The sequence below is a fragment of the Staurois parvus genome, unplaced genomic scaffold (assembly GCF_062004578.1).
Source record: "Staurois parvus isolate SC_StPar_1 unplaced genomic scaffold, SC_StPar_1.0 ptg001514l, whole genome shotgun sequence".
Classification (NCBI taxonomy): Eukaryota; Metazoa; Chordata; class Amphibia; order Anura; family Ranidae; genus Staurois; species Staurois parvus.
Window position 1 is genome coordinate 219,244 of NW_028319310.1, and position 144,179 is coordinate 363,422.

The 144,179-nt window shown below is 44.9% G+C and overlaps 1 protein-coding gene and 1 long non-coding RNA gene across 3 annotated transcripts in view; both read left to right on the forward strand.

Moving 5' to 3' along the window:
* Window positions 1-69,617: 69,617 nt before the first annotated feature.
* RHBG (Rh family B glycoprotein) lies at window positions 69,618-117,320 on the forward strand. Its single transcript, XM_089662660.1, has 10 exons — window positions 69,618-69,845; window positions 94,676-94,862; window positions 96,368-96,518; window positions 96,770-96,917; window positions 99,293-99,459; window positions 102,884-103,021; window positions 106,362-106,495; window positions 106,590-106,711; window positions 110,222-110,295; window positions 116,768-117,320. Exons 1-10 carry the CDS (start codon window positions 69,659-69,661, stop codon window positions 116,831-116,833), a joined length of 1,374 nt encoding a protein of 457 aa, XP_089518786.1. The 5' UTR covers window positions 69,618-69,658; the 3' UTR covers window positions 116,834-117,320.
* A 26,374-nt stretch (window positions 117,321-143,694) lies between these two features.
* LOC149435435 (uncharacterized) overlaps window positions 143,695-144,179 on the forward strand; it is a 27,072-nt gene continuing 26,587 nt past the window's right edge. For both annotated transcript variants that reach the window (XR_016308489.1, XR_016308488.1), the window contains exon 1: window positions 143,695-143,895. This is a non-coding gene — a long non-coding RNA (uncharacterized LOC149435435). The remainder of the gene's footprint in view (window positions 143,896-144,179) is intronic.

A 144,179-nucleotide genomic window follows, 5' to 3' on the forward strand; every position in this document is an offset into this window, starting at 1 on the left:
AGAGAGAGAGGGAAAGTAGCACAGGACACCCCGGTCCCAAGTTGGGGGCAAACAATCCCCCAGCCCAGGTAGAGATACCTGTGCTAGCATATCCTCAGAATGCCTGGGCACCCAGCTCTGCACCCTTCCCACACAGCTGGGGGCAAGCCCTTTGTCTTTTCAGCAGGGCACAGCGCACACTTCTTACTCACTTCGCTGTGCCCTGCTGAAAGACAAAGGGCTTGCCCCCAGCTGTGTGGGAAGGGTGCAGAGCTGGTTGCCCAGGCATTCTGAGGATACACTAGCAGAGGGAGAGGGAAAGGAGCACGGGACACCCCGGCCCCAAGTAGGGGGCTGGGGAGAGCAGAAGGCACAAACAGAGAGGCGGCAGGGCAAAGGGAGGCAGAGACAGCTCCTGGAGGACCAACCTCAGTCTTGAACCCTCACAAACATATGGAGCATCCAGGGGACTGGCAAACAACCTCCCAGCACAGGTAGAAATACCTGTGTCAGCGTATCCTCAGAATGCCTGGGCAACCAGATCTGCACCCTTCCCACGCGGCTGGGGGCAAGCCCTTTGTCTTTCATCAGGGCACAGCGAAGTGTGTAAGAAGTGTGCGCTGTGCCCGCTTGACCCTGGCGCTGCAGCGAAGCAAGTCTGCAACCAGTGTGAGGAGATCAATGTACCAGCCTCAGCATCCAGGAAACCAATGTACTAGCCTCAGAATCCAGGAGATCAATGTACCAGCCTCAGCATCCAGGAGGTCAATGTACCAGCCTCAGCATCCAGGAGGTCAATGTACCAGCCTCAGCATCCAGGAGGTCAATGTACCAGCCTCAGCATCCAAGAGATCAATATACCAGCCTCAGCATCCGGGAGGTCAATGTACCAGCCTCAGCATCCAGGAGGTCAATGTACCAGCCTCAGCATCCAGGAGGTCAATGTACCAGCCTCAGCATCCAGGAGATCAATGTACCAGCCTCAGCATCCAGGAGATCAATGTACCAGCCTCAGCATCCAGGAGATCAATGTACCAGCCTCAGCATCCAGGAGATCAATGTACCAGCCTCAGCATCCAGGAGATCAATGTACCAGCCTCAGCATCCAGGAGATCAATGTACCAGCCTCAGCATCCAGGAGATCAATTTACCAGCCTCAGCATCCAGGAGATCAATGTACCAGCCTCAGCATCCAGGAGGTCAATGTACCAGCCTCAGCATCCAGGAGATCAATGTACCAGCCTCAGCATCCAGGAGATCAATGTACCAGCCTCAGCATCCAGGAGATCAATGTACCAGCCTCAGCATCCAGGAGATCAATTTACCAGCCTCAGCATCCAGGAGATCAATGTACCAGCCTTAGCATCCAGGAGGTCAATGTACCAGCCTCAGCTTTCAGGAGATCAATGTACCAGCCTCAGCATCTCAGATCCCTATCTGACAGCCTGGTGATTCACACACAGGAAAAGAATAGTGGTGGGAATTGTGTGCGAAGGGCCAGGCTTTATGGCTTCCAATACATATGTGGTGGTGGACATGCGAGGAGCGGAGGGAGAAGCCGGAGTGCTTTGACTCTGTATATGTGCAATAACCCCAATAAATTTGATGCTGCAATCCCATGATATAGCCCAGGACAGAGCATGGGTGGCACAGAGGGCCAAGAATAAAGGACTTTCCTGGCATTTCCGGGACAGTTGGCATATATGATTTTTAGATAGAGTAGGGAAGGACTAGAACCCCTTTTTTTTCTGTGCCAAATTAGCAAGATTTTCCTTCACTTTTTGTCTCCTGGAATCTCAGAGGTGCTACCGAAGTGGATACAGTGGGGGACCTAGCAGTGGTACCATGGCCAGCATGAGAACCTCCAAGCTTGTCGACCTTCGTCAAAAAAGAGATTTCGGCCAGAGCTGATGAAAAAAAAAACTGGTCAACCTCTCTCTCTAAATCTATATGTTGAAGAAATGACCCTAAAATGGGCATTCCCAAATTCCAAGAACTCATTTGTATCAAAGGACCTTAAGGCTGGTCAAAATACCCATTGGATTAGATCCGGGTTGGGCCACCATGGTGACTATTCTACCGTTTAGCTGTAAATTAGTTTGTTCAGGAGTTGTTTGGAGGGCTCAGATTTTTGGGGGCCCATTTTAGTTTTGGTTAGTGGTCAAGCAATCAAAGAGTACTGCCTTCTGTTATTTCCATCTACCCAATCAGATTATGAAGATGGGGAAATAGAGAATTCATCGAGGCTCCTTGTCGTTCTCCAGTAGGCTATAAAAGTGGAGTGAGCTGAGTCGTTCCTTTCTAAAATTCAACCTAGTTTGCTCTATCTAGAGCAGTGGTCTTGCCATTGCTTGCTTTTATCAGGGCCTTGGGACACTATTTCATCCACTGATACCAACAATGAGGCATAATTCCCCTCACTGACACCAATAATGGTGCACAATTCCTCCCAATGATACCAACGATGGAGCACAGTTTCTCCTAATGACTCCAACAAGGGGGGGGCCCAATGACACCAGAGAAGGGGCACAATTCCTTCCACTGACACCAATGATGGTGCACAATTCCTCCTAATGATACCAACGATGGAGCACAGTTTCTCGTAATGACTCCAACAAGAGGGGGTGGGGCCCAATGACACCAGAGAAGGGGCACAATTCCTTCTACTGACACCAATGACGGGGCACAATTCCTCGCAATGATACCAACGATGGAGCACAGTTTCTCGTAATGACTCCAACAAGAGGGGGTGGGGCCCAATGACACCAGAAAAGGGGCACAATTCCTTCTACTGACACCAATGATGGTGCACAATTCCTCCCAATGATACCAACGATGGAGCACAGTTTCTCCTACAAGGGGGGGGTCCAACGACACCAGAGAAGGGGCACAATTCCTTCTACTGACACCAATGACGGGGCACAATTCCTCCCAATGATACCAACGATGAAGCACAGTTTCTCCTAATGATTCCAACATGGGAGGGTGGGGCCCAATGACACCAGAGAAGGGGCACAATTCCTTCCACTGACACCAATGATGGAGCACAATTCTTCCCAATGATACCAACTATGGAGCACAGTTTCTCCTAATGACTCCAACAACGGGGGGACCCAATGACACCAGAGAAGGGGCACAATTCCTTCCACTGACACCAATGATGGGGCACAATTCCTCCCAATGATACCAACGATGGAGCACAGTTTCTCCTACAAGGGGGGGGGGGTCCAACGACACCAGAGAAGGGGCACAATTCCTTCTACTGACACCAATGACGGGGCACAATTCCTCCCAATGATACCAACAATGGAGCACAGTTTCTCGTAATGACTCCAACAAGAGGGGGTGGGGCCCAATGACACCAGAAAAGGGGCACAATTCCTTCTACTGACACCAATGATGGTGCACAATTCCTCCCAATGATACCAACGATGGAGCACAGTTTCTCCTACAGGGGGGGGGGGGTCCAACGACACCAGAGAAGGGGCACAATTCCTTCTACTGACACCAATGATGGAGCACAATTCTTCCCAATGATACCAACGATGGAGCACAGTTTCTCCTAATGACTCCAACAAGGGGGGGGCCCAATGACACCAGAGAAGGGGCACAATTCCTTCCACTGACACCAATGATGGTGCACAATTCCTCGCAATGATACCAACGATGGAGCACAGTTTCTCGTAATGACTCCAACAAGAGGGGGTGGGGCCCAATGACACCAGAGAAGGGGCACAATTCCTTCTACTGACACCAATGACGGGGCACAATTCCTCCCAATGATACCAACAATGGAGCACAGTTTCTCCTAATGATTCCAACAAGGGGGGGTGGGGCCCGGGGGGGTGGGGCCCAATGACACCAGAGAAGGGGCACAATTCCTTCCACTGACACCAATGATGGAGCACAATTCTTCCCAATGATACCAACTATGGAGCACAGTTTCTCCTAATGACTGCAACAAGAGGGGGGCCCAATGACACCAGAGAAGGGGCACAATTCCTTCCACTGACACCAATGATGGTGCACAATTCCTCGCAATGATACCAACAATGGAGCACAATTTCTCCTAATGACTCCAACAAGAGGGGGTGGGGCCCAATGACACCAGAGAAAGGGCACAATTCCTTCTACTGACACCAATGATGGTGCACAATTCCATTCCTCCAACTGACACCAAAGAAGGTGCATTGTTTTTTTCCCCACTGACACCAGGACCTTTTCTACTCCCAATGGCCACAGTTCGCCTCCCCCTAAAGTCTTAAGGACTCTAAGGACCCCTGATCTAGAGACTGAAGGTCAATTCTCCTTCCAACCTGGTGGTGGAATTATCCCATCCATTCCTCGGTATGTTACATATGGGTCTTATCTAAATCTTGAAGATAACCATGTTTGTTATGTACAACCTGTTTGGGTTAGCGCAGAGCGCAGCCGCCCGCACGCAGTTGAAGAATTAAAAATAACATCGTCCTCTGTCTCAATAGACAATCTCCCTATCGCCATTGGTGCCCACAACCATGACTTCAAAGTATTTGCAGGAATATTCGGGACCGGCCATGCCTTGCAGAAATGCCAGGAATCCGGAAAAGTCATTAAAACTCAAATAATGATCTATAGGCGGTGGGCCTCATTGGTTAGCCAGCCGTGTATAGGCAATGGAAGAATAATATTTTGGATTGCAGTCGCTGCTCTTGATTAGGAATTTTTGCATAGTTGTGTTTTTTTTTTTTTTTTAGACCGCAGGTTCGCTGCAATGTTTGTTTTTTGAATTCCTTTTTACAGCTTAGAAAAATAACTATGTTCCTCTCCGAGATGAATGACAGGCGCTGAAAGACCTGCTGGGTACTGAAATTTACCATGGGGATGTATAGTAAAAGAGACCAGGGAGCGGAACTGACAACTCATGGGGCCCCCGGGCAATAGGGGATCATGGGGCCCCTGTGTCCTTGCCCACACTCAAACCACACACAAAAAAGCCTATGAAAGGTACCAGGGGAATCTCATGTGGCCCCCTACTTACCCTGGGCCCTCGGGCAGTGCCCAAATGGTCAGTCCGCCCCTGAAGGTGGCACACCTATGGCATGGAAGTTTTGACAGCTACAGTGTGTGTGTATATATATATATACACACAGACACAAACACACACACACATGTATATATATATATATATATATATATATATATATATATATATATATATATATATATACATACACACACATATAAAAACGCATTTCAACATGCAGGATATGTGTATATATATATATATATATATATATATATATATATATACACACACACACACACATATATACATATACATATACTGCATGTTGAAATGCGTTTTTATTACAAAATATATGAAAAATATTTTTAAAAATACATTTCAAATATACTGCATGTCTTTAAAAACACAAATTTACATTTTTGGAATGCATTTACAAATATATGTTAAAATTACTTTTTTTATATGTAAAAAAAAAATCTGAAGACTATATTTAAAAAAATATATATTTTTTAAATATTTTTCATATATTTTGTATAGTTTTCAGATTTTTTTTTAACATATAAAAAAGTCATTTTAACATATATTTTTTTACCTATATTTGTAAATGCATTCCAAAAATGCAGATTTGCATTTTTAAAGAGATACAGTATATTTGAAATGTATTTTCAAAAATATTTTTCATATATGTTGTAATAAAAACACATTTTAACATGCAGTATAGATAGATAGATAATAGATAGATAGATAGATAGATAGATAGATAGATAGATAGATAGATAGATAGATAGATAGATAGATAGATAATAGATAGATAGATAGATAGATAGATAGATAATAGATAGATAGATAGATAGATAGATAGATAGATAGATAGATAATAGATAGATAGATAGATAGATAGATAGATAGATAGATAGATAATAGATAGATAATAGATAGATAGATAGATAGATAGATAGATAGATAGATAGATAGATAGACAGATAGATAATAGATAGATAATAGATAGATAGATAGATAGATAGATAGATAGATAGATAGATAATAGATAGATAGATAGATAGATAGATAGATAGATAGATAGATAGATAGATAATAGATAGATAGATAGATAGATAGATAGATAATAGATAGATAGATAGATAGATAGATAGATAGATAGATAGATAGATAGATAATAGATAGATAGATAGATAGATAGATAGATAATAGATAGATAGATAGATAATAGATAGATAGATAGATAATAGATAGATAATAGATAGATAGATAGATAGATAGATAGATAGATAGATAGATAGATAATAGATAGATAGATAGATAGATAGATAGATAGATAGATAGATAGATAATAGATAGATAGATAGATAGATAGATAGATAGATAGATAGATAGATAGATAGATAATAGATAGATAGATAATAGATAGATAGATAGATAGATAGATAATAGATAGATAATAGATAGATAGATAATAGATAGATAGATAGATAGATAGATAGATAGATAGATAGATAATAGATAGATAGATAATAGATAGATAGATAGATAGATAGATAGATAGATAGATAGATAGATAGATAATAGATAGATAGATAGATAGATAGATAGATAGATAGATAGATAGATAGATAATAGATAATAGATAGATAGATAGATAATAGATAATAGATAGATAGATAGATAGATAGATAGATAGATAGATAATAGATAGATAATAGATAGATAGATAATAGATAGATAGATAGATAGATAGATAGATAGATAGATAGATAGATAGATAATAGATAGATAGATAATAGATAGATAGATAGATAGATAGATAGATAGATAGATAGATAGATAGATAGATAATAGATAGATAGATAGATAGATAGATAGATAGATAGATAGATAGATAGATAATAGATAGATAGATAGATAGATAGATAGATAGATAATAGATAATAGATAGATAGATAGATAGATAGATAGATAGATAGATAGATAGATAGATAGATAGATAGATCCAGGAGATCAATGTACCAGCCTCAGCATCCAGGAGATCAATGTACCAGCCTCAGCATCCAGGAGATCAATTTACCAGCCTCAGCATCCAGGAGATCAATGTACCAGCCTCAGCATCCAGGAGGTCAATGTACCAGCCTCAGCATCCAGGAGATCAATGTACCAGCCTCAGCATCCAGGAGATCAATGTACCAGCCTCAGCATCCAGGAGATCAATGTACCAGCCTCAGCATCCAGGAGATCAATTTACCAGCCTCAGCATCCAGGAGATCAATGTACCAGCCTTAGCATCCAGGAGGTCAATGTACCAGCCTCAGCTTTCAGGAGATCAATGTACCAGCCTCAGCATCTCAGATCCCTATCTGACAGCCTGGTGATTCACACACAGGAAAAGAATAGTGGTGGGAATTGTGTGCGAAGGGCCAGGCTTTATGGCTTCCAATACATATGTGGTGGTGGACATGCGAGGAGCGGAGGGAGAAGCCGGAGTGCTTTGACTCTGTATATGTGCAATAACCCCAATAAATTTGATGCTGCAATCCCATGATATAGCCCAGGACAGAGCATGGGTGGCACAGAGGGCCAAGAATAAAGGACTTTCCTGGCATTTCCGGGACAGTTGGCATATATGATTTTTAGATAGAGTAGGGAAGGACTAGAACCCCTTTTTTTTCTGTGCCAAATTAGCAAGATTTTCCTTCACTTTTTGTCTCCTGGAATCTCAGAGGTGCTACCGAAGTGGATACAGTGGGGGACCTAGCAGTGGTACCATGGCCAGCATGAGAACCTCCAAGCTTGTCGACCTTCGTCAAAAAAGAGATTTCGGCCAGAGCTGATGAAAAAAAAAACTGGTCAACTAGATAATAGATAGATAGATAATAGATAGATAGATAGATAGATAGATAGATAGATAGATAGATAGATAGATAGATAATAGATAGATAGATAATAGATAGATAGATAGATAGATAGATAGATAGATAGATAGATAATAGATAGATAGATAGATAGATAGATAGATAGATAGATAATAGATAGATAGATAGATAGATAGATAGATAGATAGATAGATAGATAGATAATAGATAGATAGATAATAGATAGATAATAGATAGATAGATAGATAGATAGATAGATAATAGATAGATAGATAGATAGATAGATAGATAGATAGATAGATAGATAGATTTATTGAAATATTTTGAAATATATTGAATATGGCCATATTTTAGCATTTCAAATATATTTTTCTTCCATGTGGGCTTATTACCCACATTGTCCAATCAAAATATTTTGTAATAAAAGTGCATTTCAACATGCAGTGTATATATATATATTTATTTTTTGAAATATATTGAATACGGCCAAAATTGTAGCATTTTAAATATACTGTATGTCAATATATTTGGGAAGAATATTTTCATTTCCATGTGGGAGGACTGTTTGTGTTCGGGAACTTTTGGCTACATTTTTTTTCCTTTTATATACTTTTTTTTTTATTTAAGGGACATCCCTCCTTATTGTCCCCCCCCCCCCCCCCCCGTGTCACAACATGCCCACTATGGTTTAGCGTGGTGTCACAAGATACTGAAAAGGCCTAAATAATGGAGCCGGAGGTATTTCCAGCTGAACCCTTGACTGCCTGTGATGTTCATCAATCATAGTGAATACCTGTTCGTGACTCACACTGAGGGCTTTCATTTGTAGCTGGCCCCGGGTCGTCTTCCGATTGGTCGGACGGGATGGGTTGATGCGGGGCGTTGGTGCTGGCTGAGTTGTGATGCTATAAATGTTGTCATTTTTTTCGTTTTTGTTGGTATTGCTGACATTCCTCTTGCTTGGGGGCTCACTGAGGTTTACTGAGCTATCGGCGTAGAGTAGACTGTTTACCAGTTGATTCTGAAAAGCCCTCTGGGACTCCGGGGTTGGCTGTATGTCTGCGCTCTGCACCGGCTTCCAAACCATGAGTAATGTGCATTAACATGGCTGCTTATAGTCTCCACCAGGGGTGCAAGACATGGGGTGACAACACAGAAGCACGTTTCTGAGTGTGTTGTCACCCTATAACAGGAAGTGCCTGAATCAGTCCCTAATGGCAGGATCACCTTGGATTATTGTAATTACCTTGTAAATGTAGCAGTGACACTACCCACATGGAAGAAAAATATATTTGAAAAATGTAAAAATATTCTTCCCAAATATATTGCCATATATTTGAAATACTACAATTTTGGCCGTATTCAATATATTTTAAAATATATATATATTTAAATATATTCTTCCGATTTTTTTTAACATATAAAAAAGTCATTTTAACATATATTTTCACATATATTTGTAAATGCATTCCAAAAATGTAGATTTTTATTTTTAAAGATATACAGTATATTTGAAATGTATTTTTAAAAATATTTTTCATATATTTAGTAATGAAAACCGAATTTCAATGTGCAATAGATATATAGATATATATATAGGTATCTATATATATATATATATATATATATATATATATATATATATATATATACATATATACACACACATATACATACACACTGCATGTTGAAATGTGTTTTCAATACAAAATATATGAAAAAAATTTACAAAAATACATTTAAAATATACTGTATATCTTTAAAAATACAAATCTACATTTTTGGAATGCATTTACAAATATATGTAAAAATATATGTTAAAATGACTTTTTTATATGATAAAAAAATCTGAAGAATATGTTTAAAAATATATAAATTTTAAAATATATTGAATATGGCCAAAATTGTAGTATTTTAAATATATGGCAATATATTTGGGAAGAATATTTTTTAAAATATATATATGCTGTATGTCTTTCAAAATATATTTCAACAAATATATATATAACATTATATATATATAAAATATATATATCTATATATATATATAGATATATATTTATTGAAATATATATATCTATATATATATATATATATATAGATATATATTTATTGAAATATATTTTGAAAGACATACTGTATATTTGAAAGAATATATATATATTTTATATAAATATATTAAAATATATTGAATATGGCCAAAATTGTAGTATTTTAAATATATGGCAATATATTTGGGAAGAATATTTTTTTAAAATACATTTCAAATACACTGTATGTCTTTCAAAATATATTTCACTAAGTTTATATATATGTATTGAAATATACAGTTGCAAGAAAAAGTATGTGAACCCCTTGGGATTACGTAGAGTTTTGCATGAATTGGGCATAAAATGTGCTCTGAACGTCATCTAAGTCACAACAATAGAAGAACACAGTCTGCTGAACATAATACTACACAAACATTAGATGTTGCCATGGTTTAATTGCACATAACATGTAAACATTCACAGTGCAGGGAGGAAAAAGTATGTGAACCTTTGGACTTAATAACTGGTTGACCCTCCTTTGGCAGCAATAACCTCAACCAAACGTTTCCTGTAGTTGCAGATCAGACCTGCACAACGATCTGGAGTCATTTTGGACCACTCCTCTTCACAAAACTGTTTCAGTGCAGCAATATTCTTGGGATGTCTGGTGTGAATTGCTCTCTTAAGGTCATGCCACAGAATTTCAATCGGGTTGAGGTCAGGACTCTGACTGGGCCACTCCAGAAGGTGTATTCTGTGTTGTTGCAGCTATTGTTTTGTTGAATTACTTGTATGCTTTGGGTCATTGTCCTGTTGCATCACCCATCCTCTGCGGAGCTTCAGTTGGCGGACAGATGGTCGTACGTTTTCCTGCAAAATGTCTTGATAAACTCTGGAATTCATTTTCCCATCAATGACAACAATCCGTCCAGGCCCTGAGGCAGCAAAGCAGCCCCAAACCATGATGCTCCCTCCGCCATGTTTTACAGTGGGGATGAGGTTTTGATGTTGGTGTGCTGTGCCTTTTTTTCTCCACACATAGTGTTCTGTGTTCTTCCCAAACAACTCAGTCTTGGTTTCATCTGTCCACAGTATATTTTGCCAGTAGTGCTGTGGAACATCCAGGTGCTCTTTTGCAAACTTCAAACGTGCTGCAATATTCTTTTTGGACAGCAATGGCTTCCTCCGTGGTGTCCTCCCATGTACTCCATTCTTGTTTAATGTTTTCCTTATTGTAGATGTGTCAACAAAAATGTTAGCATGTGCCAGAGATTTCTGTAGGTCTTTAGCTGACACTCTGGGATTCTTCTTTACCTCATGCAGCATTCTGCACTGTGCTCTTGCAGTCATTTTTACAGGACGACCACGCCTAGGGAGAGTAGCAACAGTGCTAAACTTTCTCCATTTGTAGACAGTCTGTCTTACCGTGGACACATGAACATCAAGACTTTTGGAGATACTTTTGTAACCCTTTCCAGCTTCATGCAAGTCAACAATTCTTGATCGTAGGTCTTCTGAGAGCTCTTTTCTGCTAGGCATGGTTCACATCAGACAGTGCTTCTTGAAACCAGTAAACCCAAAACAGGTGTGTGTTTTTTAAGGGCAGGACAGCTGTCAGCAACACATCCAATATCATCACACTGATTGGAGTCAAGGTTGGCTCACTCCTGGCTCCAATTAGCTCTGGGAGAAGTCATTAAGCTAGGGCCTCACATACTTTTTCCTCCCTGCACTGTGAATGTTTACATGTTATGTGCAATTAAACCATGGCAATATCTAATGTTTGTGTAGTATTATGTTCAGCAGACTGTGTTCTTCTATTGTTGTGACTTAGATGACGTTCAGAGCACATTTTATGCACAATTCATGTAAAACTCCACGTAATCCCAAGGGGTTCATATACTTTTTCTTGCAACTGTATATAAATTTCCATATGGGCGTCGCTGTGCTGTACGTAGCCTGTGTCGGGAGCAGAGCTGTGGGAGGGGCCCAGCAGGCTCCACCCACTAAAGAAAACTGCAGGAGGGGGCGGAGACCAGATCAGTCACCCTGCATAAGGAGATAGAGCAGCAGTGAGAGGTCTTTATGACGGGAAGAAAGTCTCACACTGGATTGCTGCACGGATCTGGAAGAAATACACAAAGCTCACCGAGAGTCAGGAAGAATCCGCATTCCGTCTCGTCTTTTACAAGTTGCCTCTCTCTCTGGATAGTAACAATAATAGTGATTTACTGAATCGTCAACTATGTCAAAAATGTCACACAAATGACTCTTTGTGCGGATTGGTCGGGTCAGCTGGAGGTAAGTATGTGACCGACATAACACATACCTGGAGAATAGAATGACATCCCAGACTTCACCAACACCAAGTTTATTTCACAATTGTCCATTTGCCCGAATAATTTTTTGGAACCAGTGTGGTTTAAAGGCTCTGACAACGGCTCCGATCTATTGAAGGGCCCTTACGATGACCATACACATTCCAATATGTTGGTACAATCCCATTACAATATCCTTAGAGGTGACAGGAGCTGGCCCTTTAAGTGGGCTGTGATGCCCAAAAGCCAGTAGGCACCATGATTGGCTGTACTGATGATGTCAACTGATGCCCATCCTACCGGTTCCCAATTGTTGGTATTTGAATGGAATCATGTCCTATTGGTTCCTGATCATTGATAATTGACTGTGAACATGTCCTACTGGCTTCTGATCCGTGGTAGTTGACTGGGAACATGTCCTACTGGCTTCTGATCAGTTGAAGTTGACTGGGAACATGTCCTACTGGCTTCTGATCCATGGAAGTTGACTGGGAACATGTCCTACTGGCTTCTGATCCATGGAAGTTGACTGGGAACATGTCCTACTGGCTTCTGATCCGTGGAAGTTGACTGGGAACATGTCCTACTGGCTTCTGGTCCGTGGTAGTTGACTGTGAACATGTCCTACTGGCTCCTGATCATTGATAGTTGACTGTGAATATGTCATACTGGCTTCTGGTCCATGGTAGTTGACTAGGAACATGTCCTACTGGCTCCTGGTCATTGATGGTTGACTGTGAACATGTCCTACTGGTTCCTGATCATTGATAGTTGACTGAGAACATGTCCGACTGGTTCCTGATCATTGATAGTTGACTGTGAACATGTCCTACTGACTTCTGGTCCATGGTAGTTGACTGGGAACATGTCCTACTGGCTCCTGGTCCATGGTAGTTGACTGGGAACATGTCCTACTGGCTCCTGATCATTGATAGTTGACTGTGAGCATGTCCTACTGGCTTCTGGTCCATGGTAGTTGACTAGGAACATGTCCTACTGGCTCCTGGTCATTGATGGTTGACTGTGAACATGTCCTACTGGTTCCTGATCATTGATAGTTGACTGAGAACATGTCCTACTGGTTCCTGATCATTGATAGTTGACTGAGAACATGTCCTACTGGTTCCTGATCATTGATAGTTGACTGTGAACATGTCCTACTGGCTTCTGGTCCATGGTAGTCGACTAGGAACATGTCCTACTGGCCCCAATTGTCAGTAGTTGGTTGGGATCACGTCATACTGTCTCCCCATCATTGGTAGTTGACTGGAATCATGCCGTACTGGCTCACAGTTGTTGGTAGTTAACCGGGAGCACGTTTCTACTGGCTCCCGATCATTGGTATGTTGACCAGGAGCACATCCTATTGGCTTCCAATCATCAGCAGTTGACTGGAATCACGTCCTAATGGCTGCCCATCAACAGTAGTTGACTGGGATCATACCCTATGGGCTTCCGTTCATTGGTAGTTGACCAGAAGCCTGTCCTTCTTGCTTCCAATCATCAGTAGTTGACTGGGAGAATGTACTACTGGATCTCAGATGTTAGTAGTTGCTGGGGATCATGTCCTACTGGCTCCCGAGCCTCGGTAGTTGAATACAATCATGTCCTCCTGGTTCCAAATCATTAGTAGATGAGTGGGATCACGCCCTACTGGCTTTGCATCATCAGCAGTTGACCAGGAGAATGTACTACTGGATCCCGAATGTTAGTAGTTCCTGGGGATCACATCCTACTGGCTCCCGAGCCTTGGTAGTTGAATAAAATCATATCCTCCTGGTTCCAGATCATTGGTAGATGAGTGGGATCACACCCTACTGGCTTTGCATCATCAGTAGTTCACCAGGAGCATGTACTACTGAATCTCGAATGTTAGTAGTTGCTGGGGATCACATCCTACCGACTCCTGAGCCTCAGTAGTTGAATACAATAATGTCCTCCTGGTTCCAGATCATTGGTAGATGAGTGGGATCACGCCCTACTGGCTACTGATCAACAGCAGATGACCAGGATCATGTCCTACTGGCTCCCAATCATCAGTAGTTAACCAGGAGCACATCCTACTGACTCCTGATGGTCGGAAGTTGATTGGCATCATGCCCTACTGCCTCCAGTTCTCGGTAGTTGGTAAGAAGCATGTCCTACTCACTCCCAGTCATCGGTATGTTGACTGAGGGCACATCCTACTAGCTCCCCTTCATCAGTAGTTGACTGGAACCATGTCCTGCTGGTTCCCCATCATAGGTAATTTACTGGTATCGTGCCCTAATGGCTCCTGATCATTGGTAGTTGACCAGAAGCATGTCCTACTGGCTCCCGATCATCAGTAGTTGACTGGGATCACGTCCTACTGGCACCCGATCATCAGTAGTTGACCAGGAGCATGTTCTACCTAATCCCAAATGGCAGCAGTTGCCTGGGTTAACGTCCTACTGACTCCTGGTCATCGGTACTATACTGGTATCATGTTCTGGCTCCAAATCATCAGTAGATGACTGGAATCACATCCTACTGGCTCTGATTGTCAGTAGATGACCAGGATCACATTCTGCTGGTTCTCAATCATCAGTAGTTGCTCAGGAGCATGTCCTACTAACCCCTGATCGTCGGAAATTGTCCAAGATCATGTCCTATTAGTTCCCGATCATCAGTAGTTGACAGGGATTTCATTCTCCTGGCTCTAGATCAGTGTTTCTCAAGTAATGGGTTGCGACCCAAAAGTGGGTTTGTGACCAGGGGTGGACTGGGCCATGGGGAAAGTTCCCCCCAGGCCTCTCTAATACCCCTATCATCACCTCAGACCCACACTTATCAAGAGCAAGAAGCATCCCATTTTCCCATTAGTTCTAATTAACTTCATATGTTCATATTTTTGGGTGACAACTTAATGACCTAGGACAAATGTGGGTCCTGAGTTTCCACAGATTGAGAACCACTGCACTAGATCATTGGTCGTTGACCCTAAGCACGTCAAGCTAGCTCCTGATCACCTGTAGTTAACCAAGATCACATCCTACAGGCTCCCAATCACCGGTAGTTGACAGGGATAACATTCTACTGGCTCTAGATCATTGATAGTTGACCAGGAGCATGTCCTGCTGACTTCAGATCATCAGTAGTTCACCAACATCATGTCCTACAGGCTCCCGATCATTGATAGTTGACATGGATCACATTCTACAGGCTCTAGATCATTGATAGTTGACCAGGAGCATGTTCTGCTGGCTTCCGATCATCTGTAGTTAACCAAGATCACATCCTACTGGCTCCTGATCATCAGTAGTTGACACGGATCACATTCTACTGGCTCTAGATCATTGATAGTTGACCAGGAGCATGCCCTGCTGGCTTCCGATCATCAGTAGTTCACCAAGATCATGTCCTATAGGCTCCTGGTCATCTATAGTTAACCAAGATCACCTCCTACTGGCTCCCGATCATTGGTAGTTGACACAGATCACATTCTACTGGCTCTAGATCATTGGTCATTGACCAGAAGCACGTCAAGCTAGCTCCTGATCATCTGTAGTTAACCAAGAGCACATCCTACTGGCTCTAGATCATTGATAGTTGACCAGGAGCATGTTCTGCTGGCTTCCGATCATCAGTAGTTCACCAAGATCACATTGTACAGGCTCACGATCATTGGTAGTTGACAGACATAACATTCTACTGGTTCTAGATAATTGAGAGCTGACCAGGAACATGTCCTGCTGGTTTCTGATCATCAGTAGTTCACCAAGATCACATCCTACTGGCTCCCGATCATTGGTAGTTGACACAGATCACATTCTACTGGCTCTAGATCATTGGTCATTGACCAGAAGCACGTCAAGCTAGCTCCTGATCATCTGTAGTTAACCAAGAGCACATCCTACTGGCTCTAGATCATTGATAGTTGACCAGGAGCATGTTCTGCTGGCTTCCGATCATCAGTAGTTCACCAAGATCACATTGTACAGGCTCACGATCATCGGTAGTTGACAGACATAACATTCTACTGGTTCTAGATAATTGAGAGCTGACCAGGAACATGTCCTGCTGGTTTCTGATCATCAGTAGTTCACCAAGATCACATCCTACTGGCTCCCGATCATTGGTAGTTGACACGGATCACATTCTACTGGCTCTAGATCATTGATAGTTGACCAGAAGCATGTCAAGCTAGCTCCTGATCATCTGTAGTTAACCAAGATCACATCCTACTGGCTCCCGATCATCGGTAGTTGACAGAGATAACATTCTACTGGCTCTAGATCATTGATAGTTGACCAGGACCATGTGCTGCTGGCTTCCGATCATCAGTAGTTCACCAAGATCATGTTCTACAGGCTCCTGATCATCAGTAGTTCACCAAGATCATGTTCTACAGGCTCCTGATCATCAGTAGTTCACCAAGATCACATCCTACAGGCTTCCAATCATCGGGATAACATTCTATTGGCTCTAGATCATTGGCAATTGACCAGGATCATGTCCTACTGTCTCCCGATTGTTGGCATTTGACAGGGATCACATTCTGTGGGCTCCAGATCATTGGTAGTTGACTGACAGCTGCTACCAGCATCCCTGTACTGAGTTCCTGGGTCTGCTCACCTGCTTTACCCATTATCATATTTTCCCACCATCCTTGTGCTGAGTTCCCAAGTCTACACACCTACTGTGCCCATTATGAGGGGTTTCCACCATCCCTGCACTGTGTTCCCAGGTCTGCACATCTGCTGTACCAGTTATGAAGGGTTCCCACCATACCTACCCTAAGTTCCCAGTAGGGTGACAACGCCACTCCTCCATATAGTACATTATGTGAGCGTTGTCACCCTAGCACAGGAAGTGTATTACTGGCAGAAACACCAGGTGAAAATAAAGGAAAAAATAAAATGAATGCTACAATATATTACATTTTTGTTTCACTTTTTGCAGCAGATTATGGCTTTAATGTTGTGTGAATTATTCTGGGGTCTTATCCACTGAGCCGTGCAATATTGTGCAAAGTTACATAACTGGAAATCCATTGGATAATTTAATGGCGATCCATTGCTGGGCAGAACACTGAGCAGACATGCTGCCTCCTAGTACCCGCGGCTGCTTTATAGTGTCGGATTATTTACAAAAAAGCAATGTTTAGTGTAAATCATGGTGTGTGGATGGGAGAAATGTACACAGTCCTTATCATGCTGACCAGGGGTGTAGGCATTCCACGATCTGTACCATAAATTACACAGGGGTACCTAAGGAGGTCAGATTATTATTAATATTATTATCATATAATTGAACATAGAATTCAATTATTATTATTATTATATAATTGAACATACAATTCAATTATTATTATTATTATTATATAATTGAACATACAATTCAATTATTATTATATAATTCCACATACAATTCAATTATTATTATTATATAATTGAACATACAATTCAATTATAATTATTATTATATAATTGAACATACAATTCAATTATAATTATTATTATATAATTGAACATACAATTCAATTATTATTATTATATAATTGAACATACATCTCAATTATTATTATTATTATATAATTTAACATACAATTAAATTATTGTTATTATTATTATATAATTGCACATGCAATTCAATTATTATTACTATTATTTCTAGTATTAATATTATTATTATTATATAATTGCACATAATAATAATTCTAAAAATAATTGAATTGTATGTGCAATTATATAATAATAATAATAATTAAAAAAATTGCCCTGCAGATGTCTCAGCATTTGCGAAGCTTCTCATAAAATAATCATAAAAAACCCTCTTGTATTGAACTGTATTGTTGCTGTATTTTCTCCCTTTATATTGTAAAGCGCTGAGCAAACTGTTGGCGCAATATAAATCCTGTATAATAATAATAATAATAATAATAATGATAATTATAATAATGACAATAATAATAATATTATTAATAATAATATTATAATAATGACAATAATAATAGTAACAATAATAATAATGACATTAATAATAATATTAACAATAATGCCAACAACAATAATAATAGTAATAATAATGATAATAATAATAATGACAATAATAATATTAATAATAATAATTATAATAATAACAACACTAATGATAATAATAATAATGACAATAATAATGTTAATAATAATAATAATAATTATAATAATGACAACAATAATAATAATAATGACAATAATAATAATGCCAACAACAATAATAATAGTAATAATAATAATAATATTTGTGTTTCCTATGATCATCCGCTCCATCTAGAGGCCATAACGTGGTATTTTCCTGAAATACCTCAATCCTAAAAAGGCCTCATTACGGCCATTAGATGGAGCTGGTGATCATAGGAAATTATAGGAAAGATATTAGACACAGTACAGGGACTATTCCCCTTCCTCGGTCCCTTGGCCCTCGTGTCATGCTGAACCTCTGTATCTGAACAAACTAAAATCCAAATAATGAAAGGGGCGGGGCCAGTGACAGTTAGGCTGGGGAGAAAGAGAGCTAGATGATGCTGGATAACCTCCAGCAGGAAATGAAGCGGAGCTCTAGTTGGCTTGCTGCAGCTTCTATCGCACATAGTGAGAAGCTCACAGTGTGCGGTGAAATCAGAGGAAGGTGTTTCAATTTCGGGAGATGAGCCGGCACAGCCGTGTAAGAATGAAGGGGAGTCCGGAGGTCAGATTTAATTGGCGGAGTTCAGACGTTTTATTCGTGTAAACATGAACATACCATACACATTGTATAGACAACAGACACGTCTTATGGGGTTTACAAGGAATTTGCAGTGAACCAGCCCCCCCACACTCCCCCCCTCCATTCACACGTCAGCACTAAAGATGCTTCGCAGACCGCACTGTCGGGTCAGATGGAGGTGAGGTGATCCTCACTGATATTTGATGTTCCCATATCTCCAGCCGTCCACCCCGAGCCCTTCCGTACCGTACACCTGATATGTTTTATATGAAGAACTGTTTGTATCTAGAAATTGGCCTTCTGCTTGAGAGATCGAGCAAACATAAAGGATCATTCCCACTTAAAAGATCATTCCCACTTAAAGGATCATTCCCACTTAAAGGATCATTCCCACTTAAAGGATCATTCCATCCTAATGTGATTTTTTTTTTCTTTATGCGTGGATTCTGGTAAACTGAGTCGGCCCTTGTCTTCTAAGTTGACAGACCCGGGAACTCTGCACAGGGATGGTGGGAACCCCTCATAATGGGCACAGCAGGTGTACAGACCTGGGAACTCAGCACAGGGATGGTGGGAATCCCTCATAATGGGCATAGCAGGTGTACAGACCCGGGAACTCAGCACAGGGATGGTGGGAACCCCTCATAATCGGCACAGCAGGTGTACAGACCCGGGAACTCAGCACAGGGATGGTGGGAATCCCCCATAATGGGCACAGCAGGTGTACAGATCCAGGAACGCAGCACAGGAATGGTGGGAACCCCTCATAATGGGCACAGCAGGTGTACAGACCCGGGAACTCAGCACAGGGATGGTGGGAACCCCTCATAATGGGCACAGCAGGTGTGCAGACATGGAAGCTCAGCACAAGGATGGTGGGAACCCCTCATAATGGGCATAGCGGGTGTACAGACCTGGGAACTCAGCACAGGGATGGTGGGAACCCCTCATAATGGGCACAGCGGGTGTACAGACCCGGGAACTCAGCACAGGGATGGAGAACTAAACTACCAGACAGTCTCACAGTCAATGACTCTACTGTGCTCGATGGGAGGGGTTCCCACCATACCTGTGCTGAGTTCCCAGGTCTGTACACCCGCTGTGCCCATTATGGGGGGTTCCCACCATCCCTGTGCTGAGTTCCCGGGTCTGTACACCCGCTGTGCCCATTATGAGCGGTTCCCACCATCCCTGTGCTGAGTTCCCATGTCTGTACACCTGCTGTGCCCATTATGAGGGGTTCCCACCATCTCTGTGCTGAGTTCCCAGGTCTGCACTCCCGCTGTGCCCATTATAAGGTGTTCCCACCATCCCTGTGCTGAGTTCCCGGGTCTGTAGACTTGCTGTGCCCATTATGACTGGTTCCCACCATCTCTGTGCAGAGTTCCCGGATCTGTACACCTGCTGTGCCCATTATGACTGGTTCCCACCATCTCTGTGCAGAGTTCCCGGATCTGTACACCTGCTGTGCCCATTATGAGGGGTTCCCACCATCCCTGTGCTGAGTTCCCGGATCACAGTAGAGTCATTGACTGTGAGACTGTCTGGTAGTTTAGCTCTCCAGTATCTTCCAAGTGCCTAAATATCTGTTCTGGGTGGAATGACCCTTTAACATGAGGCGGTACATGACACGGATTTTTGGCATCTAATCTAGAACCTTCTCTATCTCAATCATCTACTTATGAAGTTCATTAAAAGGAAAATAGTAAATGGTAATAGTTACCAGATGCTAATTCCTAGAGCTGATTAATTAGCTGCTGAAGCTATGTCTCCAGTGTAGGGTGGGGTATTGTAGTCAGACGGGTTCAGGGGGTCACAAGTTTTGCTGGAAAGTGGAAAGGAATTTACTGGGGCTGCAAACACTCTAAAATATATATATATATAAAAGCAAACATGTTTAAAAGATGATTGTTTATGGGTAGGAATGAACCAACTACCCTGGGGGGATCCCCCAAGAAATCTGTACCAGACCCTTCCTTGACCTGAGCATGCAGCCTGGTTGTCCATGTACGAGTGGAGATGAGCATGCATGGACCTTCCTGGCAGAGAACCTTGTGACCATGTTGATGAGAAGGGCCTCCTCCCCACAACCCTGGCCAGTGGTTGTGGGGGTCTACGGTAATGGGTTCTCCTTTAATAATAGGGGGAATCCAAATATCGTATGAATATGGAGGAAAAAGTAAAAGGAACAATGGTATGGTCCTACAAAGCCACTGACCACCAGTGTATAAATGGAAAATATTATGTCATGTCAATAGTCCATTGACCACCAGTCCCCCCGGTGAAATGTGAGAGTTCTGGACTATGGGGGACCAAAGAACCACCTTTTTTTCTGAAAAATTGTTTATCCAGAAGTCCCAGATATACATCACTATAGGGCAGTAGGGTAGTTCGACTTGTGAACCCTCACCTTGGGCCTGGTCTATAACATGAGGAGTACACCCAACAGCAGGTGTGGGGTCTATGATCAGGGGCAGACTGACCATTCGGGCACTCGGGCACTGCCCGAGGGCCGGGGGTCAATAGGGGGCCCCATGAGATGCCCCTGGTACCTTTTATAGGCTTTTTTGGGTGTGCTTTGAGTGTGGGCAAGGAAAAATGGGCCCCATGATCCCCTCTTGCCCGGGGGCCCCATGAGTTGTCAGTCCGACCTTGTCTATGACTGTAGGATATTAGCCAATGGATGCAGCTTGACAGTGGGTCTGTGGCCTTCTCACCACTTCCTTTCTCTGTAGTTTTCCCAATGGCGACTGATTAAATGACCAGATGAGGGGGCCCCCTTTTTTTCTATAGCTGACCAACGCTGGCAGCCGGAGAAATGGTGACCTTCTTGGTCGCAGATCTGGGCGATGGCAGCCTGGATCACCAGCAAGCGTCTCAGAGTGGGCACCAGAAAGGCCGATTATGCAGGAAACTCATCCCAGTCCATCTCCCGGTCTCTGGATGTGACCAGCGAAACTCAGCACGGGAACAATTCGGCAAATACAACACGGGACTTCTCCCTTCCTCTCTCCAATTGGCACGCTCGGCAAGAACAACACGGGACTTCTCCCTTCCTCTCTCCAATTGGCACGCTCGGCAAGCACAACACGGGACTTCTCCCTTCCTCTCTCCAATTGGCACGCTCGGTAAAAGCAACACGGAACTTCTCCCTTCCTCTCTCCAATTGGCACACTCGGCAAACACAACACAACACGGAACTTCTCTCTTCCTCTCTCCAATTGGCACACTCGGCAAACACAACACAACACGGGACTTCTCCCTTCCCCTCTCCAATTGGCACACTCGGCAAACACAACACAACACGGGACTTCTCCCTTCCCCTCTTCAATTGGCACACTCAGCAAGCACAGCACAACACGGACTTCTGTCTTCCTCTCTCCAATTGGCACACTCCTTCCTTGGATCTCCTTTTTATATGACTCAGGTATTCCTGGGCATTGTAGTTGCTTCCCAGTGATGGTTGCAGTCAGTGGTGTATTTAGGTTTTATGCTGCCCTAGGCAACACAAAAATCATTTCCCCCACGCAGAGAGAGCCTGACATTGACCAACAACACCCCTGCCTCCAACCCAAGAGAGCCTTCCACTACCACTGCCCCCCACGCACCAGCCACCATTCCCAATTTCGAGAGAGAGAAAGACACTCACCTTTACAGCTCCGGACATCCCCGGGAACGAGAGTGTGCATACACCATCATGAATCCCGCAACCTCTCTCGGGAACCCACCAGGTCCCCATGCGTCCCTTCTTCCATCCCTTCTTCAGAGGAGCAGTGCAGCCCTAGGCAAATGCCTTGATTGCAGTCCAGATCCTCCTCCAAACTACATCTCCCATGGTACCACAGCCTAAGGTCTGGTACTAGCCAAACAAGGACCACCTGTTACCACCATCTTGTGACAGAAAAAGAGTTTTGCAACCCATAATATTACCACCGGCATCCAACCCTCTGCGTATGAGGAGACAATACTTTGCAGTAGGCCCTCAACCACCAATGCCATGTGCAACCTTGGTCATTGGAGGAGGAGTAACAATAACACAACGTCCATCATTCATGATATGGACATAATACTCCGAAAAGTCATAAAACCTTTTGTTCTCCTTAAATTTACCACTTTTCCTCAACTCAACAAGCTTTACGTCTCGCCTACCTTGGTTTCGTCTTTGAGAAGTTAATTGACCGCAGGAGTCAGTTAACCCAACTGGTAGACGACACATTCAAGGTATGAAAGCTCACGAAATCCGAGGAATGAGTACATTTTACGTCAGACATGAAAGGGGATGTGGAGGATTGTAGCACAGAGAAATGCTATAGGAGGTCTGCTATTTTCCCAGACAAATATGCCCAGAAAATCCCCTACAGAGATTTCTCAAAAGCTGCGCGGGTGATCTGCATTTTATCAGTGTTACTGACACCCTGGAGCCGATCAGATGGAAGATTCCGTATCTCCAAAAAATATTACCTGTGAGTTTGGTGAGCAATACTCTCCCCCCGTACATCGTGTGTACATGGATTCTCCAAAAAGAAATCAGAAATGACAGCAGTTTGTGCACCAAAGGAGCTTACACTCTAAAGTTCCCCCACAGTCACACACTACTGTTAGTATACATTTATATAGCTCTGACATATACCGCAGTGCTGTACAGAAAACCAGCCACACCAGTCTCTGCACCAGAGGAGCTTACACTCTAATGTCCCCCCCACAGACTTCACTGCACCAGAGGAGCTTACACACTAATGTCCCCCCACAGTCATCACTGCACCAGAGGAGCTTACACTCTGCACCAGAGAGGTTGTGCTGCAGTTGCTCTCCCTCTCCAGGCACTAGGGGGCCAGGCCTGCTCGCCTGGCCCCAGAAACATGGCCTCTTCTGGGCTAGGCTCAGACCATGCTCCCCCTGAGGGACCCAGCTTGCCTTCCCATACTTTACCAGCACCTGAAGACCTTGGCTGTGGCCCTAAAAGTGGGGAATCCCTCCCTGTCTTTAGAGAGCGGGTTGCTGATTATCTGGTGAGAATCGCAAAGGAGGAGGAAAAGTTGGTGAGTCTGAAAACTGACTACAAGAAAAAGAAAGTTCTCCATGACAAGTCATGGAGCAGCAAGAGGCAGAGCATGAAGCCGGAGATGAAGGGTTTGGAGGTCGCCATCAAGAAGCAGCAGAATCTGGTAAAGACGCTGAAGGAGAAGAGCGGAGCTTTCAGAGAAAAGTTCCGGAATGAGGAAAGGTTCAGGAAGATGAAGGGAGACTCCGGTAAGGATCCAGCATCGGCGGTGGCAGTACGGGTGGAGAGTGTGGAGGGGGTCCTGGATGCTGCCCCTGCTATCCCATCCACCTCAGGATCTGCTTCCCTGGAGGAAATGTCAGCCTCTGCCCCCCTCCCTCCACAGCAGGCTGGAGGAACAGCACAGGAGGTAGAGGAATATGGTGGAGGGCTGCTAAAGTACATTGAGGAATTGGAGTCTTCCCTAATTGGAAGAACTTTCCGTTTTTCTGAGGACTCTGAGGATGAAGATGACGGTGAGGACTCTGTACCTGGTCCTGTAAAGGAGAAAAAAACAGAAAAGCCGCGCTTTATTAAAAGTGCCATTTTGGACTCCAGTGTGGACAGCCATGTGCACTGCAGTGTTTTGGAGGGAAATCCTCCTGTGTGTGCACAGAGCTCTGCAGGGAAGATGGCTGCTGTGCCTGCAGGACTGCACTCTGCTGGGACTGAGGACTCTGATACCAGGAACCCTGGGACTGTGGACTCTGCTGGGGGGAAGGTAAAGGGGGGATCTGAGACTATTGCTGAACAACCTCTGCTGATGGCTGCAAATGCAGCAGAAAATGGTGGGAGGGAAATTGTCAGCAGCACTCTGAAAGGGGTTGCTGAAACCCAGGGGAGAGTGACCAGGAGTGGAAGGCTTTTGCCTAAGAGGAGTATGTTGGGGGAGGGGGAGACAGGAGCATCTGCTGTGAGTGAGTCTGCTGGGAGCAGTAGTGCCACGAGTGAAAGGAAACATATGGATGATAAGAGTGCTTGCAATGCTGGAAAGGGGAATGCCTGTGTGTTGGTGGATGGAGGGACTGCTGCTGCCTCTGATGGTGGTTTGCAGAGCGGGGGCTCTGAGGTTCCTGCAACCAATGGGCGGGGTGCAGCTTTAAGGTCCACTACATCTAATGCTGCAAATAAGACCTATGCTGGGGCTCTGGCTGGGAGGAGGGGGTCACATCATGCTGTCAGCTCTGGGGGGAGGTCTGCTGCAGGTCTGCCATCTGCACCCCTGTCCTTCAGGAGGAGGAATTTGGTGCAGCTCAGATGGGAAGGTGGGGGTGCTCCCCCGGTCAGGATGTCGGTGGTGGACAGGATTTTGGAGATGGGGTTTAGGGCGGATGACATCTTCGCCTTGATCAGCCCTGTAGGATCCTATGAGTATGATCTGTCCTTTGTGCGCCCCGAGTCTCTGGATATATTCTGGGAGAAGTATGAACACATGTATAAGGGTCTGCCGGAATGGAGGGGACTCGTCCCAAAGGTGGTCTCACGCCAACCTCTAGTGAAGACGGTCACCATTCTAGTACGGAATGAGTCCATTCCTTCGGCTGACTTGGCTGTCTGGCTGAGGAGATTTGGGGAGCTACTTGCACCCCTGAAGAAGATTGTGGATGAGAGAGGGATATGGACTGGTGGGTGGTCGGTGCAGATGAGGTTGTATGTGTGTGGGAATGTGGTCCAGCATCTGCCCTCCTCAGCCTTCATTGGGAAGGACAGGATTGTGGTGTTCTACCCTGGACAGCCCAAGCTCTGCAATAAATGCGGTTCTCGGGGTCACTTCGCCTCCTCATGCCCAGAGATGAAGTGCTCCCGATGTCAGGATCTGGGGCACCTGGCTAAGGATTGTAATATCATCAGGTGCAATCTGTGTGATAAGGTTGGCCATTCGTACAACCGGTGCCCTGAGGCCATGCACAACCAGTCAGCTTTGGTGGAAGAGTTTTTTCGTCTGGACATGGAGGAGGCAGAGGAGAGGGAGGCTGTGCCAGGGGTCCCCAATGTCTCTGTCCCTGTGGTCCCAGTGTCTGATGGTCCCTCTAATGTGTCATCTCCGTGTGTTGTGCCCCGTGAGTCAGTGTCCGTGGATGTTGTGTCTGATCCTCCTGTGTCAGTTTCCCCAGAGGTAGTGGGGGCTGTGGAGGGAACTGGACCAATGTGTATGGTTGCACCGACCCCCCCTCCCCGGCGTCAGAGGGTCAGAGCGCGTGAGGCGCTGGGGGGTGGAGTGAATGATGGTGGGGGTGTTGGGGTGAAGGTTGGGGGGACTGCTGTGGTGAGTGGAGAGAGTGGGGTGGATGAGTTTGTTGGTGATGGTGGAAGGGAAGGGGAGGGGGCTTTGCGGGCCGGTTTATCAAATGATGATATGGAGTGGTTGGAGGCAAAAAGGAAGTCTGGGAAGAAGAAGCGGAAGAAGGATGTGCCTGTACCTGACCCTGGGAGGGTGGAGGTGTCAAACACATTTGAAGTGTTATCTGAGGTGGAGGATGAGGGATCTTCAGGGGATGAGTCTCTGGTTTCCATGGAGGAGGAAACACAGAGGACTATGAAGCGTGTAGGGTCTCCAAGTAGGGAGGGGGGTAAGCAGGCTAAGAAACGGGTACCTCGATCATCCTGATGGCGGTTCCCACTCCTTTGAAGGTGGCGACCATTAATGTCGCCAGCATAAAATCAGTAAGCGCTCGTAACATGGCCTTATCTTTGCTCAGCAGGTTTGATGCTGACATTTTCTTTTTGCAGGAGACCAGGTTGTCCAGTTTGGGGGATGTTCATATGGCGAAGAAGGAGTGGAGGCGCGGCCCCTCCTTCTGGTCTCTTGCGGCCGAGCCTTACACTGGAGTTGCGGTACTTTTTTCCGGCATGGTAACCTGTCGGCGGATTATTGAGGTAGAAATGGGGAGATGCATGGTCTTAGACGTCTCCATGGGGGGGCAGGACCTGCGCCTGATTAACATCTATGGGCCCCAGACAAAATGGGACAGGAAATGCCTCTTCATGAAGATCAAGCCTTTCCTTTTTACAGCCCAGCAAGTTGTCTTCGGTGGTGACTTTAACACCGTCACTAGGACTAAGGACAGGAGAGGGACCGGAGTCAGGCTGGACTGTGACGGGTTTTTTTTAAACAAAATAGCTAGAGAGGCAGGTCTGGTTGATGTGCACATTCATTGCTGCCCAGACGACACGGGATTCACTTTTCAGAGAGGTTCCAGTCAGAGTAGAATAGATAGGTTTTTTTTAAAGGGGAACTCCGCCTTCTCGGCACCAGTGTGTCAGGCGGTAGAGTTTTCCGATCACTGTATTCTGTCTGTGACTCTGAGTGGCCCCGATACACCACCTAAGGGGAGGGGTACCTGGAAGCTGAATTCGGCACTCCTGGACGATGAGAAGGTGAGTCAATCCTTTGAGGATTTTTTTCAGGCACAGGTATCAATCATGGACGTTTGCAGCAGTAAGTCCGAGTGGTGGGAGCTTACAAAACGAAGGATCGTTGGGTTTTTCAAGGCCATAGGAAGGAATAAACAGCTTGATAAGTATGTCACCTACCAGCGTCTGCGGAGGAAGCTCGATCGGCTTGTCTCGAATAATGGAGATCCAGAAGCGATCTCTGAGGTCAAACTCTTGCTCAGGCAGTGTCAATATGACAGGCATGCCTCTTTGGTTCTGGAAAGGGATTATGGGAAGTATCACTCGCCCGACCCTTACCAGAACTGCAAACAAGGTAGAGCAGTTAAGTCAGTTGTAGGCCTGGTTGACAGTACGGGTTCCCTGACAAAGTCCAAGTCAGGGATCCTGGAAACCTCCAGGTCATATTATGCTGACCTCCTGGGTAGGAGGGACATCGATCGGGCGAGCATGTCGGGTTTTCTGGACTCTACTCCAGGACTGGGAAATGGCAGTTCTCTTGTGAGTTTGACAGAGGACATCACGGCAGATGAGGTGGTGAAAGCTATTGATCAGCTTGCCATGAAGAAGTCGCCTGGGCCAGACGGATTGACAGCCGAGTTTTATAAGCACTTTAAGGTGACTCTGGCCCCATATTTGGTGGAGGTGTTTAATGGCTGTCTGAGAGAGGGTTCGCTCTCTCCCTCCATGTGACAATCTGCAGTGATTCTTCTGTCAAAGGGTAAGGATTCCTCGAGAATTGAGAATTGGCGGCCCATTAGCCTTCTCAATGTTGATAGGAAGATATTGGCAAAAATTATTTTCTGGCGTTTATCGTCTGTTGCGGGCAATTTACTTTCTCGCCATCAGCACTGTTCGGTTCAGGGAAGAAGCACTTTTTCAGCGGTGTTAGCTGTCCGGGAGGCCCTGGAGCGGTGCAGGGCTGCAGGCTGGGGAAAGTTCCTGCTGGCATTGGATCAGGCCAAAGCTTTTGATCGAGTCAATCATGAGTACCTATGGCTGCTTCTTGGCAAGTATGGCCTGGAGGGGGGCTTTATCGATTGGCTAAAGACCTTATACAGAGGGGCTGAAAGCTTCATGCTTGTGAATGGTTGGATTGGACGACCCTTTGAGGTTGGCTCAGGTGTGCGTCAGGGGTGTCCTTTGAGTCCTCTGCTATATGCGTTTGTAATCGATCCCTTCATTTGGAGGTTAGAGAGCGGACCGTTGTGTGGAGTTCCTTTGGGCATTCCTGGGGAGCCCCCTCTGAGGGTCGTGGCCTATGCTGATGACGTGTCTGTTTTCATCTCCGGGATGCAGGAGGCAGAGGAGGTGGTCTCGGTGATGGAACAGTATGCTGAGGCATCTGGCTCAAAGATCAATCAGGATAAGAGTGAGGTTTTCTGGATGGGAGAGGAAGGCGAAGGCTTTACCCTTCCGGACGCCTTCCCAGAGCCCCAGCAGGAAATTAAAGTATTAGGCATCAGATTTGGTCCCGGTGATTACGGCCTTGCAAATTGGGTAAGCAGGCTACAAGATGCCGATGCCAAGGTGGCCAGCTGGAAGGATTGGAAACTCTCTTACAGGGAAAGGATTGACCTGATTAAAACTTACCTGATCCCGGTATTTCTGTATGTCAGCTTTGTCTGTGTTTTGCCAGTGTCTCTCTATGCGAGGATCTACAGTTGTTTCTTCCAGCTGTTATGGGGGCACAAACTGAACCTCATTAAGAGGTCTGTAACCTACCTTCCCAGGCGGATGGGTGGCCTAGGTATGGTCAACCCGGTGGTTTTCTTTTCTCTGATGTTTTTGAAACATAATTTTGGTAGCATGCTGGCAGAGGAACCGCCTGGGTGGGTTGGTATTTTTCAGTCCTGGTTTAGGCCTTTTCTACGGAGCTGGGAGAATGGCGGGCCAGTGAAAAGCCTGAGGGTCCAACATGGTAAGCTCCCGGCTTATGTTGCCCCGTGTCTGAAAATGCTTCGGCAATGGCGAGTGACGGCGGAGGAAATTAAATCTCTTCCTAGGAAGGCCCTGGAGAGGAGGGTTGTTGAATCTGCCTTTAGCGAGCCATTGGCCTTGAGGGATTGCCCAGGCCCGGTTATGAGGGAGGGTCTGCGTTTGATGAATCTGGAGAGAATCCCTTTAAAGTTTCGGGATTTGGCCTGGCTCTCGTTCCATGGCAGACTCTATGTGAAGGGCAACCTGAAGCATCGCTCTGCGGAGAACCGTGGTTGTCCAAGAGTGGAGTGCGGTGGGGTGGAGGAGACGATGGACCATTTCTTGCTTCAGTGCCCCTTCAATATAGAAGTCTACAAGCGGGTGGGTGGGGCTCTGGGGATCCCTTTCCTTTCCCGCTTGAGTTACGCGGAGTGGTCTTACGGTGCCTTTCAGACTCACCGGGATTTTGATTTTGAGACACTTTTTCTAGTTAGCTTAGTAGTCCGTTACCACACGTGGAATGCACGGTGTCAGGTTTCCATTCGCAAAAAAGTCCTTCCTGTCGAGGTGGTGGTGAACAACATTCTGGGTGAGGTTGGGAAGATTCGGGGTCTTGAGAAGGACAGGTGGCGGCTGGGAGCCTGGACAAAGGCGTGGAGGAATGTCAGGTCCCCGTAGCTGCTGTCTGTCAGTCTCTGGGGGCGTGGCTTCTCTTTCTGTCCTTTCACGTCCCCTAGATTTTGTAACATCAGATTTTTGAAGAAAGGCTGCATGCATGGGATTGATGTATGGGATCAATGTATGGGGTGAATGTTTAATCGTTTCTTAGCCTGAGGGGGTGTTTAGGTGACGGTCAGGATTTGTTATTTTGCTGAAGTAAGCTGGTTTTGTTTAAAAATACATATTTTTATTCTGTATATATGTAAATATGATTTTTATGATGTTTTTTGTTTGCAAGATTTTAATAAACAAAAAATTTACACTCTGCACCAGAGAGGTTGTGCTGCAGTTGCTCTCCCTCTCCAGACACTAGGGGGCCAGGCCTGCTCGCCTGGCCCCAGAAACATGGCCTCTTCTGGGCTAGGCTCAGACCATGCTCCCCCTGAGGGACCCAGCTTGCCTTCCCATACTTCACCAGCACCTGAAGACCTTGGCTGTGGCCCTAAAAGTGGGGAATCCCTCCCTGTCTTTAGAGAGCGGGTTGCTGATTATCTGGTGAGAATCGCAAAGGAGGAGGAAAAGTTGGTGAGTCTGAAAACTGACTACAAGAAGAAGAAAGTTCTCCATGACAAGTCATGGAGCAGCAAGAGGCAGAGCATGAAGCCGGAGATGAAGGGTCTGGAGGTCGCCATCAAGAAGCAGCAGAATCTGGTAAAGACGCTGAAGGAGAAGAGCGGAGCTTTCAGAGAAAAGTTCCGGAATGAGGAGAGGTTCAGGAAGATGAAGGGAGACTCCGGTAAGGATCCAGCATCGGCGGTGGCAGTACTGGTGGAGAGTGAGGAGGGGGTCCTGGATGCTGCCCCTGCTATCCCATCCACCTCAGGATCTGCTTCCCTGGAGGAAATGTCAGCCTCTGCCCCCCTCCCTCCACAGCAAGCTGGAGGAACAGCACAGGAGGTAGAGGAATATGGTGGAGGGCTGCTAAAGTACATTGAGGAATTGGAGTCTTCCCTAATTGGAAGAACTTTCCGCTTTTCTGAGGACTCTGAGGATGAAGATGACGGTGAGGACTCTGTACCTGGTCCTGTAAAGGAGAAAAAAACAGAAAAGCCGCGCTTTATTAAAAGTGCCATTTTGGACTCCAGTGTGGACAGCCATGTGCACTGCAGTGTTTTGGAGGGAAATCCTCCTGTGTGTGCACAGAGCTCTGCAGGGAAGATGGCTGCTGTGCCTGCAGGACTGCACTCTGCTGGGACTGAGGACTCTGATACCAGGAACCCTGGGACTGTGGACTCTGCTGGGGGGAAGGTAAAGGGGGGATCTGAGACTATTGCTGGACAACCTCTGCTGATGGCTGCAAATGCAGCAGAAAATGGTGGGAGGGAAATTGTCAGCAGCACTCTGAAAGGGGTTGCTGAAACCCAGGGGAGAGTGACCAGGAGTGGAAGGCTTTTGCCTAAGAGGAGTATGTTGGGGGAGGGGGAGACAGGAGCATCTGGTGTGAGTGGGTCTGCTGGGAGCAGTAGTGCCACGAGTGAAAGGAAACATATGGATGATAAGAGTGCTTGCAATGCTGGAAAGGGGAATGCCTGTGTGTTGGTGGATGGAGGGACTGCTGCTGCCTCTGATGGTGGTCTGCAGAGCGGGGGCTCTGAGGTTCCTGCAACCAATGGGCGGGGTGCAGCTTTAAGGTCCACTACATCTAATGCTGCAAATAAGACCTATGCTGGGGCTCTTGCTGGGAGGAGGGGGTCACATCATGTTGTCAGCTCTGGGGGGAGGTCTGCTGCAGGTCTGCCATCTGCACCCCTGTCCTTCAGGAGGAGGAATTTGGTGCAGCTCAGATGGGAAGGTGGGGGTGCTCCCCCGGTCAGGATGTCGGTGGTGGACAGGATTTTGGAGATGGGGTTTAGGGCGGATGATATCTTCGCCTTGATCAGCCCTGTAGGATCCTATGAGTATGATCTGTCCTTTGTGCGCCCCGAGTCTCTGGATATATTCTGGGAGAAGTATGAACACATGTATAAGGGTCTGCCGGAGTGGAGGGGACTCGTCCCAAAGGTGGTCTCACGCCAACCTCTAGTGAAGACGGTCACCATTCTAGTACGGAATGAGTCCATTCCTTCGGCTGACTTGGCTGTCTGGCTGAGGAGATTTGGGGAGCTACTTGCACCCCTGAGGAAGATTGTGGATGAGAGAGGGATATGGACTGGTGGGTGGTCGGTGCAGATGAGGTTGTATGTGTGTGGGAATGTGGTCCAGCATCTGCCCTCCTCAGCCTTCATTGGGAAGGACAGGATTGTGGTGTTCTACCCTGGACAGCCCAAGCTCTGCAATAAGTGCGGTTCTCGGGGTCACTTCGCCTCCTCATGCCCAGAGATGAAGTGCTCCCTATGTCAGGATCTGGGGCATCTGGCTAAGGATTGTAATATCATCAGGTGCAATCTGTGTGATAAGGTTGGCCATTCGTACAACCGGTGCCCTGAGGCCATGCACAACCAGTCAGCTTTGGTGGAAGAGTTTTTTCGTCTGGACATGGAGGAGGCAGAGGAGAGGGAGGCTGTGCCAGGGGTCCCCAATGTCTCTGTCCCTGTGGTCCCAGTGTCTGATGGTCCCTCTAATGTGTCATCTCCTTGTGTTGTGCCCCCTGAGTCAGTGTCCGTGGATGTTGTGTCTGATCCTCCTGTGTCAGTTTCCCCAGAGGTAGTGGGGGCTGTGGAGGGAACTGGACCAATGTGTATGGTTGCACCGACCCCCCCTCCCCGGCGTCAGAGGGTCAGAGCGCGTGAGGCGCTGGGGGGTGGAGTGAATGATGGTGGGGGTGTTGGGGTGAAGGTTGGGGGGACTGCTGTGGTGAGTGGAGAGAGTGGGGTGGATGATGTTGTTGGTGATGGTGGAAGGGAAGGGGAGGGGGCTTTGCGGGCCGGTTTATCAAATGATGATATGGAGTGGTTGGAGGCAAAAAGGAAGTCTGGGAAGAAGAAGCGGAAGAAGGATGTGCCTGTACCTGACCCTGGGAGGGTGGAGGTGTCAAACACATTTGAAGTGTTATCTGAGGTGGAGGATGAGGGATCTTCAGGGGATGAGTCTCTGGTTTCCATGGAGGAGGAAACACAGAGGACTATGAAGCGTGTAGGGTCTCCAAGTAGGGAGGGGGGTAAGCAGGCTAAGAAACGGGTACCTCGATCATCCTGATGGCGGTTCCCACTCCTTTGAAGGTGGCGACCATTAATGTCGCCAGCATAAAATCAGTAAGCGCTCGTAACATGGCCTTATTTTTGCTCAGCAGGTTTGATGCTGACATTTTCTTTTTGCAAGAGACCAGGTTGTCCAGTTTGGGGGATGTTCATATGGCGAAGAAGGAGTGGAGGCGCGGCCCCTCCTTCTGGTCTCTTGCGGCCGAGCCTTACACTGGAGTTGCGGTACTTTTTTCCGGCATGGTAACCTGTCGGCGGATTATTGAGGTAGAAATGGGGAGATGCATGGTCTTAGACGTCTCCATGGGGGGGCAGGACCTGCGCCTGATTAACATCTATGGGCCCCAGACAAAATGGGACAGGAAATGCCTCTTCATGAAGATCAAGCCTTTCCTTTTTACAGCCCAGCAAGTTGTCTTCGGTGGTGACTTTAACACCGTCACTAGGACTAAGGACAGGAGAGGGACCGGAGTCAGGCTGGACTGTGACGGGTTTTTTTTAAACAAAATAGCTAGAGAGGCAGGTCTGGTTGATGTGCACATTCATTGCTGCCCAGACGACACGGGATTCACTTTTCAGAGAGGTTCCAGTCAGAGTAGAATAGATAGGTTTTTTTTAAAGGGGAACTCCGCCTTCTCGGCACCAGTGTGTCAGGCGGTAGAGTTTTCCGATCACTGTATTCTGTCTGTGACTCTGAGTGGCCCCGATACACCACCTAAGGGGAGGGGTACCTGGAAGCTGAATTCGGCACTCCTGGACGATGAGAAGGTGAGTCAATCCTTTGAGGATTTTTTTCAGGCACAGGTATCAATCATGGACGTTTGCAGCAGTAAGTCCGAGTGGTGGGAGCTTACAAAACGAAGGATCGTTGGGTTTTTCAAGGCCATAGGAAGGAATAAACAGCTTGATAAGTATGTCACCTACCAGCGTCTGCGGAGGAAGCTCGATCGGCTTGTCTCGAATAATGGAGATCCAGAAGCGATCTCTGAGGTCAAACTCTTGCTCAGGCAGTGTCAATATGACAGGCATGCCTCTTTGGTTCTGGAAAGGGATTATGGGAAATATCACTCGCCCGACCCTTACCAGAACTGCAAACAAGGTAGAGCAGTTAAGTCAGTTGTAGGCTTGGTTGACAGTACGGGTTCCCTGACAAAGTCCAAGTCAGGGATCCTGGAAACCTCCAGGTCATATTATGCTGACCTCCTGGGTAGGAGGGACCTCGATCGGGCAAGCATGTCGGGTTTTCTGGACTCTACTCCAGGACTGGGAAATGGCAGTTCTCTTGTGAGTTTGACAGAGGACATCACGGCAGATGAGGTGGTGAAAGCTATTGATCAGCTTGCCATGAAGAAGTCGCCTGGGCCAGACGGATTGACAGCCGAGTTTTATAAGCACTTTAAGGTGACTCTGGCCCCATATTTGGTGGAGGTGTTTAATGGCTGTCTGAGAGAGGGTTCGCTCTCTCCCTCCATGCGACAATCTGCAGTGATTCTTCTGTCAAAGGGTAAGGATTCCTCGAGAATTGAGAATTGGCGGCCCATTAGCCTTCTCAATGTTGATAGGAAGATATTGGCAAAAATTATTTTCTGGCGTTTATCGTCTGTTGCGGGCAATTTACTTTCTCGCCATCAGCACTGTTCGGTTCAGGGAAGAAGCACTTTTTCAGCGGTGTTAGCTGTCCGGGAGGCCCTGGAGCGGTGCAGGGCTGCAGGCTGGGGAAAGTTCCTGCTGGCATTGGATCAGGCCAAAGCTTTTGATCGAGTCAATCATGAGTACCTATGGCTGCTTCTTGGCAAGTATGGCCTGGAGGGGGGCTTTATCGATTGGCTAAAGACCTTATACAGAGGGGCTGAAAGCTTCATGCTTGTGAATGGTTGGATTGGACGACCCTTTGAGGTTGGCTCAGGTGTGCGTCAGGGGTGTCCTTTGAGTCCTCTGCTATATGCGTTTGTAATCGATCCCTTCATTCGGAGGTTAGAGAGCGGACCGTTGTGTGGAGTTCCTTTGGGCATTCCTGGGGAGCCCCCTCTGAGGGTCGTGGCCTATGCTGATGACGTGTCTGTTTTCATCTCCGGGACGCAGGAGGCAGAGGAGGTGGTCTCGGTGATGGAACAGTATGCTGAGGCAGGAGGCGGAGGAGGTGGTCTTGGTGATGGAACAGTATGCTGAGGCATCTGGCTCAAAGATCAATCAGGATAAGAGTGAGGTTTTCTGGATGGGAGAGGAAGGCGAAGGCTTTACCCTTCCGGACGCCTTCCCAGAGCCCCAGCAGGAAATTAAAGTATTAGGCATCAGATTTGGTCCCGGTGATTACGGCCTTGCAAATTGGGTAAGCAGGCTACAAGATGCCGATGCCAAGGTGGCCAGCTGGAAGGATTGGAAACTCTCTTACAGGGAAAGGATTGACCTGATTAAAACTTACCTGATCCCGGTATTTCTGTATGTCAGCTTTGTCTGTGTTTTGCCAGTGTCTCTCTATGCGAGGATCTACAGTTGTTTCTTCCAGCTGTTATGGGGGCACAAACTGAACCTCATTAAGAGGTCTGTAACCTACCTTCCCAGGCGGATGGGTGGCCTAGGTATGGTCAACCCGGTGGTTTTCTTTTCTCTGATGTTTTTGAAACATAATTTTGGTAGCATGCTGGCAGAGGAACCGCCTGGGTGGGTTGGTATTTTTCAGTCCTGGTTTAGGCCTTTTCTACGGAGCTGGGAGAATGGTGGGCCAGTGAAAAGCCTGAGGGTCCAACATGGTAAGCTCCCGGCTTATGTTGCCCCGTGTCTGAAAATGCTTCGGCAATGGCGAGTGACGGCGGAGGAAATTAAATCTCTTCCTAGGAAGGCCCTGGAGAGGAGGGTTGTTGAATCTGCCTTTAGCGAGCCATTGGCCTTGAGGGATTGCCCAGGCCCGGTTATGAGGGAGGGTCTGCGTTTGATGAATCTGGAGAGAATCCCTTTAAAGTTTCGGGATTTGGCCTGGCTCTCGTTCCATGGCAGACTCTATGTGAAGGGCAACCTGAAGCATCGCTCTGCGGAGAACCGTGGTTGTCCAAGAGTGGAGTGCGGTGGGGTGGAGGAGACGATGGACCATTTCTTGCTTCAGTGCCCCTTCAATATAGAAGTCTACAAGCGGGTGGGTGGGGCTCTGGGGATCCCTTTCCTTTCCCGCTTGAGTTACGCGGAGTGGTCTTACGGTGCCTTTCAGACTCACCGGGATTTTGATTTTGAGACACTTTTTCTAGTTAGCTTAGTAGTCCGTTACTACACGTGGAATGCACGGTGTCAGGTTTCCATTCGCAAAAAAGTCCTTCCTGTCGAGGTGGTGGTGAACAACATTCTGGGTGAGGTTGGGAAGATTCGGGGTCTTGAGAAGGACAGGTGGCGGCCGGGAGCCTGGACAAAGGCGTGGAGGAATGTCAGGTCCCCGTAGCTGCTGTCTGTCAGTCTCTGGGGGCGTGGCTTCTCTTTCTGTCCTTTCACGTCCCCTAGATTTTGTAACATCAGATTTTTGAAGAAAGGCTGCATGCATGGGATTGATGTATGGGATCAATGTATGGGGTGAATGTTTAATCGTTTCTTAGCCTGAGGGGGTGTTTAGGTGACGGTCAGGATTTGTTATTTTGCTGAAGTAAGCTGGTTTTGTTTAAAAATACATATTTTTATTCTGTATATATGTAAATATGATTTTTATGATGTTTTTTGTTTGCAAGATTTTAATAAACAAAAAATTTACACTCTAATGTCCCCCCCACAGACTTCACTGCACCAGAGGAGCTTACACACTAATGTCCCCCCACAGTCATCACTGCACCAGAGGAGCTTACACTCTGCACCAGAGAGGTTGTGCTGCAGGTGCTCTCCCTCTCCAGGCACTAGGGGGCCAGGCCTGCTCGCCTGGCCCCAGAAACATGGCCTCTTCTGGGCTAGGCTCAGACCATGCTCCCCCTGAGGGACCCAGCTTGCCTTCCCATACTTCACCAGCACCTGAAGACCTTGGCTGTGGCCCTAAAAGTGGGGAATCCCTCCCTGTCTTTAGAGAACGGGTTGCTGATTATCTGGTGAGAATCGCAAAGGAGGAGGAAAAGTTGGTGAGTCTGAAAACTGACTACAAGAAGAAGAAAGTTCTCCATGACAAGTCATGGAGCAGCAAGAGGCAGAGCATGAAGCCGGAGATGAAGGGTTTGGAGGTCGCCATTAAGAAGCAGCAGAATCTGGTAAAGACGCTGAAGGAGAAGAGCGGAGCTTTCAGAGAAAAGTTCTGGAATGAGGAAAGGTTCAGGAAGATGAAGGGAGACTCCGGTAAGGATCCAGCATCGGCGGTGGCAGTACGGGTGGAGAGTGAGGAGGGGGTCCTGGATGCTGCCCCTGCTATCCCATCCACCTCAGGATCTGCTTCCCTGGAGGAAATGTCAGCCTCTGCTTCCCTCCCTCCACAGCAAGCTGGAGGAACAGCACAGGAGGTAGAGGAATATGGCGGAGGGCTGCTAAAGTACATTGAGGAATTGGAGTCTTCCCTAATTGGAAGAACTTTCCGCTTTTCTGAGGACTCTGAGGATGAAGATGACGGTGAGGACTCTGTACCTGGTCCTGTAAAGGAGAAAAAAACAGAAAAGCCACGCTTTATTAAAAGTGCCAGTTTGGACTCCAGTGTGGACAGCCATGTGCACTGCAGTGTTTTGGAGGGAAATCCTCCTGTGTGTGCACAGAGCTCTGCAGGGAAGATGGCTGCTGTGCCTGCAGGACTGCACTCTGCTGGGACTGAGGACTCTGATACCAGGAACCCTGTGACTGTGGACTCTGCTGGGGGGAAGGTAAAGGGGGGATCTGACACACTTGCTGGACAATCCCTGCTGATGGCTGCAAATGCAGCAGAAAATGGTGGGAGGGAAATTGTCAGCAGCACTCTGAAAGGTGTTGCTGAAACCCAGGGGAGAGTGACCAGGAGTGGAAGGCTTTTGCCTAAGAGGAGTATGTTGGGGGAGGGGGAGACAGGAGCATCTGGTGTGAGTGAGTCTGCTGGGAGCAGTAGTGCCACGAGTGAAAGGAAACATATGGATGATAAGAGTGCTTGCAATGCTGGAAAGGGGAATGCCTGTGTGTTGGTGGATGGAGTGACTGCTGCTGCCTCTGATGGTGGTCTGCAGAGCGGGGGCTCTGAGGTTCCTGCAACCAATGGTGCAGCTTTAAGGTCCACTACAACTAATGCTGCAAATAAGACCTATGCTGGGGCTCTGGCTGGGAGGAGGGGGTCACATCATGTTGTCAGCTCTGGGGGGAGATCTGCTGCAGGCCTGCCATCTGCACCCCAGTCCTTCAGGAGGAGGAATTTGGTGCAGCTCAGATGGGAGGGTGGGGGTGCTCCCCCGGTCAGGATGTCGGTGGTGGACAGGATTTTGGAGATGGGGTTTAGGGCGGATGACATCTTCGCCTTGATCAGCCCTGTAGGATCCTATGACTATGACTTGTCCTTTGTGCGCCCCGAGTCTCTGGATATATTCTGGGAGAAGTATGAACACATGTATAAGGGTCTGCCGGAGTGGAAGGGACTCGTCCCAAAGGTTGTCTCACGCCAACCTCTAGTGAAGACGGTCACCATTCTAGTACGGAATGAGTCAATTCCTTCGGCTGACTTGGCTGTCTGGCTGAGGAGATTTGGGGAGCTACTTGCACCCCTGAAGAAGATTGTGGATGAGAGAGGGATATGGACTGGTGGGTGGTCGGTGCAGATGAGGTTGTATGTGTGTGGGAATGTGGTCCAGCATCTGCCCTCCTCAGCCTTCATTGGGAAGGACAGGATTGTGGTGTTCTACCCTGGACAGCCCAAGCTCTGCAATAAGTGCGGTTCTCGGGGTCACTTCGCCTCCTCATGCCCAGAGATGAAGTGCTCCCTATGTCAGGATCTGGGGCACCTGGCTAAGGATTGTAATATCATCAGGTGCAATCTGTGTGATAAGGTTGGCCATTCGTACAACCGGTGCCCTGAGGCCATGCACAACCAGTCAGCTTTGGTGGAAGAGTTTTTTTCGTCTGGACATGGAGGAGGCAGAGGAGAGGGAGGCTGTGCCAGGGGTCCCCAATGTCTCTGTCCCTGTGGTCCCAGTGTCTGATGGTCCCTCTAATGTGTCATCTCCGTGTGTTGTGCCCCGTGAGTCAGTGTCCGTGGATGTTGTGTCTGATCCTCCTGTGTCAGTTTCCCCAGAGGTAGTGGGGGCTGTGGAGGGAACTGGACCAATGTGTATGGTTGCACCGACCCCCCCTCCCCGGCGTCGGAGGGTCAGAGTGCGTGAGGCGCTGGGGGGTGGAGTGAATGATGGTGGGGGTATTGGGGTGAAGGTTGGGGGGACTGCTGTGGTGAGTGGAGAGAGTGGGGTGGATGATGTTGTTGGTGATGGTGGAAGGGAAGGGGAGGGGGCTTTGCGGTCCGGTTTATCAAATGATGATATGGAGTGGTTGGAGGCAAAAAGGAAGTCTGGGAAGAAGAAGCGGAAGAAGGATGTGCCTGTACCTGACCCTGGGAGGGTGGAGGTGTCAAACACATTTGAAGTGTTATCTGAGGTGGAGGATGAGGGATCTTCAGGGGATGAGTCTCTGGTGTCCATGGAGGAGGAATCACAGAGGACTATGAAGCGTGTAGGGTCTCCAAGTAGGGAGGGGGGTAAGCAGGCTAAGAAACGGGTACCTCGATCATCCTGATGGCGGTTCCCACTCCTTTGAAGGTGGCGACCATTAATGTCGCCAGCATAAAATCAGTAAGCGCTCGTAACATGGCCTTATTTTTGCTCAGCAGGTTTGATGCTGACATTTTCTTTTTGCAAGAGACCAGGTTGTCCAGTTTGGGGGATGTTCATATGGCGAAGAAGGAGTGGAGGCGCGGCCCCTCCTTCTGGTCTCTTGCGGCCGAGCCTTACACTGGAGTTGCGGTACTTTTTTCCGGCATGGTAACCTGTCGGCGGATTATTGAGGTAGAAATGGGGAGATGCATGGTCTTAGACGTCTCCATGGGGGGGCAGGACCTGCGCCTGATTAACATCTATGGGCCCCAGACAAAATGGGACAGGAAATGCCTCTTCATGAAGATCAAGCCTTTCCTTTTTACAGCCCAGCAAGTTGTCTTCGGTGGTGACTTTAACACCGTCACTAGGACTAAGGACAGGAGAGGGACCGGAGTCAGGCTGGACTGTGACGGGTTTTTTTTAAACAAAATAGCTAGAGAGGCAGGTCTGGTTGATGTGCACATTCATTGCTGCCCAGACGACACGGGATTCACTTTTCAGCGAGGTTCCAGTCAGAGTAGAATAGATAGGTTTTTTTTAAAGGGGAACTCCGCCTTCTCGGCACCAGTGTGTCAGGCGGTAGAGTTTTCCGATCACTGTATTCTGTCTGTGACTCTGAGTGGCCCCGATACACCACCTAAGGGGAGGGGTACCTGGAAGCTGAATTCGGCACTCCTGGACGATGAGAAGGTGAGTCAATCCTTTGAGGATTTTTTTCAGGCACAGGTATCAATCATGGACGTTTGCAGCAGTAAGTCCGAGTGGTGGGAGCTTACAAAACGAAGGATCGTTGGGTTCAAGGCCATAGGAAGGAATAAACAGCTTGATAAGTATGTCACCTACCAGCGTCTGCGGAGGAAGCTCGATCGGCTTGTCTCGAATAATGGAGATCCAGAAGCGATCTCTGAGGTTAAACTCTTGCTCAGACAGTGTCAATATGACAGGCATGCCTCTTTGGTTCTGGAAAGGGATTATGGGAAATATCACTCGCCCGACCCTTACCAGAACTGCAAACAAGGTAGAGCAGTTAAGTCAGTTGTAGGCCTGGTTGACAGTACGGGTTCCCTGACAAAGTCCAAGTCAGGAATCCTGGAAACCTCCAGGTCATATTATGCTGACCTCCTGGGTAGGAGGAACCTCGATCGGGCGAGCATGTCGGGTTTTCTGGACTCTACTCCAGGACTGGGAAATGGCAGTTCTCTTGTGAGTTTGACAGAGGACATCACGGCAGATGAGGTGGTGAAAGCTATTGATCAGCTTGCCATGAAGAAGTCGCCTGGGCCAGACGGATTGACAGCTGAGTTTTATAAGCACTTTAAGGTCACTCTGGCCCCATATTTGGTGGAGGTTTTTAATGGCTGTCTGAGAGAGGGTTCGCTCTCTCCCTCCATGCGACAATCTGCAGTGATTCTTCTGTCAAAGGGTAAGGATTCCTCGAGAATTGAGAATTGGCGGCCCATTAGCCTTCTCAATGTTGATAGGAAGATACTGGCAAAGATCATTTTCTGGCGTTTATCGTCTGTTGCGGGCAATTTACTTTCTCGCCATCAGAACTGTTCGGTTCAGGGTAGAAGCACTTTTTCAGCGGTGTTAGCTGTCCGGGAGGCCCTGGAGCGGTGCAGGGCTGCAGGCTGGGGAATGTTCCTGCTGGCATTGGATCAGGCCAAAGCTTTTGATCAAGTCAATCATGAGTACCTATGGCTGTTTCTTGGCAAGTATGACCTGGAGGGGGGCTTTGATTGGCTAAAGACTTTATACAGAGGGGCTGAAAGCTTCATGCTTGTAAATGGTTGGATTGGACGGCCCTTTGAGGTTGGCTCAGGTGTGCGTCAGGGGTGTCCTTTGAGTCCTCTGCTAAACAGTGGGGCAAAAAAGTATTTAGTCAGCCACCAATTGTGCAAGTTCTCCCACTTACAAAGATGAGAGAGGCCTGTAATTGGCATCATAGGTAGACCTCAACTATGAGAGACAAAATGAGAAAAAAAATCCAGACAATCACATTGGCTGATTTGGAAAGAATTTATTTGCAAATTATGGTGGAAAATAAGTATTTGGTCACCTACAAACAAGCAAGATTTCTGGCTCTCACAGACCTGTACCTTCTTCTTTAAGAGGCTCCTCTGTCCTGCACTCATTACCTGTATCAATGGCACCTGTTTGAACTTGTATCAGTATAAAAGACACCTGTCCACAACCTCAGTCACACTCCAAACTCCACTATGATGAAGACCAAAGAGCTGTCAAAGGACACCAGAAACAAAATTGTAGATGTGCACCAGGCTGGGAAGACTGAATCTGCAATAGGCAAGCAGCTTGGTGTGAACAAATCAACTGTGGGAGCAATAATTAGAGAATGGAAGACATACAAGACCACTGATAATCTCCCTCGATCTGGGGCTCCACGCAAGATCTCACCCCATGGGGTCAAAATGATCACAAGAACGATGAGCAAAAATCCCAGGACCACACGGGGGGACCTAGTGAATGACCTGGAGAGAGCTGGGACCAACATAACAAAGGCTACCATCAGTAACACACTACGCCGCCAGGGACTCAGATCCTGCAGTGCCAGACGTGTCCCCCTGCTTAAGCCAGTACATGTCCGGGCCCGTCTGAAGTTTGCTAGAGAGCATTTGGATGATCCAGAAGAGGATTGGGAGAATGTCATATGGTCAGATGAAACCAAAATAGAACTGTCTTCCAACATGACAATGATCCCAAACATACTGCCCGGGCAACGAAGGAGTGGCTTCGTAAGAAGCATTTTAAGGTCTTGGAGTGGCCTAGCCAGTCTCCAGATCTCAACCCCATAGAAAACCTTTGGAGGGAGTTGAAAGTCCGTGTTGCCCAGCGACAGCCCCAAAACATCACTGCTCTAGAGGAGATCTGCATGGAGGATGGGCCGACATACCAGCAACAGTGTGTGCCAACCTTGTGAAGACTTACAGGAAACGTCTGACCTCTGTCATTGCCAACAAAGGATATATAACAAAGTATTGAGATGAACTTTTGATATTGACCAAATACTTATTTTCCACCATAATTTGCAAATAAATTTTCAAATTTCCAAATCAGCCAATGTGATTGTCTGGATTTTATTTCTCATTTTGTCTCTCATAGTTGAGGTCTACCTATGATGCCAATTACAGGCCTCTCTCATCTATTTAAGTGGGAGAACTTGCACAATTGGTGGCTGACTAAATACTTTTTTGCCCCACTGTATGCGTTTGCAATCGATCCCCTCATTCGGAGGTTAGAGAGCGGACCGTTGTGTGGAGTTCCTTTGGGCATTCCTGGGGAGCCCCCTGTGAGGGTCGTGGCCTATGCTGATGACGTGTCTGCTTTCATCTCCGGGACACAGGAGGCAGAGGAGGTGGTCTCGGAGATGGAACAGTATGCTGAGGCATCTGGCTCAAAGATCAATCAGGATAAGAGTGAGGTTTTCTGGATGGGAGAGGAAGGCGAAGGCCTTTACCCTTCCGGACACCTTCCCAGAGCCCCAGCAGGAAATTAAAGTTTTAGGCATCAGATTTGGTCCCGGTGATTACGGCCTTACAAATTGGGTAAGCAGGCTACAAGATGCCAATGCCAAGGTTGCCAGCTGGAAGGATTGGCGGGAATAAACATTCCCGCATACGCAATTTTCCAAGCATGATTGTTCCGCGATTTTGTGTGTCGCATAGCCCCAACCCATTCACTTGAATGGACTGCCCTAGGCGCATTTTGGAACTCGAAAAAAGCTCCTAATTTGGTTTTGGCTTTAGATACTCTTTAAAGCTGAATTTTAATATGCAAATGTTGCGTTCCCTGGTTTCTCCCTCCCCCATCATCAACATGCTAATGATTTTTTTTTTTTTTAAACTGAAAACTTTTGCTTTCATTATATTCCTGACTTTGGATCCATGGACATCGTAATTGTGTCTTTGCTTCTCTATGCAATGCAGGCAGATCATGGCAGGTGGGAGGAGCCAGCAGGGGGCTGTACATGACTCCCTGAAAACATGGCAGCATCTTGCCTCAGTACTCCTCTCAAAAGCCCTCAGCCCTGATGCAAGCAGTGGGAGGAGCTATGTAAATACAATGACTTGATGGGTGGCTAGACTGCCCTAGACATTGCCCACAAGTGATGCTGACCCTCTATGATTGAAAGAACCCAATGAATGAAAGGGGCGGGCCAGGGATAGTCAGGCTGTGAAGAAAAGAGCTAAATGATGCTGGACGTCCTCCAGCCAATAAATGAGGATGGCTTTCTCTGACTGGCTGAAGCTTCTAATGCACATTGTGAGCAGCTCACAGTGTGCAGTGAAATCAGAGGAAGCCATTCTAGTCCAGGAGAGGAGCAAAAACCTGGCTGTCAGTTTTCGGAGAACGATCACACACAAGGCAAAAAGGAAAGTCTACAAAAAAAAAATAAATGAACACAAGTCCCTTCTGATCTGACCGGAACATAGCAGCCGGAACCTCTGTGTACATGAAAGAAGGTTCATGATTGAGCTTTAATTGTTTCCAGTCCCCGCCGGCTGACATTCGCAATTTTCCCTTTATGAGTATTTGGTTTGATAATACAGCCGCCAAGCTGGGAGGGAGAGAAGAATTTCAGGGTGAATAATTAACTTTTTACTCTCTCCATATGGAGAAATATGTGAATGTTTTAGCTGGTAGGACTTCATCGTATTCAATGGGACTGGTTCTGTAATGCTGAAGGTGTTTCGAAACTCATAGAAGTCGCTTTTTCGGTTTGTTAGAACTGAAGAATGTACAATAGAAGTCCGAATGTATGTGGACTTCCCTCCAAGTGATCGGGTTCAGGTGTTTCCAATGAAGGGAATTGTTAATGCTTCAGTGATTTCTCAACCAGGGTTCCAAGGAACTCTAGGTCCTCCAAAGGCTGCAAGGGTTCCTTGAGCAATGTACGACTCCTACCTCTTAGATAAGTAACCACTGACACCAAGGATCTTTATAGCTATCTGTAAGAGAGGGATTCTTCTCATTGTCCTAAAATCTGGGGAATGTTATTCCCACTAATCACCAATGTAAGGAGCATTCTTCAAACTGATCTCTAATGTAAGGGAAATTCTTCTCATTGACCTCCAATGTAAGGGACATTCTTCTCATTGACCTCCAATGTAAGGGACATTCTTCTCATTGACCTCCAATGTAAGGGGCATTCTTCAAACTGATCTCCAATGTAAGGGACATTCTTCTCATTGACCTCCAATGTAAGGGACATTCTTCTCATTGACCTCCAATGTAAGGGGCATTCTTCAAACTGATCTCCAATGTAAGGGACATTCTTCTCATTGACCAGCAATGTAAGGAACATTCTTCCCATAGACCACCAATGTAAGGGACATTCTTCCCACTGATCACCAATGTAAGGGACATTCTTATCATTGACCTCCAATGTAAGGGACATTCTTCCCACTGACCTCCAATGTAAGGGACATCCTTCCCACTAACCACCAATGTAAGGGACATTCTTCCCACTGACCCGCAATGTAAGGGACATTCTTCCCACTGACCACCAATGTAAGGGACATTCATCCCACTGACCACCAATGTAAGGAGCATTCTTCCCACTGACCGCCAATGCAAGGGACATTCTGACCACCATTGTAAGAGGTATGCTTCCCACTAATCACCAATGTAAGAGACATTTTTCCAGCTGACCACCATTGTAAGGGACGTTCTTCCAACTGACCTACAATGTAAGGAGCATTCTTCTCACTCATCATCAATGTAAGGGACGTTGTTCCTACTGACCAATGGAAAGGGCATTCTGACCACCATGAGAGGTATTCTTCTCGTTAATCACCAATGTAAGGGACATTCTTTCATCTGACATCCAATGTAAGGGACATTCTCCCCACTAACCACCAATGTAAGGGACATTCTTCCAACTGACCACCAATGTAAGGGACATTCTTCCCACTGACCACCAATGTAAGGGACATTCTTCCAGCTGACCTCCAATGTAAGGGACATTATTCCCACTGACCACCAATGTAAGGGACATTCTGACTACCATTGAAAGAGGTATTCTTCCCACTAATTACCTAATGTAAAGCACATTCTTCCCACTGACCATCAATAAAAGGGACATTCTGACCACCACTGTAGGAGGTATTCTTCCCGCTAATCACCACTTTAAGGGGTATTCTTCCAACTGACCTACAATGTAAGGGACATTCTCACTGACCTCCAATGTAAGGGACATTCTTCCAACTGACCGCCAATGCAAGAAACATTCTGACCACCATGGTAAGAGGTATTCTTCCCACTTACCACCATCGTAAAGGACATTCTTCCAACTGACCACCAATGTAAAGAGCATTCTTCCCAATGCACACAAAAGCCAGTTCCATAAAGACATTGTTTGACACGTTTGGTGTGGAGGAACTAAAGTGTCCTGCACAGAGCCCTGACTTCAACCCTACTGAACATCTTTTCAGTGAATGGGAACACTGATGGTAAGCCAGGTCTTCTCATCCAACATCTGTACCTGACCTCACCAACCCCCTTTTGGCAGAATAGGCCAAAATCACACAGACATACTCCAAAATCTTGCGGAAAGCCTTCCCAGAAGATTATGGACTGTTGTAGCTGCAAAAGGGATGACCACTCCATAATAATGGCCATGGTGTTGTAATGGGATGTCTAACCAGGTCATATAAGTGTGGTGGTCAGGTGTCCACAAATATTTGGTCATGCGGTGTACTTGGATAAATGTTAGACCGTCTTCCACCTTACAGAACAAGTCCAGTTGAAAGTGACTAACTGCCATTAGTATGCTCCTTGTGATGCTTCTCTCCCAGTCTGAGCTCTGCTGTACAGGGGTGGACCCTGGGTCAAATTCAGGTGCTTCCACTGCTTACATTTAACTGCTTCCATGCCACCCTATAGCAGAAATACTGCTACAGGGCGGCACAGGTGTGCAAAATCACATCTATATATATATATAGATGTGATTTTGCATTTCTGGGTAGGGGGCCGGGGCCATTCGCGGCCTCTGCTGTCAATCACCGGGTCCCGGACAGTGATTACTCGCCGGCACCTGGAGTATCTCTGATGGGGGAGAGACATGTATAAACAACACAGATCTCTCCCCTGTCAGCTCCTGCACACTGCTTTGTATGGCTCTGCATAGGACAGCCATACAAAGCAGTGTGCTTACAGTGAAGCGCACACACAGTTAACCTTTTGATTGCCCCAAATGTTAACCCCTTCCTGCACAGTGCCATTAGTAGTGTCCGTGCTTTTTATTAGCACTGATCACTGTATTGGTGTCACTGAGGATGTCAGTGACACCAAGTCAGTTCCCCCCAGTGTCAGAATGCCCGCTGCAGTCCCGCTATAAGTCACTGATCGCTGCCATTACTAGTAAAAAACAAAATCCAGTATCTATACCGCCACTTGTAGACGCTATAACTTTCACGAAAAACCAATTCATTTACACGTATTGGGATTTTTTTCAGCGAAGACACGGAGCAGAATACATTTTGGCCTAAATTTATGCCGAAATTTAATTTTTTAAAATTTTTTTACTAGCAAAAAGTCAAAAATATAGTTTTTTTCTCAAAATTGTTAGCCTTTTTTTATATATAGTGAAAAAAAGCTCTATTTGTGGGCAAAAAAGGACGTAAATTTCATTTGGGTGCAGTGTTGCATGACCGCGTAATTGTTAGTTATCACAAAAAGGGGTCTGGTCAGGAAGGGAGGGAAATCCTCTGGAGGGCAAGCGGTTAATAATATATTAATGAACACAGAGTCGATGTGCAGGGCTGTGGATAAGGGGGTACCACCAATCCTCATGTACGGGGCCCAGGCCAGCAGGGGGGGCCCAGGCAGCTGTGTGAATTAGTTATAGGCAGGGAAGGTGATCGGTATGGTGGGAGGGGGGTAATTACTGGAACCGATCCCTTGTATGACTCTCTCTGCAGCAGCTGAAAGTTGGCTTCTTCTGTCCCTCCCGCTGGCTTTCAGCTGCTGCAGAGAGAGCCATACAGGGGATCGGTTCCAGTAAGTACCTGCAGCAGCTGAAAGTTGGCTTCTTCTCCTCTCCCTCCTACTGGCTTTCAGCTGCTGCAGAGAGAGCCATACAGGGGATCGGTTCCAGTTATTACCTGCAGCAGCTGAAAGTTGACTACTTCTACTCTCCCTCCCGCTGGCTTTCAGGTGCTACAGAGAGATCCATACAGGGGATCGGTTCCAGTAATTACCTGCAGCAGCTGAAAGTTGGCTTCTTCTCCTCTCCCTCCCGCTGGCTTTCGGCTGCTGCAGAGACAGCCATACAGGGGATCGGTTCCAGTAATTGGCCTGGACCAGGAAGGGGGTGGGGGGGTAAATCCTGAGTAGGGCAAGTGGTTAATAATATATTAATGAACACAGAGTCGATGTGCAGGGCCGTTGAAAAGGGGGTACCACCAATCCTCATATATGGGGCCCAGGCCAGCGGGGGGGGGGGGGGGGGCAGGCAGCTGTGTGAATTAGTTGTAGGCAGGGAGGGTGATCGGTACGGTGGGAGGGTTAATTACTGGAACTGAACCCCTGTATGACTCTCTCTGCAGCAGCTGAAAGTTGGCTTCTTCTGTCCCGCCCGCTGGCTTTCAGCTGCTGCAGAGAGAGCCATACAGGGGATCGGTTCCAGTAAGTACCTGCAGCAGCTGAAAGTTGGCTTCTTCTGTCCCGCCCGCTGGCTTTTGGCTGCTGCAGAGAGAGCCATACAGGGGATCGGTTCCAGTAATTGGCCTGGACCAGGAAGGGGGGGTGGGTAAATCCTCAGTAGGGCAAGTGGTTAATAATAAATTAATGAACACAGAGTCGATGTGCAGGGCTGTGGATAAGGGGGTACCACAAGTCCTCCTGTATGGGGGCCCAGGCCAGCAGGAGGGGCCCAGGTAGCTGGGCCAATTAGTTGTAGGCAGGGATGGTGATCGGTACGGTGGGAGGGGGTAATTACTGGAACTGATCCCCTGTATGACTCTCTCTGCAGCAGCTGAAAGTTGGCTTCTTCTGTCCCTCCCGCTGGCTTTCAGCTGCTGCAGAGAGAGCCATACAGGGGATCGGTTCCAATAATTGACCTGGACCAGGAAGGGGGGGGAGGGGTAAATCCTCAGGAGGGCAAGCGGTTAATAATATATTACTGAACACAGAGTCGATGTGCAGGGCCGTGGATAAGGGGGTACCACAAGTCCTCCTGTAGGGGGCCCAGGCCAGCAGGGGGGGCCCAGGCAGCTGTGTGAATTAGTTGTGGGCAGGGATGGTGATCGGTATGGTGGGAGGGGTAATTACTGGAACCGATCCCCTCTATGACTGCTGAAAACTGGATTCTTCTGTCCCTCCCGCTGGCTTTCAGCTGCTGCAGAGAGAGCCATACAGGGGATCGGTTCCAGTAATTGCCCCCCCCTGCTGCCCAGGCCCCCTTTGTGTGCTCACTCCCACAGTGCTGCCATCTTCCCTCCCCTCCTTTCAGCTGCTGCAGGCACACAATGACATCTTTCAGGATGGAGAGTGGGGACAGGAGGGTCCAGTAAATACATCCCATTTACCAGCCCCTTCCTTTCCCGAATGAACACAATGAGTGATCGGTACCAATCACTAACTGTGTACATTCTTAACTGAAGCCTTGTAAACTATGTTTTTTAGTGGAAGAGAGGGGCCCTGCCAGGTTGCTGTATGGGGCCCTGTGGTTTCTGACAGATGTGATCGACCGCAATCCGAGTGAGTGTCTTCGGCTTTGCAATCAGGTTGTGTATGGACATTCCTGTCCGTTGTGTCTTTTTTTTTTTTTTTTCTTCAATATTTACGTCTTTTCTTTTATGATGTTTTGATTCACATCACACCTACTTCTTGCATAACTGTACGCCAAATAAACCTCGTGCAGAGGATTCAGTTTACATGTAAACGTTGCCGTCGTTTAATACAACCTCTGCAATAAACTCTTCAGGGGAAAACAAGAACTGACTGGTACAAAGGACATTTCACCTTACAGCTTTAGTATTCGTCTACCGTGCCAAGCTGTCCGTCTCTATGAACCGTCCCCTCTGTCCCAGTTTCAGGTTGGACACAAGACTGATTCTCCCATTTGACTATAGGACTTTTAGTAGTTAGGGTGACAACTCTCTGTCCTCGGTTCCTATTTGTGCCCCTGTGTTGTCACCCTGTCACGCGGCCATTTCAACACACATTACACAGGTATGGTCGGTCCACTGCTGTCGCCATTAGGGACCCTGACCTGAGAAATACCATCCAGCCATCACCGGGAGGGGGGGGGGGCACGAAGGCAAGAAGTGGAAGCAAAGAGGCTGCAGGAGATCGATGCAAAAAAAAAAAAAAGAGATGTAAAAAAAAGTTACAATGGATATATTACTAAGAGATTAAAAGAGGCAATGCTTAGGATGCACAGCGCTTGAGCAAAGGAAATGGCAGTTAGGATTTGGGTTTTAAATGGGGTAGGGGGTCTGAGTGTAAAAGCGGGTCTGGGGTCTCAGTATAAAGGGGAGATCTGATCTGCGGTCTGAGTGTATGGGGGGGGGGCTTGGCTGGGATCTCAGTTTAAAGGATGGTCTGATCCAGGGTCCTTATATGGGGTCTGAGTGTAAAGGGGGATTGTTTGGGGTCTGAGTGTAAAGGGGGAGGGGGGCTTATCTTGGGTCTGAGTGTAAAAAGTGGTTTGGCTTGGGGTCTGAGTGTAAAGACAGGATCTGATTTTTGGTCTGGGTGTAAAGAACAGATCTGACCTGGTGTCTGAGTGTAAAGGGGGTCTGATTTGGGGTCTGAGTGTAAAATGTGGCTTGTTGGGGGGGGGGGGGGTCTGGGTGTAAAGAAGGGGATCTGATCTGGACTCTGAGTGTAAAGGGGGTCTGATTTTGGGATCTGGGTTTAAAGAACAGATCTGACCTGGGGTCTGAGTGTAAAGGCGGTCTGATTTGGGGTCTGGGTGTAAAATGTGGCTTGTTGAAGGGGTCTGGGTGTAAAGATGGGGATCTGATCTGGACTGAGCGTAAAGGGGGGGAGGGGTCTGAGTGTAAAGACGGGATTGTTTGGGGTCTCAGTGTAAAAGGGGGGGGGGGTCTGATCTTGGGTTTGAGTGTAAAAATTGGTTTGACTTGGGGTCTGAGTGTAAAGACAGGATCTGATTTGGGGTCTGAGTGTAAAGACAGGATCTGATTTGGGGTCTGGGTGTAAAGACAGGATCTGATTTGGGGTCTGAGTGTAAAGACAGGATCTGATTTGGGGTCTGAGTGTAAAGACAGGATCTGATTTGGGGTCTGGGTGTAAAGACAGGATCTGATTTGGGGTCTGAGTGTAAAGACAGGATCTGATTTGGGGTCTGGGTGTAAAGACAGGATCTGATTTGGGGTCTGAGTGTAAAGACAGGATCTGATTTTTGGTCTGGGTGTAAAGAACAGATCTGACCTGGGGTCTGAGTGTAAAGGGGGTCTGATTTGGGGTCTGAGTGTAAAATGTGGCTTGTTGGGGGGGGTCTGGGTGTAAAGATGGGGATCTGATCTGGACTCTGAGTGTAAAGGGGGTCTGATTTTGGGATCTGGGTTTAAAGAACAGATCTGACCTGGGGTCTGAGTGTAAAGACAGGATCTGATTTGGGGTCTGGGTGTAAAGACAGGATCTGATTTGGGGTCTGGGTGTAAAACAGGATCTGATTTGGGGTCTGGGTGTAAAACAGGATTTGATTTGGGGTCTGAGTGTAAAACAGGATCTGACTTGGGGTCTGGGTGTAAAACAGGATCTGATTTGGGGTCTGGGTGTAAAACAGGATCTGATTTGGGGTCTGGGTGTAAAACAGGATCTGATTTGGGGTCTGGGTGTAAAACAGGATTTGATTTGGGGTCTGGGTGTAAAATAGGATTTGATTTGGGGTCTGGGTGTAAAGGAGTCTGACATACAGTATATATATACAGAAGGGTCTGACTGTAAAGGTGGGTCTGATCTGGGGTCCTAATATGGGGTCTGAGTGTAAAGAAGGGATTGTTTGGGGTCTCAGTGTAAAGGGGGGGTCTGATCTTGGGTTTGAGTTTAAAAAGTGGTTTGGCTTGGGGTCTGAGTGTAAAGACAGGATCTGATTTTGGGGTCTGGGTGTAAAGGGGGTCTGATTTGTGGGTCTGGGTTTAAAGAACAGATCTGAACTGGGGTCAGAGTGTAAAGGGGGTCTGATTTGGGGTCAGGGTCTAAATTGTGGATTGTTGGGCGGGTTTGGGTGTAAATAATGGTCTTATTTGGGGTCTGAGTGTAAAGACAGAGTCTGATTTCGGGGTCTGGGTGTAAAGGGGATCTGATTTGGGGTCTGAGTGTAAAATGTGGCTTGTTGGGGGGGTCTGGGTGTAAAGATGGGGATCTGATCTGGATTGAGTGTAAAAGGGGGGAGAGGTCTGATATGGGGTCTGAGTGTAAAAAGTGGTTTGACTTGGGGTCTGAGTGTAAAGACAGGATCTGATTTTGGGGTCTGGGTTTACAAAACAGATCTAACCTGGGGTCTGAGTGTAAAGATCTGATCTGGACTCTGAGTGTAGAGGGGGGAGGGGGTCTGATTTGGGGTCAGAGTGTAAAGAAGGGATCTGACCTGGAGTCTGAGTGTAAAGATGGGGTCTAATTTAGGGTCTGGGTGTAAAATATGGATTGCTGGGGGTTTTGGGTGTAAAGAAGGGTCTTACTTGGGGTCTGAGTGTAAAGACAGGGTCTGATTTCGGGGTCTGGGTGTAAAGGACTCTAACATAGGGTCTGACTGTAAAGGTGGATCTGATCTGGGGTCTGAGTGTAAAGATGGGATTGTTTGGGGTCTCAATGTAAAGGGGGGGGGGGGGTCTGATCTTGGGTTTGAATGTAAAAAGTGGTTTGGCTTGGGGTCTGAGTGTAAAGACAGGATCTGATTTTGGGTCTGGGTCTAAATAACAAATCTGACCTGGGGTCTGAGTGTAAAGGGGGTCTGATTTGGGGTCTGGGTGTTAAATGTGAATTGTTGGGGGGGTCTGAGTGTAACGATGGGGAGGGGGTCTGACCTGGGGTCTGAGTGTAAAGATGGGGTCTAATTTAGGGTCTGATTTGGGGTCAGGGTCTAAAATGGGGATTGTTGGGGGGTTTGGGTATAAATAAGGGTCTTATTTGGGGTCTCAGTGTGAAGACAGGGTCTGACCTGCGATTTTAGTTTAAAAGGGAGTCTGATCTGGACTCCAAGAGTAAAAGGCGATGGGGGGGGTCTGATTTGGGGGTATGAGTGTAGAGAAGGGATCTGACATGGGGTCTGAGTGTAAAGAGGGGTTCTGATCTGGGCTCTGAATTTAAAGAAGGGTCTGATTTGGGGTCTGAGTGCGAAGACGGGTTCTGATCTGGGCTCTGAGTTTAATGAAGGGTCTGATTTGGGGTCTGAGAGTAAAGAGGGGTTCTGATCTGGGCTCTGAGTTTAATGAAGGGTCTGATTTGGGGTCTGAGTGTAAAGAGGGGGTCTGATCTGGGCTCTGAGTTTAATGAAGGGTCTGATTTGGGGTCTGAGTGTAAAGAGGGGGTCTGATCTGGGCTCTGAGTTTAAAGTAGGGTCTGATTTGGGATATGAGTGTAAAGAGGGGGTCTGATCTGGGCTCTGAGTTTAAAGAAGGGTCTGATTTGGGGTCTATAGAAGGTTCGTAAAGCATTTGCCCCTTGGGTGCGCCGACAGTAGTTGCGCTGACTTGCAGTGCAGAGCTTTTCCATCTTTGCTCTCCGTAATCTCTGAGAAAGGACCTCAAAAGACAGGTCAGAGGTGGCTTGGCTGGTGGTTGTTCACCTCAGATCTGGTCACCTAATGGTACAGACACACCAAGGAGGACTGCGCGCCCAATGGGGAAAGCTCCGCACCGCCGGTCCAGGCAGCTGCTGGCACAAATGGAAGGCAAACAATGCAGTACAGCTTTTGTTATTGACGCTCAGCCATGACTGGAAGCCTAGTGGACCATTCCTCCAACCAAATATCTCCTGACATTTTGTTTTCTCAACCTGCAATGTCATGGCGTGAGGACCTGTAATGTACCTCCGGTCAGTTGTAGGCAGGGGCAGACTGACAACTCATGGGGCCCCCAGGCAATAGGGGATCATGGGGCCCCTGTGTCCTTGCCCACACTCAAAAAAGCCTATAAAAAAGGTACCAGGGGCATCTCATAGTGCCCCCTACTGACACTGGGCCCTCGGGCAGTGCCCGAGTGCTCGAATGGTCAGTCCGCCCCTGGTTGTAGGAAATCATTATTGACTTGGTTCAGTTTATAATCTTTCATCGGCTGGAGAGAGGAAGAATTTTTTTTTTCGTTTTTCTCAGGCTTTCTGGTCCACTCTAGACTCCCCTTGAAGATATTGCATTGCACAGCTGTCATAACAACTACTGAAGGGATTATTATCGATCTCACTAGTAGGAACGTCTTCACAAATCTTGAACTTATTAGAGTGGATTCTTTCACATGAAGGAACCATGGAGTTCTATTTATTGACAGCGCTCCTTTTCATTTAATAGAACCCTCTGGGTAAATAGGAAGGGGGGCGGGGTTGCGTGCAAAGGGCTGCAAGGCTGAAAGGAGTGCAGTAACTCAGATCAGCCTGATAGATGTGAGCTTACACTCTAATTGGACAAGACAATATCTTTTAGCCTACCAACAACTATGTAGTGCAAGTATAATTGGATATACATTGAATGGATTGCTGAGATACACCCTTGAGCAACATGGTGATCCATCCAAAGATTGAGATAAACCCTTAGGGAACACGATGACCCATCCCCAGGCTGAGCTAATCTCTTGGCCTACATGATGACAGATCCCCAGACTGAGATAAACCCTTTGGCAACATGATGGCCCATTCCTAGGCTGAGCTAAACCCTTGGCCAACATGATGCCCCATCCCAAGGCTGAGCTAAACCCTTGGGCACTATGATGACCCATCCCCAGACTGAGATAAACTTTTGGCCAACATGTTGACCCATCCCCAGGCTGAGATAAACCCTTGGGCAATATGATGACCCATCCTCAGTCTGAGATAAACACTTGGACAACATGATGACCCATCTCAAGATTGAGTTAAACCCTTGGGCAACATAATGACCCATCCAAAGACTGAGACAAATCCTTGGCCAACATTATGACCCATCCCCAGGCTGAGCTAAACCCTTTGGCAACATGATGACCCATCCCCAGACTGAGATAAACCCTTGGGAAACATGATGACTCATCCCAAGATTGAGATAAACCCTTGGGCAACATGATGGCCCATCACCAGACTGAGATAAACTCTTGGCCAACATGATGACCCATCCCCAGTCTGTGATAAACCCTTGGGCAATATGATGACCCATCCCCAGTCTGAGATAAACCCTTGGCCAACATTATGACCCATCCCCAGTCTGTGATAAACCCTTGGGCAATATGATGACCCATCCCCAGACTGAGATAAACCCTTGGGAACTATGATGACACATTGCCAGACTGAGATAAACTCTTGGCCAAAATGATGCCCCATACCCAGTCTGAGATAAATCCTTGCCCAACATGATGACCCATCCCCAGTCTGAGATAAACCCTTGGGAAACATGATGACTCATCCCAAGATTGAGATAAACCCCTTTGGCACCATGATGACCCATCCCCAGACTGAGATAAACCCTTGGGCAATATGATGACCCATCCCCAGTCTGAGATAAACCCTTGGGCAAGATTATGACCCATCCCTAGATTGAGATAAACCCTTGGCCAATATGATGACCCATCCCCAGTCTGAGATAAACCCTTGGGCACTATGATGACCCTTCCCCAGACTGAGATAAACTCTTGGCCAACATGTTGACCCATCCCCAGACTGAGATAAACCCTTGGGCAATATGGTGACCCATCCCCAGGCTGAGGTAACCGCTTGAGCAACATGGTTACCTATCCCCAGGCTGAGATAAACTGCTGGCCAACATGATGACCCATCCCCAGGCTGACATAAACCCTTGACCAATATGACGCCCCATCCCCAGGCTGAGATAAAGCCTTCCCCTTGCTTTGGGGATGTTCTTCAGCTGGAACTGGGTCCTTAGTCAAGGTAGAGGGAGTTATAAACAGTTGCAAATACCAGTCAATATCGGCACAAAACCTTCAGGCTACTTCTAGAAACCTAAACATGAAGAGGAACTACATCTTTCAGCATGACAAAGACCCAAAGCATACATCCAAATCAGCAAAGGAATGGCTTCACCAGAAGAAGATGAAAGTTTTGGAATTGCCCAGTCAGAGCCCAGACCTGAATCCGATGGAAGACCTGTGGGGTGATCTGAAGAGGGCTGTACACAGGAGACGCCCTCGTCATCTGACGGATTTGGAGTGTTTCTGCAAGGAAGAGCGGGCAAATATTGCCAAGTCAGGATGTGCCATGCTGATAGACTCCTCCCCAAAAAGACTGAGTGCTGGAATCACATCAAAAGGGGCTTCAACAAAGGATTAGTTTAAGGGTATGAACACTTATGCAACCATATTATTTTAGTTTTTTATGCTTTCTTCATTTTTTTTTATGTTTTTGATTTTCAGTTGAGTTGTACAGTTTTTAGGTCACATTAAAGGTGGACAAAGTTCTGAAATGTCTCATTTTTTACATCGCAGAAACCTGACATTTTTAACAGGGGTGTGAAGACTTTTTATACCCACCATACACAGTTGTGTTCAAAATAATAGCAGTGTGTTGAGAAAAGTGAATAAAGCTGAAAATCCTTCTAATAGCTTTTATTTCCATCCACACAAATGCATTGGGAACACGACACATTCTATTCCAAATCACAACATGAAGAAAAATACATCAAATTTGTGTTGTTCCTCTAAAAAAAATGGAAGAAAAGTGAATATTAGACGGTTCAAAAAAATCGCAGTGTTTGTATTCTTCTTTACAAACTCAAACATTCACTATATAAACTGAGAAATGTTTGAAGATTTTGCTTTCCTTTGAATGACTTCATGAATATTTGGTTGTAGTCGCACTGTTTCTGAGAACTGCTGTACATCTGTGTTGCATGGAGTCACCCAACTTCTGGCCCCTGTGATCAGGTATTCCAGCCCAGGATGATTGGACCACATTCCACAGTTCTTCTCTATTTCTTGGTTTTGCCTCAGAAACGGCATTTTTGATGTCACCCCACAAGTTTTCTATTGGATTAAGATCCGAGGATTGGGCTGGCCACTCCATAACGTCATCTTGTTGGTCTGGAACCAAGATGTCGCCCGTTTACTGGTGTGTTTGGGGTCTTGGTCTTGTAGGAACACCTATTTTAAGGGCATTTCCTCTTCAGCATAAGGCAGCATGACCTCTTCAAGTATTCTGATGTATTCAAACTGATCCATGATCCCTGGTATGCGATAAATAGGCCCAACACCGTAGTATGAGAAACATCCCCATATCATGATGCTAGCACCACCATGCTTCACGGTCTTCACAGTGTACTGTGGCTTGAATTCAGTGTTTGGGGGTCGTCTGACAAACTGTCTCCGCCCACTAGACCCAAAAAGAACAATCTTACTTTCATCAGTCCACAAAATGTTGCGCCATTTCTCTTTAGGCCAGTCAATGTGCTCTTTGGCAGATTGTAACCTCTTCAGCATGTCTTTTTCCCAACAGTGGGACTTTGCGGGGACTTCTTGCAGATAGCTTGGCTTCACATAGGCGTCTTCTAATTGTAACAGTCCTCACAGGGAACGTCACACCTTCTTTCATCTTCCTGGAGCTGATTGTTGGCTGAGTCCGCGCCATTTGGGCTATTCTTCTATCCATTCCAATGGTAGTTTTTCGCTTTCTTCCACGTCTTTCAGGTTTTGGTGGCCATTTTAACCACTTGCCCTCCTGAGGATTTACCCCCCTTAATGACCACGCATCTTTCTGCTACTCAGCGCTGCACTAATTCAACTGATAATTGCGCGGTCATGCAATGCTGCACCCAAACAAAATTTACGTCCTTTTTTTCACACAAATAGAGCTTTCTTTCGGTGGTATTTGATCACCTGTGCGCTTTTTATTTTTCACGCTATAAACAAAAAAAAGCCAAAAATTTTGAAGAAAAACTATATTTTTTACTTTCAGCTATAAAAAATATATAGTAAACTCAAAGTTGGTTATAAATTTAGGCCAAAATGTATTCTGCTCCATGTTTTTGGTAAAAAAAATCCCAATAAGTGTATATTGATCGCTTTGTGTGAAGTTATAGCGTCTACAAACTATGGTATAGATACTGCAATTTACGCCATTTTTCTGCTATACAGCGCTGCGCTAGTTTAACAGACAATTGCGCGGTCATGCAATACGGTACATAAATGAAATTTACATCCTTTTTTCCCCACAAATTGAGCTTTCTTTCGGTGGTATTTGATCGCCTGTGCAGTTTTTATTTTTTGCGCTATAAAAAAAAGGCTGACAATTTTGAGGAAAAAAAAACAATATTTTGGACTTTTTGCTATAAAACATGTCCAGTAAAAAAAAATGCAAAAATCAAATTTAGTCATAAATTTCTGCCAAAATGTATTCTGCGACATGTCTTTGCTAAAAAAAATCCCAATACGTGTAAATTAATTGGTTTACGTGAAAGTTATAGCGTTTACAAATGGCGGGAAAGATACTGGGATTTTTAGGGGTTTTTTTATACTAATAATGGCGGCGATCAGAGACTTATGGCGGCGATCAGTGACTTATGGCGGCAACCAGCGACTTATGGCGGCGATCAGCGACTTATGGCGGCGATCAGTGACTTATGGCGGCGATCAGCGACTTTTGGCGGCAATCAGCGACTTATGGCAGCGATCAGCGACTTATGGCGGCGATCAGTGACTTATGGCGGCGATCAGCGACTTATGGCGGGACTGCGGCGGACATTTTTTAGTTTTTTTTTTTATACTAATAATGGCAGCAATCGGTGACTTATAGCGGCGATCAGCGACTTATGGCGGCGATCAGTGACTTATGGCGGGACTGCGGCGGACATTTTTTAGTTTTTTTTTATACTAATAATGGCGGCGATCAGTGACTTATGGCGGCGATCAGTAACTTATGGCGGCAATCAGCGACTTATGGCAGCGACCAGCGACTTATGACGGCGATCAGAGACTTATGGCGGCGATCAGTGACTTATGGCAGTGATCAGCGACTTATGGCGGGACTGCGGCGGACATTTTTTAGGTTTTTTTTTATACTAATAATGGCGGCAATCAGTGACTTATGGCGGCGATCAGCGACTTATGGCGGCGATCGGTGACTTATGGCGGCGATCAGTGACTTATGGCGGCGATCAGTAACTTATGGCGGGACTGCGGCGGACATTTTTTTGTTTTTTTTTATACTAATAATGGCAGCGATCAGCGACTTATGGCGGCGATCAGTGACTTATGGCGGCGATCAGTGACTTATGGCGGCGATCAGCAACTTATGGCGGGACTGCGGCGGACATTCTGACATTGGGGTCACTGACATCCCCAGTGACACCAATACAGTGATCAGTACAAAAAAAAAAACACTGACACTGTACTGACTTATGGCGGTGATCAGCGACTTATGGCGGCGACCAGCGACTTATGGCGGCGATCAGCGACTTATGGCGGCGATCAGCGACTTATGGCGGGACTGCGGCGGACATTTTTTAGTTTTTTTTTATACTAATAATGGCAGCGATCAGCGACTTATGGCGGCGATCAGTGACTTATGGCGGCGATCAGTGACTTATGGCGGCGATCAGCGACTTATGGCGGGACTGCGGCGGACATTTTTTAGTTTTTTTCTTTATACTAATAATGGCGGCGATCAGTGACTTATGGCGGGACTGCGGTGGACATTCTGACATTGGGGTCACTGACATCCCCAGTGACACCAATACAGTGATCAGTACAAAAAAAAAAACACTGACACTGTACTGACTTATGGCGGCGATCAGAGACTTATGGCGGCGATCAGTGACTTATGGCGGCGACCAGCGACTTATGGCGGCGACCAGCGACTTATGGCGGCGATCAGCGACTTATGGCGGCGATCAGTGACTTATGGCGGCGATCAGCGACTTATGGCGGGACTGCGGCGGACATTCTGACATTGGGGTCACTGACATCCCCAGTGACACCAATACAGTGATCAGTACAAAAAAAAAAACACTGACACTGTACTGACTTATGGCGGCGATCAGAGACTTATGGCGGCGATCAGTGACTTATGGCGGCGACCAGCGACTTATGGCGGCGACCAGCGACTTATGGCGGCGATCAGCGACTTATGGCGGCGATCAGTGACTTATGGCGGCGATCAGCGACTTATGGCGGGACTGCGGCGGACATTTTTTAGTTTTTTTTTATACTAATAATGGCAGCGATCAGCGACTTATGGCGGCGATCAGCGACTTATGGCGGGACTGCGGCGGACATTTTTTAGTTTTTTTCTTTATACTAATAATGGCGGCGATCAGTGACTTATGGCGGGACTGCGGCGGACATTCTGACATTGGGGTCACTGACATCCCCAGTGACACCAATACAGTGATCAGTACAAAAAAAAAACACTGACACTGTACTAATGGCACTGGGGAGGAAGGGGTTAATTTTATTTTGCAGGGAAGGGTTATCTGAGTGAGGGAAGTGTTTTACTAGGGGGCGGGGCGGGGTGTGTGCTGAACGGGACAAGGCTGATCGAGAGAGAGAAACTGTTCTTTCTCGATCAGCTCGTCCTCGAGCTGTCAGGGAAGTGACAGACAGCACAGCTACTGCAGCTGTGCTCTCTGTCACTGTTTGCCGCCGATCGCCGGAAAACAGCCGGTAAAGACTGGCTGTGACCCGGCGACTGACATCCGCGACGGTGATCTGTGGCACAGATAGGGCGGCGGCGCGCCTCGCGCGCGCCCCCTATCTGTCTACAAAACACACATTTTAAAACGTGGTTTTGCCTGCCCGTGCCACCGTATTTCTACAGTGGCAGGGCGGCAAGTGGTTAAAGCATTTGCGATCATTTTAGCTGAGCAGCCGATCATTTTCTGCACTTCTTTCTATGTTTCCCCTCTCCAATCAACTTTTTAATCGCGGTACGCTGTTCTTCTGAACAATGTCTGGAACGACCCATTTTCCTCAGAATTTCAGAGAGAAATGCACTGTAACCAGCATGTCCAACATTTGCTGCCTTCCTTCCTTAAATAAGGGCAATAATTGCCACCTGTTTTTCAAAGAATGAATGACCTCACTAATAGAACGCCACACGGCGATTATTTTGAACACGCCCCTTTCAATGAGTGATTCAATGACACAGAATCAGCAGCATGCATGTCATGACTGTCGGGTCTGTTGGATTTCTATGACTCTACTACACCTGCTAGGAAATTATTTGCCATGTAGAAATATCATTTCTACCAAAAACAGTGATTGATCCGGTTAGTGATGTCTGACGGCTATTATTCTGAACACAACTGTATATATATAAACAATTCCCCCCCCCCCCCCCCTTTAGATGCTGATCTTGTCCTTATCACTCTGCTGTTTGCCAACCGGAAATTCTCGTTATCAGTCTCTCGTGAACATCTGTCTCGTCCTTGGCAGCGGTCCTGGCTAGAGCTTTTACGATTGCCACAATCTTCTAATATGGAGTCTCCTGTACAAACAGGTTTACTACCTGGATTTGGTCCACGTCTCTGTATGCTGTAGCCATGACAGTAACCTTCACCTAGAGGTTCAGTTGTCCCGAAAAGTCCCATATTTTCCCTATTTTCTGTGATAGTCAGCGCCATCTAATGGCCCCAATGTGGTACTTTCCTGATATAGCTCAATGGTGGAAATACCACATTATGGCCACTAGATGGAGCCTAGGAAATCAACACCTTAGGCAAAGTATGGGATGATTTGTGACAGCGAAGGCGCGCGAGGCGTTACTGAGCGGAATGAAAATGTTTCAATGCGAACCGTTCCATTTTCTTGGCGACTTTGATGAGGATATTAAATGATCGTTAACGTGAAGGAAGCGGCTCCGGATAGATCTGGAATGTCACATGATGGAGAGACGCAGAGGTGAAAGATCCTCGTGCTGCACCAATGAAAGACGTGTTTGTCGTGTGTGACCTCCGGATTGGTCAGTGGTGGGAAGAAGGTGTCATAGGAACGCTGGACCGTCCAAAAAAACGCTTTTCCATCTGCTCAAAGCTGACATGCGACCATAAAAATGACTCTTTGCAATGTGGCCCTACCCTGATGTCTAGGTGGAGGATATGTGGCCCTTCCCTGATGTCTAGGGGGAGGATATGTGGCCCTACCCTGATGTCTAGGGGGAGGATATGTGGCCCTACCCTGATGTCTAGGAGGAGGATATGTGGCCCTACCCTGATGTCTAGGGGGAGGATATGTGGCCCTACCCTGATGTCTAGGGGGAGGATATGTGGCCCTACCCTGATGTCTAGGGGGAGGATATGTGGCCCTACCTCGACGTCTAGGGGGAGGATATGTGGCCCTACCCTGACGTCTAGGGGGAGGATATGTGGCCCTACCCTGACGTCTAGGGGGAGGATATGTGGCCCTACCCTGATGTCTAGGTGGAGGATATGTGGCCCTACCCTTACGTCTATTGGGAGGATATGTGGCCCTACCCTGACGTCTAGGGGGAGGATATGTGGCCCTACCCTGATGTCTAGGTGGAGGATATGTGGCCCTACCCTGATGTCTAGGAGGAGGATATGTGGCCCTACCCTGATGTCTAGGGGGAGGATATGTGGCCCTACCCTGATGTCTAGGGGGAGGATATGTGGCCCTACCTCGACGTCTAGGGGGAGGATATGTGGCCCTACTCTGACGTCTAGGGGGAGGATATGTGGCCCTACCCTGATGTCTAGGGGGAGGATATGTGGCCCTACCCTGACGTCTAGGGGGAGGATATGTGGCCCTACCCTGATGTCTAGGGGGAGGATATGTGGCCCTACCCTGACGTCTAGGGGGAGGATATGTGGCCCTACCCTGATGTCTAGGTGGAGGATATGTGGCCCTACCCTGATGTCTAGGGGGAGGATATGTGGCCCTACCCTGATGTCTAGGGGGAGGATATGTGGCCCTACCCTGATGTCTAGGAGGAGGATATGTGGCCCTTCCCTGATGTCTAGGTGGAGGATATGTGGCCCTACCCTGACGTCTAGGGGGAGGATATGTGGCCCTACCCTGACGTCTAGGGGGAGGATATGTGGCCCTACCCCGACGTCTAGGGGGAGGATATGTGGCCCTACCCTGACGTCTAGGGGGAGGATATGTGGCCCTACCCCGACGTCTAGGGGGAGGATATGTGGCCCTACCTCGACGTCTAGGGGGAGGATATGTGGCCCTACCCCGACGTCTAGGGGGAGGATATGTGGCCCTACCCCGACGTCTAGGGGGAGGATATGTGGCCCTACCCTGACGTCTAGGTGGAGGATATGTGGCCCTACCCTGATGTCTAGGGGGAGGATATGTGGCCCTACCTTGATGTCTAGGGGGAGGATATGTGGCCCTACCCTGATGTCTAGGGGGAGGATATGTGGCCCTACCCTGATGTCTAGGAGGAGGATATGTGGCCCTTCCCTGATGTCTAGGTGGAGGATATGTGGCCCTACCCTGACGTCTAGGGGGAGGATATGTGGCCCTACCCCGACGTCTAGGGGGAGGATATGTGGCCCTACCCCGACGTCTAGGGGGAGGATATGTGGCCCTACCCTGACGTCTAGGGGGAGGATATGTGGCCCTACCCTGACGTCTAGGGGGAGGATATGTGGCCCTACCCCGAAGTCTAGGGGGAGGATATGTGGCCCTGCCCCGACGTCTAGGGGGAGGATATGTGGCCCTACCCTGACGTCTAGGGGGAGGATATGTGGCCCTACCCTGACGTCTAGGTGGAGGATATGTGGCCCTACCCTGATGTCTAGGGGGAGGATATGTGGCCCTACCTTGATGTCTAGGGGGAGGATATGTGGCCCTACCCTGATGTCTAGGGGGAGGATATGTGGCCCTACCCTGATGTCTAGGAGGAGGATATGTGGCCCTTCCCTGATGTCTAGGGGGAGGATATGTGGCCCTACCCTGATGTCTAGGTGGAGGATATGTGGCCCTACCCTGACGTCTAGGGGGAGGATATGTGGCCCTACCCCGACGTCTAGGGGGAGGATATGTGGCCCTACCCCGACGTCTAGGGGGAGGATATGTGGCCCTACCCTGACGTCTAGGGGGAGGATATGTGGCCCTACCCTGACGTCTAGGGGGAGGATATGTGGCCCTACCCCGAAGTCTAGGGGGAGGATATGTGGCCCTGCCCCGACGTCTAGGGGGAGGATATGTGGCCCTACCCTGACGTCTAGGGGGAGGATATGTGGCCCTATCCTGGAGTCTAGGGGGAGGATATGTGGCCCTACCCTGATGACTAGGGGGAGGATATGTGGCCCTACCCTGATGTCTAGGGGGAGGATATGTGGCCCTATCCTGGAGTCTAGGGGGAGGATATGTGGCCCTATGTGGATCGGGGTCCGTTGGGCTTTTTTGGCAAGGTGGACCTTACCCCCATCATGAGTCTTGGCATCAGGGAAGGGTCCTTTCTGTGCGGTTTGGATGCAGAAAAAACGCAACTGAAACGCATGGAGTGTGAACCGGCCCTCAGTCTAGCATTTTGCGGTGCGTTTTGCATTTTACAGAAACGCACAGCAGTCCACTTAACCTGATTTCCTACGTTCACATCTCTGCATTTTCACGGCAGTGCGATTATTTTTTTTGGAGAGGGTCGGGGACTTTCTTTAAACGCAAAACATTGCTTTTTGGTTCAATAGACGGAGATGCTGCAGAAATGCATGTGCGTTTTTTATGTGTTTTTGACACGTTTTTGATGCATTTTTCGTGCTAATCTGCCTAGCGACAAGTTGGAAAAAAAAAACCCATAGAAATTAAAAATGCGTGAAAAACGCATGTGCAGAAACGCAAAACGCATCACAAAAAGCACCGCAGAAACGGATCAAACGCAAACTGCATAGGTGTGAACCGAAAATCGCAATTTCAGGTGCGATTTCTGAAGACTTTATTGCAAATTGTGAAGATTTCAGGTGCGATTTCAATTCCCAAATCACACCTGAAATCGCACTGGAATGACCTACGTCACCGGTCACACCGCTGCGATTTTGCGTGATTTGTGTGCGATTTCAGTGAGATTTCTGAAGACTTTATTGCGACTTGGGAAGATTTTAAACCATTTCTTGCCATTTTCGGTGCGATTTCCATTATATTCTATGAATGTGAAATCGCAACAAAAAAGTCATGCCAGAACTACTTCAGAAATCGCACCGCAGCAAATCGCATGTTAAGACGCCGACATTCACATTCATTAAATGATATTTCAGGTGCGATTTCAATTCCCAAATTGCACCTGAAATCACACCGGTATAACCAGGTACTACATCACCAGTCACACCGGTACAATTTTGTGCGATTTGTGTGCCATTTCAGCGTGCTTTTAGGTGCGATTTTTGAAAATTTTATTGCGACTTGTGAAGATTTTCAACAATTTCTCGCCATTCGCAGTGCGATTTCCATGATATGCTATGAATGTGAAATCGCAGCAAAACTGCAGAAAAAGTCATGCCAGAGCTTCTTCAGAAAACGTGCCGCAGCAAATTGCACGTTAAGACACCGATGTTCACATTCATTAGATGCGATTTCAGCTGCGATTTCAATTCCCAAATCGCACCTGAAATTGCACCGGTATGACCTTCATCACTGATCACACCGTTGCGATTTTGCATGATTTGTGTGTGATTTCAGTGCGATTTCTGAAGACTTTATTGCGACATGAAGATTTTCAACAATTTCTCGCCATTCGCAGTGCGATTTTCATGATATTCTATGTATGTGAAATCACAACAAAACTGCAGAAAAAGTCATGCCAGAGCTACTTTAGAAATCGCACTGCAGCAAATCGCACGTTAAGACGTTGACATTCCCATTCAGTAGATGTGATTCATACCGGTGCGATTTCAGGTGCGATTTGGGAATTGAAATCGCACCTGAAATTGCACCGGTATGACTGTGCACCATGTCATTGGTCACACTGCTGCGATTTTGCGTGATTTGTGCGCTATTTCAGTGCGATTTCTGAAGACTTTATTGCTCCTTGTGAAGATTTTCAGCGATTTCTTGCCATTTGCAGTGCGATTTCTATGATATTTTATGAATGCGAAATCGCAACAAAACTGCAGAAAAAGTTGCACAAGAACTACTTTAGAAATCGTGCTGCAGCCAATCGCATGTTAAGACGCCGACATTCACATTCATTAGATGCAATTTCAATTCACAAATCGCACCTGAAATCGCACCGGTATGACCGGGCGCTATGTCACGGGTCGCATCGCTGCAATTTCGGAAGACTTTATTGCGACACCGACATTTACATTCATGAGATGTGTTCTTGCATGACTTTTTTGTTGCGATTTCACATTCATAGAATATAATGGAAATCGCACTGCGAATTACAAGAAATCATTGAAAATCTTCACAAGTCGCAATAAAGTCAAATCACGCAAAATCGCAGCAGTGTGGTCGGTGACGTAGGTCATACCGATGCGATTTCAGGTGCAATTTGGGAATTGAAATCACATCTAATGAATGGGAAGGTTGGCGTCTTAACGTGCGATTTGCTGAAGTAGTTCTTGCATTACTTATTTGTTGCGATTTCACATTCATAGAATATAATAGAATAGAATAGAAATTGCACTGCGAATTACAAGAAATTGTTGAAAATCTTCACAAGTTGCAATAAAGTCTTCAGAAATCGCACACAAATCACGCAAAATTGCAGCGCTGTGATCGGTGATGTAGGTCATACCGGTGAATTTCAGGTGCGATTTGGGAATTGAAATCACATCTAATGAATGGGAATGTCAGCGTCTTAACATGCGATTTGCTGCAGTGCGATCTCTGAAGTAATCCTTGCGTGACTTTTTTGTTGCGATTTCATATTCAAAGAATATCATGGAAATCGCACTGTGAATGGTAAGAAATTGTTGCAAATCTTCACAAGTCGCAATAAAGTCTTCAGAAATCGCACACAAATCACGCAAAATTGCAGCGGTCGTAACGGTACGATTTCAGGTGTCATTTGGCAATTGTAATCGCATCAAGTCGCAATAAAGTCAAATCACGCAAAATCGCAGCAGTGTGGTCGGTGACGTAGGTCATACCGATGCGATTTCAGGTGCAATTTGGGAATTGTAATCGCATCTAATGAATGTAAATGTTGGCGTCTTAACCTGCGATTTCTGAAGTAGTTCTTGCATTGCAGTGCGATCTCTGAAGTAATCCTTGTGTGACTTTTTTATTGCGATTTCACATTCATAGAATATAATGGAAATCGCACTGCGAATTACAAGAAATTGTTGGAAATCTTCACAAGTCGCACACAATTCATGCAAAATCGCAGTGCTGTGATCGGCAACGTAGGTCATACCGGTGCGATTTCAGGTGCGATTTGGGGATTGAAATCGCATCTAATGAATGGGAATGTCTGTGTCTACCCGTGCGATTTCTGAAGTAGTTCTTGTGTGACTTTTTTGTTGCGATTTTACATACATAGAATAGAATAGAATAGAATGGAAATCGCACTGCGAATTACAAAAAATCGTTGCAAATCTTCACAAGTCGCAATAAAGTCTTCAGAAAATGCACACAATTCATGCAAAATCGCAGCGGTGTGATCAGCGACGTAGGTCATACCGGTGTGATTTCAGGTGCGATTTGGGGATTGAAATCACATCTAATGAATGTCAATGTCGGTGTTGCAATAAAGTCTTCCGAAATCGCAGCGCTGTGATCGGCGACGTAGGTCATATCGGTGCGATTTCAGGTGCGATTTGGGGATTGAAATCACATCTAATGAATGTCAATGTCGGCGTCGCAATAAAGTCTTCCGAAATCGCAGCGGTGCGCCCCGTGACAAAGCGCCCGGTCATATCACTGTGATTTCAGGTGCGATTTGGGGATTGAAATCACATCTAATGAATGGGAATGTCAGTGTCTACCCGTGCGATTTGCTGAAGTAGTTCTTGCGTGACTTTTTTGTTGCGATTTCACATTCATAGAATATAATGGAAATCGCACTGTGAATGGCAAGAAATTGTTGCAAATCTTCACAAGTCGCAATAAAGTCTTCAGAAATCGCACACAATTCACGCAAAATCGCAGCGCTGTGATCAGTGATGTAGGTCATACCGGTGTGATTTTAGGTGCGATTTGGGAATTGAAATCACATCTAATGAATGGGAATGTCAGCGTCTTAACATGCGATTTGCTGCAGTGCGATTACTGAAGTAGTCCTTGCATTACTTTTTTGTTGCGATTTCACATTCAAAGAATATCATGGAAATCGCACTGCGAATGGTAAGAAATTGTTGAAAATCTTCACAAGTCGCAATAAAGTCTTCAGAAATCGCACACAAATCACGCAAAATCGCAGCGGTGTGGTTGGCAATGTAGGTCGTACCGGTGCGATTTGGGGATTGAAATCACATCTAATGAATGTCAATGACGGCGTCGCAATAAAGTCTTCCGAAATCGCAGCGCTGTGATCGGTGACGTAGGTCATACCGGTGCGATTTCAGGTGCGATTTGGGGATTGAAATCACATCTAATGAATGTCAATGTCGGTGTTGCAATAAAGTCTTCCGAAATCGCAGCGCTGTGATCGGCGACGTAGGTCATACCGGTGCGATTTCAGGTGCGATTTGTGAATTGAAATCACATCTAATGAATGGGAATGTCAGTGTCTACCCGTGCGATTTGCTGGAGTAGTTCTCACGTGACTTTTTTGTTGCGATTTCACATTCATAGAATATAATGGAAATCGCACTGTGAATTGCAAGAAATCGTTGAAAATCTTCACAAGTCGCAATAAAGTCTTCAGAAATGGCGCACAATTCATGCAAAATCGCAGCGCTGTGATCGGTGACGTAGGTCATACCGGTGCGAGTTGCTGCAGTGCGATTTCTGGAGTAGTTCCTGTATAATGGAAACCTCACTGCGAATTACAAGAAATCATTGAAAATCTTCACAAGTCGCAATAAAGTCTTCAGAAATCGCACACAAATCACGCAAAATCGCAGCGGTCGTATCGGTGCGATTTCAGGTGTGATTTGGGAATTGTAATCGCATCTAATGAATGTCAATGTCGGCGTCGCAATAAAGTCTTCCAAAATCGCAGCGCTGCGCCCCGTGACGTAGTGCCCGGCCGTATCACTGCGATTTCAGGTGCGATCTGCAGGACGTCTGACGCGGATCTCCCCGTAAATCGCACCAACAGTAACGCATGCACTACTTTAGAAATCGGTGCGTCTCCGAGTCGGAAGTCGCACCGGTAATGGCGGACGAGCGAATCGCATGCCAAGTCGCACTCAGTGTGACCGGGGGGGGGGGGGCTCTTTGCTCCGGTTGTGTCCCTTGAAGGGGTTAACAACAATCGCCGTTCTCACATTGTCGCACATTTTTCCTGATCGACTACTTTTTTTTTTTGCTGCGTTTGTCGCTTTAACGGCGGAGACGACAGCTGCGCGGCGAGGAGCAGAACGTGCGATTGTCCTGATTGTCCTGATTGTCCCGTTTTCGATGTGAGGAGACCTTTGGATGGGGAGTCGCAGGCGGGTGGGGAGGGAGGGCGTTGCACACAGGAGAGTCCTGGTGAGGGGGCGGGGCTGAGCTCTGCCATAAGATTCAATGTCTTCCCGGGAGGAGATCCACACTCACAGCGACTTCTTCCCGACATGGCCAACCACGCCACCAGCATGAGGGTCAAACTCCCCGTCGTCTGCCTGCTGCTCCAAGCCGCCACCATCGTCCTCTTCGCCGTCTTCGTCCGCTACGACCACGAGACCGACGCCAACGCCTGGCACCGCCGACTCAACGCCAGCACCACCGACGCCGACAACGACTTCTACTACCGATACCCCAGTAAGTGGCCACCACTGCCATGGGAGGGGGGGGGGGGAGGGCTACAAGCGGGGTCCCCAGGTGAGAGATTTCCTTCACTTCCTGTCCGGGTGACACCAGAGGAAAGGAGAAGGAATCTCGGCAAAGTCTGGCCATACACGATACAATCTGGGCGTGCAAAAAAATGAATCGATCCAATCAATTGGTATCCAATTGGTTGATGGTCGATCTAAAGGAGATTGTATGGTGACCCTACAGCAGCCATACACAATACAATCTGGGCGTGCAAAAAGGAATCGATCCAATCAATGAGTATCTGATCAGTTGATGGTCGATCTAAAGGAGATTGTATGGTGACCCTAGAGTGGTAATACACTATACAATCTGGGAATCGATCCAATCAATGAGTATCCGATTGGTTGATGGTCGATCAAAAGGAGATTGTACAGATTGTATGACGACCCTACAGTGGCTATACACTATACAATCTGGGCGTGCATAAAAGGAATCAATCCAATCAATGAGTATCTGATCGGTTGATGGTCGATCTAAAGGAGATTGTATGGTGACCCTACAGCGGCCATACGCTATACAATCTGGGAATCAATCCAATCAATGAGTATCCAATCGGTTGATGGTCGATCTAAAGGAGATTGTACAGATTGTATGGCAACCCTACAGTGGCTATACAGTATACAATCTGGGCATGCAAAAAACGAATCGATCCAATCAATTAGTATCTAATTGGTTAATGGTCGATCTAAAGGAGATTGTATGGTGACCCTAGAGTGGTAATACACTATACAATCTGGGCATGCAAAAAACGAATCGATCCAATCAATTGGTGTCCGATTGGTTGATGGTCGATCTAAAGGAGATTGTATGGTGACCCTGCAGCAGCAATACACGATACAATCTGGGCGTGCAAAAAACCAAATCAATCCAATCATCTAGTATCAGATCGGTTGATGGTCGATCTAAAGAAGATTTTATAGATTGTATGGCGACTCTACAGCGGCCATACACTATACAATCTGGGAATCGATCCAATCAATGTGTATCCGATCAGTTGATGGTCGATCTAAAGGAGATTGTACAGATTGCATGGTGACCCTAGAGTGACAATCGATCCAATCCATTAGAACCCAATCAGTTCATGGTTGATAGCTGCGTTCCTTTAACTGACAATTGCGCGGTCGTACGACGACGCCCCCAAATGAGATTTATGTCCTTCCTTTCCCACGAATAGATCGTTCTTTTGGTGGTATTCGATCTCCCGTGCAATTTCATTATTTTGCGCTATGAAAAAAAAAACAATATTTTGGACTTTTTGCTAGAAAACACATCAGGTAAAAAAATATAAAAAATCATCTCGTCAGAAATTTCGGCCAAAATGTATTCTGGGACAAAAACAAAATCCCGATACGTGGAAATTAATCGTTTTACGGGAAAGTTATAGCGACTACAAATGGCTGTATAGATACTGGGATTTTTTGTTACTAGTAATGGTGGCGATCAGTGATTTATAGCGGGACTGCGGCGGACATTCTGACACTGGGAGGGAAATGACTTGGTGTCACTGACATCTCCGGTGACACCAATACATCTCTAGTGACACCAATACATCCCCGGTGACACCAATACATCTCTAGTGACACCAATACATCCCCGGTGACACCAATACATCTCTAGTGACACCAATACATCTCCGGTAACACGAATACATCCCCAGTGACACCAATACATCCCCAGTGACACCAATACATCTCCAGTGACACCAATACATCCCCGGTGACACCAATACATCTCTAGTGACACCAATACATCTCCGGTAACACGAATACATCCCCAGTGACACCAATACATCCCCAGTGACACCAATACATCTCCAGTGACACCAATACATCCCCGGTGACACAAATACATCTACAGTGACACCAATACATCTCTGGTGACACCAATACATCTCTAGTGACACCAATAGATCTCTGGTGACACCAATACATCCCCAGTGACACGAATACATCCCCAGTGACACGAATACATCCCCAGTGACACCAATACATCTCTGGTGACACCAATACATCTCTAGTGACACCAATAGATCTCCGGTAACACCAATACATCTCTAGTGACACGAATACATCCCCAGTGACACGAATACATCCCCGGTGACACCAATACATCTCTAGTGACACCAATACATCTCCGGTGACACCAATACATCTCTAGTGACACCAATACATCTCCAGTGACACCAATAGATCTCTAGTGACACCAATACATCTCCAGTGACACCAAAACATCCCCGGTGACACCAATACATCCCCGGTGACACCAATACATCCCCAGTGACACCAATACATCCTCAGTGACACCAATACAGTGATCAGAGCTAATAAAAAGCACCAACATTATTAGTGGCACTGGGCAGGAAGGGGTTAACATCTGGAGTGATCAAAGGGTTAAATGTGTGCAGTTTTACTATGGGGGCGGGGTCTGTGTGCTTCACTGTACTCACACTGGTCTGGATGGCTGTGCCGGAGCTACACAGCTCAGTCCTCCACCTCATTAGAGACCCTCGGAAATCACCCGGCGCCTAACCATTGGCTGGGATCCTGTGATTGACAGCCAGCCACGCCCCCTACCCAGAAATGCGCACCCGTGCCGCCCTGTAGCAGTACATCTTCTATAGGGCGGAGGGGAAGCGGTTAACGGGCTGCAGTGCGTTTCTGCAAAATGCTCGGGTGTGAACCTAGACTAACGCAGGCCATACACGGGTCAAATTCTGAACGATTTTTTGTTCCGAAAACCGAAAACGTTATTCGCTCGGTAATCCGATGGCGCCATCAATGATTTTGAAAATCGTCATAAAGTTCCCCCCATATAACAGACGAGACTTCCGTGCCTTCCAGGTCACAGCTCATGTGCATATTCTTTTCAGAAAAACGATCGTACGATCGTGGAGTTGAAAATCGGTCGTTTTTCATGAATTTTCTAGCATGCCCCAATCACCGAAAAGGGGAGGAGCCACGAAAATCGGCCGGTGCCATTGACCCATTAACAGAGCAAAAATCGGCCGATTTGTTCTTAGGTTCGATTTTCAGATGAAAAATTGGTCGAATTTCGACCCGTGTATGGCCGGCATTAGGGCCGGTTCACACGACGTGCGTTTCAGTTGCGTTTTTTTCTGCATCCAAAATGCACAGAAAGTCGGGGATATGGTGGTCGGTGTCATAGATCCCATCAGCGCTTGCAGCTCCAGATGCAGAAAAGAAAGTAGAACAGGCGGCATTTTTCCTGCACAGAACTGCACTGGAACGTGGTAAAACACATAAAAAATGCACCAAAACGCACCGAAACGCATTAAAAACACACCAAAATGCATTAAAAATACACCAGAATGCACCAAAATGCATTAAAAACATACCAGCATGCACCAAAACGCACAAGAATGTCCCAAAATGCATTAAAAATGCACCAGAATGCACCAAAATGCATAAAAAACACACCAAAACGCATCAAAATGCATCAAAACGCATTAAAAGCGCACCAGAACGCACCAAAATGTATCAAAAACACACCAAAACGCATCAAAATGCATCAAAACGCATTAAAAGCGCACCAGAACACACCAAAATGTATCAAAAACACCAAAACGCATCAAAAACGCAATGGAATGCACCAAAACGCATAACAAATGCAGCGGAACGCACCAAAACGCATCAAAAATGCACGTCTGTATTTACATTGCAGAAAAGGAGAGGGGAAAAAAGGAACTGGAACATGTAAAAAATACATTAAAAAAGCACCAGAAAGCGTCAAAAACGCTCATACAGAAACGCATCCAGACTGCCAGTGTGAACCGGACTTAGGGCGCCTCATCCGCTCCCCTCCACTTCCACAGGGCGGATCTGTTGTTGAGGGGTCTATTATTGCTAGGGAGTCTTTTGTTTTTTGGGGGGTCTGATGTTGCAGGAAGTAATCTCTTGTTGCAGGCAGGGATCTATTGTTGCGGGGAGGGATCTGTTGTTGCGGGGAGGGATCTGTTATTGCAGGAAGGGATCTGTTGTTGCAGGAAGGGATCTGTTGTTGCGGGGAGGGATCTGTTGTTGCGGGGAGGGATCTGTTGTTGTGGGGAGGGATCTGTTGTTGCGGGGAGGGATCTGTTGTTGCGGGGAGGGATCTGTTGTTGTGGGGGGTCTGTTGTTGCGGGCAGGGATCTGTTGCAGGGATCTGTTGTTGCAGGGATCTGTTGTTGCGGGGAGGGATCTGTTGCGGGGATCTGTTGTTGCAGGGAGGGATCTGTTGCGGAGGAATCTATTGTTGTGGAGATCTGTTGTTGCGGGGAGGGATCTGTTGCGGGGGAATCTATTGTTGTGGGGATCTGTTGTTGCGGGGAGGGATCTGTTGTTGCAGGAGGGGATCTATTGTTGCGGGGAGGGATCTGTTGTTGCAGGAAGGGATCTATTGTTGTGGGGAGGGATCTATTGTTGTGGGGAGGTATCTGTTGTTGCGGGGAGGGATTTGTTGTGGGGGAATCTATTGTTGCGGGGATCTGTTGTTGCGGGGAGGGATCTGTTGCAGGGGAATCTATTGTTGCGGGGATCTGTTGTTGTGGGGAGGGATCTGTTGCGGTTGAATCTGTTGTTGCGGGGAGGGATCTGTTGTTGTGGGGAGGGATCTGTTGTTGCGGGGAGGGATCTGTTGTTGTGGGGAGGGATCTGTTGTTGCGGGGAGGGATCTGTTGCAGGGGGGGATCTGTTGCAGGGGAATCTATTGTTGTGGGGATCTGTTGTTGTGGGGAGGGATCTGTTGTGTGGGAATCTATTGTTGTGGGGATCTGTTGTTGCGGGGAGGGATCTGTTGCGGGGGAATCTATTGTTGCGGGGATCTGTTGTTGCGGGGGGGATCTGTTGTGGGGGAATCTATTGCTGCGGGGAGGGATCTGTTGTTGCGGGGAGGGATCTGTTGTTGCGGGGAATCTATTGTTGCGGGGAGGGATCTGTTGTTGTGGGGAGGGATCCGTGTTGCAGGAAGGGATCTATTGTTGCAGGGAGGGATCTGTTGTTGTGGGGAGGGATCCGTTGTTGCAGGAAGGGATCTATTGTTGTGGGGAGGGATCTGTTGTTGCAGGAAGGGATCTATTGTTGTGGGAAGGGATCTATTGTTGCGGGGAGGAATCTGTTGTTGTGGGGGATCTGTTGTTACAGGGAGGGATCTGTTGTTGTTGGGGGAGCTATTGTTGCAGGGTGGGCTCTCTTGTAACTAGGAAGATCTATTGTTTCTGGGGGATCTGTTGTTGTTAGGAGGGATCTATTACTGCTGGGGGGATCTACACCGTGTTCCAAAGTATTATGCAAATGATATTTTTCTCATTTCCCTCAATAATTGATGTAAATAAGTCGGCAGAATTCTCAGGTGACAACTATAAGAGTACAATTCACATTTTATTGAACAAACCTCCTAATGATAACAGGATTTTTGTTCCAAATTATTCCGCACAGGAAGTTTCAAAACACTTTATAGGTTGTAAAGAACTGAAAATTGTCATTTGTTGTGTTTGCAGCAGATTTACTGAAATCAAAAGCTATTTCAATCAAACTTTTCCCAACATTGTAACTTTGTAAACATTTGAACTGGTCACGTTACATTGTAACATAGGAGCCCTTATCTGATAGCAGATCACAAGTCTCGCATCCATTGAACTTGGGAGTTTTTGGACAGTTTCTGCTTGAATTTGTTTGCAAGATGTCAGAATAGCCTCCCAGAGCTGCTGTTTGGATGTAAACTGCCTCCCACCCTCATAGATCTTTTGCTTGAGGATGCTCCAAAGGTTCTCAATAGGATTGAGGTCAGGGGAGGATGGAGGCCACACCGTGACTTTCTCTCCTTTTATCCCCATAGCAGCCATTGATGCAGAGGTATTCTTTGCAGCATGAGATGGTGCATTGTCATGCATGAAGATGATTTTATTACGGCCACGTGCAATGCTTGTGGTTAGTGCGGGGTCCCTTCTGTACCAGGGAAGAAAGTGGTCAGTCATAAACTCCACATACTTTGCAGAGGGCATCTTTACACCTTCGGGGACCCTAAAGGGGCCGACCAGCTCTGTTCCCATGATTCCGGCCCAAAACATGACTCCACCACCGCCTTGCTGACGTCACAGCCTTGTTGGAACAGGGTGGCCATCCACCGACCATCCACTACCAGGGAAGAAAGTGGTCAGTCATAAACTCCACATACTTTGCAGAGGTCATCTTTATACCTTCGGGGGCTCTAAAGGGGCCGACCAGCTCTGTTCCCATGATTCCGGCCCAAAACGTGACTCCACCACCGCCTTGCTGACCTCACAGCCTTGTTGGAACAGGGTGGTGGTCCACCAACCATCCACTACTCCATCCATCTGGACCATCCAGGGTTGCACGGCGCTCATCAGTGAACAGGACTGTTTGAAAATTAGTCTTCATGTATTTTTCTGCCCAATGCAGCCGTTTCTGCGTGTGAGCATTGGTTATTGGTGGCCGAATAGAAGGTTTATGCACAGTTGCAAGACTCTGGAAGACTCCAAAACATGACTCCACCACCGCCTTGCTGATGTCGCAGCCTTGTTGGAACAGCGTGGCCGTCCACCAACCATCCACTACTCCATCCATCTGGACCATCCAGGGTTGCACGGCACTCATCAGTGAACAGGACTGTTTGAAAATTCGTCTTCATGTATTTTTTCCGTTTCTGCTTGTGAGCATTGGTTAGTGGTGGCCGAATAGAAGGTTTATGCACAGTTGCAAGACTCTGGAGGACTCCAAAACATGACTCCACCACCGCCTTGCTGACATCGCAGCCTTGTTGGAACAGCGTGGCCGTCCACCAACCATCCACTACTCCATCCATCTGGACCATCCAGGGTTGCACGGCACTCATCAGTGAACAGGCTCTCTTGATCCGATGCATGGATCTGGCAGAAATCTTCCTCAATGTGCCTTTATCTGCACCAACCCGTCTGTGCTCTGAATCAGCCACAAATCTCTTCATGCTGAAGTTTTCGTGAAATATCGAATGTTTTCATCCCTCGTCCAAGGCATCGAACTATTTCACTCTTTTCGGCAGCAGAGAGATCCTTTTTCTTCCCCGTATTGCTTGAAAATGGTGCTCTGCTTAATAATGTGGAACGCCCTCCTTTAGTAGTTTTTCCTTCAATTGGGCTCACCGGCCAATCTAATTATCACAGGTGTCTGAGATTGTTTTCAGTGATCAAAAGAGCCCTGACACACAATGCCATCCATGAGTTACACTGAAAAACAAAATGTTTCATCTTTGTGACACTTCAATAGAATTTGCATAATAATTTTGTTGCCGCAGGGAGAGATCTATTTTACTTCTCTATTTTTTTATCATTAACAAATTCCATACAAAAGACTTGGCACCATAAACTGTTATTTGGTTTTGTTTTCTCTAAAAGGGGCGGTACTCGGAGGTGGGTAGGGGGTGGAGCCAAGGGACGGTGCTAAGAGGCGGGTAGGGGGCGGAGACAACCAGGAATCGGGACCAGTTCACAAGTGCGGTTCCTCGCCTGGTGCGTTTATGAGAGCCCATTCATTTCAATGGGTTGCCGAATGCACAAAATGCGCACCCAACCTCACAGTACTGCGAAATTGGCTGATTGTGAACGCACGCATGTTTGCAAGGGGCACCCATCACCCACAGGTATCTGCAAACGGCAGCGTGTTCCTATGCGCATTTTTACCGCCCCTCATCCGCTACCCCCTTCAGCTGCAGAGGTGGTCGGGATTGTACGCGGGGTTGTACGCAGGGTTGTACAGGGTTATATGCAGGGTTGTACGCGGGGTTGTACGGGGGGTTGTACAGGGGGTTGTACGGGGTGGTATGGGGTTGTACGCAGGGTTGTAAAGGGTTATATGCAGGGTTGTACGGGGGGTTGTACGCGGGGTTGTACGGGGGGTTGTACAGGGGGTTATACAGGGTGGTACAGGGTTGTACGCGGGGTTATATGGGGGTTGTACGCAGGGTTGTACGTGGGGTTGTAGGGGGTTGTACGTGGGGTTGTAGGGGGTTGTACGCGGGGTTGTAGGGGGTTGTACGCGGGGTTGTAGGGGGTTGTACGGGGGGTTGTACGCGGAGTTGTACGGGGTTGTATGTGGGGTTGTACGCGGGGTTGTAGGGGGTTGTACGCGGAGTTGTACGGGGTTGTACGCAGGGTTGTACGCGGGGTTGTAGGGGGTTGTACGCGGGGGTTGTATTGGGGTTGTACGGGGGGGTTGTACGCGGGGTTGTACGGGGTTGTACGTGGGGTTGTACGCAGGGATGTACGGGGTTGTATGTGGGGTTGTAGGGGGTTGTACGTGGGGGGCCGCGATGCTTTGTGGACGTGGTAGGGGTTACAGGGGAAGGGGGACACTTGGCCAGCTCCTTGCAGCCGCGTGCAATGCTTGTGGTTGCGGCGTGTTATTGCGGGGGCTTCAAGCAGCTGTGCCGCAGTCAATGCCTCAGAACGTCTGCTCTACCGATTGGTGCCGCTGATCTGCTCATCGCCCGGGACACCGAGGTCGCAGCTGCTATGAGACCAAAAATGTTCAATTAGAGACATTTCTGCCATGACACCTGCAGGGTAGTGAGCGGAGTACAGAGATTGGCGGGACGGAGGAGCAGAAGACTGCTGAGTGTCAAAAACATGACAATACATGAAAAAAATGAAAATCCCGCGGGGTAAATGTAATGTCTGAATCACGGGACCTACCGGCTGGCGGGAGTTATGCGGGGAGGGCGTCGCTTTGGGTTGCATTACATAACAAGTGTCATGGAAGATTTAGTGGCCCATTCATGGCAAAGACTTGCCCAAACGCAGCCGATCTTACTGGGTGGCATAACAAACATTAACACGTGCAAAAAAGAAAACAAATCTTGCCTTATATATATTTATATCTATATTTACCGTATATAATCATTTCTATAGAAATATATTCCGGTATTATTAATAATGGTAATTATCCTGCGTGTGGATACAATTTCATAGTAATAATAGTAAATATATATTAAATTATATATATTATATTTTATTAAAGAAAATTATTAATAATATTGGATATATAATTGTATCTTTATATAATAAATTATTATCATTCATAATAATTTCTAATAATTATTTTCATTAATGATAATTAATTAATTGATTTTATTAGATACATGTAGATCGAATATTAAATAAAATTAATAATAGCAAATATAATTTATTATTACTAATAATTTTTATTTCCACATTAGTAGTAGTCGAGGTATTATTGTTGTTATTATTATAATTATCAATATTTGATAAATCTGATTTGATAAATACTTATATCCATGGATATCAACATAACTAAAAAATACATAAAAAATAAATTAAATGGTTAATTAGTCTGGGCGGCACAGTGGCTTAGTGGTTAGGACTTCCTCCTGGCAGTACTCGGGTCGTTGGTTCAAATCCCAGCTACGGCACCTCCTGCCTGGAGTTTGCATGTTCTCCCTGTGCCTGGGTGGGTTTCCTCCCATATTCCAAAGACATTCTAGTAGGTTAATTGGCTCCTGTCTAAATTGGCCCTAGTATGTGTATGTATGAATGTGAGTTAGGGACCTTAGATTGTACCCCCCTTGAGGGTTAGGGACCTTAGATTGTACGCCCCTTGAGGGTTAGGGACCTTAGATTGTACGCCCCTTGAGGGTTAGGGATCTTAGATTGTACGCCCCTCGAGGGTTAGGGACCTTAGATTGTACGCCCCTCGAGGGTTAGGGACCTTAGATTGTACGCCCCTCGAGGGTTAGGGACCTTAGATTGTACGCCCCTCGAGGGTTAGGGACCTTAGATTGTACACCCCTTGAGGGTTAGGGACCTTAGATCGTACACCCCTTGAGGGTTAGGGACCTTAGATTGTACCCCCTTTGAGGGTTAGGGACCTTAGATCGTACACCCCTTGAGGGTTAGGGACCTTAGATTGTAAGCCCCTTGAGGGTTAGGGACCTTAGATTGTACCCCCCTTGAGGGTTAGGGGCCTTAGATTGTACGCCCCTTGAGGGTTAGGGACCTTAGATTGTACGCCCCTTGAGGGTTAGGGACCTTAGATTGTACGCCCCTTGAGGGTTAGGGACCTTAGATTGTACACCCCTTGAGGGTTAGAGACTGATGTGAATGTACAATATATACAGTCATGGCCGAAATTGTTGGCACCCTTGATATTTCTCCAGGAAATCATGTATTTCTCACGAAACGTATTGCATTAACACATGTTTTGCTATACACATGTTTATTCCCTTTGTGTGTATTGGGACAAAACAAAAAAAGGGAGGAAAGAAAGCAAATTCGACATAATGTCACACAAACCTCCAAAAATGGGCTGGACAAAAGTATTGGCACCCTTTCACAACTGCGGATAAATAAGAATGTTACAAGCATGTGATGCTCCTGTAAACTCACCTGGGGCAAGTAACAGGTGTGGGCAATATAGAAATCACACCTGAAAGCAGATAAAAAGGAGAGACGTTCACTTAACCTTTGCATTGTGTGTCTGTCTGTGCCACACTAAGCATGGACAACAGAAAGAGGAGACGAGAACTGTCTGAGGACCTGAGAACCAAAATTGTGGCAAAATATCAACAATCTCAAGGTTACAAGTCCATCTCCAGAGAACTAGATTTGCCTTTGTCCACAGTGCGCAACATTATCAAGAAGTTTGCAACCCATGGCACTGTAGCTAATCTCCCTGGTCGTGGACGGATGAGGAAAATTGATGAAAGATTGCAACGCAGAATAGTCCGGATGGTGGATAAGCAGCCCCAAACATGTTCCAAAGACATTCAAGCTGTCCTGCAGGCTCAGGGAGCATCAGTGTCAGCGCGAACTATCCGTCGACATTTAAATGAAATGAAACGCTATGGCAGGAGACCCAGGAGGACCCCACTGCTGACACAGAGACATAAAAAAGCAAGACTACAGTTTGCCAAAATGTACTTGAGTAAGCCAAAAGCCTTCTGGGAAAACGTCTTGTGGACAGATGAGACCAAGATAGAGCTTTTCGGTAAAGCACATCATTCTACTGTTTACCGAAAATGGAATGAGGCCTACAAAGAACAAAACACAGTACCTACGGTAAAATATGGTGGAGGTTCAATGATGTTTTGGGGTTGTTTTGCTGCCTCTGGCACTGGGTGCCTTGACTGTGTGCAAGGCATCATGAAATCTGAGGATTACCAAAGGATTTTGGGTCGCACTGTAGGGCCCAGTGTCAGAAAGCTGGGTTTGCGTCCAAGATCCTGGGTCTTCCAGCAGGACAATGACCCCAAACATACGTCAAAAAGCACTCAGAAATGGATGGCAAAGAAGCGCTGGAGAGTTCTGAAGTGGCCAGCAATGAGCCCAGATCTAAATCCCATTGAACACCTGTGGAGAGATCTTAAAATTGCTGTTGGGAAAAGGTGTCCTTCCAATAAGAGAGACCTGGAGCTGTTTGCAAAGGAAGAGTGGTCCAAAATTCCGGGTGAGAGGTGTCAGAAGCTTATTGATGGTTATAGGAAGCGACTGATTTCAGTTATGTTTTCCAAAGGGTGTGCAACCAAATATTAAGTTAAGGGTGCCAATACTTTTGTCCAGCCCATTTTTGGGGTTTTGTGTGACATTATGTCATATTTGCTTTTCTGCCTCTGTTTTATATTTGTTCCAATACATACAAAGGGAATAAACATGTGTATAGCAAAACATGTGTTAATGCAATACCTTTTTTGTGTGAAATACTTGATTTTCAGGAAAAATATCAAGGGTGCCAACAATTTCGGCCATGACTGTATGTAAAGTGCTGTGTAAATTGACGGCGCTATATATGTGCCTGAAATAAATATATATATATTTTTTTTTTACATTTTTCTTGAATTCTTTTTTATTTATGTTGATATACATGGATATAAATATTTATCAAATCACATTTTATCAAATATTAATGATTATATTAGTAGTAAATATATATATATATTTACTACTTCTATTAGGATTATTAATATTTGATAAAATGTGATTTGATAAATATTTATATCCATGTATATCAACATAAATAAAAAATAAAAATTATATATATATATGTGTGTAATGTACGTATATATAAAACACAAAACTATTATTATTATTATGCATAATAATTGAATATGTTCATTTTTATAAATATCCAATATACCATATATAATTGTGTAAATATAGACACATTTATACAACTATATACATAATTATTAAGAATTAAAGTACATACATAGTAATAATTATATATATATATACACACAGTGTGTGTATGTGTGTGTGAAGTTTGTAAAAGATAGCTGAGAAGGCTGATAAGAGTGTTTGAGATGTCAGTGTGTTTCTTGCGGTTCTTGTGCAGACCCGGGAACTCAGCACAGGGATGGTGGGAACCCCTCATAATGGGCAAGGCGGGTGTACAGACCCGGGAACTCAGCACAGGGATGGTGGGAACCCCTCATAATGGGCACAGCGGGCGTACAGACCTGGGAACTCAGCACAGGGATGGTGGGAACCCCTCATAATGGGCACAGAGAGGGTACAGACCCGGGAACTCAGCACAGGGATGGTGGGAACCCCTCATAATGGGCACAGCGGGCGTACAGACCCGGGAACTCAGCACAGGGATGGTGGGATCCCCTCATAATGGGCACAGCGGGCATACAGACCCGGGAACTCAGCACAGGGATGGTGGGAACCCCTCATAATGGGTACAGCAGGTGTACAGACCCGGGAACTCAGCACAGGGATGGTGGGAACCCCTCATAATGGGCACAGCAGGTGTACAGACCTGGGAACTCTACACAAGGTTGCTCATGTACTGTCTGCTTTGGCCACTAGAGGCAGTCTCTCTTTATATCAAACATGATACATCCAGCATGTCATTATACAAAGTTCACAAATCTCTCTCTAAGGTCACCTTTCCAATAAAAAGTAATCTCTGTACTCACTATAAACATAGTAGAGTTCAGTTGCAGCTCCCGGCCCTCTCCTCTCCTCTTCCCTCTCCTCTTCCCTCCTCTCCTCTCCTCTTCCCTCCTCTCCTCTTCCCTCTCCTCTTCCCTCCTCTCCACTCCTCTCCTCTTCCCTCCTCTTCTCTTCCCTCTCCTCTCCTCTTCCCTCTCCTCTTCCCTCTCCTCTTCCCTCCTCTCCTCTTCCCTCTCCTCTTCCCTCCTCTCCTCTCCTCTTCCCCCCTCTCCTCTTCCCTCCTCTCCTCTTCCCTCTCCTCTTTCCTCTCCACTCCTCTCCTCTTCCCTCCTCTTCTCTTCCCTCTCCTCTCCTCTTCCCTCTCCTCTTCCCTCTCCTCTTCCCTCTCCTCTTCCCTCTCCTCTTCCTCCCTCTCCTCTTCCCTCCTCTCCTCTTCCCTCTCCTCTTCCCTCCTCTCCTCTCCTCTTCCCCCCTCTCCTCTTCCCCCCTCTCCTCTTCCCTCCTCTCCTCTTCCCTCCTCTCCACTCCTCTTCCCTCCTCCCCTCTTCCCTCTTCTCTTCCCTCTCCTCTCCTCTTCCCTCTCCTCTTCCCTCCTCTCCTCTTCCCTCTCCTCTTCCCTCCTCTCCTCTTCCCTCCTCTCCTCTTCTCTTCCCTCTCCTCTCCTCACCACATAAATGTATTTTACTAATTATTAGATTAGAGATCTGCTCAACAGAACATTCACTTTTAGAGACACAAGTCAATCATTAGCTGAATAATCCTGGAGGGGAGAAATCATTAATGGGATAAAGAGTGTAATGGGGTTCAAAGAGGGAAACAGTTATAGAGGAAGGAGCGGAGTCCTCCAGCAGTGCAGAGTATTTCAGGAGAGGAGAGTTATAGAGGAAGGAGCGGAGTCCTCCAGCAGTGCAGAGTATTTCAGGAGAGGAGAGTTATAGAGGAAGGAGCGGAGTCCTCCAGCAGTGCAGAGTATTTCAGGAGAGGAGTTATAGAGGAAGGAGCGGAGTCCTCCAGCAGAGCAGAGTATTTCAGGAGAGGAGAGTTATAGAGGAAGGAGCGGAGTCCTCCAGCAGAGCAGAGTATTTCAGGAGAGGAGTTATAGAGGAAGGAGCGGAGTCCTCCAGCAGGGCAGAGTATTTCAGGAGAGGAGAGTTATAGAGGAAGGAGCGGAGTCCTCCAGCAGCGCAGAGTATTTCAGGAGAGTTATAGAGGAAGGAGCGGAGTCCTCCAGCAGTGCAAAGTATTTCAGGAGAGGAGAGTTATAGAGGAAGGAGCAGAGTCCTCCAGCAGCGCAGAGTATTTCAGGAGAGGAGTTATAGAGGAAGGAGCGGAGTCCTCCAGCAGAGCAGAGTATTTCAGGAGAGGAGAGTTATAGAGGAAGGAGCGGAGTCCTCCAGCAGTGCAGAGTATTTCAGGAGAGGAGAGTTATAGAGGAAGGAGCGGAGTCCTCCAGCAGAGCAGAGTATTTCAGGAGAGGAGTTATAGAGGAAGGAGCGGAGTCCTCCAGCAGTGCAGAGTATTTCAGGAGAGGAGAGTTATAGAGGAAGGAGCGGAGTCCTCCAGCAGCGCAGAGTATTTCAGGAGAGGAGAGTTATAGAGGAAGGAGCGGAGTCCTCCAGCAGCGCAGAGTATTTCAGGAGAGAAGAGTTATAGAGGAAGGAGCGGAGTCCTCCAGCAGTGCAAAGTATTTCAGGAGAGGAGAGTTATAGAGGAAGGAGCGGAGTCCTCCAGCAGCGCAGAGTATTTCAGGAGAGGTATAGAGGAAGGAGCGGAGTCCTCCAGCAGCGCAGAGTATTTCAGGAGAGGAGAGTTATAGAGGAAGGAGCGGAGTCCTCCAGCAGAGCAGAGTATTTCAGGAGAGGAGAGTTATAGAGGAAGGAGCGGAGTCCTCCAGCAGAGCAGAGTATTTCAGGAGAGGAGAGTTATAGAGGAAGGAGCGGAGTCCTCCAGCAGTGCAAAGTATTTCAGGAGAGGAGAGTTATAGAGGAAGGAGCGGAGTCCTCCAGCAGCGCAGAGTATTTCAGGAGAGTTATAGAGGAAGGAGCGGAGTCCTCCAGCAGCGCAGAGTATTTCAGGAGAGGAGTTATAGAGGAAGGAGCGGAGTCCTCCAGCAGCACAGAGTATTTCAGGAGAGGAGAGTTATAGAGGAAGGAGCGGAGTCCTCCAGCAGCGCAGAGTATTTCAGGAGAGGAGAGTTATAGAGGAAGGAGCGGAGTCCTCCAGCAGCGCAGAGTATTTCAGGAGAGGAGAGTTATAGAGGAAGGAGCGGAGTCCTCCAGCAGTGCAAAGTATTTCAGGAGAGGAGTTATAGAGGAAGGAGCGGAGTCCTCCAGCAGCGCAGAGTATTTCAGGAGAGGAGTTATAGAGGAAGGAGCGGAGTCCTCCAGCAGAGCAGAGTATTTCAGGAGAGGAGAGTTATAGAGGAAGGAGCGGAGTCCTCCAGCAGAGCAGAGTATTTCAGGAGAGGTATAGAGGAAGGAGCGGAGTCCTCCAGCAGCGCAGAGTATTTCAGGAGAGGAGAGTTATAGAGGAAGGAGCGGAGTCCTCCAGCAGAGCAGAGTATTTCAGGAGAGGAGAGTTATAGAGGAAGGAGCGGAGTCCTCCAGCAGAGCAGAGTATTTCAGGAGAGGAGAGTTATAGAGGAAGGAGCGGAGTCCTCCAGCAGCGCAGAGTATTTCAGGAGAGGTATAGAGGAAGGAGCGGAGTCCTCCAGCAGTGCAGAGTATTTCAGGAGAGGAGAGTTATAGAGGAAGGAGCGGAGTCCTCCAGCAGCGCAGAGTATTTCAGGAGAGGAGAGTTATAGAGGAAGGAGCGGAGTCCTCCAGCAGTGCAGAGTATTTCAGGAGAGGAGAGTTATAGAGGAAGGAGCGGAGTCCTCCAGCAGCGCAGAGTATTTCAGGAGAGGAGAGTTATAGAGGAAGGAGCGGAGTCCTCCAGCAGCGCAGAGTATTTCAGGAGAGGTATAGAGGAAGGAGCGGAGTCCTCCAGCAGAGCAGAGTATATCAGGAGAGGAGAGTTATAGAGGAAGGAGCGGAGTCCTCCAGCAGCGCAGAGTATTACAGGAGAGGAGAGTTATAGAGGAAGGAGAGGAGTCCTCCAGCAGCGCAGAGTATTTCAGGAGAGGAGAGTTATAGAGGAAGGAGCGGAGTCCTCCAGCAGTGCAGAGTATTTCAGGAGAGGAGTTATAGAGGAAGGAGCGGAGTCCTCCAGCAGCGCAGAGTATTTCAGGAGAGGAGAGTTATAGAGGAAGGAGCGGAGTCCTCCAGCAGCGCAGAGTATTTCAGGAGAGGAGAGTTATAGAGGAAGGAGCGGAGTCCTCCAGCAGAGCAGAGTATTTCAGGAGAGGAGTTATAGAGGAAGGAGCGGAGTCCTCCAGCAGTGCAGAGTATTTCAGGAGAGGAGTTATAGAGGAAGGAGCGGAGTCCTCCAGCAGTGCAGAGTATTTCAGGAGAGGAGAGTTATAGAGGAAGGAGCGGAGTCCTCCAGCAGTGCAGAGTATTTCAGGAGAGGAGAGTTATAGAGGAAGGAGCGGAGTCCTCCAGCAGTGCAGAGTATTTCAGGAGAGGAGTTATAGAGGAAGGAGCGGAGTCCTCCAGCAGCGCAGAGTATTTCAGGAGAGGAGAGTTATAGAGGAAGGAGCGGAGTCCTCCAGCAGAGCAGAGTATTTCAGGAGAGGAGAGTTATAGAGGAAGGAGCGGAGTCCTCCAGCAGCGCAGAGTATATCAGGAGAGGAGAGTTATAGAGGAAGGAGAGGAGTCCTCCAGCAGCGCAGAGTATTTCAGGAGAGGAAAGTTATAGAGGAAGGAGCGGAGTCCTCCAGCAGAGCAGAGTATTTCAGGAGAGGAGAGTTATAGAGGAAGGAGCGGAGTCCTCCAGCAGCGCAGAGTATTTCAGGAGAGGAGAGTTATAGAGGAAGGAGCGGAGTCCTCCAGCAGCGCAGAGTATTTCAGGAGAGGAGTTATAGAGGAAGGAGCGGAGTCCTCCAGCAGAGCAGAGTATTTCAGGAGAGGAGAGTTATAGAGGAAGGAGCGGAGTCCTCCAGCAGCGCAGAGTATTTCAGGAGAGGAGAGTTATAGAGGAAGGAGCGGAGTCCTCCAGCAGAGCAGAGTATTTCAGGAGAGGAGTTATAGAGGAAGGAGCGGAGTCCTCCAGCAGTGCAGAGTATTTCAGGAGAGGAGTTATAGAGGAAGGAGCGGAGTCCTCCAGCAGTGCAGAGTATTTCAGGAGAGGAGAGTTATAGAGGAAGGAGCGGAGTCCTCCAGCAGTGCAGAGTATTTCAGGAGAGGAGAGTTATAGAGGAAGGAGCGGAGTCCTCCAGCAGTGCAGAGTATTTCAGGAGAGGAGTTATAGAGGAAGGAGCGGAGTCCTCCAGCAGTGCAGAGTATTTCAGGAGAGGAGTTATAGAGGAAGGAGCGGAGTCCTCCAGCAGCGCAGAGTATTTCAGGAGAGGAGAGTTATAGAGGAAGGAGCGGAGTCCTCCAGCAGTGCAGAGTATTTCAGGAGAGGAGAGTTATAGAGGAAGGAGCGGAGTCCTCCAGCAGAGCAGAGTATTTCAGGAGAGGAGAGTTATAGAGGAAGGAGCGGAGTCCTCCAGCCATACAGGGCAGTGATAAAGGACTCTGATGACACCATTATTGGGGGTTGTCACTTTCTCATGTTTCCAGCTTTGCTGTACAGTATGAGGATCTGCAGATCTGTCATCGTGATGGAAAGGAAAACAACATTCACATTCGTCTGTCATCCTCAGAGCTGTGAATAACATCTGTGGGATTTCACAGACCTTGTCAAGCTGAGTGTTTGACACCGGACCTGAAAAACTCGCTTCCTGCTTGAAAAAGAAAGAATGTAGACACATGCCGGAGGGCGAGATTTAAAAAAGAAAGAAAGAACAATTAAAATACTCTACACAAAACTGCTCACCTTTAAAATGATCGCTGGGTGTATTTTAAAGTAAATTTCGATGAGCTGAAAACTGCTTTACAAGTTTGCTTTTTCCATATTTTTCATAATCGTATTTAAATATAGAAATTTGCCAGTCATCCCCCTAGGGGGCGCAGTCATTTAATTTGCAAACACCACCATTATTAACCATTCCTGTGCTGGAGTATTTTCCTCCCTCTTTTGATTGAAAGGGAAATCTTTTTTTTTTTTTCTTTTTTTTTTATAAATTACATTTTGTACATGTTTTTCCTGCATGATTTGATTTGGATCAGGTTAGAGAAGGTTATAAATAAAAAAAAATTACTTCCAATCATCTGCAAGGAAGACAAAAAAAAAAATCGGAACACGATTGCACATTCAGCTTCCTACTCCTGTGGAGAATGTACACTTTTCCTAATCTTTGTGTACAAATGCTCCTTCTCACCCACGTGGAAGAAAAATATATTTGAAATATATTTTAAAAATATTCTCCCAAATATATTGACATATATTTGAAATACTACAATTTTGGCCGTATTTACTATATTTCAAAATATATTTCAATAAATATATATATATACACTGTTTGTTGAAGTACATTTTTATTTCAAAATATTTGCAGTATATATATGTAGATTTATATATATATATATATATATATATATATATATATAGTAATACATTTTCATTACAAAATCTATGAAAAATATTTTTAACAATACATTTCAAATATACTGTGTGTCTTTAAAAATACAAATCTACATTTTTAAATGCATTTACAAATATATGTTAAAATTACTTTTTTATGTTTAAAAAAATCTGCAGAATATATTTAATAAATATTTAAAATAAAATATTTATTTATTTTTTTTTTTATATTTTTCATATATTTTGTAATATATAAAAAACACATTTCAACATGCAGTATATATGTATATATCTAGGATTTCCCAGACCTTGTCAGGCCGGACCTGAAAAACTCGCTTTCTGGCTTGAAAAAGAAATACGCAGACACATGCCGGAGGGCGAGATTTAAAAAAAAAAAAAGAACAATTAAAATATTACTCTACACAAAACTGCTCACCTTTAAAATGATCGCTGGGTGTATTTTAAAGTAAATTTTGATGAGCTGAAAACTGCTTTACAAGCTTGCTTTTCCATATTTTCCATAATCGTATTTAAATACAGAAATTTGCCAGTCATCCCCCTAGAGGGCGCAAATGAGTTTTTATTACAAAATATACGCATTTCAACATGAAGTATATATATGTATTTATATATATATATATATATATATATATATATATATAAAATGTATTTTCATTATAAAATTTATGAAAAATATTTTTAAGAAATATACTGTATGTCTTTAAAAATACATATCTACATTTTTGGAATACATTTACAAATCTATGTAAAAATATATGTTAAAATGACTTTTTTATATGTTTAAATAAATCTGAAGAATATATTTAAAATATATATAAATAAATACTGTATAATAATAATAATAATATATATTTTTTAAAATAAGATTTTTTTCATATATTCTGTAATATATAAAAAACACATTTCAACATGTAGTATACATACATACACATATACACTACATGTTGAAATGTATTTTCTTCATATATTTTGTAATAAAAACACATTTTAACATACAATGTGTGTGTGTATATTTATATATATATATATATATATATATGGCCAAAATTGTAGTATTTCAAATATATTTTTCTTCCATATGGGCACAGTGCAAGCCTATGGATTTGACAGATCGTTAAATTCCAGCACCAGGCTCACCCTCAGTGGCCTCCTCCCCCTTGAGCTATCCTTTTGCTGCATTTTATCTTTTGGGTTTTTTGTTTTGTTTTTTTACTATTTTAGTTCTTCCAGCCAGTTATGGGATGAGCTACATCCTTTTTTATGTCTTGTCCTAGGAGTGTGTGGTCCTAGATGATGCAAAGAGCAACACTGAGATAATGACATGTGCACCTCTGTCTGCACCAATACATTGTGAATGTAGAGTGCCTTGCTCAGGGGTGGGGCCATGACACCCTGTACTCAGTTGTTCCCCACTGTTCCCAGTTGAGTGACACTGGGTGTCATTCATCTCTGAGGACTGAGGACATCTTGTGGCCAGTAAGAGGTTTTGCAGGAGACAGCTCTGGTTTGAAGGTGAGCAGTACCGGGACAGGTTCGTTCAGCGTTCTGGGCAGGGATGCAAAACCGCACCCTCTTCCCCTTTCCTAGTGCTGTAGAAGGGGTGCACCGCCTTGGACCCACTCACTGCTCCCTCTCACCAGTTGTCCATATTTGGCACTGCACATTTGTGGTCATTTTCTTGATTTTTACGGCAGTAGCTACAGCCTGGCCCTGTTTACTAACCACTGTTCTAGAGTTTGGGTGCAGTAAGGGCCCCATGTTATTGATGAGCCCTGGGCGGCTGCCCTTCCTGCCCACCCCTTGTCCCGGCCCTGAAGGTGATGAAGGTGTGGCTCCTGCCTAGATTGGCCCTAGTATGTGTATGTATGGCATTGTAACCTGCATTGGGCAGGGACTGATGTGCATGTACAGTACATATGTAAAGCGCTGCGTACATTTTTGGCACTATATAAATACCTGTAATAAATTAAACAAAAATATCAGATTGGCCCCTAGACATGATATCAGATTGGCCCCTAGACATGCAGAGTTTTTGCTGCCAATGTTTTCCTTCCTTACGTTCTTTATTATAATGTTTTTTAAATGCAGTGAAGGGCGAAGGATGAGAACAGTTCCGGCCTGATGTAACTTTCCATCTCGTTGGCAGTTTTCTGCCTGAGTGACTTTTAGTCTCGGTCTCTCATCCGAGGACTGAAAATGTCCTTTCTGGGAGAACAAACTCGATGTGTATTAAACAGAGCGATCTGTAGAGGTTTTCTCCAAAACAATTCTGTCCCGGGTCAAATAAGATCAAGATCGGAGCCGGATTAGGCAGAAATCACATTTTGCTTTACGAAATTAATGTTGCGTAGATTTTGGCCAGAGGGGAGCAGGCTTTGATTAGCAGAACCAGTTTTTGGCTATGTGGGGAACCAGATTTTGGCTATGGCCATGGAGAAGACAGAACCAATCATTGGCCATGGAGGGGACAGAATCAGTCATTGGTCATAGAGGAAACAGGTCTAGTCGTTGGCCATGGGGAGGACAAAACCAGTCATTGGCCATGGAGAGAACAGAACCAGTCGTTGGCCATGGGGAGGACAAAACCAGTCCTTGGCCATGGAGAGAACAGAACCAGTCGTTGACCATGGAGAGAACAGAGCCAGTCATTGGCCATGGAGAGGACAAAACCAGTCGTTGGCCATGGAGAGAACAGAACCAGCCATTGGCCATGGAGGGAACAGATCCAGTTGTTGACTATTAAGGGAACAGATTCAGTCATTGGCCAAGGAGGGAACAGATCCAGTCGTTGGCCATGGAGGGAACCGATAAAGTCATTAGCCATGGAGGGAACATATCCAGTCTTTGGCCATGGAGGGATCATATCCAGTCAATGGCCATGGAGGGAACATATCCAGTCGTTAGCCATGGAGGGAACAGATCCAGTCATTGGCCATAGAGGGAACATATCCAGTCAATGGCCATGGAGGGAACATATCCAGTCAATGGCCATGGAGGGAACAGATCCAGTCATCAGCCATGGCGGGAACAGATCCAGTCATTGGCCACGGAGGGAACATATCCAGTCGTTAGCCATGGAGGGAACATATCCAGTCGTTGGCCATGGAGGGAACATATCCAGTCATTGGCCATGGAGGGAACATATCCAGTCATTGGCCATGGAGGGAACATATCCAGTCATTGGCCATGGAGGGAACATATCCAGTCATTAGCCATGGAGGGAACAGATCCAGTCATTGGCCATGGAGAGAATAGATCCAGCTGTTGTAAAAAACGATGAAGATTGGAGCCGAATTAGGCAGAAATCACATTTTCCTTAAGAAAATTATTGTTGCATAGATTTTGACCAGAAGGAAGCAGGCTTTGATTAGCAGAACCAGTTTGTGGCTATGCAGGGAACCAGATTTTGGCTATGGTCATGGAGAAGACAGAACTAATCACTGGCCATGGAGGAGACAGAACCAGTCATTGGTCATAGAGGAAACAGACCCAGTCATTGGCCATGGAGGGAACATATCCAGTCGTTAGCCATGGAGAGAACAGATCCAGTCATTGGCCATGGAGGGAACAGATCCAGTTGTTGGCCATGGAGAGAACAGATGCAGTCATTGGCCATGGAGGGAACAGATCCAGTCGTTGGCTATGGAGGGAATAGATCCAGTTGTTGGCCACGAAGAGGATAGATCTAGCCGTTGGCCATGGATAGAATAGATGCAATCATTGGCCATGGAGGGAACAGATCCAGTCGTTGGCCATGGAGGGAACAGATCCCGTCATTGACCATGGAGAGAATAGATCCAGCCATTGGCCATGGAGAGAATAGATCCAGCTGTTGTCAAATAAGATGAAGATTAGAGCCAAATTAAGCAGAAATCACATTTGCTTTAAGAAAATTATTATTGCGTAGATTTTGGCCACAGGGAAGCAGTCTTTGATTAGCAGAACCAGTTTTTGGCTATGCAGGGAACAAGATTTTGGCTATGGCCATGCAGAAGACCGAACCAATCATTGGCCATGGAGAGGACAGAACCAGTCATTGGTCATAGAGGAAACAGATCCAGTCATTGGCCATGGAGGGAACATATCCAGTCGTTAGCCATGGAGAGAACAGATCCAGTCATTGGCCATGGAGGGAACAGATCCAGTTGTTGGCCATGGAGAGAACAGATGCAGTCATTGGCCATGGAGGGAACAGATCCAGTTGTTGGCCATGGAGGGAACAGATCCAGTTGTTGGCCATGGAGGGAACAGATCCAGTTGTTGGCCATGGAGGGAACAGATCCAGTCATTGGCCATGGAGGGAACAGATCCAGTCGTTGGCCATGAAGGGAACAGGACCAGCCGTTGGCCACGGAGGGAACAGATCCAGTCGTTGGCCATGAAGGGAACCGGACCAGCCGTTGGCCACGGAGGGAACAGGACCAGCCATTGGCCATGGAGGGAACAGAACCAGCCAATGGCCATGGAGAGAGTAGATCCAGCTGTTGGCCATGAAAGGAACAGAACCAGCCGTTGACCACGGAGGGAACAGAACCAGCCGTTGGCTTCGGAGGAGACAGGACTAGCCATTGGCCACGGATGGAACAGAACCAGTCATTGGCCATGGAGGTACCAGAACCAGCCTTTGGCCATAGAGCAGGGGTGGGCAAACTTTTTGACTTGAGGGCCGCAATGGGTTCATATATTGGACCCGGGGGCCGGACCAAGAGTACATGAATGATGTGTATGTGTCATCCATAGTAAGTATAGTAATATTCCCCCATAGTAAGCATAGTAATTAATCCCCCATATAGTAATTCATCCCCCATAGTAATTCATCCCCCATATAGTAATTCATCCCCCATAGTAATTCATCCCCCATATAGTAATTCATCCCCCATATAGTAATTCATCTCCCATATAGTAATTCATCCCCCATAGTAATTCATCCCCCATAGTAATTCATCCCCCATATAGTAATTCATCCCTCATAGTAATTCATCCCCCATAGTAATTCATCCCCCATATAGTAATTCATCCCCCATAGTAATTCATCCCCCATAGTAATTCAACCCCCATATAGTAATTCAACCCCCATATAGTAATTCATCCCCCATAGTAATTCATCCTCCATAGTAATTCATCCCCCATATAGTAATTCATCCCCCATATAGTAATTCAACCCCCATAGTAATTCAACCCCCATGTAGTAATTCATCCCCCATATAGTAGTTTATCCCCCATATAGTAATTTATCCCCCATATAGTAATTCATCCCCCATAGTAATTCAACCCCCATATAGTAATTCATCCCCCATAGTAATTCATCCCCCATAGTCATTCAACCCCCATATAGTAATTCATTCCCCATATAGTAATTCATCCCCCATAGTAATTCAACCCCCATATAGTAATTCATCCCCCATATAGTAATTCATCCCCCATAGTCATTCAACCCCCATATAGTAATTCATCCCCCATATAGTAATTCATCCCCCATATAGTAATTCATCCCCCATATTAAGTCCCCCGTGTCAATTCACTTACCTTTGCTCCGCGCGTTCCTCTCGCCGTCTTCCCGCGCCGCTCCGGAAAATCTGTCTCCTATGAGGATCTGTCCCCCTCGACGTATCCGCGGGCCGGATTAAAAGGTCCGCCGGGCCATATACGGCCCGCGGGCCGTAGTTTGCCCATTGCTGCCATAGAGGGAACAGAAAGTTTTGACTTAGAGTTACATATTTGAAAAGGAAGGGGGAGGGTCAGGAAGCATGCTATTTTATTTTACTTTTTATAGCAGTTTCAGGGCATAAAGTTGGCATAAAATCAGTATTGGGCTCCTTTCAACTTTTTTGGAGAGGGGTTAGGTGCACAATCTTCTTGTGATAGCGAAACATATACAAATTTGGAGAATTGTGAATAATAGCTCTGCTCCATTGTTCCATATGTGTAATGATTACTAACAGTTAATCGTGGGATGATGATGGGCAACGATCGCTCCAGCGAAAAAAAAAGCCCAACCATAGATGAAGAATCAAAATAGCAAAGAGAAGTGTGCCTTCTAGTGCCCATAATCTGCTGCTATATCCACTCAAGTAAATTGGCAAGCTGTTTTGCTTTCAGACTAGCGTTGCTAACTTAGTCTTTCTGATAAAAATAGGACCAGCTACCTATATCATTAATAGAAAAGAGACTATGAGGCTGACTTTTTTCCCAGAATAGGTGGAAACCCTTCTCCAGACCAGCTTGTGAAACATGCCTCTTCTCTAGGCATCAGGCTTACCATCTTTAATTGTTTTTTTTAAAGGCTTCCAAGATGTCCACACCATGATCTTTATCGGCTTCGGTTTTCTGATGACCTTCTTGAAACGCTACGGTTTTAGCAGCGTGGCGTTCAATTTCCTGATCGCAGCCTTTGGTCTCCAGTGGTCAACGCTCATTCAAGGCTTTTTCCATGGCTTCCATGATGGCAAAATCCACGTTGGCATTGAGAGGTGAGGGGGAGGTGGGAATCCATAGTTTGGTCACCTGAGCTGGGTCGATATTTGGCCGAGCAGCAGAGACAAAACTTTGTTTACTCTGTTCTGCCACCTTGTCTGAAATTCACTCTGATGTTCTCAACAAAGAGAACGTTATTGCAACGTGCTTGGCACAAAACTGACTTTATCAAGGTCCACTCCATTGTAGTCTTGTTTACCTTTTGAGTTGTTGCAATATGGAGGGAATTTCACAAGATCTTTATCACTCCAGTGTGTTTAAATAAAAAGAAAACCCCAAGTTCCTGAATTTATGACCAGGATATCATTTATGTGACCTCTGGTTATTTATTGTGCCTGTATTAAGCACAATGTGTTGGCCTATCATGACATAAAGTAGCCAGGCTTATCACAGACATTTTAGAACAGAGTTCCCCAAACTTTCTAAACAAGGGGTAGGTTTATTGTCCTCCAGACTTTAGGGGGACCGGACTGTGACCAGCAGGAGTGGAATTTTTCCTGGCATCAGTGGGAATAAACATTTGGTATAATGCAGGCCATAGACGGGTCAAAAACCGGCTGTTTTTTTATAGAAAAAACAAAAAATAGGTCATTCGATTGGCCGGCGTTACCACCAACAGTAAAAAAAAATCGTCCATGAAGAGTACTGGCAGAAATGCCAGATCTTCCAGAACTTCTGCCGTGGACAGGACCCTGACACCTACCGAGGTTTTTTTAATTTGAAGACTCCCCCTCATGTTCCGTTCTAGAGACAACTCTTTTTGGATTTCCCCTCACTCTCCATTCTGGTGACAATGGTCACCAATGAAAATAAAGATGGAGAGTCTACCTAGTGAGGGACACAGATATTTGCATAGCTGACATCCAGTTTCTCTAGCCTCCTCCAGTAATAACACCATTTAAAGGTAGGTTGATTGGCTTCTACCAACAACTTGCTCTATATGTGTGTGCATGTGGCAGAGGCTGGTGTTGATTGAAACATTGTTGCAAGATGATATCACCAAAAGAAAGCCTTGTTTGTCCTACCGAGGTTACAACAACTGCCAAGTTCCTATGGTCATCTGTGTCCCTCACTAGGTATACTCTCCATCTTTATCTTTATTGGTGACCAGGGGCGGACTGACCATTCAAACACTTGGGCACTGCCCAAGGGCCCGGGGTCAGTAGGAGGCCCCATGAAATGCCCCTGGTACCTTTTTTTTTTTTATAGGCTTTTTTTGGGTGTGCTTTGAGTGTGGGCAAGGACATAGGGGCCCCATGATCCCATATTGCCCGGGGGCACCATGAGTTGTCAACCCGCCCCTGTTGGTGACCATTGTCACCAGAATGGAGAGTGAGGTGAAATCCAAAAAGAGTTGTCTCCTGAACAAAACATGAGGGGGAATCTTCAAATTGAGATACCTTCCCACTTTTGAGAGGTTCTTTCTTGTGTTTTTTTTGTGTGTCTCTGGGGCAGGAAGTGATGGAAAGTTGCCAGAGTAATGCTGTATTTTGTATTGCAGTATGATCAATGCGGACTTCTGCACTGGAGCCGTCCTTATCTCCTTCGGAGCCGTCCTTGGCAAAACCAGTCCTTTCCAGCTGATCGTCATGACCCTCTTTGAAGTGACGCTTTTTGGAATCAATGAGTTTATTATACTGAACATCGTTGAGGCAAGTGTAATGGGAACGTTGAGAGTTGCGCGTAGGTGGGGTTTCTAAAATTCCCCACCCCTGAGGAATACTCCAGATAAAACACTCCCATTTGTTAAGACTGTTGAATTCCTCTCTTGTCATTGGCTGGTTCAGTAGACTTTCAAAATCATGAATGGTTTTCACAGAACTTTCTTAACTTTATGGGCGGGCGATTTACCCTATTAAATATATATTTCTTCCTGTTATTTTTCTGTTTTTTTTTTCCCTAGGCCAAAGATGCTGGTGGATCTATGACCATTCATACATTTGGAGCGTATTTTGGCCTGGTGGTCTCACGGGTGCTTTACAGGCCACACCTGGACAAGAGCCGCCACCGGGAGGGGTCAATGTACCACTCTGACCTTTTTGCAATGATTGGTAGGTACATGCTGGCTTTCCTGGCACAGTAGTTGGCATGGTTGTCTTGTAGCACCGGAGTCCTAAGCAGGGGCGGACTGACAACTCATGGGGCCCCCGGGCAATAGGGGATCATGGGGCCCCTGTGTCCTTGTCCAAACTCAAAAAAAACCTATGAAAAAGGTACCAGGGGCATCTCATGGGGCCCCCTACTGACCCCGGGCCCTCGGGCACTGCCAGAGTTTCCAAATGGTCAGTCCGCCCCTGGTCCCAAGTGCCCTCAAGGGTATTATCCACATTGAGTATGTTTTTTATATTTGCATAGATATAGCAAGATGATATCACCTAAAGGAAGCCTTGTTTGTCCTACCGATCCTTTCTCAGTTTGAAGATTCCCCCTCATGTTTTGTTCTAGAGCAGGCGTGGACTGACCATTTGGAAACTCGGGCACTGCCCGAGGGCCCGGGGTCAGTAGGGGGCCCCATGAGATGCCCCTGGTACCTTTTTCATAGGCTTTTTTGAGTTTGGGCAAGGACACAGGGGCCCCATGATCCCCTATTGCCCGGGGGGCCCCATGAGTTGTCAGTCCGCCCCTGTTATAGAGACAACTCTTTTTGGTTTCCCCCTCACTTTCCATTCTGGTGACAATGGTCACCAATAAAAATAAAGATGAAGAGTCTACCTAGTGAGGGACACAGATATTTGTATAGCTGTCATCCAGTTTCTCCAGCCTCCTCCAGTAAAAACACCATTTATAGGCAGGTCAATTGGCTTCTACCAACAACTGGCTCTATAGCGTGTGTATGTGGCAGAGGCTGGGGATGATATCAACAGTTCATTCGCCTTTTCCACAATTAGTGGCCAAAAAAGTAACCTATCGGGAATCAACATCAGGGATGGCCAGATCTTTATCGCGACCATCAGGCGTCTGAGACCAGACTATATATATTTAAAGCAAGATTTATTTACAGTGAAACCAAAATCCATCCAAACACCAGGAAACAGAAAACACAGCAAATGTAAAGATACAAGCAGGGATGGACTGACAACTCATGGGGCCCCTGGGCAATAGGGGATCATGGGCCCCTGTGTCCTTGCACAAACTCAAAAAAGCCTATGAAAAAGGTACCAGGGGCATCTCATGGGGCCCCCTACTGACCCCGGTCCCTCGGGCAAGTGCCCGAGTTTCCAAATGGTCAGTCCGCCCCTGGATACAAGTGTACCATAACCCAAAGGCAAAATACCTAACAAGCTAACTAAAATATACAAAATGAGGAACACAGGTCAACAGGGTGAAACTGGAGATGCGAGAGGGAGAAAACAGGACTGGGATCAGGGGCAAGGGGAACAGGTAGGAGGCAGCAGGGTACAGGATGCAGGGCAAAAGCAAGAGCAGGATAAATACCAAGCAGTTTCTGGCTAGCAGGGCAAAACACTAAAGTGAAGTATAATAATAGAGGACTAAATACCCTCCCAGCAGTCTCCACCTGATGCTGCTTGCTGGGAGGGTATTTAGTCCCTCCTCTACTATTACGCTTTGTTTCAGTGTTTTGCTCACTGTTTCCTGCCCTTTTAATTTTTTGGTTTGCCCAGCTGATCAACAGGGAAGCCAAGATGTTAGGGGTGGGATTGGGAAGGGATGTGGGGTGGCTGGGAGACGATTTGCACATAATTTCAGCTGCTTATATTCCTGAAAGTACCAATCCTTTTGGCTCGATTAAGTATCTCTAAAGCCCAACTTTTTTTTTTGTTTTAGATAATGTAAGGAATGCTTAGAACCCCTTCCAGGTGTTTTCTTTTGCTCTTTCCCCCATTGGGTAGATACCCCTTCACTTCCTGTCATGGAGACACAACAGGAAGTGAGAGGAAATCTCTCCATCCTCTTGTCACTGAAAGCTTTTCCTGTATTTCCAGATCTGGTGACAGCTGTAGAATGTTGGATTTCCCATCGCTTTCTAAATTTAAAAAAAAAACAAAATTTTAAGCTTTAGATATACTTTAAGCATTTTTCACAATAAGCTCAGTTTGAATTTTCGAGGTTTCTGATATATTTACTTTTACAAGTTTAAAATGAAGTTTTGAAATCATAATAAATTTATGATAAGTAGATAGAGACTATTAGATACATGAATGATTATTTCATTGAAACCTGATGAACAGCGCCCCCTAGCGGACAAGTAGTTGTAAACGCGCAAAACAGCCAATGCGTTTCACTGGCAACACTACTCCCCTTTCATCAAGGCTACAGGAACAAACATATAACTTTTGTAAAAATGATGCCAAATTTTGAAAAAAAAAATTAAAAAGTCAGTCTCATGAAATGTAAATATTCTGATCTACGGTATAAATTGTGTGTTTAGAATATCGAAATATGACCCTTTAAATGTTCAATCTAGGAACCATCTACCTGTGGATGTTCTGGCCCAGCTTCAACTCCGCCGTCACAGCTCATGGTGACGACCAGCATCGGACGGTGTTGAACACCTACTACTCCCTGGCCGCCTGTACGCTGGCCACGTTCGCCTTCTCCTCTTTGCTGAATGGTGAAGGAAAGCTTGATATGGTGAGCAGCCCAAATGGATGACCAACCAGCAAAAACTAATGGCGGTACTTCACTCCATTGAAGATGCATTTCTCAACCTTTGTTCCGTGGTGGCACTCGTTAAATGTAGGCAAAATTTGGAGGCACCCCAGTCTGAAATGTAAAACATGTCAATGTTACCTATCAATAGAAAACCTGAGCCTGGGACAATGCACACAACTGATTTGATGACATCCCCTTCGCATTAGAGGACCCCCCATCATGTCAGAGGTCCACTATTACATCAGAGGCCCCACATCATGTCAAAGGTGTCACTTTATGTCAGGGGCCACCTCATCGTATCAAAGGTGCCACCATCACATCAGAGGGCTCACATCATGTCAGGGGCCCCCTCATCATATCAAAGGTGCCACCATCACATCAGAGGGCTCACATCATGCCAGAGGTCTCCTCTTCACATCAGAGACCCACGATCACATTAGAGGTCCTTCATCACATCAGAGCAGAGGTTCGCCCATCATGTCAGAGGTTCACCCATCATGTCAGAGCTCTCCCATCACATCAGAGGTCCCCACATTACATTGAAGGTTCCCCCCATCCCAGCCACCATGTCAGAGATCCTCTCTTCTCATCAGAGGCCCCTCATCTTATCAGAGTTCCCCCCCTTTGTGTCAGGGGTTCCCATTCAAATCAAAGGCAACCCATCACATCAGAACCTTCTTTATACATCAGAGGTCCTCCCATTACATCAGAGGTTCCCCATCACATCAGAGGTCCTCAATCACATTAGTGTCCTACCTTCACATCATAGGTCCACCCGTCACATCAGAAGTCCCCTATCCAGTCAAAAGGTCCTCAATCACATCAGTGTCATACCTTCACAGCGCAGGCCTCCATCACACCAGGCATCCCCCATCAGGTCAGGCGTCCCCCATCACGTCAGACGTCCTCCAGCATATCAGATTTTCCCCCATCACGTCAGAGGTCTCCCATCATATATAAGTCCCTACACCATGTCAGAGATCCTCCATTAACATTCGAGGCTCTTCATTTTATCAGAGTCCCCCCCCCCCTTTGTGTCAGAGGTCCCCATTCAAATCAAAGGCACCCCCTCACATCAGAACCTTCTTTATACACCAGAGGTCCTCCCATTACATCAGAGGTTCCCCATCACATCAGAAGTTCTCAATCACATCAGTGTCCTACCTTCACATCATAGGTCCCCCCATCACATCAGAAGTCCCCTATCTGGTCAAAGGTCCTCAATCACATCAGTGTCCTACCATCTAATCAGTGTCCTACCTTCATCCCCCCCATCATATATAAGTTCTCACACCATGTCAGAGATCCTCCCTTAATATCAGAGTCCCCCTCTTTGTGTCAGGGGTCCCTATTCAAATCAAAGGCACCCCATCACATCAGAACCTTCTTTATACATCAGAGGTCCTCCCATCACATCAGAGGTCCCCCCATCACGTCAGAGGTCCTCAGTCACATCAGTGTCCTACCTTCACATCAGAGGTCCCCCATCACATAAGAGACCCCCCCCCAATCACATCAGACGTCCTCTTGTCACATCAGAGGTCCTGCTTCTACTCTAAAATCCCCCTACTCATCACATAAGAGTCCCCACACCATGTCAGAGATCCCCCCTTTGTGTCAGGGGTCCCCATTCAAATCAGAGACACCCCCTCACATCAGAACCCCTTTTATACATCAGAAGCCCCCTGTACAGGAGAGTCCCTCATCATCCATGATGCTCCTAAACATTAAAGACCCCCTATACATGAGTCCTCCCATCACCACAGAATCCTTCCATCAGGGAGCCCCCAAATCGCACCCCACCACAGAGCTCCCTCCAAATAACACAGACCCTCATGACGTTGAGCCAGAGCAAACTACATCCCATGCTCACTGCAAATTGGATGTTTATATTTTTGGGATTTTGTGTGTTTTTTTTGCCTGACCGGATGCAGCTTCTAATGCACATTGTGAGAAGCTCACAGTGTGCAGTGAAGTCAGAGTGAGACATTTCAGTCCAGGAGAGGAGCCGGTACAACTGGGCAAGACCGGAGGGAAGGCTGGAGGTCAGTTTTGAAATACAATTGAAAGTACTTCAAAAGCCTTCAAAACCCCTGAAAAATATCTTGATATTACCTACAGCACAAATCAGACTCTTATGCAGGCCATAGATGGGTTGAAAATTGGCCGATTTTTCATCCAAAGAAAAAATCGGCCGATTTTCACACCGGTAATGAGTTAATTGGTCGTCTGTTTTTCTGGATTTTGGCAAATTTTTTTTATCGGTAAAGTTGGAAAACAATCGGCCGATTTTGCCGATCGGCCAATTTTCGCGGCAATGATGGGCAAATCAGCCGATCTTTTTACCGATAAAAAATCTGCGCATGAGCTGTGACCTGCAAGAAAAAGAAGAAGAAAAAGAGGCAGAAGAAGAAAAAGAAGAAGAAGAAGGAGAAAAAAAAGAAGACAAAGTAGAAGAAGTAGAAGAAAAAGAAAAAGAAGAAAAAAGAGGAAGAAAAGTAGAAGAAGAAGAAGAAAAAGAAAAGAAGAAAAAGCAAAAGAAAAAAGGAGAAGAAGAAGAAAAAGAAGGAGAAGAGGAAGAAAAAGAAGAAGAAAAAAGTAGAAGAAGAAGAAAAAGAAGAAGGAGAAGAAAAAGAAGAAGAAAAAAAGAGAAGAAGAAGAAGAAGAAAAAAGAAGCAGAAGAAGAAAAAGAAGAGGAAGAAAAAGAAGAAGAAGAAGAAGGAGGAGAAAAAGAATTCCAGTCCGCTATTACATTTGACATGAAAACGTATTGCGGTTGCAACAATATATCTATTTGTATCTGAATAAAAACATCTGTATCTGAAATGGATACAAATAGATACATTGTTGCAACCTCAAGACTTTCATGTCAAATATAATAGCGGGGCTCTCTGCAGGGACAGAAGTAATTAAATGCCGGCCATAGACGGGACGAAAATTGGCCGATTTTTTTTACTGTTGGTGGTAACGTTGGCCTATTGAACGACCGATTTTTCGTTTTAAAAAAAAAAAACGGCCGGTTTTCGACCCATCTATGGCCTGCATAAGTGGTCTGTATTGCAGACCAATCGGCTCCAAAATGTGGCCGGTCTGATGCGTTCAGGCATTGGATGGGAGGGTATTGGGTCTGCCTCCAGGAGGAGGAGGAGGAAAGCTCAGACACTTGGTGCTCATTCATTGTCCAATAAGCAGTAAGGAGGCGGGGTAGAGAGAGGGGAAGATGCAGGACTCCAGCAGGTAATAGCGGTGTCCCTGTCCTGGTCCTCTAGTATGGTAAGAAATGTGCAAATCACAAGACTGGCTGGACTGAACTACAAATATTTCGGCAAGTAAAGTTATTTACATGAATGCTTATTATTATTATTATTATTTTTTATTATTATTATTTTTTTTTTTTTCACAGGTCCATATTCAGAACGCTGCATTGGCAGGTGGTGTTGCAGTTGGCACGTCCGCAGAGATGATGTTGACTCCGTTCGGTGCTATGATCTCTGGATCCCTAGCTGGGATAGTCTCTGTCCTTGGATACAAATATTTGACAGTAAGCTTCCTGAGCCACATATATAATACATGGGATTCGTATGGATGAACAGAGTAGCCCCCCCTACTGGTGGTTGATAAGTCAGGGGCCTACATGCATTAGATCCATCAAGGCTGGTTGGAAACCCAAGGTCCATGCTCCAGCTCACACTTCATGGCTATCTAGGTCTTTGTCACAAGGCTAGCACAACTTCACAACTAAACTTTACAACTAAGTTGTAAGGGCCCCATTCCTGTGGTACTAGGTTGGGTCCGAAGGGGGTTGTGGCCTTGTTATAGGCCACCACTCACACCAATGAAATAACAGTTTGCTTCTGCTGGAACATGCATCCACTTCAGCAACTTGCATCATATCAGTACTATTCAATATGGTCAGCAACAGTTCAGTTTGGCATAGTTGGCATTAGTCCATTGGAACATTTTACTTCAAAGCTACGTTGTAGGGGCCCCTTGCCTGTGGTGCCAGATCAAGTCCATTGGAGGTCGTGGCTTAAATACTTGAAGAACATGGGTTTCCCAGTGCATGGTCCAGACAGGTGACCTCTCACCACCACTGAGTGCTCTGGCCCAACTTCACCAAACTACCACCAGTCCCCTGACCACACCAGTCCACACACTTCTTGCTACCTAATTTTAGGCCACCACTCACATCAATGGAACAACATAACTTAGGTTGCTTCTGCCAGAAATTGCCTCTATTTCTACAACATGCATCATATCAGTCCAACTCAATATGGTCATCAACAGTTCATGTTGGCATTAGTCCATTGCAACACTTTACTTCATAGCTAAGTTCTAGAGGCCCCTTTCCTGTGGTACCAGATCAAGTCTGTTGGAGGTCGTGGCTTAAATACTTGAAGGACATGGGTTTCCCTGTGCATGGTCCAGAGAGGGGACCTCTCACCACCACTGAGTGGGCTGGCCCACTATCACCCAACTACCGCCAGTCCCCTGACCAAGCCAGTTCGTACACTTCTTGATACCTAATTATAGGCCACCACTCAGATCAATGGAACAACATGACTCAGGTTGCTTCTGCCAGAACTTGCCTCTACTTCTGCAACATGCATCATATCGGTCCAATTCAATATGGTCATCAACAGTTCATGTTAGCTATGAAGTAAAGTGTTGCAATGGACTAATGCCAAGTTCTAGAGGCCCCTTCCTTGTGGTACCAGATCAAGACTGTTGGAGGTCATGGCGTGGTCAGGAGACTCGTGGTAGTTTGGTGAAGTTGGGACAGCCCACTCAGTGGTGGTGAGAGGTCCCCTCTCTGGACTATGCACAGGGAAACCCATGTCCTTCAAGTATTTAAGCCACGACCTCCAACAGACTTGATCTGGTACCACAGGAAAGGGGCCTCTAGAACGTAGCTATGAAGTAAAGTGTTGCAATGGACTAATGCCAACATGAACTGTTGATGACCATATTGAATTGGACTGATATGATGCATATTGCAGAAGTAGAGGCAATTTCCGGCAGAAGCAACCTGAGTCATGTTATTCTATTGTAGTGAGTGGTGGCCTAAAATTAGGTAGCAAGAAGTGTATGGACTGGCGTGGTCAGGGGATTGGTGGTAGTTTGGTGAAGTTGGGCCATCCCACTCAGTGGTGGTGAGAGGTCCCTTCTCTGGACTATGCACTGGGAAACCCAAGTCCTTCAAGTATTTAAGACACGACCTCCAACAGACTTGATCTAGTACCACAGGAAAGGGGCCTCTAGAATGAATCTATGAAGTAAAGTTTTGCAATGGACTAATGCCAAGTTCTAGAGGCCCCTTTCCTGTGTTACCAGATCAAGTCTGTTGGAGGTCATGGCATGGTCAGGGGACTGGTGGTAGTTTGGTGAAGTTGGGACAGCCCACTCAGTGATGGTGAGAGGTCCCCTCTCTGGACTATGCACAGGGAAACCCATGTCCTTCAAGTATTTAAGCCACGACCTCCAACAGACTTGATCTAGTACCACAGGAAAGGGGCCTCTAGAACGTAGCTATGAAGTAAAGTGTTGCAATGGGCTAATGCCAAGTTCTAGAGGCCCCTTTCTTGTGGTACCAGATTAAGACTGTTGGAGGTCATGGCATGGTCAGGGGACTGGTGGTAGTTTGGTGAAGTTGGGCTAGCCCATTCAGTGATGGTGAGAGGTCCCCTCTCTGGACTATGCACAGGGAAACCCATGTCCTTCAAGTATTTAAGCCACAACCTCCAACAGACTTGATCTGGTACCACAGGAAAGGGGCCTCTAGAATGTAGCTATGAAGTAAAGTGTTGCAATGGACTAATGCCAACATGAACTGTTGATGACCATATTGAATTGGACTGATATGATGTATATTGCAGAAGTAGAGGCAAGTTCCGGCAGAAGCAACCTGAGTCATGTTATTCTATTGGTGTGAGTGGTGGCCTATAATTAGGTATCAAGAAGTGTATGGACTGGCATGGTCAGGGGACTGGTGGTAGTTTGGTGAAGTTGGGCCATCCCACTCAGTGGTGGTGAGAGGTCCCCTTTCTGGACTATGCACTGGGAAACCCAAGTCCTTCAAGTATTTAAGCCACGACCTCCAACAGACTTGATCTAGTACCACAGGAAAGGGGCCTCTAGAACATAGCTATGAAGTAAAGTGTTGCAATGGACTAATGCCAAGTTCTAGAGGCCCCTTTCCTGTGGTACCAGATCAAGTCTGTTGGAGGTCATGGCATGGTCAGGGGACTGGTGGTAGTTTGGTGAAGTTGGGCCAGCCCACTCAGTGATGGTGAGAGGTCCCCTCTCTGGACTATGCACAGGGAAATCCATGTCCTTCAAGTATTCAAGCCACAACCTCCAACAGACTTGATCTGGTACCACAGGAAAGGGGCCTCTAGAACGTAGCTATGAAGTAAAGTGTTGCAATGGGCTAATGCCAAGTTCTAGAGGTCCCTTTCCTGTGGTACCAGATCAAGTCTGTTGGAGGTCGTGGCTTAAATACTTGAAGGACATGGGTTTCCCAGTGCACAGTCCAGACAGGTGATCTTTCACCACCACTGAGTGGACTGGCTCACCATCACCCAACCAGTCCCCTGACCAAGCCAGTCTGTACACTTCTTGATACCTAATTACAGGCCACACTCACATCAATGGAATAACAAGACTCAGGTTGCTTCTACTTCTGCAGGAACAAAACAGGTTGTGAATCAAAATCAAGAAAAAAAAATATATAAACAAGACTGAAACTGAAAAGATTTTAAAAAAATAGAATATTACTCTTGCCGTAGGCTGACCATTCTGGACCTTGGCGTGTCTACATTTGGTCTGTTATGTTCTTGCACAGACTTATGATATGACCTACGTGTCCTTTTTCTCCGCAGCCTATCCTGGATTCCAAGCTGAAGATTCAGGACACGTGCGGGGTCCACAATCTGCATGGCATGCCCGGTGTGCTGGGGGCGATGATAGGATCCATTGTAGCTTTTACGGCGACGGCAGACGTCTACGGTGGCGGGTAAGATCTTTTGAATTTCAGGAGCTCTTCGGGGATTTCTTTTTTCTTGTTTTAATACCAAAAAAAAAAAAAAGTCTTTTAACTTGACTTGCAGGATGGATGATGTTTTCCCATTGATCGCTGAAGGGAGTCGCACGGCCCATTCCCAAGCTTTGTACCAGTCCCTGGCCTTGATGGTGGCTTTGGCCTTTGCCCTGGTTGGGGGACTTATTGTAGGTGAGTTGGCGTTGCTGAGACTTCATCTTCGTTCATAGCGGAGTTAAATGTGGAAGGAATTATATAGGAACAGAACGACTTTTTTCCTAACATGTTTCCAGCTAGGCACGGTGAGAAAGCGCTGCGCCTAGCGCCAAACGTGTCGGGATAGAACTCTCTCCAGCCGGCCATTTTCAAAGAAGAATTTTTTTTTTTTGGCACCTCGAGGTGTGGCACTCCCGTTGATCGCTTGGATACTTAACCCCGGTTCACACTGATGCGACTCATCATGCGACACATAAATGCACATTCTCATCAAGATCTCCAAATCTTTTATTGCAGAAAGATCACATCACAAAGAAACACGGGCAAAGTTACAGAGCAGGGGCGGACTGACCATTTGGAAACTTGGGCAGTGCCCGAGGGCCTGGGGTCAGTAGGGGGCCCCATGAGATGCCCCTGGTACCTTTTACATAGGCTTTTTTGAGTTTGGGCAAAGACACAGGGGCCCCATGATCCCCTATTGCCCGGGGGCCCCATGAGTTGTCAGTCCACCCCTGTTTCGGAGTCGCACAGGACCCTTCGTCAGGCATGCGATGTCAGCAACCAGGCAGTAACCGGCTAGTAGTCGCTGCAGCCAGGGGCGGACTGACAACTCATGGGGCCCCCGGGCAATAGGGGATCATGGGGCCCCTGTGTCCTTGCCCAAACTCAAAAAAGCCTATGAAAATGGTACCAGGGGCATCTCATGGGGCCCCCTACTGACCCCGGGCCCTCGGGTAGTGCCCGGGTTTTCAAATGGTCAGACCGCCCCTGGCCGCAGCACCCATTATTGATGAGCCCTGTCTCCAGGAACATGTGACACGGGCATATAGCGACACATGAAGTCACGTGACAAATCAAAACATATTCATTTTAATGGGTGCCATCTTTATTAATGTGGCTCAAGTCACAGCGACTTAAAGCGATTCTAAAGGTTCATTTTTTTTTTTTTAAATAAAAAACATGTCTATACTTACCTGCTGTGTGCAGAGGTTGTGCACAGTGCAGCCGGGATCCTCCTTTTCCTGGGTTTCCTGCAGGCTCTCCTGGCTCCTCCTGTCTGTCGGGTGCCCCCACAGCAAGCTGCTTGCTGTGGGGGCACCCGCGGCTCTGTGCGTCCATTCACACAGGGAGCCACCCCACATGGAAGAAAAATATATTTGAAATATATTTTAAAAATATTCTTCCCAAATATATTTACATATATTTGAAATGCTACAATTTTGGCCGTATTCAATATATTTCAATTAAAAAATATATATATATATATACTGTATGTTGAAATGCATTTTTATTACAAAATATTTGTAAAATAATATATATTTTTTAAAATATATTCTTCAGATTTTTTTTTTACAAAAGTCCTTTTAACATATATTTTTACATATATTTGTAAATGCATTCCAAAAATGTAGATTTGTATTTTTAAAGACCTACGGTAAATTTGAAATATAGTTTTCTTATAATTTGTAATAAAAACGCATTTCAACATACAGTATATATATATATACAGTGGGGCAAAAAAGTATTTAGTCACCACCAATTGTACAAGTTCTCCCACTTACAAAGATGAGAGAGGCCTGTAATTGGCATCATAGAGAGACCTCAACTATGAGAGACAAAATGAGAAAACAAATCCAGACAATCACATTGGCTGATCTGGAAAGAATTTATTTGCAAATTATGGTGGAAAATAAGTATTTGGTCACCTACAAACAAGCAAGATTTCTGGCTCTCACAGACCTGTACCTTCTTCTTTAAGAGGCTCCTCTGTCCTGCACTCATTACCTGTATCAATGGCACCTGTTTGAACTTGTTATCAGTATAAAAGACACCTGTCCACAACCTCAAACAGTCACACTCCAAACTCCACTATGGTGAAGACCAAAGAGCTGTCGAAGGACACCAGAAACAAAATTGTAGACCTGCACCAGGCTGGGAAGACTGAATCTGCAATAGGCAAGCAGCTTGGTGTGAACAAATCAACTGTGGGAGCAATAATTAGAAAATGGAAGACATACAAGACCACTGATAATCTCCCTTGATCTGGGGCTCCACGCAAGATCTCACCCCGTGGGGTCAAAATGATCACAAGAACAGTGAGCAAATATCCCAGGACCACACAGGGGGACCTAGTGAATGACCTGTAGAGAGCTGGGACCAACGTAACAAAGGCTACCATCAGTAACACACTACGCCGCCAGGGACTCAGATCCTGCAGTGCCAGACGTGTCCCCCTGCTTAAGCCAGTACATGTCCAGGCCCGTCTGAAGTTTGCTAGAGAGCATTTGGATGATCCAGAAGAGGATTGGGAGAATGTCATATGGTCAGATGAAACCAAAATAGAACTGTTTGGTAGAAACACAACTCGTCGTGTTTGGAGGAGAGAGAATGCTAAGTTGCATCCAAAGAACACCATACCTACTGTGAAGCATGGGGGTGGCAACATCATGCTTTGGAGCTGTTTCTCCGCAAAGGGACCAGGACGACTGATCCATGTACAGGACAGAATGAATGGGGCCATGTATCGTGAGATTTTGAGTGCAAACCTCCTTCCATCAGCAAGGGCATTGAAGATGAAACATGGCTGGGTCTTCCAACATGACAATGATCCCAAACATACCGCCCGGGCAACGAAGGAGTGGCTTCATAAGAAGCATTTCAAGGTCCTGGAGTGGCCTAGCCAGTCTCCAGATCTCAACCCCATAGAAAACCTTTGGAGGGAGTTGAAAGTCCGTGTTGCCCAGCGACAGCCCCAAAACATCACTGCTCTAGAGGAGATCTGCATGGAGGATGGGCCAACATACCAGCAACAGTGTGTGCCAACCTTGTGAAGACTTACAGGAAACGTCTGACCTCTGTCATTGCCAACAAAGGATATATAACAAAGTATTGACATGAACTTTTCATATTCACCAAATACTTATTTTCCACCATAATTTGCATATAAATTCTTTCCAGATCAGCCAATGTGATTGCCTGGATTTGTTTTCTCATTTTGTCTCTCATAGTTGAGGTCTACCTATGATGCCAATTACAGACCTCTCTCATCTTTGTAAGTGGGAGAACTTGTACAATTGGTGGTGACTAAATACTTTTTTGCCCCACTGTATATATATATATATATATATATATAAATATATATATACTGTATGTTGAAATGTGTTTTTATTACAAGATATATGAAAATTATTTTTAAAAATACATTTCAAATCTACTGTATGTCTTTAAAAATACAAATCTACATTTTTGGAACGCATTTACAAATATATGTTTGATGCGCCGGTATCCAACTTCAGAGGGTTTTTAGCCAAAGTCGCATTACATCAAGTCGCAATGCAAAGCCGCACAGCAAGTCGCAGCAGTGTGAACCAAGCCGAACACTTCTAATATCTGTTTGGCTTTAAGTAATTTAATGTGGAAAATCTTTGGATTGTCCAGCTCTATGATGAATATAGTAGTGATCACATTTTTTTTTTTTTTTAATAGGGTTCATACTGAGGTTGCCCTTCTTCGGCTCCCCATCCGATGCTGAATGTTTTGACGATTCCCTCTACTGGGAGGTGAGTGTTTTATGGCAAGCACTTCAAAAATATATATGGACTTCCCAAGCTGCCAAAGTACATATACTGCGTCGGGGTGGCGCGTGCAGGCAAAATCATATACATGGACGTCATTGTGCCTGTTCCGGTTGAGAGGCGCACAGCGGATTGTGGATCTCGGTACTTGGGATCGCCATGTGATCACAAGGTCACGGTGCCAACAAAACTGTTACGAATTAATTCATTTATAACAGCCCTGTTTCCTATGATTTGATAGGCCCACAGCCATCATATGGAACCTGGGCCAATCACATCACCCTGTACCATGTGATCAGCTGTAGCCAATCACTAGTGATCGCAGCTGTCATGAATGTAATGCATTCATGACAGTTGAAAACTTTTGCTGTTACAATGGCCTTATATATATACTGTATACCCCTGATCCCCACCCCCCCACAGAGTAGTACAGTGTTACTATGGTGACTGAACTACACTGATGAAAATATGAAAAAAAATTATATACAGTATGTGTGTGTATGTGTGTATATATATATATTATAAAATATATCCCTGATCCCCACCCCCCAGAGTAGTACAGTGGTACTATGGTGACTGAACTACTCTGATGAAAGTATGAAAAACAAAAAATTGTAAAAATGAAGAAAAGTTCAAAAATGAAAAAGTAAAGTTTAGAAAATTGAATACATTTTTTTTAACCACTTCCCGACCGGCCGTTGCATATAAACGGCCGGACGGTGGCAGTACAGGGTCGGGTGGCCGTTTATGAACGGCCTCCCCGCACCCTGCTTGTGCGCGCTCCCTGGGAGCGCGCAGCACCGCGATCCGGTGCCCGCTGTGTCCTCCGGACACAGTGAAACACCGATCGTCGGACGGGACCTCTGTACGAGGTCCCGATCATGTGATCACTGATTGGCTAATCAGTGATCACATGCAAAGTAGTAAGCAAGATGTCACTTGTGACATCATTGCTTACTACGTGTGAAATCTGTGAATGATCACAGAGGTCACATGGTACAAGGCTATTCACAACAGCCTTGTACCATGTGACAAGCTGTGACCAATCACAGCTCACTCTGTATTTCTCAATGAGTGCAGGAATGCACACAGAGAGAAAGAGAAATGATTGCTTTTACATCCTATATGGGTGTAAAAGCAATCATTGTAAAAAAAAAAAAAAAAAAAAATCTTCATCACCCCCCACAAGTAGTACAGTGTCACCATGGTGACACTGTACTGCTAGGGTGACAGTATGTAAAAAAATAAATAAAAAATAATATAAAAAAATAAAATAAAAATGTAAAAAAAAATGTTTAAAAATTATAATTTTTGGTTATAAACTAATTTGTTTTTGTTTGTTTTTTTTACTAAAAAGATAACGAAATACATCTCGGCAAAGATTTATGATGAAATATTATTTATTTGCAAAATTTTATAAAAAAAACACTTTTGTTCAAAATTTTTGGACTTTTTCATTTACATAGCAAAAAAAAATAAAAATCCCAGCAGTGAATAAATACCACCAAAATAAAGCTTTATCTGTCGCAAAAAAATGTTAAAAAATTAATTTGGGTACAGTGTTACATGACTGTGCAATTGTCATTCAAAGTGTGATAGCGCTGAAAGCTGAAAATTGCCCTGGTCAGGAAGGGGGTGAAAGTGTCCGGTCTGGAAGTGGACTGTTATCTGATTACCACCACATCCATCATATGATGATGCTGTACTGCACTGAAGACCGTATGTAAAAAAAAAAAAAAAAAAAAATCATATTCAAAAAATTGTAAAAAATTTTAAAAAGTTTAGAAAATTGAATACTTTTTTTTTAACATACTGTTACCTGATCACCATCATCCATCATATGATCATGCTGTACTGCACTGGGGACAGTATGTAAAAAATAAATAAACAAATACATTTTTTCATTTTCAAAAAATTGTGAATTTGGCCTAAATTTATGATGAAATTTGATTTAATTGGATATGTTTTATAACAGAAAATATTGTGTTATTATTTTCCAATTTTTAAGGTTTTTCGCTTGTCACAAAAAAAAAGACAGCGGTGATCGAATACCACCAAAAAGAAAAATCTATTTGTGTGAAAAAAAATTATACAAATTTTGTTTGCGTGCAGTATTGCATGACCGCGCAATTGCCAGTTAAAGTAGTGCAGTGCTGAATGGCAAAAAATTGCCCTGGTCATGAAAACCTTCTGGAGATGAAGTGGATATCTAAAGTTAAAACGCATTATTTGCTTTGCTACACTTTGTATTAGAAGACCCTACCTCCTTCTTTTGTTTTTTTCCTTCTTTTTTTTCCTGCTTTTTTTTTCTTCTTTTTTTTCTTCTTTTTTTTTTTCCTTCTTTTCTTTTTTTTTCTTCTTTTCTTTTTTTTTTCTTTTTTCTTCTTTTTTTTGCTTCTTTTTTTCTTCTTTTCTTTTTTTCTTCTTTTTTTTCTCCTTTTTTTTTCTTCTTTTGTTTTTTTTTTTTTCGCTTCTTTTTTTTCTTCTTTTCTTTTTTTCTTCTTTTTTTTCTTCTTTTTTTTTCTTTTCTTCTTATTTTTTATTATTTTCTTTTTTTCTTCTTTTTTTTATTTTCTTTTTTTTTCCTTTTTTTTTTTACCAAGCTCCACTCATTTTGCATATATCATTTAAAAAGCCAGTGTTTATGCTGAAGTAGGCAGAAATCACTCATTGTACGTGCAGTGCACTCCTAGTATTTTCACAAGAGTGTCACCCCTCCCCCCCACGTGTCCCAATGGGTGCCATTCATATCTGTGCAGGCCATAGCGGGTTCGAAAATCGGCCGATTTTTCGTCCGAAAGAATAATCAGACGATTTCCACACTGTTAGTGCGGCAATGGCATCGGCCGATTTTCGTGGTTCCTCCTCATTTCGTTTATCGGGCATGCTGGAAAATTTGTGAAAATCGGCCGATTTTTGAAATCATTGGTGGCAACATCGGATTACAGAACGAACGATGTTTCATTTTTCGGACAAAAAATCGGCCGATTTTCGAAATCATTGGTGGCACCATCGGATTACAGAACGAACGATGTTTCATTTTTCGGGCAAAAAATCGGCCGATTTTCAAAATCATTGGTGGCACCATCGGATTACAGAACGAACGATGTTTCATTTTTCAGACAAAAAATCGGCCGATTTTCAAACCGTCTATGGCCTGCATTACCCAACAATTCATTTGTGCTGCTTTTTTTAGATTGCAACTTTGCTGCCTGTAATACCAACAAACCGCCAGTAGATGGCAGCAGAATGCTATTGGTTGTAGAGGAAGGACAGAGTCGCAGAAACAAAATGTGTTTTCAATGAAAAAAGTAAAAAAAAAAAAAAGATTTCAGGATTCGTTGGTTCACATCTCCACAACGGACGGTAATGTGCAAACTGTGAATTTGGAATGGAATCCCGGATCGCTATTACATTAGTGAGCAATGAACAGGTATTGCGGCAAAAGAACGCACGCGACATGCATATTGGGGCGCTGAAATTTTCTTTTTTTTTTTGTACATTGAGGTGCGCTTCCAGCACATTCACCCATTGTGTTGATGCGCATAAATGCAGATAATATTCGGAAAGGATAGACAGAGCCCGCATCACGTAACTGGCTGGACACGGTTTCCGGGAATTGATGACTCCTGGGGTCGTCCACGTTTGTGTAGAGCGATCTGGTGATCCGGCAATCCACAGCTTACTTCCTGAGCAGAGATGGGACATGAAAAAGCCTAACAGTACTCCTGAGGACTCCAGGGATCATGTGCTCCTTTACGGGCCTGTTCACACTATGGCAAGGGTCTCCAAACTACAGTCCGCGGGCCAGACCTGGCCCTCTGAAAGGTTTTATCTGGCCCTTTGGTGTAAGGGGACTCTGAAAAAGACTCATGTTAGAGGGGCTTTTATGGAGACTCTGATGAAAGTGGGACGTTGATGTAAAGGGACTTTTAGGGAGACTCTGATTATAAGGGGGACTTTTATGGAGACTCTGATGTAAGGGGGAATATGATGGGGACTATGATGAAAGGGGGACTTTTATGGAGACTCTGATGTAAGGGGAAATATGATGGGGACTCTGATGAAAGGGGGACTTTTATGGAGACTCTGATGTAAAGGAGACTTTTATGGAGACTCTGATGTAAGAGGGTTCTGATGGGCAATCTGATGTAAGGGGGACATTTATGGAGACTCTGATGTAAGGGGGCTCTGATGGGCACTCTGATGTAAGGGGGACATTAATGGCAACTCTGATGTAAGGGGGACTTTTATGGAGACTCTGATGTAAGGGGACTTTGATGGGCACTCTGATGTACGGGGCACTTTAATGGAGATTCTGATGTAAGGGGGAATATGATGGAGATTCTGATGAAAGGGGGACTCTGATGTCATGAGAACTCTCATATAAGGGGGGGACTCCAATGTAAGGGGCTCTGATGTGAGACTCTCATGTAAGGGGGACTTTTATGAAGACTCTGAGTTAAGGGGACTCTGATGAGGACTCTCATGTAAGAGGGGACGCCGATGTAATGGGTCTCTAATGTGAGGCTCTGGTGTAAGGGGGACTTTCATAGAGATTTTATTGTAAGGATAGCTCTAATGGGGACTCATTGTATGGTGGGGGCTCTGATGAGCTGATGTTTATTTGGAATTTCTTTGCTTCTTCTGCTTAAGTTTTTTTCTCTGTTCTAAATCCTATCATTCCAATTAAAAGGAAAACTCCAAGCATGGTTCGTTAGTTCTTTTCAATTTGATTCCTTCATTTGACCAATTTTTTGGCTCCCCAATATTTGTAAAATATACGATGTGGCCTCCCCCCACCTGCACTATGGTGCCTCCTGCCCTATGGGGCCCCCTGCACTATGGATCCTTCTGCACTATAGAGCCTTCTGCACTATGGAGCCCCCTGCACTATGGAGCCCCCTGTGCTATGGAGCCCCCTGCACTATGGAGCCCCCTGTGCTATGGAGCCCCCTGCACTATGGTGATCCCTGCACTATGGGGCCCCCTGCATTATGGCATTGAGGTGACGCACATGATACCACAACATGTACAGTAGCATTTTGAATGGTCCCCTAAAGTGGCTGCAAACCTCAGACATGAACTATGAACAAAGCACATCCCTCTATAGTGTGTACGTGTCTCAATCCAGACCACCAAGTGTCATTTCTGTCTGCTGCCTTCTACCTCTGCTATCAGCATGAGTCACTTCTGACAAGTTGCCCTGACACCAAGACATAAATGGTAACAGGGGAGGGACCTCCAGCAGACCTCTGATCCCGTGACCTGTGCGAAGGGGGGGGGTGTCCTTTCCCTCCAATCAGCTTTCAGAGCTCTCCTCACTTAGCTCTGCAGATTGTAACCTCAGCTCAGCCTCCTTTTTTCTGACTGCTCAGACAGGCCTTAGCTTTCTAGCCAGATGTAGAGAAGAGAGGGCTGCAGATAAACAGGTACAACTTATGTAGGAGGATTTGTTTCACTGGAAGGGTCTACAGCCACCTTAACACACCTTGTGGCAGACGTGCAACCAAAAGCTACGAAAAAATGATGCATGAATTATTTTTTTTTGGCAACACACGTTGCCGCAACACATGTCCATCATCATGGCGACATCCTTGGGGCCTATAACCTGCATTGGTGCAGCACACGTCCATCATCATGGCGGCATCGTCGGGGCCTATAACCCGCGGTGGTGCATCACGTGTCAATCATCATGGTGGCATCGTCGGGGCCTATAACCTGCGTCGGTGCAGCACGTGTCCATCATCCTGGCGGCATCGTCGGGGCCTATAACCTGCGTCGGTGCAGCACGTGTCCATCATCATGGCGGCATCGTCGGGGCCTATAACCTGCGTCGGTGCAGCACACGCCCATCATCACGGCGGCATCGTCGGGGCCTATAACCTGCATTGGTGCAGCACACGTCCATCATCATGGCGTCATCGTTGGGACCTACAACCTGCGTCGGTGCAGCACACGTCCATCATCATGGCGGCATCGTCGGGGCCTATAACCTGCGTCGGTGCAGCACACGTCCATCATCACGGCGGCATCGTCGGGACCTATAACCTGCATCGGTGCACCACGTGTCCATCATCATGGCGTCATCGTTGGGACCTACAACCTGCGTTGGTGCAGCTCACGTCCATCATCATGGCGGCATCGTTGGGGCCTATAACCTGCGTCGGTGCAGCACACGTCCATCATCATGGCGGCATCGTCGGGGCCTATAACCTGCGTCGCTGCAGCATCGTCGGGGCCTATAACCTGTGTTGGTGCAGCACACGTCCATCATCACGGCGGCATCGTCGGGGCCTATAACCTGCGTCGGTGCAGCACACGTCCATCATCATGGCGGCATCGTCGGGGTCTATAACCTGCGTTGGTGCGCTGAGCGAGCTCTAAAGATCGTTTTAGGAATGTATTTCCTGTCTCATCACCTTTTTTCTTCTTTTTTTTTCATTTTTTTCCCCAGGTTCCCGAGGAATCCGAGCACATCCTCGTCCGCACAGAGGATCCCGAGCAACAGACACAAGCGTAAACTCCGCCTTCTACCAACCCAAAGACTTTGTTGCCGACTTACCTTACCATCCAAAGCGGCCAAGGTGGACCTTTTGCCTATCGGCGCTCTCCATCGTGACTTCCAATGTGAACCTGCCGGGAGCTGTCATGGAGGATGTCCCAGGAGATTTGAAGAGCGACCTTCACTGATTGTATATATATTTTTTTTTTTTAGACTTGCATGTTGTATTAACTTTTTTAAACCCCCCCCCCCCCCCACGTTATCCCTTCTAATGGTCAAAGTTTTTATTTTTTGGATTTTTATGTATATCTTACGATTTTATTGCCAAAACATGTTTGTAAATGAAGAAACGACCCGACTAACCCCCGTAAATTCTACGTTTGTATGGCACTTTGCTGTCGGGTTTCCTACGCCTGTACTGATAGGACACCCAACGGCACCTTGTATGAAAAGAATTATATACCCAAAAAATGGAAATATAGATATATAAATTTTTTTTTTTAAATTGGGTGGAATGTGTTGTGTATTGCGTAAGTTTTTTTGCATTTTTTATCTATATCAGTAGCAGTGGCAGAACTACCAGGGTCGCAAAGGTCTCACCTGCGCCCCTAAGGTCCCTAACCCTCAAGGGGCATACAATCTAAGGTCCCTAACCCTCAAGGGGCGTACAATCTAAGGTCCCTAACCCTCAAGGGGCGTACAATCTAAGGTCCCTAACCCTCAAGGGGTGTACAATCTAAGGTCCCTAATCCTCAAGGGGCGTACAATCTAAGGTCCCTAACCCTCAAGGGGCGTACAATCTAAGGTCCCTAACCCTCAAGGGGCGTACAATCTAAGGTCCCTAACCCTCAAGGGGCGTACAATCAAAGATCCTTAACCCTCAAGGGGCGTACAATCTAAGGTCCCTAACCCTCAAGGGGCGTACAATCTAAGGTCCCTAACCCTCAAGGGGCGTACAATCTAAGGTCCCTAACCCTCAAGGGGCGTACAATCTAAGGTCCCTAACCCTCAAGGGGCGTACAATCTAAGGTCCCTAACCCTCAAGGGGCGTACAATCAAAGATCCTTAACCCTCAAGGGGCGTACAATCTAAGGTCCCTAACCCTCAAGGGGCGTACAATCTAAGGTCCCTAACCCTCAAGGGGCGTACAATCTAAGGTCCCTAACCCTCAAGGGGCGTACAATCAAAGGTCCTTAACCCTCAAGGGGCGTACAATCTAAGGTCCCCGACCCCCAAGGGGCGTACAATTTAGGATCTCTAACCCTCAAGGGTCGTACAATCTAAGGTCTCTAGCCCTCAAGGGGCGTACAATCTAAGGTCCCTAACCCTCAAGGGGCGTACAATCTAAGGTCCCTAACCCTCAAGGGGCGTACAATCTAAGGTCCTTAACCCTCAAGGGGCGTACAATCTAAGGTCCCTAACCCTCAAGGGGTGTACAATCTAAGGTCCCTAACCCTCAAGGGGCGTACAATCTAAGGTCCCTAACCCTCAAGGGGCGTACAATCAAAGGTCCTTAACCCTCAAGGGGCGTACAATCTAAGGTCCCCGACCCCCAAGGGGCGTACAATTTAAGATCTCTAACCCTCAAGGGTCGTACAATCTAAGGTCTCTAGCCCTCAAGGAGTGTACAATCTAAGGTCCCTAACCCTCAAGGAGCGTACAATCTAAGGTCTCTAACCCTCAAGGGGCGTACAATCTAGGGTCCCTAACCCTCAAGGGGCGTACAATCTAAGGTCCCTAACCCTCAAGGGGCGTACAATCTAAGGTCCCTAACCCTCAAGGGGTGTACAATCTAAGGTCCCTAACCGTCAAGGGGCGTACAATCTAAGGTCCCTAACCCTCAAGGGGTGTACAATCTAAGGTCCCTAACCCTCAAGGGGTGTACAATCTAAGGTCCCTAACCCTCAAGGGGCGTACAATCTAAGATCCCTAACCCTCAAGGGGTGTACAATCTAAGGTCCCTAACCCTCAAGGGGCGTACAATCTAAGATCCCTAACCCTCAAGGGGCGTACAATCTAAGATCCCTAACCCTCAAGGGGCGTACAATCTAAGGTCCCTAACTCACATTCATACATACACATACTAGGGCCAATTTAGACAGGAGCCAATTAACCTCCCAGCATGTCTTTGGAGTTAAATTATTACAAATGCCCGCGGGTGACCTGTTCACTTTTAAGGCTTTCTAGGTGTGAAATGCAGTCACAGTCAGGGTCAAGACCAGGGTCAGGGTCAGGACCAGGTCTGGGCATGAGATTGGATTTGCCATTTGAACGCATGTCCAGCAATCTATACATTTGGTGGTTGCCTTTTGCCCTGTGCTTGCTCAAGTGCAATCTCTAATATGGCCAGTAGATGTCGCCCTATGATAGAACTTTCTCTGCGAGTTTCTGACCTGATCATTACCATTGATTGGCATCTAATAAAGTGAACCTGTCATGTCCCCATCCAGGGCAAAGCAACAGGTTTGCTTCACTGGTGACCCCGCCAATAGAACATACTTCTTTTTTCTATTACCTTACTGCTCTGTACACCCACCATTTTTTCTACAATGAGTCTTCCACCCATGTGACAGCGCTGCTACATAGCGATTGGCCACTTAAGTACCCAGTGCTGTCCAGTGCAGAGTCTTCAGCCTGGTGCAGGGGTGGACTGACAACTCATGGGGCCCCCGGGCAATAGGGGATCATGGGGCCCCTGTGTCCTTGCCCAAACAAAAAAGCCTATGAAAAAGGTACCAGGGGCATCTCATGGGGCCCCCTACTGACCCCGGGCCCTCGGGCAGTGCCCGAGTTTCCAAATGGTCAGTCCGCCCCTGGCCTGGTGTAAGCTCCAGGTTGTGACTCTGAGCGGGGTTTACTCGCTTTACAAATGGAACGACGGGGAGGCAAAGAATTATATTGGTGATCCTGTCAGTAACACGCTTCCTGTTTCGGAGTGACAACGCTCACTATACTGTATCTATGAAGGAGCAGCGTTGTCACCCTAGACAGGACTACAGGATGGGTGACAACACTGTCTTGTCTAGGGTGACAACACTGCTCCTCTATATATAAAGTCCCGTGAGCGTTGTCACCCTAGACAGGACTACAGGACGGGTGACAACGCTCACGTAACTGTATATATAGAGGAGCAGCGTTGTCACCCTTGACAAGACTATAGGACAGGTGACAACATTCATGATACTATAGCTAAGGAGGAGCAGCGTTGTCACCCTAGACAGGACTACAGGACGGGTGACAACATTCATGATAGTATATCTATGGAGGAGTAGCGTTGTCACCCTAGACAGAACTACAAGATGGGTGACAACACTCACAGTACTGTATCTATGGAGGAGCAGCGTTGTCACTCTAGACAGAACTACAGGATGGGTGACAGCATTCATGATACTATATCTATGGAGGAGCCATGTTGTCACCCTAGACAGGACTGCAGGATGGGTGACAACACTCACAGTACTGTACCTATAATGTGCAGCGCTGAGCAAACTTTTTGGCGCTATATAAATACTGTATAATAATATATTCTATGGAGGAGCAGCGTTGTCACCCTAGACCGGACTGCAGGACTGGTGACAACATTCATGATACTATATCTATGGAGGAGCCATGTTGTCACCCTAGACCGGACTGCAGGACCGGTGACAACATTCATGATACTATATCTATGGAGGAGCAGCGTTGTCACCCTAGACCGGACTGCAGGACCGGTGACAACATTCATGATACTATATCTATGGAGGAGCAGCGTTGTCACCCTAGACCGGACTGCAGGAAGGGTGACAACATTCATGATACTATATCTATGGAGGAGCCGTGTTGTCACCCTAGACAGGACTGCAGGATGGGTGACAACACTCACAGTACTGTATCTATGGAGAAGCAGCGTTGTCACCCTAGACAGAATTACAAGATGGGTGACAACATTCATGATACTATATCTATGGAGGAGCCGTGTTGTCACCCTAGACAGGACTGCAGAACGGGTGACAGCGCCCATGAAACTGTATCCATGGAGGAGTAGAGTTGTCACACTAGACAGGACTACAGGACGGGTGATGATACTAACTGCATCTATGGAGGTACAGCACTTTGTTACGACAGAGCTACAAGACCCCTTCCCCTTTTTAGCTATTACATAAAGGGAGGTGTTTTGTAGTCCTGTTCTTCAAATATGCCATACAATGGGTGAGCATCGGCACCTTTTTTCGCACATTATACAGCTATAGCAAAACTCTTTCACAAGCACAAGTAACACCACGGATGAACCTGGCGGATGGTGTCCTCTGTGCAGGCCGTCTAGGGGACGCCAGGTATGAACAAAATGCTGTTTGCATCAGGTTTGAGGGCCCTTGAGAAGTACAGAGACCGGGTGCTGTGAAGTTTTCAGAAAGCTATGTTCAGCACCCTGCTGGCCCCTCCCACCAGCCATGATCTGCCTGTATTCAATAGAGAAGCACAGAGACCCAATGATGATGTCACTGGATCCAAAATAAGGGATATAATGAAAGCAAAATTTTTAGTTAAAAATAAAAAAATTAAAGAGTATCTAAAGGCAAATCCTTTGTCACTTTTGAACACTTGGAAAAGGTAGAACCCCTGTCTTATTTTAGATCCAGTGATGTCACTGGGTCTCTGTGCTTCTCTATGCAGCGTGAGCAGATCACAGCTGGTGGGAGGGGCCAGCAGGGTGCTGTACATAGCTTCCTGAATACATCATCACAGTACCCTGTCTCAGTACTCCTCTCAAGAGCCCTCAGCCCTGATGCAAGCAGCGGGAGGAGTTATGCAAATATCAAAACACCTTGATGGGCGGGTGTCAGTCTGGATTAGTGGGTGTTCCTAGATAGGCTGCAGATACATAGGTAACTCCTACATGTGATACTGCGCCTCCATGATCGAAAGAACTGAAATCCACCAAATGAAAGGGACGGGCAAGAGACAGGCCGGGGAGGAAACGGCGCATCTTCATTTCTCTGGATATTTCGGTGCGTTGGCAACCCATTTCAAGAACACATATAAGTTCATGACATGTACCAGAATGCCACGGTACACATGGATTCGTCATATCTCCTGTGATGGCTGCCTACAGTACAAGAGAGAGAGAGATGGAAAGAGAGAGGGAGGATAAAGGGGGGGGAAAAGGATTGAGGGGGAGAGGAGAGGAGAGGAGAAGGCAAGATGGAGGAAGAGAGAGAAAGAGAATGGGGAGGGAAGAAAGAAGGAGAGAGAAGAAAAAAGGAAAGGGGAGGATAAAAAGTAAGAAAGGAGGAAGAGAGAGCATGAGAAAGGAAAGAAGTGAAGAGAAAAAAAAAATAAAACATAAAGAGAGAGAATGGGAGAAAGAAAGAAAGAAAGAAAGAAAGAAAAGAGAGAGAGGGGGGGAGGAAGAAAAAAAGAGAGGGAAGGAGAGGGAGAGAGAAAAAGAGAGAGGGGGGGGAAAGAGAAACAAAGAAATGAAGAAAGAGAGGGGGGGGGAGGAAGAAAAAAAGTGAGAGAGGGAGAGAGAAAGAGAGAGAGAGAAAGAGAGAGAGAGAGAAAAAGAAAGAAAGAAAGAAGAGAGAGAATGTTCTGCAGATCAGATAAGGCGCTGTGTCCGACTGTGAGAGCGAGGATCCGGAAGACTAAAAGGTAGAGGATGGATGGAGGAAGAGGAGTGAGAGAAGAAAAGAAAAGGAAAGAAAAGGAAAGAGAGAGAGAGAAAGAAAGAAAGAAAGAAAGAAAGAAAGAAAGAAAGAAAGAAAGAAAGAAAGAAAGAAAGAAGGAAAGAAAGAAAGAAAGGAAAGGGGAGAGGAGAATGTAAGGCGAGTTGGGGGAAGAGAGAGAAGAGAAAATAATAATAAAACAGAGAGAGAGAGAGGGGGGGGGGAGAAAGGGAGGAGAGAGGGAGAGGGGGGAATAGAGAAAGAGAAACAAAGGAATGAAGAAAGAGAGAGAGGGGGAGAGAAGAAGAAAAAAAAGAGAGAGAGGGAGAGAGAAAGAGAGAGAGAGAGAAAGAAAAAGAAAGAATGAAAGGAAGAGAGAGGGGGGGGGTGGAAGAGAGAAAGATAGAAAGAAAGAAAGAAAGAAAGAAAGAAAGAAAGAAAGAAAGAAAGAAAGAAAGGAAAGAAAGGGAAGGGGAGAGGAGAATGTAAGGCAAGATGGGGGAAGAGAGAGAAGAGAAAATAATAATAAAACATACAGAGAGAGAATGGGAGAAAGGGAGAGAGAGAGAAGAAAGAAAGAAAGAAAGAAAGAAAGAAAGAAAGGAGAGGGGGGGGGAGAGAAAGATAAACAAAGAAATGAAGAAAGAGAGAGAGGGGGAGAGAGGAAGAAAAAAAGAGAGAGAGGGTGAGGGGGAGAGAGAGAGAGAGAAAGAAAGAAAGAGAAAAAGAAAGAAAGAAAGAAAGAAAGAAAGAAAGAAAGAAAAAGAAACAATGAAAGGAAGAGAGAGGGGGGGGGAAGAAAGAAAGAAAGAAAGAAAGAAAGAAAGAAAGAAAGAAAGAAAGAAAGAAAGAAAGAAAGAAAGAAAGAAAGGGAAGGAGAGAGGAGAATGTAAGGCAAGATGGGGCGAAGAGAGAGAAGAGAAAATAATAATAAAACATAAAGAGAGAGAATGGGAGAAAGAAAGAGAGAGAGAGGAAAGAAAGAAAGAAAGAAAGAAAGAAAGAAAGAAAGAAAAAGGAGAAAGAAAGAGAGAAAAAGAAAGAAAGAGAGAAAAAGAAAGAAAGAGAGAGAGAAGAAAGAAAGAAAGAAAGAAAGAGAGAAAGAAAGAGAGAAAGAGAGAGAGAAAGAAAGAAAGAAAGAAAGAAAGAAAGAGAAAGGAGAAAGAAAAAAAGAAAGAAAGAAAGAAAGAAAGAAAGAGAAAGGAGAAAGAAAGAAAGAAAGAAAGAAAGAAAGAAAGAAAGAAAGAAAGAAAGAAAGAAAGAAAGAGAGAAAGAGAAAGGAGAAAGAAATAGAGAAAGAAAGAAAGAAAGAAAGAAAGAAAGAAAGAAAGAAAGAAAGAAAGAAAGAAAGAAAGAGCCTAGAGACATTTTAGAAGTCACCCTCTGGACCTTCTATGATTGGCTCTCCATCAGACATTATATGATTGGCTCTCCATCAGACATTATATGATTGGCTGTCCATCAGACATTATATGATTGGCTGTCCATGGGATGTGGTCTGATGATGGAAGGGCGGCTGTAGTGGACACCTTGTGGAATGTACAATGCCCCCACCAAGTGTGATGTCACCCGGGAGAAGCTGTAACAAGATGGCTGCCTATTAGGATGGTATTGTGGTGTCAGCTGACGGGAGGAGATAAGAGCATTACACAGGCAGCACGCAGGGTTGGGTCCTCTTGTCCGCAGGAGCTAACAGTCTACCCCGATAAGCAGATTCGGAGTGACAGCTGGCATTGATGTCAGACTGCGAGGAGCCTTTTGTTCGGCGCAGATACGTGTCACTTTCACCATAAGGTCGTCCGTGGCTTATACATCGATCATCTGAAAATTCAATCTTCCCTCTTACTGGGATGGCGCTGATCCTTCACAAATACTGTGAGAATTCCGAACATTTCCGTTCCCATAGATCATGGCGGCTCGCTGAGGACATCATTTATGGTTTTCAAAATTTATGAACACATTGACTGTATGTCAGAATTAGGGGTGAGCAGATCTGCCCAGGTTCTATTTTTGGCCAGTTTTACAAAAAATTCTCAGAATGTGGAAAATCACCCAAAACCCACTGAAGTCTTTGGGGGGGTTAGGGGGACTTTGATATTTAATTTACTCCATTTTTGAGTTAATAAACAAACTATTACCAATAAAAGCGGCATAGGAAGACAAGCACTGCGATGGGGACATTCACCAATGGCAAAATTAAAAAGTTTAAATTAAAAAAAAAATGTAAAAAATAATGAGAGAGCCTTTTCATGTGTCTTTGAGGGTTAAATTAAAAAATTGGCCACATTAAAAAATTCTAATAAAAAAAATATATGAAAAAGGGACAGGGCCTTTTCACGTGGCTTTGAGGGCTAAATTAAAAAAAATTACCAAGATTAAAAATTTTTAAATAAAAATATTATGTAAAGAAGGGAGAGAGCCTTTTAAAGTGGCTTTGAGGGCTAAATTAAAAAAAAAATTGTAAGATTAAAAAAATTAAAATAAAAAAATGTAAAGAAGGGAGAGGGCCTTTTCACGTGGCTTTCGGGCTAAATTAAAAAAAATTTGTAAGATTAAAAAAATTAAAATTAAAAAAATGTAAAGAAGGGAGAGAGCCTTTTCACGTGGCTTTGAGGGCTAAATTTAAAAAATTTGCAAGATTAGAAAAATTTAAATAAAAAAAATATAAAGAAGGGAGAGAGCCTTTTCACGTGGCTTTCGGGCTAAATTTAAAAAAAAATTGCTCGATTAAAAAAATTAAAATAAAAAAAATGTAAAGAAGGGGAGGGCCTTTTCACGTGGTTTTCGGGCTAAATTAAAAAAAAAATTGTAAGATTAAACAATTAAAATTAAACAAATGAGTGTAAAGCAGGGAAAGGGCTTCTCGTGCAGCTTCTTGGGCTAAATAAAAAAAATTGGCAAAATTAAAAAATTCAAATAAATAAAAAAACATTAATGAAAAGTAGGGAGAAGGATTTCCATGTGGTTTTATGGGCTAAATTTAAAAAAATTGACAAAATTAAAAAACATTTAAATTAAACACCAATGTAAAGCAGGGAGATGGCTTTTAATTGTGGCTTCATGGGCTAAATTTAAAAATTTAAAGAAAAAGAAAAACAATAAAATAAAGCAGGGAGAGCACTTTTTCATGCGGCTGTACTAGCTAAATTTAAAAATTATAAAGATTGAATAATTGAAATTATGGTGGTAAGGGATGAATATTTGGTGCCCTTTGTACAGTGGTGTGCGTTGTCAAAGGACAGCTCCAACAATCGTTCAGCATCAAATGTATCTGTACACCCCAAACTTAAAAAAGTCCCCATCATGACAAAATATTGTAGATCAGGGGACACCAAACTTTCAAAACAGAGGGCCAGTTTAGTGTCCTTGAGTCTTTGGTGGGGTCGGAGTGTGGTCAGTGGGAGTAGAAAAATTCCTGGCGTCAGTGGGAGGAATAGTGCCCCATCATTGGTGTCAGTGGGAGGAATAGTGCCCCATCAATGGTATCAGTGGGAGGAATAGTGCCCCATCATTGGTATCAGTGGGAGGAATAGTGCCCCATCATTGGTATCAGTGGGAGGAATAGTGCCCCATCAATGGTATCAGTGGGAGGAATAGTGCCCCATCATTGGTGTCAGTGGGAGGAACAGTGCCCCATCATTGGTGTCAGTGGGAGGAATAGTGCCCCATCATTGGTATCAGTGGGAGGAATAGTGCCCCATCATTGGTGTCAGTGGGAGGAATAGTGCCCCATCTTTGGTATCAGTGGGAGGAATAGTGCCCCATCATTGGTGTCAGTGGGAGGAATAGTGCCCCATCATTGGTATCAGTGGGAGGAATAGTGCCCCATCATTGGTGTCAGTGGGAGGAATAGTGTCCCCTCATTGGTGTCAGTGGGAGGAATAGTGCCCCATCATTGGTGTCAGTGGGAGGAATAGTGCCCCATCATTGGTATCAGTGGGAGGAATAGTGCCCCATCATTGGTGTCAGTGGGAGGAATAGTGCCCCATCATTGGTGTCAGTGGGAGGAATAGTGCCCCAAGGACTGGATAAAGGCAAGCAAAGATCTGCAGTTTGGACATCACTGAAATTGATTATCCCCGATACCCCCGCCCCCCCCCCCAAAAAAAATAAAGAAATGCATATATATATATATATATATATACACACTATATTGCCAAAAGTATTGAGCCAGCCCTCCAAATCATTGGATTCAGGTATGAAGAAAAAAGCAACTGAATGCCTGAGCTCCTGGCTGTACAGTGGACTCCACAACGGCAGCATCCCCACATAGGTATGGAAGGAATGCAAGCTGTGCTGCCCTCAGTGGACCAGGGAAATCCAATATAGAACTGTATATGAAAAGACAACAAGAGGGCGCACGGGCCTAGTGCATTACCTTTAAAAACTGTTTTTATTGCTAAAAAGTAAAATATTCACAAAGAAAAAAAGTTACATGTCACAAGAAATACAGCATGGTCCAGAAGGTCTGGTAGGGGACTGTAGACCTCTAGGTAGCTGATGACCGACGCGTTTCAAAGCTGTACCTCTTCCTCAGAGGTCAGAGAGTATACAATCAAGCCCCTAGGCATGCAGACGGCTTCTACAGACATTGGTGAAAGAATGGGTCGCTCTCAGGAGCTCAGTGACTCCAAGCGTGGTCCCGTGATAGGTTGCCACCTGGGCAATAAGTCCATCCGTGACATTTCCTGGCTACTAAATATTCCACGCTCAACTGTTAGTGGGATTATAACAAAGTGGAAGCAACTGGGAACAACAGCCATTCAGCCACCAAGTGGTAGGCCACGTCACATGACAGAGCGGGGTCAGCGCATGCTGAAGCGCACAGTGCGCAGAAGTCACCAACTGTCTGCAGAGTCAATAGCTAAAGACCTCCAAACTTGGTGTGGCCTTCAGATGAGCCCAACAACAGTGCGTAGAGAGCTTCATGGAATGGGTTTCCAAGGCCGAGCAGCTGCATCCAAGCCTTCCATCACCAAGTGCAATGCAAAGCGTCGGATGCCATGGTGTAAAGCACGCCGCCACTGGACTCTAGAGCAATGGAGACATATTCTGTCATTGGTCATCACTGGCCTGACGTAGGGGTCCTGTGCGGCTCCGAAACGTTGCACTTTTTTTCTTTTGTGATTTGATCTTTGTGCAATAAAAACCTTTTTGGACCATATTGGAGATCCACGGTGTGCTGGCGAATATGTACGTTTGTTTAATTCCAGTGAAGGGAACTCTAAAGGCGTCAGCATACCAAGACATTGGTGAGGCGGCACTGATGGTGCTGTACTGATATGCAGCAATGATGGGCACTGATAGGCGGCACTGATGGGAAGCACTGACTGATGGCACTCACTTGCAGCACTGCTGGGAACTGGCTGGCAGCACTGCTGGACACTGATGGGTGGCACCGCTGGGAACTGACGGGTGGCACTGCTGGGCAGCACTGATGGGTGGCACTGATGGGGGGCACTGCTGGTGATGATCAGTGCCCTGATGATCAGTGCTCCCCACCAGTGCCCAGCAGTGCCCCCCCCCCCCCAAAGTGCCAAGCAGTGCCACACACCTATGCCCAGCAGTGCCACCCACCAGTGCCCAGCAGTGCCACCCATCAGTGTCCAGCACTGCTGCCAGTCAGTTCCCAGCAATGCCGCCAGTCAGTGCTGTCAGTCAGTACCACCCATCAGTGCCCATCAGCGCTTCACATCAGTGCTGCCTATCAGTGCCCATCATTGCTACATATCAGTACAGCATCATCAGTGCCGCCTCATCAGTGCCAGCTCATCAGTGTCGCCTATCAGTGCCACCTATCAATGCCGCCTATCAGTGCTGCCTGTCAGTACTGCCTATCCGTGCCACCCAGGGGCGGACTGACCATTTGGAAACGCGGGCACTGCCCGAGGGCCCGGGGTCAGTAAGGGGCCCCATGAGATGCCCCTGGTACCTTTTTCATAGGCTTTTTTGAGTTTGGGAAAGGACACAGGGGCCCCATGATCCCCTATTGCCCGGGGGGCCCCATGAGTTGTCAGTCCACCCCTGGTGCTGCCTATCAGTGCCCATCAGTGCTGCCTATCCGTACTACCTCATCAGTGCCCATCAGTGCCACCTATCAGTGCCCATCAGTGCCACCTATCAGTGCAGCCTCATCAACGCACATCAGTGAAGGAGAAAAATTACCTGTTTGCAAAATTTTATAGAAACAAATAAAAACTTTTTATTTTTTAATTTTTTTATCTTTTTTTGTTTGTAGCACAAAAAAATAAAACCTCAAGCGGAGAGTAAATACCCCCAAAAGAAAGCTCTATTTGTGTGAAAAAAGTGATAAATAATTTCATATGGGCATAGTGTTGCATGACCGCGCAATTGTCATTCAAAGTGCAGCAGCGCTGAAAGCTGAAGACTGGCCTGGGCAGGAAGGGGGTATACGATCAGTTCCCGGTAGGCAAGCGGTTTACCGTGTTTTTCCGCGGTCTTTCACGTTAGCGTTTTTAGCGTTTAAATAAATAAATTTTTGGCTACAAAAAGCTCAAAAACGTTGGTTTGCTGTGTTTTGCGTTACCGCATTTTACTGTGTTAGAGCATTTTTTACAGCTAAAAAAACTCTAGAAACCCACTAGTTCTGTTTTTTTTTCCAGCCAAAAAAATGCTGATTAAAGCTTGTGCGTGTATGGACACATAGGAGAACATGCTGGGGGGTTTACTGGCTGTAGAAAAAAATGCCAAAAGCCAAAAACAGCCGCTGTAAAAACGTTCCATGTGCATGAGGGCTTATAAAATAAATAAAATCTTGGCTCAAAAAACGCCCACAAATGCAGGTTTGCCGCGTTTTGCCACGTTTGCATAAGGCCTTCCTGGAGACACTCCATCATTTGAAGGGTTGTCCACATCCCTTTGGCCACGTTCTGTATCTATAGTATCACTTTGAGGGGGACTGGCTCTTCAGGTTTTTTAAGGACTGTGGGTAGCCATAGTCCTGTGAAGGCCATAAGCTGGTCATTTTCAGGCTTCTCCTGGCCCGGCCATGCGCTCCAGTTATTTCTGAAGCTCTTCAAAGTACTGCAGGGCCATTTGAGAAGTAGAATCTTGCCGGTTTGTTAGCGTTCTGCCCCAGGAGGATATTTGTTTCAATGATCTAGCCTGAAGAAGCCTGAAGGCACCCCAGGGTACCCTAGTTCAGAAAAGCTGATCTAACTCACCTCAGCTGTCATCTTACAAGCCAAAAGAGTAGAGCAGCCATTCTCATCCAGGGTTCCTCCAGAGAATGCTAGAAGTTCCTTGAGCTGTAGCTGATTGACCGCCTATTTGATGATGCCTAGGGCCAATGCCACTGTAGCATGATGCTACAGATCTTTTTAGTTTTCTTTTTGGTTGCATTCTTTAGGACCACCAATGTAAGGGGCATTTTCTCATACGACCCCCAATGAATTTGATTTAGTAGGGGTTCCCTAAGATCTGAAAATTATTTTAGGGGTTCCTCTGGGATAAAAAGGTTGAGAAAGGCTGGAGTAGAGGTTTTTGTCTCTTGCCCACATGGACAGCCAAAGTCAGCAAACCAGCAGTGGCACATCGAACAGAAGAAGGGCAACCTCAAGGTTCAAAATTCACCATCTACAGACAGCAATGAGCTGTGCCTGAGGCAACAGTAAGACACTAATCTCAGAAAACACTTGCCTTGGTCCTGGCATTAAAAGTCTTGGTGGAGAAATGTCCAATGGTTTCAGCTAGGTAAGTATGGATCTACAAGAGTTACAGTGGTGTCAGTGATAGTTTAGAAGTTAGGTTATGGTTTTAGGGGTTCAGGAACTTCTGGTTATCATCTGGGGTTCAGGTTAAGTGTTAAGACATCATTTAAGGATAGGTCAAGAATTATATTGATTGCAGGGCCACCCTACTCAGCAGCACATACCTCACCTTCACTCCCCAACTGGTCCATTCAGAGAGGAAATGATGCAAAATCTCTCCAACTGGGATTATTAAGCATGGATTATTTTTTCGGACAGTTTTTTTTCTTCTGTCTTGGTTTGGATGTTGTAGAGGAAGAGTTAGACCATCTGACACGCTTATATTTCTGTCTGTACCTGATTGGGGATAGAGGGAATTTAGCCTTTCTGATTGGAAAGCCACATTTTTAGTTGTCATCAGAACCAGAGGTGAAATTTTCCAATGGGGGGACACCAGCTCTGAAGGCCTCTGTAGGTCTAAGAGGGAGTTTCCCCAACTTTGGAGAGAAGGTTGGGGAAATCTCCCCAGTGGGGGAGCAGTTGGCAAGAAAAAATATTAAAATTCTTTTTCCCCATAACCTACTTCATCTAAAAGCCAGACGTTTTGGACCTGGGGAGGTTGAAACTAGATTAGGAGTTACAGAGTCAAGAAAAAGGATGGATACATTTTATAAATGTACATAAATGCATCCAACATGTAAAATGTATTGCTGGTGAAATAAGTCTTTATGGATCTGTTCCTCACTAATTTTATATTAATTATTTTGATGTTAGCCAGACCCTCTAGTCCAGCCCAGAACCTTCATCCAGACTTTTCTGCCCTGGCCCAGACCTAGACCCAGACCCTTTGCCCAGACCATCTAGTCTTGCCCAGACCATTCATTTGAACCTCACTGCCCTTGGTAAGATCTAGACCCAGACCCTTTGCCCATACCCTCTACCCTCTAGTCTTGCCCAGACCCTTCAATCCAATCTTGCTGCCCTTGCCCAGACCTAGACCCAGACCCTTTTCCCAGACCCTCTAGTCTTGCCCAGACCATTCATCCGAACCTTGCTGCCCTTGGTGAGATCTAGACCCAGACCCTTTGCCCAGACCCTCTAATCTTGCCCAGACCCTTCACCCAGACCTTGCTTTCTTTGCCCAGTAATAGACCCAGACCCTTTGCCCAGACCCTCTACCCTCTAGTCTTGCCCATACCCTTCATCCCAACCTTGCTGCCCTTGCCCAGTCCTTGACCCAGACCCTTTGTCCATACCCTTTAATCTTTCCCAGACCATGCATCTCAACCTTGCTGCCCTTGATCAGATCTAGACCCAGATCCTTTGCCTAGAACATCTAGTGTTGCCCAGACCCTTCACCCAGACCTTGCTGCCCTTGCCCAGACCTAAACCCAAACCCTTTGCTCAGACTCTCTACCTCATGGTAGCCCAATGTATGTCACACACTAGAAGCCCTGGACTACTTTACCACCCTGGGGACAAACGAGACTCAATATAAACCTTCAGCTATCTCCTGTACAAATACTAGATCATTTTCCCCCCACCATGACAGCAAGACTAACAAAGTCTTGCCCAGACCCTTTATCCCAACCTTGCTGCCCTTGCCCAGACCTAGACCCAGACCCTTTGCCCAGACCCTCTAGTCTTGCCCAGACCATTCATCCGAACCTTGCTGCCCTTGGTAAGATCTAGACCCAGACCCTTTGCCCAGACCCTCTAGTCTTGCCCAGACCATTCATCCGAACCTTGCTGCCCTTGGTAAGATCTAGACCCAGACCCTTTTCCCAGACCCTCTAATCTTGCCCGGACTCTTCGCCCAGACCTTGCTTCCCTTGCCCAGTCCTAGACCCAGACCCTTTGCCCATACCCTCTACCCTCTAGTCTTGCCCAGACCCTTCATCCCAGCCTTGCTGCCCTTGCCCAGTCCTAGACCCAGACCCTTTGTCCATACCCTTTAGTCTTTCCCAGACCATGCATCTCAATGTTGCTGCCCTTGGTCAGATCTAGACCCAGATCCTTTGCCTAGACCATCTATTGTTTCCCAGACCCTTCACCCAGACCATGCTGCCCTTGCCGAGACCTAAACCCAAACCCTTTGCTCAGACTCTACCTCATGGTAGCTGAAGGTATGTCACACACTAGAAGCCCTGGACTACTTTACCACCCTGGGGACAAACGAGACTCAAAATAAACCTTCAGCTATCTCCTGTACAAATACTAGATCGTTTTCCCCCCACCATGACGGCAAGACTAATAAAGTAATCCTATCAAAGGGTCTGCCGACATTGTTGGGCAAAACTAAAAAATAAACAGCACCCTTCCTGCTCAGGGGGCCCTTCCTGTGCACCTTTGTGCTAGGACAGAAAGGGGGCCATCAAAGAACATGACTGCCAATCTCTGTCCTCCCTAGCAGGCCTACAGTCAAAGGAATTAAAACAAACTTTACTCCTCAATGGACAGAAAGGCCATTCATGTTGTGTTGTGTAAGCCTGTGTCCTCTTTTATTTGAAGTCCTTTCTTCATTCAGATCCCGTGTGGCTTTTAAAAGGTGTCCCTATTCCCCAGTACAAGCTGTAAGGTCACCGAACTGAGAGGAAGGTCACCCGGATGAATAGGCCTCCAACCATTGTCCACTGCCCTGAGAAGTTGTCCCCTTTCACTGACATGATAAAATAATATGGAAACGCCTTCCCTATAGTCCCCCGGGGACAGTATGAAGAGAGTTTTCTTTACCCCCCTGGTGACACAGATTAACAAGTCTTTAAAACTAACACACACAAGGTCGGTAAATAGGAAGAAGATGGTAGGTGCATAATTGCAGTTTATTAGTAAGACCCGATTAAGTGTAATGATCGTTCGACAAGGAATACAACAGGGGACATTCTAATGTGGGACCGACAGCTGAATATAGCTTTATTTATATTAATTATTATTATTATACAGGATTTATATAGCGCCAACAGTTTACAATATATATTATTATATTATATTATATTATATTATATTTATATTCATAGGTTGGTACAATTAGTAAAAAAAATATTATAAATATATTATATATATTTTATAATATTTGTATTATATTACGTTATTATAGTATCATTGTTAATATTAATATATATTGTATTAATACTATATTGTTTATATGGTATTTCTATTAACATTTTTTTTTAATTTTGTAACACAATATTAAATAATATTTGTATAATAATATATATTTAACTAATTTAATATAAATTGCAACAAATGTAGCAGTATAAACTCTACAGAGTGCATAGATCACAGCTTTTTATTATTATTTTTATGTCATCTCAATTTTTTTTGTACCATTCTACATATTCTTTTTTTCTTTTTTTTTATGTTCTCCATTAAGAGAAGGTTCTCTGCTGTATCGTCATAAAGTTTAGAAAATAATAAACCATTGAAAGCATTCAGGGGTCATCGATATATATTATCATATTATATTTATATTCATAGGTTGGTACAATTAGAAAAAAACTATTATAATATATATTACACACACACATATATATATGTGTGTGTGTGTATATATATATATATATATATATATATTTATATATATATATACATACATATACATACAGGGGCGGACTGACAACTCATGGGGCCCCCGGGCAATAGGGGATCATGGGACCCCTGTGTCCTTGCCCAAACCCAAAAAAGCCTATGAAAAAGGTACCAGAAGCATCTCATGGGGCCCTCTACTGACCCCGGGCCCTCGGGCAGTACACGAGTTTCCAAATGGTCAGTCTGCCCCTGTATATATATATATATATAAGCTTGTTCAAAATTTGAAAATATATATATATTTTATAATATTTGTATTATATTATTTTATTATAGTATCATTGTTAATATTAATATATATTGTATTAATACTATATTGTTGATATGGTATTTCTATTAACATTTTTTTTTTAATTTTGTAACACAATATTAAATAATATTTGTATAATAATATATATTTTACTAATTTAATATAAATTGCAACAAATGTAGCAGTATAAACTTTTCAGAGTGCATAGATCAAAGCTTTTTATTATTATTTTTATGTCTTCTCAATTTTTTTTGTACCATTCTACATATTCTTTTTTTTCTTTTTTTCTATGTTCTTCATTAAGAGAAGGTTCTCTGCTGTATCGTCATAAAGTTTAGGAAATAATAAACCATTGAAAGCATTCAGGGGTCATCTATATATATTATCATATTATATTTATATTCATAGGTTGGTACAATTGGAAAAAAAACTATTATAATATATATTACACACACACAAATATAATATATATTACATTACAATATATAATATATATTACATATATATATATATATATATATATATATATATATATATATACACACACACATATATATATATATATATATATATATATGTGTGTATATATATATATATATATATACATATATATATATATATATATATATATATACATATATATATACAGGGGTGGACTGACAACTCATGGGGCCCCCAGGCAATAGGGGATCATGGGGCCCCTGTGTCCTTGCCCAAACCCAAAAATGCCTATGAAAAAGGTACCACGGGCATCTCATGGTGCCCCCTACTGACCCCGGGCCCTCGGGCAGTGCCGAGTTTCCAAATAGTCAGTTCGCCCCTGTGTATGTATATATATATATATAATATATATATATATATATATATATATATATATATATATACAAGCTTGTTAAAAATTTGACAAAATATATATATTTTAGAATATTTGTATTATATTATTTTATTATGGTATCATTGTTAATATTAATATATATTGTATTAATACTATATTGTTTATATGACATTTCTATTATTTATTTATTTTTTTAATTTTTATAACACGATATTAAATAATATTTATATAATAATATATATATAACTAATTTAATATAAATTGCAACAAATGTAGCAGTATAAATTCTTCAGAGTGCATAGATCAAAGCTTTTTATTATTATTTTTATGTCATCTCAATTTTTTTTTGCACCATTCTATATATTCTTAAGAGAAGGTTCTCTTCTGTATTGTCATAAAGTTTCGGCAATAATAAACCATTGAAAGCATTCAGGGGTCATCTACGTTGAATACCATAGCTGCTGTTCCTTCAAAAACCAGGATGTGGAGCTCTGCTCATTCTACCAAATTAAATTAAGGCCTTGCTTAAATTAGGTGCACGTAGACATTTCCTCTTACAAAATTGTCATGTGATTATCTAAGGACAAGACTGAGAATGTAGAACATCCAATAGCTCATGAATTTGCAGCAACTTGGTGAGTAGGCTTCTGCCCGCAATTAGAATCTTCAAATATTTAGGTAATACGCAGACTTATTTAACCAAAAATATTGAGGGGATTGCTCATAGAGGAAGCATAGAAGACCAAGTAGTCCATCAAATTTGCCCCATTGTTTTATTTTGTTTTATATTTTTTTTACTTTTTTTGGTGGTGATCTAGCCAACAATTTCATGGAAAATCTAATTGATGTGTAATCAGTTTGGGTTTTTCTCTATTTGCTCAGTTCAAGAAGATCTTCCTTATCGGGTTCCCTCTCGGAAGTGTTTGCAAAGCTAATTTGGTGATCAAAAGGTATTCTTCAATTTTTTTTTTCTTAAATCCGAGGTGAGGTGCACACACTCAAAACTAACACAGGTGCAAAAGTGAGCCCTGATCCCCTGGGGTGCGAGACCCCTCATGAGCACTGGGGTACCTGTGGACCACCCAGTAAAAACTAGGTAGACCCCATTCTTCTAGTAACCTTGAGTTCACTCAAGTACTTGTTGGGGTTCCCCTTAAAGGGAGACCCCATAGGAGGGGGGTGAACCTGACCACAAGGCCACATGCTTCCCGCCAAGACATTCAGGGCAAGTCTGAGGACCTACACCCTACTAATCAGGCTCCAAAAAGCAAGAGCCCTAATTCTGATCCCCTGGGATGCGTGACTCCTGACAAGGACTGGATTACTCAAGGTCCACCCAGCCAAAGCCAGGTAGACCCCATTCTCTAAAGGGACCTTCTGAAGCAAGGTTCACCTTAGTACATGGTGAAGTTCCCCTGAAGGGAGACCCCCAAGGGAGGGGGAGAACCTGACCATAAGGCCATGTGCCTCCTCCCCAAAGACTTTCAGGGCAAGTCTAAGGATCTACATCCAAAGAGAAAGAATCCTGGCCCTTATCCCCCGGGGTGCGAGACTCCTGACCAGGACCGGAATACTTGTGGTCCATCCAGATGAAACCAGGTCAACCCCATTCTTCAAGGGAACTTCCGAAGCAAAGTTTACCCAAGTCCGTGATGGGTTCCCCCAAAGGGGTTACCCCATGGGAGGGGGAGAACCTAACCATAAGGCCACAAGCCTTCCCCCCAAGACTTTCAGGGCCAGTGTGAGGACCTACACCCTACTAAGTAGGCTCCAAAGAGAAAGAACCCTGGTCCTGATCACCCAGGATGAGAGACTCTGATGGGGACTGGGGTACTCATGGTCCACCTAGTCGAAACCAGGTAGACCCCATTCTTCAAGGAAACTTCCAAAGCAAGGTTCACCCAAGTACTTGGTGGGGTTTCCCCAAAAGGAGACCCCCATGGGAGGCGGAGAACATGACCATAACATCACATGCTTCCCCCCCCCAAGACTTTTACAGCAAGTCCAAGAACCTACACCCTACTAATCCTGATCCAAAGAGAAAGGACCTTGGCCCTGATTTCCCGGGTTGTGAGAGTCCTGGCGGGGACTGGGGGTACTCGTGGTCTATCCAGTTGAAAACTATATAAGATGTATAATGACTGGCTGCTGTTGTGTTTTGCCCTTCTTTTTTTCTTTTTTTTTTAACTGATCAGGCCTTTAAATTGTCCAAATTCTGCAACTCAATACTAGAATTATTACACAATAGAAAATAACACACATACACAAAAATATATGTATTTAAAAAAAATTAAAAATAAAAATTAATAAATAATACACTGTGATATTTGTTTTTTATTCTTTATTTTATTGCAATTTTTTTCAGTTTGCATCGTTTATAGCTTAAAACATATTGTGAATAATTTTAACAAAATCATCTAGTACATGCAAATCAGTATTTATTATTGCAATATTCATTTACCGTTATCCATAAATATATGTATGTATTTCTTAAATCGGACATATTGAACCCGCGACTGATTTATCGCTGATCCATACTACAAAAAAATGCCCAAAAATGACACCTAAAGAACACTCCGGGGAAACTTGTCTCTGAGAAAGGCTTACTCGTCTTGTTTTAGAGCTTTAGAAGACAGCTTTAGGCATTATCCTTGTATATTTTCACTTCTTAAGGAAACTGTTAGAAATAAACACTTTAAAAAAAAATAAAAAAAGAAGGCTAAAAATAAAAAAAAAAGTAGCTTCTAAAAATAGTGTAGTTTATATATTAGTAAAAAAAAAGTTGTCTTTCTCATAAATGTTTTTCCTTTTTTTGCCTAAACCAGCTCACTAGTTTTAATGCCCTCATGTTGCCGTTCTTAAATCCCTTTATAGGTCACATAATCCCACCAACAGCCATAAAAGTGAGCCACAGTTTCCACAATAAAAGACCGTGGACCCCTCGTCTCGTCTGATCCTGGGCTGTGTATTTAGGAAATTGATATCTCAGCACCACGTCTTTGTTATACGTATGTCATTTTGGGATGTTTGGTGGTTTCTTTCCTTTACATTTCCAGGAATTATTTATCAAAACTAATATCTTTATGTTTACATTTTTTTCTGTATCACATTGAAGAGTACAAAAATAAATTCCTTTGGTACCATCAAATTACATTTTTTTTTTTAAATTTATAATTTTGATTATATCCATCAGCAAAGCATACAATGCAAAGTCACCACAAGGATAGAGTAGAGATAAAAGACATAAATTAAACAAATATTTTAAACTAATAATAAAAATAAAATTATAATATTTATAAAACTGGGGAAATATGTTTGTATGCTACAAATTCTATTCAGGGAAAAAGTAGAGATGAAAGGCATACATTAAAAAATATTTTAAAATAATAATTAAAAATACCAACAAAAAACGTAATATTTATACATGTGGGATGATATTTTTGTACGCTACAAATTCTGTTCCAAAACAGAAATAATTTCCCTGACAAACTTGAACATATATATGTTTTTTTTAATTAAGTAACTGCTTCCGTTGAAAGAAAAAAACATTTTTTTTACATCATTTTAAAATTTTTACATTTCATTTTCATTTTAATTCTAACTTTTTAAAATTTTTAATTTTGAAATGTTTCATTTTAATTTCATTTTAATTTTTTTTTCTTTTAGGTTAATAGTTTTTTTTTTTTCGCGTGCTTTTTTTTTTTCAACCTAAGTGTGTTGGTAAGTTACAGTACATACATTAAAATAAATATGTGCATGTTTTATTCATTCTCAATCATTATTAGGAGCACTTACAACAATTTGTGAGGTTTTAAAGGCAAGCTTCAAAGGTCAGTTAATTCTTGTAGGGCATCAGCAGCATTTTTAAGTCGTAGTGTAATTAAGAGGGTAGATTTTTTAAACCTTTTTCTATTTTTTTTTTTTTTTTAGTGTTTTACATTTTTGAAAGGTTCAGCACCAGATTGTTATATGTATCTATCTGTCTATCTATTTTCTATCTATCTATCTATTATCTATCTATCTATCTATCTATCTATATATCTATCTATCTACTTATCAGTCTCTCTACCATTCAGAAGAAAAATACAAGAGTGTCTTCCATCCCTATTCATTTTAAATGTGAAATAAAGGTTACCCTTTTTTTTTTTTTTTTTATGTGATACCATAATTTTACAGAGCTTATTTCAGTGATATAACCCTGAGAATCACACCTAGAAAACACCAACAGCGACATTTCAAAGCCTTTATCCCAAATTATTTCAGTTCTCTAACACTATGTTCACAGCAAGGGTTCCAATTTCTAAACCTGCAGACATCTGTGAATAAACCGAGGGACAAACTTTCTACTGTCCAAAAATCTTGAAACCATAAGGGTGACGTCCTGGTGTATATATACATATATATATATATATATATATATATATATTTGTATATATATATATATATATATATATTTGTATATATAATTTTTTAATTTGTTTTATTTATTTTTTTAATTTATTTTTTTTAATTAATTAATTAATTAATTTTTAAAATTTAATTTAATTTTTTTAATGTGAGGAGTCTATCTCTTCCACCCAATCAGATAATCCTTTTTTTGTGTGTGTAACTTGTTTGAACTTCTCATAAAATGAAACCATCACCTTATCACAGCTGAAGTGGTATGTACTCAGAGCTCAGATTAGGAACTTTTTTTTCACTTTTTACATTTTTAAACCGATGTTTTAAAAAATCATATTCAGATCTTACAGCTGCTAGAAGATACCCTTTTAAGCATATTATTATTTTTTTAAATTTTTTGGGCTTTTATTCTCTTAAAAATTAAATTCAAACTGAAAAAGATTAGCGGGGATCAAAAAAAAAATCAAGTTTTATTTTAACGTTTCACTTGTTTCATCAAAAGGTGGTTGTAATAAATGAACTAATTGTGAAGGCAACAAAGAGTGTGACAGAGGGGAAAAGAAAGAAAGGGGCATAAGGAAATAGGGTGGGAGAGGAAAAGGAAAGGGAAGGAAAGGAGAGGAGAGGAAAGGAAAGGAGAGGAAAGGGAGAGGAAAGGAATGGAAAGGAAAGGAAAAGGAAAGGAAAGGAAAGGAGTGGAGAGGAGAGGAGAGGAGAGGAATGGAAAGGAAAGGAAAGGAAAGGAAAGGAAATGAAAGGAAAGGAAAAGGAAAGGAAAAGAAAGGGAAAGGAAAAGAACGGAAAGGAAAGGGAAAGGAAGGGAAATGAAAAGAAAGGGAAAGGGAAAGGAAGGGAAAGGAAAGGAAAGAAAGAAAGGGGTGTAAGGAAATAGGGAGGGAGAGAAAAGGGAGAAGAAAGAAAGAAAGAAAGAAAGAAAGAAAGAAAGAAAGAAAGAAAGAAAGAAAGAGAAAAGAGAGATGAGGAGAGGAGATGTGTAATAAATTAACTAAATGTGAAGGCAAGAAAGAGTGTGACAGAGGGAAAAAGAAAAAAATAGAGAGGGAGAGAAAAAGGAAAAGTAAGAAAGAAGGAAAGAAAGAGAGAGAGAGAGAGAGAGAAAGAAAGAAAGAAAGAAAGAAAGAAAGAAGAAGAGAGGAGAGGAAGAAAGAGAGAATGAGTGTGACAGAGGTAAAGAGAGAAAGAAAGGAAATTAGAGAAAAAAGAAGGGAGAGAAAGGAAAGAAGATAAATAGAAATATATATATATATATATATATATATATATATATATATATATAAAGAAAGAAAGAAAAAGATGCGGAAGGATAGAGGAGAGAGGGAAAGGTAGAGAGGAAGGGGAATGAGAAATAGAAAAAAGGAGAGAAAGGAAGGAAAAGACAGAAAGAAAGAAAGAAAGAAAGAAAGAAAGAAAGAAAGAAAGAGGGAAGGAAGGAAGGAGAAAGAAAAGGCAGGAAGGAGAAAAAGAAACAATGAAGACTTGAGACTCTTTTTTTAAATCTCGTCACCTTTTGGAATGTGGAATGGAAGGGAAAGAAAAAAAAAAAGATATAAAAAACAATGAACACAACACATTCAGATAAATGTATCTGTGGCAATATTTCTCAAACTATAATCAGAAATATATTTATGTTGTTAATTATTTATGGCTATATATTGTAATCAGGTTATAGATGTACTCTCTGCCTATTACACAATGACAGAACCAATGGACATCCTACACGTGGAAACATACAAAGATGACCTTCACAAGGAACAGACAATTGTCATGCAGAGGGCAGACTGTAGGTGTGCACCTATTATACTGACAATGAGAATATATCACAGATTGGTACATTTCAGGTTAAATAAGGAACATTTTATAAATTGCTACCTATACATAGTAGTAGTTTATAATAGTATCATTGTTTTTATCTTTATAATAAGTATTAGTGGTTTGTAGAAGTAATACTCAACAGACATTGTAATATCTCAGCAGAGCGGTCTACATGTCCCCCGCGTTGTTGTCTATAATTTGCTAAAGGGAATAAAAGGCACCCTTGTGCTTCCATCTTTTTTTTTTTTTTTTGTGTCCAAGTCCCAAATGTCTATTTTTCCTTAAATTTCCCTAAACCCGATTGGGTCTTTCAAGTGAACACAGGTTGGAAGGGGGTGGTTACCTAAGGTGCTCCAGCAGAGCCTGAACCGCCCAATCAGGTTAAAGAGAATAAAGAAAATATAATTACTAGACATTTTTTTTTTTACTGTTCAGCTGCTGCACAAAACCACATAACAAGTCCTGGGTCATAAATCCGCATTTCAACATATTTTCCAAAAAATGGTAATATTACTAAAAATACTTTTTTTTTTCGCTCAGTGGTCATGATATGACATATTCTACACTATTACTTATAAATATTGCTTAATATTTATTATTAAGTGTATTAAACTTACTTAGTATTATTTAAGGTCTCAGTAATGTATTTATTCAAATTATTCTACAGCAAGAATTATTTATTATTCAGTGAAATTAAAATATTTACTTTGATTTCTAAGAATTTTTTTTTCCTTATTTTGTGGTATATTTAGCAAAATTATAATTTTAATTTATGTCTCTTGGCAAAATCATTTTTATAAATAGGTATAATAATTAATTTAATAGTAATTAATTAATATTATAATAAGCATGAGCATAAAAAGGGGATTAGAGAATGTGTTTATAACACAGATATATCAATACAATTAAATAATGTAGAGGTCACCTTGCGTTCATTATGTTATATAGGTGTTAATAATATGTTGAATTACACTTTGCTTCATGCATAGTAAAAGGTTGTGATATATAAAAAAAAAATGCATAAATGGTATAAAAAAGTACTCTCTCATGTGGTGCTTTTACAATGGACATGAAGAGAATTATATATATATATATATATATATATATATATATATATATATATATATATTTATATATATATATATATATATATATATATATATATATATATATATATATATGTACCAAAAAAAGCAGCATGAATATTTTATATTCCATATAAAGCATAAAATTACATATACAAGCATAAAATAATATTAAATATTATATATAAAAAATTTTATGCACTTATTAACATTTTAAATAATTTTAGATTATTATTTTTAATATACAATAAACAATATTATTATACAGTATTTATAAAATAATGCATTAAGCCTATGCAATGAGAAAAGAAAATTGAGGAAATGTTTAAAAATTATTCTAAAATGTCTCAAGGTTGTCATCAATTATATTTTACATTGACTGAATATCTGAAGACAGACTTGTTCTAAATCTATACGAAATTAAATGAAAGCACCACTCCTTGGGGGAAGAAGGAGTTATTCTTGGACTTTTTTTCTTTTTTTAGTAAGCGAAGTGAATGTCAAAAACCATCCTATATCAGATTGACACTTTCCCTTTCAGAATTTAAAACATTATTAATTAAAAAAAAAAAATCTAAACCGATTATGAAATTTAAAAAAAAAAAACTTTTAATTCTGAAAAATTTCTTAAATAAATAAAAATAGTTCAAAATATAAAAAAAAGCTTTTTTTTTAAATAGTTCCTGTTACAATAGCGTGTATTATAATGCCTCTGAATTACACCACCATTTGTGTTTACCTTGTAGCCTTGTATCAATGCCGGTCTTCTGTTACACTTGGAAATCCTTTACAATGGCACAGTCTGATGTGCAACGTATTCATCCTACCAACACATTATTTATGCCACGCGATCCTATCATTAAAAATACTTGCCAAAAAAAATCTATTCCATTGTTCTATTCTTTTCAATAAAGACCATATTTTTTATTTTTTAGGTATGATAAAATAAGGTGTCTTAACAATAATAAAAAAATGATAGCAAGGATTAAAAAAAAATAATACTTTCTGTGTTAATTAAAAAAATATAAAAAAAATCTAGCATGCTATTGCTGTCGTATGGGAAGAACCTGTCACAAATATCAATGCTTCCTAAGCAAGTGAAAAAAATAGAATTATTATTAAAATGTTGTGTAAATTAAATTAAATTAAATTTTATATATATATATATATTTTTTTTTTAAATATATATTGTCTGGGAAAATGCAGCTGTTTTTGTAATGGTTAAATTATGCTGTGCACACCCACAGTGTGCATAGATTGACAATTTGCATATATGCTAATGAGCATATAATTACCAGGCAGATATGCATGGCAGCAGAGGCTCGATTACAATAAATGCATAACTGAGTAAAAATGTGTAATTTTGCTCCCCCTCCCGCTTATAAAAAAAAAAATACATATATCAATACCGTGGGTAAGGCCACCCTTTCCAACATCTGCATATCATCTTTTTTTTTTTTTTTTTTTTTTTTTAAATATAATACGTATACTTTACGTATAGGCTACGTGGAGCATCCCTTTGTAGTTCATGTATCCTTACGCCATGCCAATCTCCTCTTTTTCTTGCACAGTGCTTCATTCCCCTCTCCAGAGCGATGCAATATTCTTGAAGATCATCTCCCCTCATGAGAATAGAAAGAGCAGGAAAATACAGCTAAAAAACGAAAACAACAGGAACAAAAGACATCTTTTGGGATTGTAGAAAGAATCTCCGCAAGGTGCATCTGTACCTAGGTAAGCCTGTAATATGGTCTTTTAAGCTATTTTATACATACAAAAGGTTCTTGATTAGCTAAAGGGAGGGGGGGGGGGGGGGCTGTAAAGCAGATAAAAAATAAGCATCAAGGGACTAAAAAAAATATCAGGGCTGGTTAAGATATGTTCTTCCTTGTATAAATTTTAAGACCTGTGCTTAATTAAAAAAAAAAAAAAAAAAAAATAGTTGCATTAGAGACCTTAGGGTCTAAATTAATTTTTAAAAAATGTTACATCTAAAATCCAAAAATTAAAATAGTTTT

Coding starts and splice junctions, on each gene's coding strand:
- RHBG (XM_089662660.1), top strand. CDS start 69,659: ATGGCCAACCACGCCACCAGCATGAGGGTCAAACTCCCCGTCGTCTGC. Junction 106,712..110,221: donor GGTTGGGGGACTTATTGTAG/GTGAGTTGGCGT, acceptor TTTTTTTAATAG/GGTTCATACTGAGGTTGCCC. Junction 110,296..116,767: donor ACGATTCCCTCTACTGGGAG/GTGAGTGTTTTA, acceptor TTTTTTCCCCAG/GTTCCCGAGGAATCCGAGCA.